Source organism: Muscardinus avellanarius, assembly GCF_963383645.1.
Source record: "Muscardinus avellanarius genome assembly, chromosome: 5".
In the NCBI taxonomy this organism is placed as follows: Eukaryota; Metazoa; Chordata; class Mammalia; order Rodentia; family Gliridae; genus Muscardinus; species Muscardinus avellanarius.
This window is the reverse complement of record NC_137790.1, coordinates 86,063,771-86,207,949: the sequence shown is the minus strand read 5'-3', so window position 1 is coordinate 86,207,949 and position 144,179 is coordinate 86,063,771. Positions and strand designations below refer to the sequence as shown.

Genomic DNA, 144,179 nt, shown 5'->3' with positions numbered 1-144,179 from the left:
CGGCAAGACATTTACGTCTGCACAGAAGGGTGCAATTACATTGGGTGGTCAGTCCATTCAACCTTTTATTCCCTAAAGTAAAGCCCACTACACCATTCCCCATTGGCTGGAGTGAGACTTCACAATCTAATCCAGTTGGCTAATTTTTACTGGGCAGATTTTACAAAAGGATAAACAGGAACCAGTACACTTGGAGTGGAACACATAGACACATGGACAAAAGTTACGAAGTTGACACCTAGGCAACAGTGACAAAACGGAAGCCTGCCAGTTTCTATGTGATCTTGTCACTTCCATAGAAAAGACTGCTTTGCTTTCTTACGCAGTGAAACTGCCCCAAAGATTGAGAGAAGGATAGCAAATGTTCTGGTTGCTACCACAGATTCTGGGAGAGATGTCTTTCCCAGTGGTTTTTAAATGACCCACTGGCAATAGGTTCTGTACTGAAAATCTTGTGTACTGATGAGGCTGGCCCTCAACGCCAAGGATGGTCTTTTAGTAACTAGAGAACAAGAGGACTAGAGGCTCCAGGAGAACTGGATTAGGACTAGCATCCAATCATTTTTATTTAGAACTAACATCTGCACTTGTCACACTGCTTTTAAGATCCATGAAAAAAACACTACAGATCAAGATATTGTAGTCCACTCGCTATATATTCCATGGCTAAAGGAAACTGCTCAAGTTTGCAGACATTTTTCTTTTTCTACATTTCAGACTATAACATGAGAGAATTTCTTCACTAAAGGCTTAACCATCCTCCTTGATTATTTTGTCCTTCCCTTACATGCAGTTTCTCTACAGTTTACTTCTGCAGAAGTGTACAATCAAATAGGCAAAACAGTAGTCTCTCTGCTAGCAACTGAACTGATTCTAGTGAAACAGTTGGCAGGAGGTTGAGTCTCAACTATAAAAGTGACTGTAACTCTGCAGTCCAAGACCACCTGTAGTTAGGCTTCAGCTCTTTAACTTCCTAGGTTAAGCTTCTTAAGTTAAGATAGGTTAGGAAGGTTTATGGTATGGGTGAGATAAAAAAAAGGTAGATAGTCACATTCTTTGGGAGATAAAGAGCAATGTGAGTATTTTAGGGAAAGAAAGTATTTTTGAACATTTTATGCAAGTAGTTTCTTATACTACAAAGTATATAATAGTGCTTTCTGAGAGAATTATAATGTATATTACTTACATAATTTAAAATTTTTTTGTAGTCACATTAAAAATATAAAGAATAAGTAATTCTAATGATTGAGGAAGAGTTTTGAGGTTTTCAGTTCCTTAACTGTTTAGTTCAGGGGTAAAAAATTCTAAAATAAATAAGATTAAATTAATTTTAATATATTTAACATGCTATACCAAAATATCACTTCTACATGTAATTGATATAAATTAAAAATATTTTAACTGAGGCTTTAAAATGTGATGTGCATCTTATATTTGTAGCACATCTTGTCTTAGACTAGCCACATTTCAAGTACTCAATATCTTCTTTGATTCATGACTTTAGTACTGGACAGCTCAGTATAAGAATCTCTTGGGTTCCTTCTCTAAACAGTGTATTTTTTTAAGAGATGGGGTTCTAACTGTGTTGCACAGGCTAGTCTTGATTTCTTGGTGTCAAACCATTCTCCTGCCTCAGCCTTCTGAGTAGCTAGGACTACAGGTGTGTGCCACTGTGCCCAGCTTTAAGCAAAGTCTCTTAATTCCCATATCATGTCAAACAATACAGTTCTCCACCCTTACCTGCACAGCTTTGCCTGTGCACCTGTATAGTCCCTACTCCATAGCACTTCATTAGTACCTGAGACACTGGTTCCTTACCTGTCAATCTTCTCAGGGAAAGAGCTAAATATGGTTGCCTTCAGAGCTGTGGCACTTTTCACAAACTGTTCATTCTGCAAAGGGCCTGAAATGTCAGAAAGGGCGAGGGTGGCCATTGGATCACAAAGTACTCATGATTTCAACAATCCCAGCTTAGTTAAAAGACACCACTCTTCTACCTCATGATGTCTTAGCAGCTACTGACTAGTCAGAAGAATCCTTTTTCATTATATTTTAATATAATTGAATGTCAGCAAAGAAAGCCTTTGAGAAAAGATGAAAGTTTTGGCCAGGCCCAGTACAAAATAAAAATGTGAGACCCCTGGTTCAGAATTAGGACCTTCAAGAAAGTGGCAACAGACTGACAAGCGCAGTGCCCTGTTTGCCCATGCATGGCTGCACAGGTTGGACCTCCATGAGTCTGGTCCTGGTGTGGGCATCTGTTTCTGGAGGAGTTCCAGATGTGTGAAATTCTCCTGGGATCTCCTAAAGGAGACCACCAAGTCACAGCTACTGGAAATTACTGAGAAAGAGAAGTTCTTGAACCTGGGAAGAACTTCTTGGAAGAGGTAGGAGAGAATGAAGTAGGGAGGCAGGAGCACCATTGGTCACATCTGAGTAGTTCATCAGGCCTGCTATTGTGGACAGGATGTGGGTCTGACACCTGAAAAGGCCACATGCAGGCCCAAGCAGGAATCCCTTCAAGGCCACTTATGGGCGAGTTGGCTTTTCCCTTTCCAGGCCAGGATCAGAGGATGAGTAAGTGTGGCCCTTCTGAGGCTGCTGCTGTGGGAGTTTGCTGGAAAGGTGGTATCCTTTCCAGCCTCTGGCCCTCAACCCAGCCTAGGCCAGGGACCTTTCCTTCCCCACCCAGTAGCTCTCTCCCCTGTTGGCCTTTCCCCTTCTCCTGCCCCAGGGCACACAGAGATGGGACATGGGCAGGAAGCTAGGGCGGGCTCCCCCAAGTCCAGGCATAGCAAATCCTAACCTGATCCTTGGCTCCTGAAGCTTCCATCTGGTCTAGCAGCAGTCACCTTATCACAAAAGCCTTGGTACCCCTGAGTTTCAGAGAAATCTTGTTCCCCCTCTCCAGGGATAGCAACCATCTAAGTTGGCCACCCGGAGCAGTTCAACCAAAAATGGGGCTTGGAAGGGAGCAGTGGCATGCTAGTTGTTTCCCAGGTGACAGGCTCTGCCCCAAACCGGCACTCAGCCACGCACCTCTGGGAAATAGCTGGATGGCAGTGAGACTCCAGAGAGTGACAATGGGACCAAACAGCCTCCAGCCACCTGGCTGTCAACCATTCTGGTTTTGTTTTGTTTTGTGGTGCTTGTGATTGAACCCAGGGGCATTCTACCTCCAAGCTACATCTCCAGCCCTATTTTATTTTTATGTGAAAACAAGATCTTACTAAATTGCTGAGAGCCTGACACTAAATTGCTGAAGCTGGCTTTAAACCTGGGCACCTCCTGTCTAAGCCTCCCGAGCACTGGGATTACAGGTGTGTGCCGCCATGCCTGGCTAACCATTTTGTTTTAATAGGGTCTCTTGTGTACAATACTAAATTTGTTTTGCTTTGGAATATAATAAAAATTCTTCTAAGCTGGTTTTCATTCATTGATACAGTAATGGCATGCTGGAGCCAGCTCATACTAGATCACAAAGAGCTAAAATTATATATCTCTTCCTAACTCTATACAGATTCAGAACTTAGAACTGACCAGTGTGGGAGTTTGTATACCATGAAAGTCAGCAAAATGATTAGTCAAGGTGTTTTATTTTGCTCCTTCCCTCAACCAGAATCCTATTGTTAAGCATTTACTAGAATACCACCTACTATCACTAAACTTGATTTATTTCTTTTATATTATTTTATGTTTATGTGTTGTAATATCTTTTATAAAATGCATTTTATAATATTTTCAAATGTGTATATTTATTATAATACTTTTAAAAATGTTTGTTTTTATCTGAAGATTGCTGTTATTGATAGGTCGGGTCCCTCCTCCTCCCCTCACAGGCAGCTAGGACAGAAAGCAGAACCCCAGAAGCCAGATTCCAGATGTTACAAGATTCCAGTTGTCGTGAGACTCCAGATGCCATCAAGCAGACTCCAGATATCATGAAAGGACCAGCATTCCCACACCACTAGCCCCCACCCCCAAGACTCTGGCTACATAAACATCCTTACTTCTTCTCTGTGGCACAACTCTGTAGACAAATAGCCCCCACCCAATATCAGTCTCCAGACCTTGATCAGGAGCAACAATCCTTTAATAAAAGGAGCCTGGTCTCACACACCTTCTTTGCGACCCCCAACTCAATATCAACATTACAGTTGTAACCATAATTTAGTAAAAATCTTTAATTCTGTTAGACAAAATTTATTAACACCATGAGCATTCACAAATTGGTATAATTTTTCTTTCCTGCCACTTTTTATTTAATTATAGTGCTTTTTTTAGCATTTACTTTTGTCGTACTAAATAAATTTCCATTATCTTTACTTGATTTCTTAGTTTCCAATGATATATTTTAGTCCTTTCTATAAAGGGTGAGTGAATCCAGTATACATTAGCATAAAGTTATACACCAGTTATTTTCCCAGATTTTTATTCTACTCTGTTGCTATGATCCCTGCATTGGTTTTTATCTTTGTCCTACAATAAAGAATATTCTACCTCAATGCTAGTCTTGTGTTTCATTTATCTCTCGGCTGACTAAAGTTCATCATCTGATGTTTTCCAGGAGAGGGGATCATCAGATACTTAAAATGTGTATTGCTTGTTTTTTATCTTCCTGAGGATTTTATAAGCATTTGTGTTAGTTGATTCTGTTATGGTTTTGGACAGTTATCGTTTGGGAGAACTGTCTCTGGGGATCTTTGTTAGGTTCCCCAAGACGATTCCCATAAAACCGTGGGTTCTTGTCCTGAGCTAAGGATAGATATGTAATAGCCCGGAATCTTGCTGAAGATTTAAAGGAGTTTATTAAAAAGATAGAAATATAGAAGACAGTCACAGCCCCATGCCATTCAGGAGTGGCATGGTGGGGTGGTTCTAATGAATTCACTGATAATTCCTGGGTACAGAGTATTTTATAGTCAGTCCTCAACTTCAAAAAAAGGGCCCACCCTTTTGAAGTGGGGTGGGCATTCCTTCCTGCCAGTCTGACCCCCAAATGTGTTATTTGATCATAGGATTCTGGTCTTTCTTGAAGGCTTCAGGCATCCTCCCATGATTATCGAAGTCTGGGATCTCCTGAAGGTTTATGGCATCCTTTCACTTCCTTGGGAAATCTTATCTTTATAATGGAAAAGGCCCTGAAGCTATCTCTGTTGTCTTGCTAATCTCCTTTGGTCCCTGGAATCATGTTGCTGTGATAAAATACCTTAGGAAATCAACTTAAAGGAAGAAAAATATATTTTGGCCATGGTCTGAGACATTTGAGTTCATGATTACTTTGTTCCATTGTTTCTGGGCCTGAGGTGAAGTGGAACATGAGGAGGAACACCAGCAGTATGCCCACCATCTACCTCCTCCAGGTAGGCCAGCTCCACAAGTTTCCACGACCTCCCAATAGCCTATTCAGCTATGAATCCATCAATGGGTTAATCTATTGATGGGATTATAGACCTCTGATTTGATCAGATCCAAGGCTTGATGCTTCAAGGCCCCACCTCTAAACACTGCAGCATTGGGAACCAAAATTTCAAACGTATGAGCCTTTGGGGGACATTTCAGATCTAAACCATAACAACATTGCTCCACTATTTCTGGTTTGGAGTTTACTCTGGGATATTTGAGGTTGACTTTTTTCCCCTTTTGTAAATGACATTTTTGCATAGTTCCCCACAGAATTCTTTGTCTTTGAAGATCAGTAGCTTTATTACTCTTATGTGTCTGTTGCTTTTTCCTGGGACATTGTGTCTTTTCAACTTTTTAATTAAATCTTTTATTTTTGGAAAGTGTTTCGGAATTCTTTCTTTCCTTTTTATCCTGTTCCATGTTTAAATATAAAGACTTCAAATGTTTATTGACACAGACTTTTCTTTGTGCATATTTGTTTTTTCTATGATTCCTCTTAATTTTGTATTTCCGCTTAATTTGGCTCTATTTTCTCTGTATCCATTACCTTTATTTCAGTTTGTATTTTCCCTGTGCAGTTCCCATGGTCACCCTTTTTCTGTGATAGTTTAATTTTCTTCCTGTGCCAGCTCTTGTATTTCTCATTCATGAGTACTTTATTTCCAATACCCTCACATTAGAGATTAAGTTTCTACATATGAATTGAGGTGAAGGGGAACATTCATAATAAAGCAGTAGATATTTCTCTTACTGCATTTTCCTTTTGAATATCTGAAGAGATGACTCTTCTCTGACCTCTGACCTAGTAATGTTCCCTTTTACATAGATAAGTGGTCCTAGTTCATAGCTTAAATAGATACAAATGCATTTTTTTCACAAGTTCCTGTTCATACCCTTTGTTGTTGTAGTAGGTCCCACCTCACTGGTGAGTCACCAGAAATTTCTCTGTCAGGGGAAATGAACTTGATGTGCCCTAAGGTCTTCTTCCAACAATAGACTTTTATGTTTCCTACCCCCTGGAAACATATCTCCTGAAGTGAACTCACACAAAGACTCCTTAGATTGTGTCAGTGGAAGCCCCACCCTGCAAGCTGCCAGCCATGAAGAAATCTCTGCAGAATCTTTCCTTAGCTGCGTTTTAGGGCAGAAAATTTCCTCCTATAATCAAACTAGAAATTCTTTTCCTTTTTCTCCTGCATCAGCAACTCTGTTTTTCTGTGTGCTCAGGTTATACTATTTCTTGATTTATTCTTTTGTTTTGGTATAATACTTTCTCTAGTATCTTGCTAGGGATTATTTTATTGATGAAAGAAATATTTTGAGACTTTATATCTGAAAACATATTTATTCTGTCTTTATTTCTATTTTTGGCATTAGGGATTGAACCTCTTAGCTACCTCTGAGGTACAATTGAAGTCCTTTTTATTTTTTTGGTTTCAAAATAGGATCTTTCTTGGTTGCTGAGAGCCTCAGTAAATTGCTGACACTGTCCTTAAACCTGTGATCCTTTTAGCTCAGCCTCCTAAGTACTGGGATATTAGGCATGATCCACCATGCCTGGCTTCATTTTAATTTTTAAAAATCTAGGTTGGAAATAATTGTATCTCAGAATGTTAAAGGTCTTACTATATCTGCTAGCTTTCAGAGTTGCTGTGGAGACATCCAATGCCTGATTTAACTTCTGTATGTTGCCTTCTTTTTCCCATCTCTGGAAATGTTAGGATATTTTCTTTACTTCTAGCAACCTGAAATTTCATAATAATAATCTGTGGTCCCTTTTATATTCAATGTGCCATCCCACCACCAAATCACCTAAGTAAAAAAAAATATGTTTTTCAGTTATTATTATTATTATTATTATTATTATTATTATTATTATTACAATGCTAGGGATTGAACCCAGGGGCAATCCATCTCCAAGCTACACCTCCAGGCCTATTTTTTATTCTTTATTTTTTGAAACAGGGTCTCACTAAGTTGCAGAAGGCCTCACTTAAAGTAGCTGAAGCTGGCTGCAAACCTGCAATCCGCCTGTTTCAGCCTATATGGCTTACTGAAATTATTATTTTTATAATGTTCTCCCTTTAATTTTTCTTTAACATTTTATTATTCACATATTGAATTTATTGGAATGATCCTCTAATTTTCTCATTTCTTCACTCAAGTAATCTCTTTGTCTTTCTTTTATTTTTTACTTATTTCTTAAATCTCATTTTTATCTTATAATTCTTTAATTTAAGTTTAACTTCTCTTGAAGACTCTCAAAAATTTCTAAAAGCTCTTCTTTATTCTATGAGTACTTTTTAGTAGCCTCTTGATCTTATCTTGTGTATGCAATGTCTTTTTAGGCATTAATTAAAAGAACATTAATTACAGTTTTGAGAATTATTTTTCCAGTTTTTACATTAACTTTTCCCTTAGAGTTCCTTTTTTTGTTTGCTTTTGTGTATTTTACATTATGAACTTTCTGAAATGTCTTGTGACTGTTAATTGCCTCTTCATATTTAAGAGAGGTACTAGAAGGCTGATTTGAAGTACATTGGTGGGGCCTCTAGGCTGGTGGGCCTCACGGCAGAAAAGACTGGAAAATGAGAGACCTGGCTTGCTTTTCTGGAGAAAAGTTACACCTTTCTGACAATATCTGTGGGATACTTTATCTAGAGAAAATTCCTCTCTCCTACATGGAATAGGGAGGTAATTATCTTTGTTTCCATTTTGGAAGCCAAGTAGTCTCAGTCTTTCAGCTTCAAGTCTGTGTAGCTCATCATCTTCTGAAAGTAAGCCTCTTGTGATTTTGCTAGTCTGATTGCTTGACCTGAAAGAAGGAATCTGGGTTATAACCTCTCTTTAAACAGACTCTCAGCCAGTTCTTCTGAGGGTTCACTTCACTCTAAGTGCCTGCCCTCAGGGATAGCAGGTGCTTCCAATTCCAGAAGCTCTGGGTTTGACATTCTACTTACCATTGTGCCTTCATACTTAGAGCTATATGAATCACCTAAGCAGGTTTCTGAACAACATGTGATTTCCACTCTCAGAAAGACTTTATACAGTAGGTCTGGGAGTTCCCAGGGAACCTATGAGTTTTCTTCTTTCCTGGTGATAATTCTACTGTGGGGTGTTGCTCTATCTGCCAACCACAGACAACCACATACTCTGTTGACAACTCACTTTGTCTCTGTTGGTTTCATTAAATTCTGCTTCTTGTTGGGGCACTGCTACTATTTCAACTGCACAGTACTCTCTCTGCTGGATGCCTTTGCCATTTGCTTTCTTCTGGACACCACTGTCTTATCTCAGGAACTGTCATCTCTCCTTGGGTACCTAGGCATTGCTGCTTTTCTTGTGGGTGCCACAGCTCCCACTGGGATTGGGTAACACAATGTAGTAGAATATCATGTGGAATTCCCTGAAGGAGAACAGCCTTCCCCTCTGTGTGTCATATTTACTTCCTGGGTAAATAAGATGCTTGCACCTTACTCTTCAACATGGTGCTGGGTAAACTAGCTCTTTTATTTTCATTCCACTTTCCATTCTACCTTCACTTTCCAGAACATGTGACAAACAGCATGCTGTACCCACAATATTCCCTTCACACCTGATATCACTGGGTCACCAAGATTTAAACTCCCCTCCCCCCTTTCCATGCTCACTGCTTCTAATGAGCTACTTTAGCCAATTTATCATGTAGCCAGGCATACACATCTAAGGCATAGATTGATACCAAGCTGCCAGTTTGAGTTTATCATGGCATCTCTTGTGAGGAGATAATGTCTAGGTGTGTAGGCAAAAAGTGAAGGGAACTGCATGGTTGATTAACTTTTTAACTAATCCTACCTACTTCTGTCATGAACAGCATAATAACTTCTGTGGGTTCTTGGCTTCTGTGATAAAAAGAATTTCAACATGTACCAGTCAGAGATAAAGGCAGAGGTTTTAATGTAAGCAAAGTAAAGATACATGTTCATGGGAAATACTGGCTACTTCAAGAGAGCACTAGAGCAGCCCCGGGATCTTTTGCAATCCCTCTTCATAGGATATCTAGAAAGGGGCTGGGTAAGGGGTGTAGGGGAGAATAGATGTTTGCCTCTTCTCTTTGAAGCATCCAGGTTTACAAATGTTGATTAATTCTTTTGAGTCAGGACTCCTCAAAGTCAGAAACAGGAAGTCAGGAGCAGAGATAGAGCTGTGGGGTGTGGGGCTCTGTTAACAAAAAGAGTGACTTTTTGAGGATCTTCCTGGAGGCGAAGCTCCAAGGTTTTAATCGCCTCAGAAATTTCCTAAACCATTCTATTTTAATTTAAAAGTGTGGGCCTGGCTGCTTAAGAATGACCAAGCTCTGTTAACTGAAGATTTTAGATTTTAAAACCATATCTTCCTTCCCTTTCCAATGTGTCTCTTGATGTACTGGTATTAGAAAATTGCTTTGGTATTAATCTCAAAATGTGAAAAGTAGTTGGGGCCTGGGTGCTGTGCAGACACTCAGGCACAGAGCTGAAGGCAGAGTTCCCAGCACCAAAAGTGATTAGCTAATACACAAAAGAGTTGTAGCCCAGGGCCTTCATATTTTAAAGACAAGTTTACATAATAAATAACTTCTAGCAGATAGGCTAAAATGCCAAAGATGTAGGAGGATGGTACAGGCCTTCCTCAAAGAGGGCAGATACCACGTGACCCCTGACTTTGTCAACCAAGTAACACATCTTGGTCTTAACAAAGTCTTGCACAGGATACAGGGGCAGGCCCACACCTGTGTCAGGAGACCAGAGAGGATGGAAAGGAAGGGGGAACCATAATAATGACATATGGGCAAGAGGAGGAAAAATGAAGGGAGGAAGGCCAAGAAAGAGGAGGAAAAAATAGAGAATCTTTAGAAAGAATAAAGTAGATACTCAGAGAAAAATAGAGGGTGTGAATGCTAAAAATATGGAGAAGAGCAAAGAACAGAGTCAGAAATAAGACTAAGAAGAAAGAGAGGGGAGATAACACAAAAAGAAGAAGAGAGAAAGATGGGGCAAGAAAGAACAGACAGCAGGCAACCAGGAGGAAGAAACTAGGAAAGCAAAGGTAGAAAAGGCAAAAAAAAAAAAAAGAAAGAAAACAAAAGACTGAGACAAGGAGACTGGGAAGCCCAGGGAGGAAGCAGAGGTAGGGGGGAGAATCCTAGAGATTTTTTATATAGAATGGAAAGAAGAAAGAGGAGCAAGAGAAAAGATAGTCTCAGAATGCCAGGAAGACCTAAAGAGAGAGAAAAGAGGAGATAAGAAGGCAGACAGTGTAAAGGGAGGAGGAAGTGCATGGGGGTTTCTGGACTTAAGACATGAAGATAAGAGTCTGCAGGTATTTGTTGCTCTTTGACACTGTGGCTGGTCCACAAGACCCCTGAGCTTCCACTAACTATTCCAATCCTTTAACAAAGAGCCCTGGACCAGCATGTGCATGATGGGGCTACTTTGGTGCATTCTGAGCTCTGTGAGTCCTGCAATGGACACCTGTTGAGGGCTCTTTGTCACTTGACTTGACTCACACACCTGCACTTTCCCTTTGATGACAGACATGGAAATGGAAGAGTTGGATGTTCAGGAAATCAATCCTTCCTTCCTTCCTGTACTGGAGATGCAACCCAGGGACATTATACCACTGAAAGGTTCGAGTCGCCCCTGCCCCACAGGGGGCGGGGCCGGAAGCTAGGAGGTGGAGTTCTGCGATTCCGGGAGGTGAGCAGGCCTCCTGGTCAGGAAAAAGAGAGTTCAGAGTTCAGAGAAGAGCCCGAGAGGGAGGGACGAGAGGGAGGGACGCGCTCTCCCCCCCGCCACCAGCCCCTGCGGCCACGCGGGGGCTGGAGGCCGATCTCCCACGAATAAAGACATCCGTAATACCGATTATGGATCTCTGCGTATCTCTATGCGACTGGGGGACACACACGCCGATCAACCTTTTATATTGGTGCTGATATACCCGTACCGGACTTATGGGGCCTGGCTTGGATCTGCGCTTATTGGACTCGGACTTTACGCTAAGGCACAGACCACTCCGGTTCCATCCCTTCTCTGTGCGCCCGCCCGCCCCGCCGGCTTCTGAAAAAATCTGAAAATAACAGGACCGTGCCGCCTGCCTCCGCTGGAATGGGCCACGCCGCGCCCGCCCACGCCACGCCGTGGCCCGAGACGTCTCCGCCTGGATGGGCCGCGCCATGCCCGTGCCACTCTGGGCGCCCGCACCGCCCACGCGTGCACCCGAGGACCGCGCCGCCGAGCCCTTGGACCCCAGGATGGGCCTGCGCTGCCGGCGTGTGCCACTCCCATCACTGGGACAGGCCCGACACCCCGCGGACCGCCGCGCCCGCCCCGCGTCACCCGCCCGCCCCGGGCGGCACCACTCTGCTAACCAGCCCCCGGCCCGCCAAGTCCAGCCTGTGCCGCACATGCCTTCTCTGTGCCTGGCGTTGCTTAGACCTGCCCACCTCTGCCTGCCAGATGGCGCAGGCCTCTGCGCCGGCTCTCTGCTGATCGCGCGCTTCACCCTCTGCCCACCCACCCCCGCTGCCCGGGCCCAGCCATTCCGGTAAGCGGCCACATGGGATCACTGTGGGGGGGAGGCCGCAAGCTTTGGCCCGCCATCTTTGGTCCACTTGTAATCACTGGGGGGCCGCCATCTTGGCCTCACTATTTGTAACCCCTTCTACCTCATGGCCTCACTGGAGGTCCGCCATCCTTAACCCCTCCCACCTCATGGCCTCACTGGAGGCCCCGCCATCTTTAATCCCTCCCAGTTTCCACTCCTAACCAATCCTAGGAGTCGGCGGCCATTTTTAAAAAACTTTTCGCAGCCATCTTCAGGCCAGATCTCCACAGCAGCCTCTCTCAGCGGTAAGCTTCCTCTTAAGGGAGTAAGTGGGTTCTGCCTAACTCGGAGGATTCTGACTGACTGACTGACTACTTTAAACCCGGTATACCGGTATCCTCCAGTTCTGTGATCGGCCGGGCCGATTTCTGAGGGGTGTACAGAGACAAGAGACGTCTTCTCTCTGGCACACCTGATCTGTATTACTGAACTAGGCAGGGCCCTGGGACGCTGGAGTTTCCTGCCTTTGTTCTTACCCACTTACAAGTCATGGGGGGAAGTCAGCCATCAAAGATTGAGATTGACTCTCAATCTCCACTGGGCCATGTGTTGACTAATCTGCAGGCTTTGGGATTCTCTGGGGAACTGTCCCCTGAAAGACTCGTGTCTCTCTGCACTAAGGTCTGGCCGACATATGATCTAATCAATAACTTTCGATGGCCTCCCATGGGCACGCAAGATCCTAGGACGCTGATGGCTCTCAGTGAATTTTGCACGCGGTCAGCAAAATGGTGTGACCTCGAATATGTACAGCCCTTCCGGCGGCTGCATTTTCTGTTTTCTCCCTCTACCGGCTCTACTGCTGCCCAGGGCATGCTGGCTGGAGTATCCCGTCAGCCACAGCCGCCATCTTGGACACCACGTGGCAACTCACAGGCGCCACCTGGTGGCCCTTCTGGGTCACAGGCTTACAATTCTGCGGACCCACAGCCACCATCTTGCGATGAAACGTGGGGGCCGGGGTCTGACCCAGCTGGTTTACAAGCCCCATCTTCCTCTCTCCTGGCTCCACTTCGCGAAGTGGCTGGGGCAGAAGGGGTGGTCCGGGTCCATGTCCCTTTTTCCCTTCCAGACCTCACTCAACTGGAAAAGAGACTGGGGTCCTTTTCTACCAATCCTTCTGGTTTTATCAAGGAATTCCAACATATTGTGCAGGCATATGACTTAACTTGGCGGGATTTGCATGTCATTCTAACCTCTTCTCTAACTCCAGACGAACGTGATCGTATCCTGAAGGGAGCCAGAGAGAGGGCTGACCAGGCTAATTTAACAGATCCAGGGCTTCCTATTGGTGCAGCTGCAGTTCCATCTGAGGAGCCCCACTGGAATTATAATGTAAAGGAGGGAATAGAAATAAGAAATTATATGATACAATGTCTTCTTGATGGTATGCGAGATGCCTCCCATAAGGCGGTTAATTATGATAAGCTTAGGGAAATAACCCAGGGTCCAAATGAAAACCCAGCAGTTTTTCTTAACCGGTTGCAAGAAGCCCTTACACGCTATACCCGTCTAGATCCATCCTCTGAGGCAGGCTCGATCATATTGGCCACCCATTTCATTGGGCAAGCGGCTCCTGACATAAGAAAAAAGCTAAAGAAAGCTGAGGATGGCCCACAGACTCCTATTCGAGACTTGATGAACATGGCATTTAAAGTCTTTAATTCCAGAGAGGAACAGGCCGAAGTGGAGCGTACCCTCCATCTTCGTCAGATGGTGGACTTACAGTCCCAAGCCCTGATAGCAGCCCTGAGGCTGGAGGAGGAAGGGCAGCACTCTAGGTGGCAAGCGCCACCCAGGAGAGGACGGAGTAAAGACAACTACCTCCAGGAGCCTGTTTCAGGTGTGGAGTATATGGCCATTAAAAAGGCGAGGGTCCTTTAAAAAGCGGTGGACCTCAGGTACCTCACTACAGGGGGTCTACCCTTCTGGACAAGGACCCGCCGCTGGCCCTATTTGGTCTGACCAAGGACTGACAGCTCCTGGAATCCCTCGTCCTCCTTCCTCCACCTTCCTTGCTGGCCCAGGGTAACTACACGTACAGGGTAAGCCAGTTTCCTCTTTGGTGGACTGTTCGATCTTTTGGGCCTTAATTTCCTTCTCAAATCTTGGTCCAGGGTGATGACAGCAAGGACAAATTCTCTTGCTCGGTGTTGGGATCCACTAAACTTTGTTTCTCTCGACATAACTCTCTTTGATGTTTATATTTTAGCAGGTCCACTTGTTTACATACTGTGGTGCTCTCCCTCCTCGGATGCCCAATTGCCTAAGTATTAAACTTCTAAAATGGGTAACTGATGCTCCTAATGCAGTAACAGGTGTTTTACCAGACAAATCCATACTCACTCAATGCTGAAAAGAGTGGTGTGGGGTCTTCTTCAGAAGTTGCTGCTATTAATAACTCTGGTCTAATGAAAAACTGCTAAAGGGGTGGTAGACGTTCTCCTCAGGAAAATGTTGCTATTTAAGTTAGTAGATCTAGTGACTGCCTTGCATCTAAAAGGGCTTCTGCCCAGCCTGGGTTCCGCTCTCACAATTTTCTTTTTCTTTAATAGCACCTTGCCTGTTAGTCTCCTCAAAGCAAACCAGTCACCGAGCTCTCCAGGGTAACCTCCAACTCTTGCTGTGACCACAGCCACCTGCTCCCTTCCAGTGGCTCAGTTTCCGATTTCTCCCAACCTGGGGCCCAGACTGACTGACTGATGGTGCCCCTTCTCATCAGGAAGTCACTAGATGAACAAAACATCACCCATCTGCACCCCTTAGTCAAAGAGGTTGGGATGAAAGGTTCGAGTTGCCCCTGCCCCACAGGGGGCGGGGCCGGAAGCTAGGAGGTGGAGCTCTGCCATTCCGCGAGGGGACCAGGCCTCCCGGTCAGGAAAAAGAGAGTTCAGAGTTCAGAGAGGAGCCTGAGAGGGAGGGACGAGAGGGAGGGATGCGCTCTCCCCCTGCCACCAGCCCCCGCGGCCACGCGGGGGCTGGAGGCTGATCTCCCACAAATAAAGACATCCGTAATACTGATTATGGATCTCCGCGTATCTCTATGCGACTGGGGGACACACACGCCGATCAACCTTTTAACCACTAAGATACTCCTTCAGCCCTATTTTATTTTTTATTTTCAAATATGGTCTTACTAAGTGGCTGAGGGTCTTGCTAAGTTGCTGAGGGTGGCCTCGTGCCTGTAGTCCTTCTTGTTGAGCCTCACAAGTACTGGGATTACAAGCATGCACTACCACACCCAGCTAGGGACAACACTTTCTAAAGGCACTTTTTTAAAAATCTGTATTTGCATCCTGACCCTGAAAGGCCCAGAATAGAAAATAATTCAATAAGTAGTTCAATGAGAACTGAATTATCTGTTGTCAAAAACTTGTTCACCATCATCCATCAAGTGTAAACTTTTAAACAAAACAACAAATGGAAACAGAAATATCCCTCACAAAAGAGTCCCAAAGGATCAGTTTCACAGATTATTCTAGCTGTAATAGGCAAGCTGGGGACTTAACAGTGTGTCAAGCATCTCCCATAGACCCAGAATTCCACCAAGGAGTTAAAAGAGTAGAGGTGACAGAGAGAAGGAGAGGAAGTTACAAATGAAAATGAAAATAGCTGTGTGGGGGAAGAACTCTTTGCCAACACTGACAGTCTCAGAATACCTTGACATCTTAATCTGACACCATTATTTTCTAGTTGAAGCCACTCTTAAACTGAACCTCTGAGGTGCCCAATCTGTCTAGCTAACCTGGCCAAATAAGCTTCTTTTGGTCCTTTATTTATTTATTTTTTGGTTAATTTTTCCTTTGGAGAAGTGTCTCTTTATCTATTTAACTTTTCTGCTTCCTTCATCTCTTTCTGCCTCCACTGTGTCTTCCCTGGCCTGCACTCCTCCTTCTTCATTTGCCACTCCTTAGCTGTGCTCCCTTGCATCATTTTTCTTCTCTGATTCTTTCTCTCTCTTTCTTCCCTTATCTCCTCTTTCTTTCCTTTTATCCTTCCTCTCAGTATCCCTCTTCTCTTCTTTTTTTTAATTGGTGCACTGTATTCATACATCATAATGGGAGAAAAACTTTTGTAGAAATACATGCCTGTGTGGTCTAATCGATTGTTTATACTTTGAATTGAGGCCTTTACCTCAGTGATTGCTTCCTTTATTTCTTTTAGACACTCTCTAAATTCTTTTCGAAAGTCCTGTATTCTTTCTACAGTTATATTCCTGATTTGATCTTCTGGAGATCTATGAATTTCTGTGTTATCAGGTTCTGATAATATGGGGTTGTGGGCATTCATTGCTCTATTGTTGTTCCTCTTTCCCATGATTTCAGAAGTTTGAGCCTTCACTGGATCACTATGACTTCACTTAGTGTGCTCTGTATCTCGAGTCTGTGGTAATCTCAGCCACCACTACTCCTTTACTGTGTTGTATCGCAAAGTCTCATACCCAGGAAGTTAATTGAGGCTGCGCGAGACCGTGGGGGTGCTGGGCTGGGTGTTTTTCCAAGGTGAGCTGCGACTAGGGTGTGGCATCTCTGTCACTACTACTCCTTCACTGGGTTGGACTGCAAAATATTGACCCAAAGAGATTATCAAAGCTACGCAAGTTCCTGGGAGTGCAGTACAGAGATTTCTCCTTTAGAGGCCACAATTACACTCATAGTTATTGTGCATGCAGATCTGGAGCTGTGTCGGGGAGCGATGAACTCACTGTCGCTGCTGGCAATATGGCGCCGCTGCTGTGCTGTTGGCCGTGAGGCTGGTATATTTCTTTTCTGGTTTTGAGCTCCGTTCTAAGTCTCTGGAAGGTGTGATGAGCTTGTCCACTGGGAGTTTTAGACGTTCATTGGGCTGAAAGAACTGCTGAATTACACCTGAATGATCCACAGCTGCTCACTTCAGCTCCTTGTTTACCTTTCCTCTCTGGAGCCTGGTGCTGTGAGGAAAGATGGTGCCAGCATGGCTCTGCTGCCGCATTGCGTGCTTGATTTCTGGTCTCTGGTTGTTCTTCTAGTCTATTTTTTTCTCTGTCCCTTGTGTTTACATTTTTTTTTCTCTGCTGATGGCATTTTCTGGCTATGAAAAGTGCTGATTTTGTGGCAACAGAGATCGAGTTTTAGCAGGGCTCATAAACGCTGCTTTTCTTGGTCGCCATCTTCCCAGAAGTACCCTCTTCTCTTCTTATCTAACTCCATACTTTTCTTTGCTCTTTATTTCTTAAGCTCTATTTTTCTTCCACTATGTTTCTCTCATCTTTCTCACTTTAATTTGTTTCTTTTTCTTTTCTTTTCTTTTTGTAATGAGAAATATAGAAGCCGGGCATTGTGATGCACACTTGTAATCCCAGCATTTGGGAGGCTGAGACAGGAGGATCCAGGTTCATGGCCAGCCTAAGCTACTTAGTTAGGCCCTCTGCAACATAGTGAGACCCTGTTTCAAAATAAGGAATAAAAAAGAGGGCTGGAGGTGTAGCTCAGAGGTAGAATGCCCCTGGGTTCAATTCCCAGAAACACACACACACACACACACACACACACACACACACAGAAATATAGACATAGGTACCAAAAAGGACATGACATCACTTTATCAACGTGAAGTGTAAAAAATAAATATCAATCGAGTACTTGTGTAGCTTCTGCAAACATGTAGAAAAAGGATGCTCTGGGTCCCACCAACCTCCATGTCTATCTGAGCTCCTCCATCTTCATGGACTCACTTTTGGAACTACTATTTCCTTGATTTTCTTTATAGTTCACCATCTATGAACAACACATTATACACAAAATATTTTAGTTGTAGTTTATCCTGTTGTTTAACATTGAGTACATGGAGCATACCATATATATTCTTTAGTGTCTTGCTTCTTTCAGTAAACAGTATGGTTTAACCATGTCGCTGCTTGTAGCTATAGTTCATTCATTTTCATTACTGCCTAATTCTCGGTGTAGGGGTATCCTGAAATTTATCCAGTTTACCAAACATCCATTTGTAGTTATCAAAATTTGTTTCACTTTTCGATGCAAGACCTGAATTTGCTGCCCTCTTGTGACTTTCAACAGTTATGACAGTATCATCATACAGATTTCTTACATCTTTACAGTTAAAAGTTCTTCAAGCCAGCTTGAGTTCCACCATGTCTGCTTGCTCAAATTACACCTGGGGATTAGGAGGCCAAAGCACTCAGTGCAGGACTCTCCTGAGGAAAAAGCTTTTATTACCAGCATTTAGGAGGCTGAGAAAGGAGGATCGCAGTACGCGCTCAGCCTCAGCTACTTAGTGAGGCCCTTTGAAACTCAGTGAGACCCTTTTTCAAAGTAAAGAATAAAAAAATAGGGCTGGGGTGTAGCTCAGAGGTAGAATGCCCCTGGGTTCCATCTCCAGAACTGCAAAAAAAAAAAAAAATTACTCATTTTAAGTCTTTTGTTATAGCAGTACAAATTAGAATGATACAGAGATATTTCCATGTCTTGAATATAGACTGCTGTAAAAAATAGGTCATGATCTGGGTGTAGTGGCACATGCTTGTAATCCCCGTGCTTGGGAGGCTGAGACAGGAGGATCACACAGGTTCATAGCCAGCCTCAGCTACTTAGAGAGTCTCTCAGCAACCTAGTGAGAGCTTGTTTCCAAATAAAGTATAAAATATGTCTGGGAGTATATCTCAGAGGTATAAAAGCCCCTGGGTTCTATCCCCAGTACCACCAAAAATAAAAATAATAATAAAAATATATAGGTCATTATTGCTTGGGCCTCTATATTGAGTCAGTGGCCATTGAGATTCATGTGGATCATGAAGTAGATGAGATGTCTTAGTAAATAAGGGCTCTCTTTCCCTTCTTTTTTGTTCATATAACATTTGTTAGGAATGCATTTGGCCTTTTTGAAGAAGTTTTGGAGTCCCGATTAAGAATAGAGCCTGACCTTGGTAGCCTGGGCCCTATTCCCAGGGCAAATGACCTGTGTAAGTATGTAAGTATCCTCTGGGACAACTGGGTAGCTGGGGAGGGAATCAGTGCTCCATTTATTATCAAATAAGAATTTTTAGCTTAATAATTAATCTTGTCCTAAATCAGCATAAAAAGGGCTAAAGAACTGGGGGACAAGAGCTTAGAAGGACCGAGAGGAGAGAAATGAAAGGTTTTATTTTTCTTTTCAGAAGAAAGATTAGAATTCGTTTGTGTCTCCAAATATAGATTAAAATTAAAAAGAATGAGGTAATATTTACAACTCAAAAAAAGAGAGAAGTTTCCATCAGAGCTGACTAATAGTAAAGTAGGTTGCCTTGTGGGACAAGCTTCCATTATGGCCAGCATCCAGGCAAAGGAGGATGGGTATGCCAGACTCCAAGATGGCACCAGTGGTCCTTGTTTCCAGTATTTCTGCCTTGAATAGTCACCTCCATTATCAATTAGTGTCGACCTTTATAACCAGTAAGATATTGTGGAAATGACAACGTGGCTTGTGATACTAGGTGTGGAGAGCAGGCTGTGTCTAGTTCTGATGTACAGAACAGCAGTTTTTAGAATGTGCCTAAACCCTGAGTCACTCCATTTGGTAAAGCAGTAATTTTCAGTGAGTTATTCCACTCTGAAAACCAGTGCTGAGATGGAACAACTCTACAACTTGTTTGTACAAGTGACAGGCAGTGTCTACACAGTACAACCATACAACACAGACTGACAAATAAAACATGCAATGACCACCTGTGAACTTGTCAAATTACATCAGAAGGACATGACATGAAGACATCCCAAATCACATCAGCAACACCAAGCAGAGAGGCTTATCACCACACCAGACGTAACCTCTTCACCTGAAACCTATAAATGGAGGAGTACCCCAGAAATGGTGATGGAAACACCCTGACATTGTCACCTGGTCACTTGCCCAAGAAAATTGTCATGGCAATGAACCTCATTTCTCTATCTCTAGGCTTCAGCTTTGTGTGGTTTCTTCTGCTGGTGATGACTGGGAAAGACCTACTCCAAGCTGACACCTTCAGCTAACACTTTCAGCTGACACTCTGAAACTGCCATCGGTCTATGAGGACCCTGGCCTTGACAATTCTGCAGGACTAACTCATTAAAAAGGTGACTCTTAAAGAATGGGAGAAAATTTTTTCCAATCACTCCTCCAATAGAGGACTAATATCTAGAATATACAGATAACTCAAGAAATTCAGTGCTAAGAAAGCAACCCAATCAATAAATGGGCAAGTGAACTAAATAGATACTTCACAAAAGAAGAAATTCAAATGGCCAATTAATGTATGAAAAAAATTGTTCAAATCATTAGCAATCAGAGAGATGCAAATCAAAACTACCCTGAAATTTCACCTAACTCCAACTAGAATGGCAATTACTCAAAACACAACAACAAATGCTGATGAGGATGTGGAGAAGTGGGAGCTCCAAAACATTGTTGGTGGGACTGCAAATTAGTACAACCACTTTAGAAAACAGTATGGAGGATCCTCAGAAGAATGGGAATAGACCTACCATATGATCCAGCAATACCACTTCTGGGTATCTACCCAAAAGAATGGAAATCAATTGCCAAACTACTGAACCAGGCAAGATGTCCATCAACAGAAGAATGAATTACAAAACTATGGGATAGGTACACAATAAAATTTTACTCAGCCATAAAGAAGAATAAAATTATGTCATTTGTAGGGAAATGGATGTAACTGTAGAACATTATGCTAAGTAAGATTAGTCAGTCACAAAAAGTAAACTATCAGATGCTCTCCCTAATATGCAAAAGCTAGGGAGAAAATGGGTCATAGAAAGAACTGTAGACAAAGAGAAACCAAATGAGCAAAGAAGACAACCTGACTGAAGGGGATGAGGGGTAGGGAAATTCCCTAATGTATGTGATGTACATTCACAAACACATCAAAGTCAATCACTAAGCCAAACAAGAGTAAGAGGAAGCGGGAAAGAATTGGGTGGGAATTGCGGAAGAGCAAAATGAGTGATGTGTGCATGTATGCCTCTACCATTTTGTACTCCATTAAGATGTATGACTACAATGCACTAATAAAAAAATTAAATTAAAAGGTGACTCTTTGTGTGGTATGGGCTTTTACTTTACTCCCAGTTCAGCCTCCTGATTGTCTGCACCACTTTTTATCCCTTCTTAGCCTCTGTGTAACCTTCACATATCATTGTGTAAAGTGTGATGTGTGATTTGAGTGATAAAAGATATTAAGAAATTAAGACTGAAATAAAATCTTGCAATTGCCTGGGTCAACACACCAAGGGAACTGTGAAGCAATTTTCGGTGAATTGCCACGAATGAAAGTGGTGTAGCTCAATAATTTATTGTTATTCAATTAATTCTGACATTGTGGAAAGACACAAACATGTATGGTATATGTTAATGATAAAATCATATAATGTACTGTGGCTTCTACCTGGCTTTTCTTGGATGACTGTCTCCGGGGGAAAACAGTCAACATGTCATGAGGACACTCCAGAAGCCTTGAAGGAAAGTTCATGTGGCTAGAAACTGTGGCCTCGAGCACAGCCAACAATGTGAATGAACTATGTGGGAAGCAGATCTTCCAACCCAGTCGTACCCTTAGAGGACTGTGGTCAATTCTGACTGCAACCTCATGGGAGTTCCTGATCCACATTGACTCAGTTAAGACATTTCTTAATTTTCAATCCACAAAAAATATATGGGATAATGAAGTTTTTTTTTGTTGAGTTTAGGCAACAAGTTTTAAAATAATTTGTTATGTAGCAATAGATAACAAAGTTGGTGTTGTACAAGAAATTCACACATCAGTTGGAACTTAAATCAAATGGATTCTGAAGCCCCTTTTAGCCTGGAGTTTACAGTTTACTGGCAGTCATTTTATTGGACTCAGCTCCTGGACACCCTTAAGCTGTATCTCCCTCTTTTTTACTGGCTTATTTTAGTACTCCTCAGAGCACTGGGCAGCCAAATGTCTGTGCTAACTTGGATAGGGCCCAAAGCTAACTAGGAAGGGAAATTGTCTCATTATAGATTTTGTTCACTTATGTGTTGATACAGAGCTCATGTTAAAAATTTCTCTAGACACTCAGAATAGATCCTTCCATTAGGGTTTAGGAAATAGTATCATGGATGTATATATAGACTTACATGTTTACATGTACATTATATTTCAGATATAAACATATATATTTATATGTATATATCTATCTCTATAGGCATGCATTCAAACAAATAACACATGTGTAAACAAAATATAGATGCTCCTTGACTTACAGTGGAGTTACATCACAGTAAATCTATCTAAAGTTGAAGATACTGTAAACTAAAAATGCATCAATACATCCAACATACTTAATGGTGTCACTTAGCAATATAATACACTACACAGTATTGTCTACCTTCCCTGTGGTGTGGCTAACTGGTTGCTGCAGGCATCAGGAGAGAGCATCTATCATGTAGCATATTGCCAGCCTGGGAAAAAAAATCAAAATTCAAACTTTGAAGTATAGTTTCTATGGAATACATATAGTTTTCACACCATGGTAAAGTTGAAAAATTGTATGTCAAACTATCATAAGTTGGGCACCATGTGTAATTTCTGGGAGCCTGTCATTTCTGAAAATCAACCAAGAGGACCAAATTCATCTCAAGAGTCAGACAAATGCTATCAAACAAACCTGTACCCCTGCCACTGTCTTATTGATTAACCTTAGTTTTACTTGAGGGGAGAATAAATCATGAAAGGTTATTGGATGCTATAAACATCACCACCTCTGTGGGAAGCTAGATGAGATCGCATAACTTTTCTGATTGATAGGAAATTATACATACCTGTTTGATGCAGTTCCTGCACTCAGCACCATGGGAGGGTATGCAGAACACCTATGCACCTTTGCTCCTCCTTCATTTGGAGTGAGTCACTGGACCAGCAAAGCCTCACCTATGCTGATGTCTCTTTTCAGAAAAAACACCCCAATTTGTCCTGATTGTTTTTTTTCAGTACTGGGGATGGAACCCAGGGACATTCTACCTTCAAGCTATACCCCCCTGCCCTATTTTTTAGTCTTTTTTTTTTTTTGAAGCAGGGTCTCACTGAGTTGAGAAGGGTCTTGCTAAGTAGCTGAGGCTGTCCCCGAACTGAGATCCTCTGGTCTTCGCCTCCCTAATGCTGGGATTACAAGCGTGTGCCACCATGCCTGGCCATTGGTCCTGATATTTTTAATTGGAGCTCTTCTTTATACTTTCAGGGACTTCTCCTATTCCATGTTCATGACATGTTATCATATCTGTGTTATCATATGGTTATAAAAATACCAGCATTTCTCAACAGACTCAATTTTCTGAGCACAGAGACTGTCTTATTTATAAAATATGTTCCACTCTGAATATAGTAGATTTCAGCCAATGTCTCTTCAGAGATGAAGAAAGGGGTCTTTTTGGTCTTATAGACTGGGTTAGAGGTTGACATAAAGACTAAACATTAGGTAAATTCAATTAAAAAGAGACATCTCCTTGGGTTTGTTGGTTTGGATTTTTTAAAATCATATAACATCTTATTATAAAAAATATGGAACATTTGATGAATGTGCATGCCATCCTTGCTCAGGGGCCATGCTAATCTTTTCTGTTACAATTTTAGTACCTGTACTGCTGAAGCGAGCACTCAGGTTTGTTTTGAGTGTGTTGTTGTTGAGACTTCTCACGGCACCTCACAGTGGCTCTTTAATGAAGACCCATAGGAGAGGTTTTACTCAGGACTGAGCCTTGGAAGGGAGAGCTACTTGAAAATCTTTTCTTTACACTTTTTTCTATATGGGTACTGAGAAGCTTCACACTATTTCTATTTTATTTTTCACTTTGGTAGAGCCAATTTTGTGGCCATTCTCATAACACATGTATAGGAATATATGGAATTTATTTGAATAACAAACTCCTCCTGGATCCATCTATTTTTTTTTACATTTCTTCTCTCTCTTCTCCCTCTCCTCCCTCTTTCTCTCTCTCTCTCTCTCTCTCTCTCTCTCTCTCTCTCTCTCTCTCTCTCTCTCCCTTTCTCAGTTTTTTCTCTGCCGTTTGCTTTTGTATTTTAAAAATAATTTAGCTTAGCCGAGCGTGCTAGTGCACGCTTGTAATCCCAGCATTTGGGAGGCTGAAACTGGAGGATCATGGTTCGTGGACAGCCTCAGCTACTTAGTGAGGCCCTCCACAACTTAGTGAGATCCTGTTTCAAAATAAAGAATAAAAAATAAGGACAGGGGGTGTAGCTTGGACGTTGAATGCCTCTGGATTCCATCCGTAGACCTGCAAAAAAAAAAAAAAGTAAAAATAATTTAGCTTAAAAATTTCAAACATAACTCTTCAAAATTCTTCATTATTTCTTAGAATATTTTTTATAACTCTTCAAAAATAATGTGTCACAATCATCTAGTTCAGTCGCAAATCAAATTTCTCCTGTTATTTCAAATATATCTCCTTATAGCTGATTTTATTCAATAAGTATCTAAAAAAGGTCCATGCATCACATTTGGTTGTCTCAAATCATTTGGTTGTATATCTCAAATCATTTTAATAACCTGTTTTGTCTCTGTTTCTTCTTCACACTTATTTATTTTTTTTAAAAAATCATGTGTCAGCCAGGCATGGTGGCTCACGCTTGTAATCCCCACGCTTAGAAGGTGGAGACAGGAGGATTGCAAAGGTTTGAAGCCAGCCTTGCTGGATTTAGAGACCCTGTTTCCAAATTAAAAAATATATATATAAATAAATATATATAATATATAATAAATATATATAAATATATAAATAAATATAAATAAATATATACATACACATATATAAATAAATGTATATATACATATATATGTATATATACATATACAAATGTATATATACATATATTATATATATTTATATATATATAAATAAATGTATATATATACATATATACATATATACACATATACATACACACATACACACATACACACACACATATATATATATTAGGTCTAGGAGTGTAGCCTGGAGGTAGAAGGGTTTCCAGGAACCCCAGTACCACCAAAAAAAAAAAAATCGTGTGTCTTACAGAGTTTTCCACATTCTGAGCTTGCTGACAGCATCCTTATGGTGTCGTTTGAGATCTCTCCTCCCAATCCATATTTTCTCTAGATTACCTAGAAGCCTAATCAATTCTGATTTATTTTATTTTTGGTATAAATACTGCATGGCTAGAGTTGTACAATTCCTGAAGGAATTATTAGGAGGCATATAATTTCTGCTGGTTCTTGTTTTGATAATCTGTCAATGGGATCAGATCACATGGTGTCAGGCTGTTTCTTCCACTATAAATTACACTATAAATGTTAGCAGGTTTAGATGATTTCTGTCTCCATTATTTCTTCTTTAGAATTTACAAAATGGTAGTATTTCTATTGCATTTTATTTTCTTTGTCTTCTTTTCTGCCCTTTTCTTTTGTTCTTTTTTTTAGGGGGGGGGATGCTAGAGATGCAGCCCAGGGCCTCTCACAGGTCAAGTACATGTTCTACCACTGAGCTGCTCTCCAGAAACTTAAAAAAAAAATTATTAGCTGGAATTTTTATAAAGAATAACTCTCAAGCCAGATATGGTGGCACATGTCTGTAAGCCTAGTTCTTGGGAGGCTGAGACAAGAAGATTGAAGGTTCAAGGCTAGTCTCAGCAACTTAGTGAGACCCTCAGCAATTTAGAGAGACTCTGTTCCAAAATAAAAATAAAATAGAATTGAGGGGTATAGTTTAGGGGTAAAATGCTATCAAGTTCAATCCCCAGAAAAACAACAACAACAACAACAACAACAACAACACTCTTTCAACTATTACTTGGCTACCACAACATGCAGTTTGTAGCGAGGTGTGGGGGTGCATGCCTGTAATCCCAGTACTTGGGAAGCTGAAACAGGAGGATCACAGGGTCACCACCAGCCTCAGAAACTTGTGAGGCACTCTGCAACTTAATGAGACTCTATTTCAAAATAAAAAATAACATAGGACTGGGCATGTAGTTCAGAAGTAGAATGCCTCTAGGTTTAATGACCAGGAACCTCCTCCCCCATAAATGCAGTTTATATAAAAAAGCAAGGATAAATACTAGACATTTTTCTTTTATCTATTTTTGACATAAAATTAGTTGATGCTCTTTTATTTTAAAATATGATTGTGAATTCATGGATTGTTAATATGATTGATGTATTTCAAAAGTTTTTATTCCTTTGATGATCTAATTGTTTCACTTTTGGCCAGTGAAAGCTCTTGCAACTTAGTTTAAATTGTCTTTTTTTCTTTTGATATGACCTCAAGAATCTTTGATATCTGAATGCCAAAATATTTCAGGCTTACTTTATGCTTTATTTACCTAAAATTGAAGAATTTGTTTCTCCAGGGAATTATGATCATAGAATTTTAGAGCCCACAATATGAATGGATGTTAAGGGTTCTTATTGCTACTGAGACTAAGGGATTTATTTTTTCTAGGTTTGCTCAGTGAAAACTGTTAGAAAGTTCATAACTTTTATTAGTAACAATAATGATAAATTACTTATATTTCCAATTCAAATTTCAATGATCATTTTTATTTGCTTCCTTAGGTTTTATATATTTCTAATCCTTTTTTATTACTAAAAGAATCTTGCTTCACAATGACATTAATATAATGGCTAGTGCAAAACTTATTTGCTCTATTCAAAGTAAAAATAGTAACTGATACTACTACTGAAAATAGTTTAAGATTTCTTGGCAGTCCTCTCCCCATCTGCACACTCCAGTCTTCTTAGGAGATATGAAAACACAGTCAAATTATTATGTTTTAAGGTCACTTGAATAATTCATCTCTAAGTAATAAAGGCACAAATTTCAGTGTTAGGTTCATTTCTTTTATTTTTCTAAAGTGTGTGTGTGTGTGTGTGTGTGTGTGTGTGTATGTGTGTATGTGTGTTACTGGAGATTGAACCTAGGGATATTCTATTTCTGAGCTATACTTTCAGTCTTATTTCTTATTTTGAAACAGGATCTTGTTAAGTTGCTGAGGCTGCCCTTGAACCTATAATACTCCTGTCTCAGCCTTCCAAGTACTACAATTACAGGCATGGCCCACCACACTTGGCTTTTATTTTTTCAAGTTTTAAGAATTTATGAAAACTCAATTTTGTTATATAAATACATAAACCATGACATAAACCAAAAATAAACACACACATAAAACAACATGTTTGGAAATATTTGAACTTCATTTCAACCCTGATGGGTGATAACTTGTCTTAGTTTTTAATTTATTTTTCATTTATTTTAATATAGTCAAGTATATATTTTCCATCCTTAGATAAAAGGTAGCAGTCTCTACCTGTGGTTTTGCCCATTAGTGCTCTCTGTTTTCTTAGGTAAGAATATATTCTGGATATCACTATAATATCTTTTATAGATCATCTTTATTCTTTTGTTGAGCTCCATAGTTTTCCACTTGGAAATGTTTCATATTTTATTCATCTAGTACTCTACTGATGAGCGTTTAGGTTGTTTCCAATCCTTGATAACTGCAAATAACATTATACTTACTACCATTTTGTGTACATTTTGTGTACATTTTCTATCTTTGCCAATGTATCATACTCATAAATTTCTAAACATGAGATTACTGTATTAAAGGGGAAAGCACATATTATTTTGATAGTTTTTGCTGTTTTAAAATCTAGAACATGTCATATTTGATGTATCTTTGAAAGATACTTTAAACTCCTTTTAAAGAAAGTTGGGCTATAAATTAATTTTTATTATTATGATATTATAATGCTTTATGAAGTACTAAGTAAAATAAATGTATAATTACATGTATGTAGGTCCGTCTTTTATAGACATAGACTTTGTTGTGGAAATTAGCATTAGAGATTGTCCACAGATTTCCCTCTTCCCCTGTCCCACCAAAGTGAATGCAATTGCCAGATCAGGGTTTCTCTATTTGTCCTCATACTTTTCTCATCCCCCACTCCCTAATTTTGTCATTTCTTGGCCACTCCCTAGACATTTGTAAAAATGGGTTAAGAATGATTTTATGAATGAGAGAGTGACTGAGGGAGAAAGGTGGAGGCCATGGGTGTTGCAGTGGAACCTGTGGTGCAGAGGCGGAGGTAGCAAGTGAGCGTTCCTAGTGGACACAGAAGGTAAGAAGTAGAAGAGAAGAAAAATAGCAATATAAGAAATATTGCTAGAGTTTATGAATTTGAACAACTTTTATTTCCTTTGAAAAGGCAAAAGAATAAGATTCTTCTTTCTATATTTTTTGACTCTTCTACTAGGTGTCCTGAATATGATGTCATATAAAGATTAGCCTATACAAACTGTACCTTCAACAGAGCATCAAAATTCCTAAAGAAAACACCCGAGAGTTTACCTGGAAGACCATATCGAGATGTAAGTTGACTATCAGTGTTAGGTAGCTTATGTCTGAATGAATGGGTTCTAGCTTATATACTAACTGAAGCCCATTCCATCCCTACAAGGTAGGCATGCTTCTTCCTAATAAAAAACAGACCTCTAAGGCAAGCCTGGATCATACTGTATGTCTACTTACATCCTAATTCAAGGCCTTCTGGAATGGAATTATATGAATCACTGACAACATTTCTGAAAAAGAGGAAATGCAGCAACAGAAAATAAAAATCTGAATCTAAGCAAAGCCAAGGTATTATCCAAAGATAATAGTGCAGGGATCAAAGTGTTAGCAAGTGAGGCTTCGATGTAGGAAGAAACTGAGGTAGGACTGCCCATGATCATAGTCCGAGGAGCAGCCATATCCTGCGTACAGAGGATAAGGCTTGCTCCCTTGATGGAGGACATGGACGAAGCCTGAGGAATGAAAGATTCCGAAGGAGTTAAAAGGGGGCTGGCGAAAGGTCAGACTCCCCCAAGACTCCAGGCAGAACTCCAGTCCCTCTGGAATTCATCTCAAGGCCCCCCAGTGATAGAGGGAGCTTATCCTAAACCTTTACTGAGCTGCTCTGGCCTCTCCTGCCCTGCGTTTGTTGATTTGTGAGTTTCCTTTGATGATTGTATCTTAGTGACTTATGACATCCTCCCTAATTTCTAGCATTCCCATTGGCATTGTGATGTTTGTTTTTTTCCCATGAAAATGTTATACTTAACTTAGTTAGAAAAAGGGTATAAGAATCTTAGTTTTAGAGAATAAACTTGTCAGTTGCTCATCAGGCAATTGTCTGTTCTTTCATTTCAGGGCAGCTGCTCATCAGGCAGCTGTTCATGATTCCCTTTTCAGGTCTCTCCCTCCCAAGTCCCGGAGAAGAATCTCCACACTCCCTGATGGCCTTGAGAATGCAGGCAAACCTGTTCCCTAAAGGAAAGTGTTTTTAGTTCTTCCTTCAGTTCATCTCAGCGTGGAAGCCTGAGGGCTAAACATGGCTCTTTCCTCCAGTAAAGATTTGACCTTGTGTTTGCAACAGCTTAGGGATGCTGCATGCCTGCGATGCAGCTCCTTTCTTTTTGTCTGGCTAACTGGGAACCAGGGTTGGCTCTGTTTGCCCCTGCTCAGAATTTAGTTCTAGATTATTGTGTTAATTGGCCTTTGCCCTGAAGGCAACTTCCCCTTTTTTTTCTGCTCACCGTTCTGGTTTCAGCTCAAGATTTTTCTTATTATTATTTTATTTTTTAAGTATAAGACACTTTAGAGCTAGGCAGACTTGCAATCCCAATACCTGGGAGGCTGAGATAGGAGGATTGCAGGTTCTGGCCACCCTTGGATACTTAGTGAGACCCTCTCCAATTTAGTGAAATCCTGTTTCAAAATAAAGAATTAAAAAATAGGGGTGGGGGTGTAGCTCAGAGGTATAATGTCCCTGAGTTCAACCCCCAGTTCCACAAAATAAATTATGAAACACTTCAAATTTTATTATTGAAACTACTCAAAAGGCTCAAAGTCAAACATGGTCAAGCAAAACTGCTCAGGCAATAAGTGCCCGGTAAAACTGCTCGGCCCTGCTCTGCCTCCCACACCCAGAGCCACCAGCAGGGGGCTCCACACTCAGACAACAAGCTCAGGCAACAAGGGTGCTGGCTTCAGGAGGGTGGTTTCCAGATAGAAACTGTTTTCCAACTTCTGATGATCTTTCAATAGATCATTGGACATATGGGGGCCGTCTTGTACAGAAGGTAAAATTTAGAAGGTGTTTCTAAATCTAATGAGAAAATGAAAGCTATTAAAATTAAACTATTAAATTAAGCTATTAAAATTAAGTTATTAAATTAAAACTATTTCGACACATCTACAATACTGTTCAGAAAATGAAGTTCTATGTGACAAGAAACCAAATATTCAGACTTTCCATTACCCATCAGAACACTACTAGGGCAAACATCACTTTGTACACTATAATTAAGAAAAATATCCAAAACTGATGCCATTTACTACATATACATATTCAAAAGATCTATTATGACTTAAGATGAGTAGGAGGAAGGACTGGGGGTGGCAGGAAAACATGAACTAAGTGCAATTACAGTTCTCCTGCAATTGTATTATGTCTTATGACAATAGGAACTGTCCAAAAATGGGAAAACTTCCTAAAAATACATACATATATATGATGTCAAAAGAAGCTGGTTCTAAAGGGCAAATTAATGGGTATCAAGTAACATCAGGTGAGGGTCAAATCAGACTCGAAAGACCGGAACACAAAACCTAACAATTAAATATTTCACCCATCATTTTAATAGAACTAGTGCCAATAACTAAAGGTAAAGACAAATCTAAATATATATTGCACCAAAACATTCCCAGGCTATCATAATAGTGCAACATTTCCTATTCTTATATTTATTCTGTTGCCTGAACTTCCAGCATTTAACCAAAACTAGTTTCCATGGCTGCCTGGACTCAGGACATGTGCTCACAAAGCTTACAAGTGTGGTCATGGTCTATTTGCTAAGTAGACCCCATCCCAATTAATTTTGTTTAGTCAAAACAATTTCCTTTAAACAAAATAGATAAAAGGGCAGTTAGGTGGCATTACAATGCCATTTAGACATAACACATATTTCTTATCGTTTTCATCCTTAATAAAGAAATATGAACATTGAAGCCAACTGTGCGCACAGGCATCTCACTGCAGATGAGCTATACTTTGGTGGAAAGTTCATTCAATCTTTTTCTCTAAAGTAGCCATTCTACTAACAATATGGTGTGGATAAGGCACATCAAAAGAGGTCAACTGAAAATCAACAAAGCAGCTGGGTTTGAGTGTTTGCATTATCTTTGGTGCCTTAGGTAAACAGGAAGTAGAAAGGTATGTTCTCAGGAGAGCAATGGTCCAGCAGACAGTGTTCCACAGACACCCTAGATACTCAGACCCTGGAGTAACCCTGCACCCCAGGAGCTGGCCAGTGCCCAAGTACCACTGGGGTGCATTTTCACACCATATTGGATGCAGGTGACTAGTTCTACTCAAGCAAAATTTATTTACTTGGGCAATAGAATTGATTACATGGAAATTCTCTTGAAAATTTTATAAAGAGGCAGACTGAAAAATTTATTTTCTCCTATTTCTTTTTTTGCAGTACTGGGAATGGAACCCAGGGGGATTCTACCTCTGAGCTGCACCCCCATTCCCATTTTTTTATTCTTTATTTTGAAACAGGGTCTCACTAAGTTGCAAAGGGCCTCATTAAGTCGTTGAGGCTGTCTGCAAATTGCTATCCTCCCGTCTCAGCCTCCCAACTGCTGGAATTATAAGTATGTACCACCACACCTGACTTCTTCTTTTTAATAGGCCCTTATTTAGCCAGTTCTGATTCAAAAAAATTCTTAGATTTAAAAGGCCTAATAACAAACTTGGGATTTTTTCTGAATAATGTATCAAGTTTACTAAAAGCAGGGCCATTATAAAATTTTGTTAAACATTAAAAATAATATTGTAAAATCTTCTATCTAAAAATGGCAATTTGAGCACCAAAAGTATAAATAGTTTTATAAAAAACACAGTATAAAAATTACTACCCTGTCTCATTTCTTCAAAACACGAATAGGAAGGTCACTTTAAAAATCCAGATTTTGTAAACGCTATTGCCGAAATGTCTGTCTGAATGCTGGAGATTTCATTATCCAATTTTCTTTCACTTCCTTTAAAAAAACAAAAACAAAAACTAAGTTCTAAAACTACAAAAAACACTGAACAGGAACCAAACAGAAAAGAAAATTTAACTTTCATCAGAACCAGTTCCCTTGCCTCACCTAGCCTCTGGAGCCATATTTTCTGGAGAGGAACCTCTCAGCTCCATTCCTCAAAGAAGGCTTTTCAGGAATCAGTGGGTAGAGACATCTGGGATCTTCTTGATAGTCATTTGGCGCTGGGCATGTTTTGTGAGCTGGTCCCTGGCTTGAAATGACGGTCACACACCAGGCACGCAAACTTCTTTCCTGCATGAGTTCTGCGGTGGTGAAACAGTCCATCTGAGCACACAGACTTTTTTTTTTTTTTGGTGGTACTGGGGGTGGAACCCAGAGGCTTTCTACTCCAGGCTATACTCCCAGACCTATTTTATATTTTATTTGGAAACAGGGTCTTACTAAGTTGCTCAGAGCCTCACTAAGTAGCTGAGGGTGGCTTCGAACCCATGTGATCCTCCTGTCTCAGCCTCCCAAGCACGGGGATTACAGGTGTGTGCCACTACGCTCAGTTTGCACACAAACTTTTTATTACAACCATCCCAGCTATGGTTGGGTTGAAAGGCTTCTCTCCTGTAGGAGTGCAAAGATGAGCCTTGAGATGAGAACTTTTTTTTTTTTTTTGTGGTGGTACTGGGGGTAGAACCCAGAGGCTTTCTACCTCCTAGCTATAATCCTAGCTATTTTATATTTTATTTTGAAATATGGTCTCACTAAGTTGCTGAGAGCCTCACTAAGTAACTGAGGCTGGCTTCGAACCTGTGCTATCCTCCTGTCTTGGCCTCCCAAGTGAGGGGATTACAAGCGTGCGCCACAACACCCTGATGAGAACGTTTGAAATAGGTCTTTGGCAGCCTGGGAAGTTGCAAAGGTAGTTTCTCCTTTGAGAGAAATCTACCTGAGGGACACAGTTTGGGCTGGAGGCAATGAACACTGGAGCAGGAACAAGACACAACAACTCAGTGTTCCCAACAGCCACGACACCAGCTGAAAGGCGATGGGCTGAGGGAAAGTACCCTGTGGCGGGTAGAAGCAGCACCCCAGTTTTCTGCAGCATGGCAGGCTCATGAACACAGGCTGAGGCACAGGCGCGGCCTGGGGTAGGATGGGTTTGATAGTCCCCAGAGACAACACCAGTAACATGCCTCTCTATCCAGTCATAGATCATTTGGCAAAGCACACAGGGACTAGAGACAGGGACAGAAATCAGAGGGGTGGTTTTCCTCAGCAAGTCATTTTTAAAATACTTTGTTGAGCAGGTTTGAACTGCGACAGGCCACCCTGCCTGCTGGCCTTTGTCAGTGGGGAGCAGGCCACCATACTTGTGCAAGCAAGGCTGACAGGGAACCAAGTTCTTGATGAGTCAACCCTCTGCCAGGCATGTGACTTGTAGAGCTTCAGAACATCCCAGAAACAATGCTTCTTCTTCTCAATTGTTGGGTAGCCATTATTCTTGAGTCTGGGCAGGCAAAAAGCAGGCAGGAACAGGATTCTCCCGGGTGTGGGGTGTGGTGGATCACATTAGTCACCTTGGCCCTGCCTGGGGGTGGGGGAGCTGGCTCCTGGCTCCAGCTTCAAACTTGGCAGGCCCCTCTCTGCCCTCCTGCTCTGTGATCTGGCTGCCATAGCGGGGATGTTGGGAGGGCTATGACTCTATAAGCTTTGGAATCAGTTACTTGGGAAGGAGCAGGTGTCCCCGTTGGTTGCTCCACAAGATGGATGTCTAAGGTAGAGTTATACAGAGTTGATAAAGTATAGAAGTCCTTTGGTAGCTCAGGTGTGGCTGTGTCCACAGGCCAGTGGTGGTGACGTCCCCAGAGTCAGAGACAGAAGTGACGGGTCTTATATTCAATAGATCACCTTTCTGGGATCTCATGATCCAGGAGCTCATGTAAACAAGAGCCTCAACGGCTTTAATGTCTGCCTGCTCCAAGATGTTGCACACAGAACTCTCACTGTCTTGCCGCTGCTGCTCCAGGATTGACTCATGTCTGTCCATCTTGTTAACTGTGTGTGCTGCCCAGGTAAGGAAAAGCCTGGAGTATGCATGATGCCAGGGACCCAGAGGCAACAAAGCGACCAAGGCCAAGGGCAGGAGCTTGGTACAGGACAGTGGGGACCAGAGCTCCTGTGGCCCACATGTATCTCGGACCACCTGCCCTCCAGGCTTTGCCCTGGTGTGGCCCTTAGGGCCCAGGAGGGGCAGACCAGCTCAAAGTTTTAAAATTAAATGTAAGTAGGGCATGTTGGCACATGCCTATAATTCCAGTACTTGGGATGCTGAGACCGGAGGATAGCAGGTTTGAGGATAGCCTCAAGCAATATAACAAGATTCCCCAGCAATCTAGAGAGATTTTGTTTCAAAACAAAAAATAAAATAGCTCAAAGGTATTCAACCCCCAGTAGCCCCCTACACATGATTAAATGTAAAATTCTCATATACTGATTTTTCCTTACAAGAACCTGTGAGGTAAGAATGATGGTTCCCCACCCCACTATGAGCCACAGTGGCAGTAGAGGACACAAACTTCTTTTGAGTTGCAGGCCCAGTAAGGGGCAGAGTCAACTTTGTCTTCCGTATCTAAGTGTATATTGTTAATCACTGTATTTCCTGCCAATTTCTTTCTGGGGTGGACCGTAATTGTGACCTTTAGATGGTCATTCTGCTGTTTTTCCTCATTTGAATCCTTCTCTAGGCTGCCAGCAACTTTCCATATTAAAATATTGTTGTGTAAGACAGTGTCAGCCTAACCATCTTTGACATGCCACCCCCTTACTTCCTCTACCTATCAAAATGTGCAAAAATACACAAAGCATACAGTGGCCACAGCTCTGGGAATTAAGGATGACAATGGACCATTTGCCAGCATCTTGGAACTGTCCCACTAAGTAAAATGTGGAAGGACTTAAAATGACAAATGTTTGGTGTCCAATACTTCCTTTGAACTGGGAGACAGAAAGACTAGCCATACTGGTGCTGGACAGTGGACTTGACATGCCCTTCTTCTCTCCAGGCCGTGCCTAACCCTCCATCTCAAACTCACTGCATCTGTGGGTCACGAGGCTCCTTGGGTAAAAAGACAATCGAGTAGAGTCTATCTTAGGTTTTACCTGGCACAAGACACAAACATGGCCTAGGTGGATATTTAGAGCCCAGGATCAGGGGTTGGTGCCAACATAAGTAAGTGTGATGAGGAGAACTCAGGGGCAGGGAGACAGCAAATGGGCCATTGAACTGCTCAGGAAGGAACTCAAAAGACTCGGCAGGAGGAGGAGGGTGAGTTCATAAGATTTGTTGAAGGAAGGTACTCAGGAGAGCCAGCAAGGGATGGGTTTCTAAGTGGAGTTTGAAAAAAGACAAAGACAAAACTTTACAAAGAGAGCACCCATAGTAAATGTGAAATCGGTGAGTGGGAAGGAAACTTAGGCTACTTAGCTTTGTGTTTTAAGTTTCTCCATCTGACATCTCTCCGATAAGTAAAAGTCAATAATGAAGTGAATCATTTTCCTATGTGGCTCTGTGGAATGAATAACTATGAAGTGGTTCAAACTTACCTCCTCTTCAGTCATCCAAATGGGAAGTAGAAGAAGCAAAGAATTCACCCCTTCTTGGTCTGGCCAGTTACTTTTTTTTTTTTTTTTTCTGTACCAGATATGGAACCCAAAGGCATTCTATCTCTGAGCTACACCCCCCAGCCCTATTTTTTTCTTCTTTATTTTGAAATAGGGTTTCACTAAGTTGCAAAGGGCCCCACTAAGTAGCTGAGGCTGTGCTCCAACCATGATCCTTCTGTCTCAGACTCCCAAATGCTGAGATTACAAGCACGCGGCACCACTCTGGGCAGGCCAGCTACTCTTGGTACTTGTCTAAAGGACAATTAGTCCCTGTGGGATGTGATACGAATGAGAGGAACCCAAGGCAAACAGGCAGTAATGCAGGTGATCTTAACCCCTGTCTGATGGCAAGCATTGAGCCTCAGTGCTTTCAAATTCAAGCAAGGAGGAGAACCTAAACAAACCAAAGCCAGCTAAACAAAAGCAATCCAAAAACAACCCATGGAATCTGTGAAGGCAATTAGCCACAAAAAGCATGATAACATTTTAAAGATACAAAAGTAGTACAGATTTAAAATAAGCTACTATAGGTTTTAAAAATAAGCTTATAAAGAATCTATCTTCTTGATCAGCTCTTTCCTCCCTCCTTCCCTCCCTTCCTCCCTCTTTCCCTCCCTTCCCTCCCTCCCTTCTTTCTTTCTTTCTCTCTTTCTTTTCTTTCTTTCTTTCTTTCTTTCTTTCTTTCTTTCTTTCTTTCTTTCTTTCTTTCTTTCCTTCTCTCTTCTTTCTTTTTCTCTTTTTCTCTCCCGTATCTCTTCTCTTTAGCTTTCCTTTCTTCTTTCTTTCTCCTTTTTCTTCAGCTCCACTTCCCCTCTCTTTTTCTCCCTCAGGCGTGTGTTTTATTTCCCCTTTTATCCCTTTCAGTGCCTGCTAAGGATGACACGGGTGGACATGCCATTAAGTCTTCCCCTGTCTTCCATCCTGACCCAGAGAAAGAGACAGGGTGTGAAGTGATGGGTTCTCTCAGTCCCTGAGCCTCCCTGGAGAATCTCTCCCCATGGTGCCCTCCCTTGCAGCATTTGAGTTCATGTCTTACATCAGCATCCCCTTGGCCCTGTGTTCACTTGTTGGAGCTTGTTAAAGAAAGCAAGATGCACCAGGTGTGTGGCAGCGGCAATACCCTATATACCATCTAAGGGCACCTCTGATCCTTAGAGCCTCAAACAGAAATGACTCTACCTTGACTAGAAATTCCCAAGTCTTGTTCAGTACACCCTTCCCCCTGGTTCCCGAAATGTCTCCACTGTCTTGCCTAAGACTTGCTCCTAAGCCCCTTGCTTATCACACCCCTGCGGTTACAGGAAAGCCCTATTATACTGCTTAACACTGATGTAACCAATGCTCCCCTCAAATTGGTTAATATCCCCTAACAAATCCCCTTGGCAATAGCTAACTAACACTTTCCTCCCTGTAAATTTTCTCCTTAAACAACCTATATAAAGTTCTAGTCTGTAAGCAAACATGAGCTTCCACCTTTCCTGCGGAATCCCTCCACAGATTTTATCTCAATAAAGCCCGTACTGACATTGAGCCATCTCCTTCCTCCCTGAACCATTTACTGATAAGCTTCCAGGCTCTGAGAAGAGCTGATGCACAGTTCGCTGGAGTGTGCCCCTGGAAGTTACACCTTTGTGCAGGTGAAGAAAGCAGAAATGGCAACAGAAAGTTGACATGCAATGTGGTCACAACTGATCCAAGCCCAGCCAATGGGAAGCTTTGGAACTAAGAAAACACTTCAGAGTTTTCCAATCCAGGTGAAGGGGGCAGGCCTTAGATTCCCAGGATAGCCAGTTATTGGCCATGGGATTCTGCTGTGAAGTGATCCCAGTGAGCCATCAGCAGGCAGTATTCCATGCTGAGGGGATGGGGCATCTACAGAGAGGAGGGGATCTAGGTTGGACCTGGGTGGGATCTGCAGTAATATCTAGTGGGTGTTTTATCTTCACTCATCCAGGACCCTTCTTCCCTTTGAAGCCATAGTAGTGGATAAGGCATGGGTTTATCAAACATAGATTAGGCCTCCATACAATACAAAGAGATAGTAACTAAAAATAATAAAGGAGCAAGAAAAAAAAAAAAGCAAGAAGGAAGAGATTCTGGGAGACTTCCCAAGGAGGTAGCTTTGAACAGGGACTGAAGGAAAGACCATATGTTGAAGGGTAAGAGGAAGGGTAAAGCACAAGAGTGTAGACAAAGGGAGGCCTTTTGAAGTACTCTGAAGCTATAGATCATTGTTATTTAAAAAAACAGTCCTGATTCCCTAAACCAAATGTCCCTTAAAAACTTGGGGTAGAGCATAGAGTGGGCAGGATGGGGTGGAAAAGAGGTCAGGACCTGGCTTGGCGGGTTTCCATGTGTCAATACTTCACAGATGGCAGGAGACTCCAGGTGTGGAGGTGTTCCCTGGAGACCCTTTCTCCCTTCCCCCAGGACTTTAGCTTCCTGTATTTAGAGGAAGTTAATTTGCAGAGTCACTTTCTGATGCTCATGTCTTGAGATAAGGACTGGGTAAGCTTATAGGATCATAAAAGCTGTTGGCTTTAAATATCTGAAAAATGCCACGAAGTTGGGGAGGAAAGTAACAGTAAGTTAGTGTAAGTCTGGAGTACGAATGGAACAGGAAAACAAGTGGCTCATTTCCGGGAGAGAAAGAGTTTAATGAAAGACAGTGCTTTGTCCAAATTCAGCAGGTTATGAAGTAGTGAGTTCCTGTAGGATGGAGTATTCAAGCAGAACCTGGAGATTCAGGCAAGGCTATAGAGAATCCTTTCACTGGGATGATGGTTGATTTAGACGACCTTTAAAGTCCACTCTAGGTCAGAAGTAATACAATGATGACTAACATTTATCCAACATTTACCATTTTATTCAAATACTATCTATGATTAGCAAATGCTATCCTTGAAATTATGAACACACTGCCTCATTTAATCCTCTCAAGTATAGAAATGTGGGCGCTATTGTTTTGTAGGTAAGAAACTGAGACCTAGGGAGATCAAAGTGACTTAATCTATTATTATCACATAGCCAGTAAGAGGTAAAGCCAAGATTGGGATGCAGACAAGCTGGTTTCAGAATTCACACCTCCGTCTCTTGTAAGACCCGAGTGTGGGCACCTGTGGAATCACCGCACATGACCCTTGGAGCGTGTGCACCTGGGCATGACCCTGAGACACTCGGTAGGAAGAGACCAGAAACTGCTGCAGCATACTCCATGTGTGAGCAAATTTTTCTCCACTTTGTGAGATACTTAGCTCAGTAATCTATGAAATGTCTACAAATATTATTACCCAAGGGACACTTCACTGCCTATTACCTCAGAGCAAGAACATAATCACCCATTGACAGCAGTCTCCAGGCGGCAGATTACTCAGCACATGTAAGATGCATTTGTAGCTGTGTTTTTTTTTTTTTTTTTTTCTCCTGTGAGGTTAGAGGGGTATTGTGAATGTGTAACCTAGTTTTCTAATCTGACTATAGAGGGTCCTTGAGGGCAGGAAGTAGATTCCTATTTCCTGGGGCCTGGGGTCCCTCTTTTCACAAGTCACCTTGAGTTCATACACAAGAGCACCAAACCCATGTGTTCCCAGCAGATACAGTTTCTGTCTCAAGGAACTGGTGACTAATACAATTGGTACCATCACAATTCACTTGCCATAAAGCAGTGTGGCAAAAGTAGCCTAGGCAACAGAGTTTTTAGTAGTAGAAGAAGAGAGATAACATATCCCCATAGAAACAAGATCTTAACTCATCCAGTCAATGCTCACTCTCTTTGACACTATACTCGATGCTGGCATTGCATCAGCAAGTAAGCCGACCTGTCTTCAAAGCACTTACTTTTTGTTGGGAAAGACAGATAGTTAATCCTGCCATTACAATGGCCTCGTGGTTAAGAGAATGGGTACTGCTATTCCATTGCTCAGGTTCAACCCCCTCCCCCTTATACCATATGTGGCCAAGTGACCCAGGGCAAGTAATTGAATTATTCAAGGCTTGTTCAATTCACTCGCAAAAGGTGGAAAAACGAAAGCCTACTTTAGAGGTTTAGTATGAGGGAAAAGGTAAGCCCTCCGCAGGGTGCCTGCTCCCCACAGACATCTCAGTAAACTCTAGCAGCCCTTATAATGGGCCACCACAGATAGAACACAGGGCTTCTCTCACCCCAGTCCAACCCAGGGTAGGAGAGTGAGTGTATGTCTGGAAAAAATGGGGCTTTATAACGATGTGAAGAAGACATTTCAAGTGGAAGAAGAAACCAGACTGAAGACATAGATATAAAATTCCAGGTCCTTTTTGGAGAAAGGAAAAGCATTAACTAGATGGATTGAGAATGGATTTGGAAAATTAGATTGAGACCAGATCATGGAGAGACTTGAGTGTCATGCCAAGCAATTAACCCAGAGGGGTGGCCTTAAAGTATGAGAGCAGGTTTTGATTTCCATACTTAATGGACCATTCTTTTATAGATCTCACTGAGTTTATATGGAATTAGAAAAGAAAATTGGAAGACACATTGATTCAAGTAAAAATATAACCAAGAACTGTCTGCAGCAGGGGATGGTTATTTTTATAACTTTAACATTTACATGGTTAGCTAGGATGATAACCATTAATTAGAATTAATTTAGAAAATATTTAGTAAGAAAAATATGAGCATGGTAATATCTCCTCATTGGGAAAATAGAAAGCAGCTCCTTATATACATTTCTAGGTATCTAGAAGTCTTTTTTTAAAATAAATTTTTATTGGTGCCTTGTAGTCATACATCTTAATGGGATAAAAAAAAAACTTGTGGAGATATACATGCACACATCACCCAATTAGCCCTTACCCAATCTCCAACACCTTCGCTCCTCCTCCCTCCTTCCCATGCTTGGTTTCCTGATTGACTTTGATATGTTTAAGTACATCATGTGCTTTAAAGAGTTTCCCTCTTCCCCCTCCCATCCCCTCAGATAGGTCACCTTAATTGCTCCTCTATAGGATCCCTTCTTCATCTTAGAGTTGCTCCTGTTACCCATTTATCCCTAGTTTTCTCACATTAGGGAAAGCATCTAATTTCTTATTTTTTGTGACATTTCACTGTAAATGCCATAAGTTTGTTCTCCTTTATGGCTGGGAAAAATTCCATTGTGTACACATCCCATAGTTTTGTAATCCACTCATCTGTTGAAGGATATCTTGGCTGGTTCCATAGTTTGGCAATGGCGAATTATGCAGCTATGAACATGGTTGCTCATGCATTAGTTTGGTATTTTGGTTTTCCTTTTTGCGGGGGAGATACCCAGAGGTGGTATTGCTGGATCATAAGGCAAGTTTGTTTTCCTTCTTCTGAGGATCTTCCATACTGTTTTCCAAAGTGGTTGCATTAATTTGCAATAATAATGTATTAGAGCTTCTATTTCTCCAGATCTGATCAATTACAGTTTCTTTCTTCCTTGGAATTACTTCTTTTAATTTCCACACTGATTCCCACTTACTGAAATCCTGAAAGCCAGAAGGTGAGTAACTTTGACAAGATAATGCACTCACAACCAATTTTTTTAAATAGAGGTCACTTGGATCTAGAAATCTGCTGAGAGATAAGGTGAGGCAATGGCAGCTTCTAGTGCTTCCTGGCCACAAGGTTGCTGGGACCTGCTGGCCCTTTGCTGTGGAGCAGGCCCTGGTCCCAGACCCACTGCACTGCAGGCTCCTGGCCTGGCCTCACTGGCTCCAAACCCAGCCCTGCTGTGAGGCAGGCTTCTATCCCCCCTACTTTTTTTTTTAAGTAGGAGAAAATAGTACGTGTCATTTGCAGAAGCTGGGAGCCCGAATCTCTAGCAGTAATGAATTTTTATCTCCCCACCAAAAGTGGAGGCCCACAGCTTCACCATGGAAAGTGGGATCTGCTGCTCCAAGCACATCTCCGTCCCCAGGGCAGCACAGAGGAGCATGGCAACCATGAGCGCAGAGTTCTCCCGGATGCCTGCCACAGTGAGCCGGCCAGGGCATGCGGGCAGGGCTCCTTCCGACTTGTCCTTTTCCTTACATAGTATGTTGTCCAGAATTCCCGAGCTTGTGCGGCAGGAGCAGTCTACTTCTGGGGAGATTTCTTCAAAATTTCAAGGTGGATTGGATTGGATCTGCCTGCCTTTCCCGAATATCCACCTTTTTGGTCTCTCCCAAAGTATGTTGTTGTTAAGAACTCCTGTGCGGCAGGAGCAGTCTATTTTCTGATATCTTCTGGGATGTCCCTCTAAAAATCACTTTTCTTGCAGTGGTGGGTGCCACGCTGCCGTCTTGCCTCTAATTCCACCATTTTCCACTTTATTTCCTATATTTCAGACTGGAAATGTCTCTGTATGTTGTTCCAATCAGCTATTAAAGCAAAATCTGTTATCCAGGGTTTCTCAGAGGGATGTATGTCCTATTTGGCCGCTCCCAACCATCACCACTGCTGTAGCAGCTATTGCCATCTTCCTCCCTCTTCAATATTTTTTTAATAAAAGAAAACAGTACGTGTCTTTTGCAGAAGTTGGAGGCCCGAGTACGTAGCAACAATGGCATTTATCTCCCCACCAAGAGAGAGGCCCACAGCTTCACCACGGAGAGCAGGTTCTGCTGCTCCGAGTACACCCTGGCCCCCAGTGCTGTGCAGAGGACCCAGGCAGACAGGAGCACCTTTGTCTCCTGGGACATGTGGTGTTTTGACTGAACCGGCTCTATGGGGCTCTCTCTGATGCACCCCAAACGTTTTTCTTACATAGTATGTTGTCCAGAGTTTCTGAGCATGTGGGGCAGGTGCAGCCTACTTTCAAAGAGAGTTTTTCAAAAGTTCAGGGTGGATTGGATTGAATCTGTCTCTTCTGAATACTGGCCACTGATGCTGCTGCCATCTTGGTTCTCTCTAGAGGCCTTTTGGAGAGGGAATCTGGCCTATTACAAAGCTAGAGGTGCCTCACATAATTGTGACTGACAAATTAGCAGAGCAAGGAAGAAAATTTAAGGTCATATGGTATACTTCTGCTAAGTTTAGAGACATAGAAATGTAGAAATAGAGATGCCACACTCTCTGGGTCACATATCAAGTCACAGAACAGTGCTAGGATGCAGATCTCTAATTTATCCTTTTCTTATTCTTTCCACCCAGGACTGGCTAATACTGCCTTTCTCTGGTTCCCTCCCTCCCTCCCTATCTTTCTTTTCTCTCTTTCTCTCTTTCTTTCTTTCTTTCCTTCCTTCCTTCCTTCCTTCCTTCCTTCCTTCCTTCCTTTCTTTTTTTCCTTCTGTATTCATATTTGAGCCCAAAGGCAAATATGGGAGTGTGGCTCTATCTTTGAGCCACACTCCTAAACATGTTTTGTTTTTTATTTTGAAACAGGGTCTGATTGAGTTACTGAAAGTATCGCTAAGTTGCTGAAAGTGGTCTTGAACTTATGACCCTCCTGTCCCAGCCTTCCAAGTACTGGAATTATAGGCACACAGAATCATTCCTGGCTTCTCTAGTAGTTTCTGAGAGTTTACATGTGCAGATGTGCATTACCTAAGGCTATATTTACACCTAAGGCCAATATGTGTGTGTGTGTGTGTGTGTGTGTGTGTGTGTGTGTGTGTGTGTAAAGGTGTGTGGCTTTGCTTAGTTTTAGCAGATTTCAACTGCGTTAAGAAGCATGGGTCCCAGGTGTCTATAGTGCAAGTTAGTCAAACAGTGGGAAAAGTCCAAAGAAAACAGTAAAGGTACTGTCTGAATGGAAATGCCATTGAGCTAGTCAGTCTTGGGCTAGCTGTCACGTGAGGTGAGGTGATGTGGGAGTTAGTGACTCTTGAGTTCATTCTGGTGCAGATTTGACCAGTCTCTGCTGGAGTGCTTATTTGCTTGGGCCTTTTGGGCCTGTTCTTCATGGTTATACAGATACAGGACTTTAAGCCTTTGCATTCTACATGGTATAAAAGCATCGCTCATCTTGTGGGGCTTCTCAGGGATCCTTAAAAAGGGGCTTCTAAAAATCCATAGAGCATAAGGAAGCTCCTGGTACTGGTAACCTTGCAGGAGCCTTCAACAAGACAGACCTCACACCTGCCAGCCAGAATTCAGTCCTAACACATGGTACATTTCAGTCTCTGTTCACTTTCCTCCTTCTCTTCAGGGCTATATCTGGTACTGAAAACAATGCTATTCTTAACCTCATAGTAAGTATGGCTTGTGTCCATCTCAAGGGAAGGACCTTCTTCAGGGAAATATGTAGACGAGGGCTCTCTCCCCCTGGAACTTCTTTCCCTCATTTATATGTGGGTCAGTTTAAGCCTCAAATTGGATTCCAGAGGAGGAAATATCTACTGAGACCCTGAAGAAATAATTTGAACTCAGGATTCTTGGCTTCTAGGTGGCTAGCAAGTAAGGAGTGTTTTAGCTCTCTTCTCCTGAATCAGATCTACAAAAGGATGAATTCCAGTCCTTGAAAGATCAACATTGGCTTCCAAGAGAGGGAGAGCAGTGTTTGGTACAGTAATTGGTTTGGCAGCTATTGGGAGTAGCAGTAAAGAAGCAAGCGTCTGGTTGTTTTACTGTCTTGTGTCTTGTTTGCACGCTGTACACGACCCTCCAATTTCATTCACCTATGCCCAATATTGTAACCCCAAAATTACATTCAAAGCTCCAAATTACATTCAAAGCTTTAAACCACAGCATTTCTAAGTTGAAGCCTTGGGAAGAGGGAGGAAGGGATGAAGAGAGGATGGGTACTGGGTACAGGAGTGTAGTTGGACATGGGAAATAACTTCCAATGTTCTATAGCACAGTTGGATAACATAGTTGACAACAATTAATTGTATATTTCAAAATCATTAGTAGAGAAGATTTTGAATGTTCCCAACACAAAGAAATGATAAACAATCTGAGGTGACTGATATGCACCTAATTTGATTGTCACACAATGTACACTTGTACTGAAATGTCTGGCTGTGAGCTATAAAGATGTGCAATTAACTATGTTCCAAATAAAAAGAAAATATATTTAAAGAAAGAAATGTTGAGGGCTTAGAAAGTAAAAATGGAGGGGGGTGTAATTCCCTCCCCTTTTCTCTACTCAGTTCAAATGTCACCTCTGAATAGTTAGTCCATTGTTGAAAATCTGGACATTATGATGTGATAGCCAGCAATGCACTCACTCATCATTCATTCAACAAACGTTTACTGAGCTTGTACTGTGTTTAAGGCAACATTCCAGATGCTGGGGATCCATGGGGTCTTTTATTTTTATCAAGACTATAAATTTACCTGACACCTAGGCTGGAGAACAGAGTGAAGCTTAGTTGATCTTTGTATCCTTGGGATCTGTGTCTAGCTCACAAGAGAGAATCAATGGATGAATGTTGGACAAATGGAATTTTATTTAACTTTTATGGTTTACCAGGAGTGTCAAATTCCTTTAGTAGAGAATTATTTTATCCTGAGGAGCTAGACTTCTGGATAGACTTACTTATGCCAATTACACACTTATTGTGTACACTATATTTCCAAATATAGACACTTGCTGGTAAGTATGTGTGAGGCTGTAAGGTGACGATGATGATGATGATGATGATGATGATGATGATGATGATTTGCAAAACTGGGGATTGAACCCAAAGGCATTCTACCTCCGAGTTACAGCCCCAGTCCTTTTTTTATTCTTTATTTTGAAACAGTCTCACTAAGTTGTGGAGGCCTCACTAAGTAGCTGAGGCTGGCCATGAATCCATGATCTTTCTGTTTCAGCCTCCCAAGAACTGTGATTACAAGTGTGCATCACCATGCCTGGCTGATAGAATTATTTTGTATATACAAAGTTGCCATTCCAATGATAGGAGAGTACAAGGAAAGATTTGGACCACAATGGGTTAAACTAGAAGCCTATAGCTATAAAACTTCAGTTCACTATTTTGAAAGCCAAAATTTAGAACAGGACAACAAGGTTTAATTTTATGTGTACACTTTTTTTTTTTTTGGTGGTACTGGGGTTCCTGGAAGTCCTTCTACCTCCGGGCTACACTCCCAGACCCATTTTTATATTTTTATTTGGAAACAGGGTCTCTTAAGCTAGTGCGGCTGGCTTCGAACCTGCGCGATCCTCCTGTCTCTGCCTCTCAAGCGCGGGGATTACAAGCGTGCGCCAGCACGCCTGGCTTATGTGTACACTTGACAGGACCATAGGGCGCCCTTAGTTAAACATTATTTCTGGAAGGGTGTCTGCAAGGACATTTTCAAATGAGATTAGCTTTTGCATCTGTAGACTGAGTTAAGTAGATTGTCCTCCCAGTATGGATGGCAACATACAAACTGTTGAAAGACTGAATAGAATAAAATGACAGAGAAAAGGAGAATTTACCCTTTTGCCTGACTGAGTGGGGATAGTTATCTTCTCCAGCTCTTAGACTGGGCTCACACCACTAGTGTTCAACACGAGCCTTCGGAGGTCTCTCCCTTGCAGATGGCTCACTGCTCAGTCTTCCTAATCATGTGAGCCAATTGCTTATAATCAATCAGCCAATCATTGCAGCTGGCTTTTTTTCCCCTCTAGAGAACCATGACTCATATAATGAGTAAAGGAAAAATGATTACTTTTTACTTCTTATTATAAAGAGTTTCAATAAACTAAAATAAATAAAATGTTATAATAATTGCTCATGTTCCTACTATGTATATTGAGCCATTATCAACTCATGGTCAATCATGTTTCATTTATGCCTTCTTCCTTTTGATCATATGCCACAGTGGTTCTGAACCATCTCCAAGACCCCTTGCTCTCTTTGATTCTGTACATCTTTATATTTACAGGTTTCATAGTCGAGAATCAGCCAAAGGAATTGGATGCAAATGTGATCCAGGATTATTCTGTCTGTCATTAAGCATACAGTTGGTGTCCAGAGTAATTCTATCTTAGCTAAAAAAAAAAAAAAAAAAAAGACCAGGTTTTCTAATTTTATTGATTTTCAGAAAGGTTATGCTCAGAAAGAGGGAGGCTTAGGTCAGGATAGAATTCTCCTTCTCTTTAATCCCCTACTTTCTTTCTTCCCTTTAGTCTAGTGAGTAGGTCTTCGATATAATAGAATGAAGGGACAGAAACGTTGTTAGTATAGTAATGAATGACAAGTCATGCAATGGGAGGTAGTCAGTATCAGCTGGAGGAAGGTTTATTGCTTGTAGACACTTGGAAGGTTTAATCAGGGTCCTAAAGAGAAAGCAGAAGTGCAGAAGAGATTGAAGAGGAGACAGCAGAAAGGAGAACTCCAAATAAAGGTAAAGCTCTGAATGCACATCCTATGTCTACTCTCAATGGACTTAGGGGCAACTTTATGGGAAAGTAAAGGAAAGCCATGGCCTGTCCTCTGAACTCAGGGAGTCTAATATTCAACCAAAGGAAGATCATTAAAGATGCACAGTGCCTTCGCTCTTCTTTAGGCACCAAGGTTTTTGGAAAACAATGAAATAATTAGGCATTATTATAGAGACTTTCAAAAGATGGTCACTGCCAATTCTTTCCCTCCCCGGAGGCACATGACAATTATTTATCAACAGGGAGCTTATTTTTAATTCCCTATATCAGACTGGCCTTGTGATTGGTTTAACTAATAGGGTAGGATGGGAGTGCTGTTCTGGATTTCTGGCCCTACCCCTATGATGATCAAAAGCTTCTAATTCCTTCCTCTTGGAATGCACCTTCTCAGAAACTGACCACAATGTGGTAAGGAATCCACTGCAGCTAAGATCAGAGGCCCAAGTAGAGGGACGCCACAATAGTGAATAAGGCATTGTGGAAGATGGCAAATGGCAGAAGTATTACAGAGATGAAAAGAAGATTTGAATTCAAAGTAACTGTCTATTCCAGTCAAAACAGAATGCCACCTCTTCCCTGATGGAAATGGTCTAATGTAATCAATATGACATCAGGAAGTTGGCTGATTTCCCACAGAACTGTGCCCCCAATCAAGGAATTAGTCTTGGTCTCTGCTGTTGGCATTTGGCCACTCAGCCATAGAGTCAAAGAATGCCATGATTACCAGTGTGATACTAAACAGCATTGCTTCTGACCAAAATTCACTTTAAAGCTCATAGAATTCCTTTATTTCTATCATATGGCCCATTACCCTGAAGTAGCTGGCTCATTTCACAGTGGCATGGTATTTGGAAGACTCAGTTATAGAAGCAGCTGGGTGATAGCACTGTACAGGGCTGGGACGATATTTTCCTGGATGTGGTAAATTGTCTGAATCAGCAATCAAGGTATAGTGTTGATTTTTCCCAGTTTGAAGGATTAAAGAATAAAAAAGGGAAGAGCCCTTTCAAAATTGCCTCTATTGATATAATAGTGGTGTTTTGTTTTGTTTTTGTTTGTATGTTTGTTTGTTCTTCCTGTGCTAGTACTTTGAGCTCTGATGTTTTAGGGATATTGGTTCCCAAGAAAGGAGTGTTTCTACTGGGAAAAAATATCATGTTTCTATTAAATTGAAAGTTGAAACTATTTTCTGGGCATTTTAAGTCAACTGATAACAGCAAGGCTTGCTGTTCTGGCTCAGCATGGGAGGGACATTTTGGGAGGAAAGATTCTTTGTTGTGAGACTGTCAGGCACTTAGATCCTTGGGGTTCCTAGTCACTGAGTGCCAACAGAAACTTCTAGCCATTGGTACAGCTCCAAAACACACCCCTCCTTCTCCCCAAATTCCATTTAGGCATAGGAAACTTCCCCCCTGGTTGAGAATAACTTTTCATTAATGTATACTTTTAAAGTGACAATATTTATTTTTATAAAATTTTGATATAGAATAATATGTTTTAGAAACTCTTTCCTATTGAGACAAATAACAAATTAGAGATATGGTTTTCCTTTTTATGATCTCTGTGTTTTCTAGTAAGAAATTTCATTTTAAACCATTTTATGCACGTAAAGTGTAATCATAACCTTTCAGAAATGGAGTAAGTTAAAGCCAATAGCTTGAAAGATAGCTCTGACAGTCTCTAAACTGTGGATTCCATGGTATCAGTGCTCACTGGATAAAAAGCAAGTGCAATAGTACAGTGTTTTTTGTCTTGGTAGAAATATTTGTATTAGAGAAAACAGTCTACCTTAGAGAAGGATCCAATTACATTAGCTTCTGCATAGCAAGCTCAGGTTCTAAATTAAACTTAATTTGTGCCAATGGGGATTGCATCAGCTGACTACACACACACACACACACACACACACACACACACACACACACACACTCAGATGGTTCTTACTTTCTGTCTTCTTGGTTTACATCATAGTGTTTATTGTAGCAACTATTGTAAAATACTTCTAGAGGATTCATTCTGTGTGTTGAGTAACACTTTTTGTTATAAGCTCCACCCAGCTTCATGTAGTTTCTGGGAAGATTCCCAGCCTCCATTCTCACTTGGACCAATGGCTGCTATCTGAAACAGCTCCCATCACACTCTGGAGACTGGTTGAATTAGTTTACTTATCTGGGGATCCACTGCCTTAATTCAGAGACAAGGAGATTGACTTGAAGGATTAAAAATTCAAGAAAGTATCCCAAAGAACTTAGAAGTCATTCCCAGTGTTAATTGGTTCTAAATTTAATATCTATCTTTCTTACTAAATTTACTGTATTTATTTAGTGGAGTGACACCTTTCCAGCGCACTTCAACTATGTAGCAGGCCCCAAGGATGCAGAGCTCGGCTCCAGGCACATCCTGACTGCTGCCTTAGAAGGTCCTCCTTCATACGCTAGTCTCCATTCTCCCTCCTTCACTCTAAGGATTCAGGTTTCCAAGCATGGAGCTCTTTGAAACCACCTATGGTTATAGTCAGGGGGATCTTTGACATGATATCTACTCCACTTCTTTATTGAACAGGTGGATAAACGAAAGCCGCCCCCCCCCAAAAAAAAAAAAAACTTTCCCAAGATTACAAAGCCAGCCAATAGAAGACCGGCATTTGTGTCTCCTGACTCCCAGTTCAGTGTTCTTTCCACTGAGCAAGACATCTGACATGGAATGACTATGGTCTCACAAACTTGGTGTGTATCTTTAGAGATTACTTTCTGTATCATATTTCCTTTTGTAACATTTGAAGCTAAACTTCTCTTTCTGCTCTAAAATATTTACACTGAGCACCAGGGGTCTGTGGACACTATGGCTTTATTAAATTGAGCAGCAGAGGCAGCATCTCCAGTAGTAACACGGAGCCTAGAGGGTCAAATGCAGTTTTCCCCTCTTTCAAGGGAATTTGGCTTCAGTGAAACCTAGTGAACCAGGATATGGATTATTGGAGTCTCCAATTCTTGCTGAAAGTATATGGATTCTTAGATTCACTAATTCTTGGAGTCCAGAATGGATGTAGTCGTAGTCAAGAAGGGAGAAATACATGTTTAATTAGCAAACACCAAATTGTAGATGCCATGGTGGACAGAATAATGTTTAATCTGGGGCTCTGGAGACAGTCAGATAGGTTCAAGAACCAGTTCAACTAATTATTGGTTGTTGAATCTTGGTTAAGTTATGTAAGCTTTCTGTCTAAGCTTACATATCTGGAAAATGGAGCTGCTGCCACTATTACCTTAAAAATTGTTACCATGATAAAATAAATGAATATGTATAAAGCACTTACAACAATAGCTGGTACCTACTAAGTGCTATATAGTGATTGCTGTTACTATGCAAATTAAAAATATATTCACATAAAATAGCCACACGTGGTCTACCAGAATGAAAAGATGCACATTAAGTGTATTAAAATGGCTACCTATGAGAGACTATATATAGAATATATATGTATATTATATGTATAATATGTATATTATATATTATATATGTATGAATTCAGCACCAAACCAAACCCCAAGCTAATGAAAGTAATTCCAGAGCCTACACATTTTATTTCTATAGACATTGCTTCCTTATTATCCAATAAGATAAAACAACTAAGGTGAAAACAATATAAATCAAGTTATCAAGGAGGTATGTAGAGGCAGGAGGGGCACTTGGAGGATGGTCTTTGGTATCAGATGGGAGACTGGATTTTTAGTTCCTTCTTTTTTATCATTAGAATTCAGGATCTGCAGACTGTTTGAAGGTCCTGCTCAGATTTTGCCTGCCACACCAAGTGGTTGCAGAGTGGAGTCAAGAGATATGGCTTCCAATTGTAGAAAGCACCACCTCTGGTGCTTGGTATACAGTTACATGAGTGTCATCACTGAGTTTTATTCTAATAGGTGGCAAGAGTTCAATTGTAAAAAATTAAAATAAAACTTTAATGCCCCAAATATAATTTTGGCCAAATAGTGTCCATCCATATAACAAAATATTAATGACCTAGAGAAAGATTTATAATATATTGTCATTTTAAAAGTGTGTCTAGAGCCAGGCATGGTGGTACATGCTTGTAATCCCAGTATTTGGGAGGCTGAAACTGAGGATCATGGTTCGAGGATAGCCTCAGCTACTTAGTGAGGCCCTATGCAATTCAGTGAGACCCTGTTTCAAAAAAAGGAATAAAAAATAGGAGTGGGGGTGTAGCTTGGAGGTAGAATACCCCTGTTTCATCCCCAGTACTTCCAAATAATAATAATTTAGAAAGTATGTCACAATGTGTGTCTATATACATTCATACATATACACATATATGTATGTACAAAAATTACATATTAACAATGGTCATCTTGGGTAGGAGTATTATGAAAACTCTTACCTTTATTTTAGCTCACCTATATTTTGTAATTTTTATAAAAATCCACACACATTTTAAAAGAAAAATAATTTATTAAAATAGCAAAGCCAGGCATGGTGGCACATGCTTGTAATCCCAGCATTTGGGAGGCTGAGACAGGAGGACTGCAGTTTGCGGGCCGCCTCAGCTACTATTTTGTGAGGCCCTTTGCAACTCAGTGAGACCCTGTTTCAAAATAAAGAATAAAAAATAGGGCTGGGGGTGTAGCTCGGAGGTAGAATGCCCCTGGGTTCAATCCCCGGTACCGCAATAAATAAATAAATAAATAAATAAATAAATAAATAAATAATAGCAGGGACCTATAATAAAGGCAGTTGTTCCCAAGGATAGTGCTCTTCTACTCTTCTATAATCACTTGGAAATCATGTTGGATCCTCCTCCCTAGCTGATGCAATGGCTTCTGTCTTGTGCACAGGTGGCTGCTCTTTTATAGGGCCCTTACAGCATGGATCCCATTGCATTGTGGTTATTGAGTACATACTCATTTACAAGCAGTAGCATAAAGCCTGGTATGTATGTATGTTTAAAATAAATAATGAATTAATAAATATAAAGTCAACATCTAGGATTTGGATAGGAACTCTTCCATTTATAGGCCAGATGAGGCCCAGGCTGCTGATCTGTACAGTGGTAATAGTCATATAGTTTAAGAGACCTCCTGTAGTTAAGTTTTTAAAATGACAGTGTGGTGGTGTGTGTACTGTAGACTCAGTACTGGTAGGCTGAGACAGCAGTATCGTAGGTTTACAGCCAGCCTCAGCAACTTAGTGAGGTCCTCTGCAACTTAGTGAGACCCTGTTTCAAAAAAAAAAAAAAACCTAAAAGAGGGCTGGGGGTATAGTTCAGAGGTAGAATGTCCCTGGGTTCAATCCCCAGTAAAACAGAGAGAGGGAGAGAGATGAGAGAGAGAGAGAGAGAGAGAGAGGGAGTGTATCAGTCACAAATATGGTAGGGGTATAGAGGGAGAGTTTATTATTGCTCTATCCACTAACAAGTCTACCTCTCTCCATCCCTTATTTCACAGAGGCTCCCTAAGGCACTATGGTTGCCATAGCAGCCAGATGCTGATGATGCCTCCAGGGAGCAACAAGGTGAAATTGAGCCAGCTCTCAGGTTCTCACTTCTCCATGCCCTTTGCGGCCAGCGTGAGATGGTCTGAAACCTAGCCTCTTGTCAGGACCTCATCCTGTCTCGGATCACTTAGAGCCACCAACCCTGCCTCTGCAGCCTCAGTTCAGGGCTCTGAAACACCCCTTCAGAGACTCCTTCCTCTCCAAGCTCTGTCTCTTGGCGCCCTGCCTGGTTGCCTTGGAAACAGGTTCCACTGCGGACAAAGGAGGGAGCTGGGTCCTGCTTCTTCCTCGTCCTGTCGATGAGGATTTTTAGACCGTGGAGACTGCGCTGCCCTGCCCTACACCTGCCCTCATTCCCCACGTTCTCACTAAAGTGGAGTTTGCCCTCCTTTACTACTGACGAGGACATGTGTAAAAGTGTGACCACAGGTGAGTGGAAGAAAGTCTTCTATGAGAAGATGGAGGAGGCCAAGCCAGCTGACAGCTGGGACCTCATCATAGACCCCAACCTCAAGCACAATGTGCTGGCCCCTGGCTGGAAGCAGTACCTGGAACTACATGCCTCAGGCAGGTGAGTAGCCCAGGAAGTAGGGGTCCTGCAGGTCTCTGGCCCTGGGGCACCTTATCTCTAAACAGAAATAAGGATACATAGAACCCAAGGGTTTAGATTCAATGTCACTGTCAGGCTGGCCTAGACTGGGAGACAGAGAGTTCCTAGCAGGGATCTGGGATGCCTAACCTTGATTCCAGCTATTCTACTCATCACTTGTGTAACTTTTTTTTCTTGCAGTTTCCTCATCTAAAAAAATCAAAGAACAGAATATATATTAATCAGTTCTAAACTTTTACATTTTGCATATTTTCAGATTTTAATAATCTTTTAATAGCAGTTGAAAACTGAGGAATGGGGGAGATCTAGGTCCACTGGGGTCAAAGAAGTCTGTCTTCTGCTCATGGGTTAGTTCAGGTTTAATTGATTTAATTTAGCTTGATTTGATTTAAAATATTGAATATATGAATGTGCTAGAAACTGGCTCTACTGTTAGATCCATGGCTCTTGAACAATTCAATTTTTCTCACTCTCCCCATCTGAAAAATGAAGTGTTAGCTTAGATACTTGCCCTCTGGCCCAGGGAGCATCCTCTGGAACTTGCTAGAGATGGGATCTGGGGACCCATTCTATTCCTGAGCCAGAATCTGCATTTTAAGAAGCTCCCTACATGATGTGTATGGACAACAATATATGAGCCAACTTTCTAGCACTTGTCCACAGGTCTATTGTGTCAAATGTTACCTTTGGGAGGCGAGATGGGGAGGCTGAGTGGTAAGGTCTGGTGGTCAGAAGCAAGGCTTTCTTGGCTTGGTTCAGTCAATTCAATTCAACCCAAAGCAATTCCAGAATCATTACTGGGCACCTGTTACATGCTGGGCTCTGGCTCTGCCACCCACTAACTGTGTGTACATGGATGGTTCTCTTATGCTCTGTATCTCAGGGTAAAGGAAACAATGTTAGGTGGTTTCTAAGACCTCTCCAGTTCTTTTTTTTTTTTTAATCAAGTTTCATAGCTGGTATAAGAGGTATGTGAATAAATACAGAGAGATAAAATCATAAACATGAAGGTCCTAAATCAGCGGATGGAAGGGGTGCCACTTGCTGGAGGGACTCAGGAACTTCTTGAAGATGTGGAAGGCTTGTGGGGCTCAGCAGGGTTTGTGGCTTCTCCAGAACTGGTTTGTGACCTCTGATTCCCAGGTCGTCCCAGTCACCTGGTAAACTATGGCCCTTCAGGGACATATGGTAGCTGGGCACAGACCTGTTTCTATCTCCAGCTCTTGGAGCACATTAACTGTGATACTGGCCTGGAGACTGATAGGTGACAGCGGGGTCATTTTCTACTGCTTTGGATCAAGCTTGTTCACAGTCAGTGTGGACAAGATGGCTTGCATGTTTTGCTGCCAGACTCCTAGGCGGTCGGGGCAGAGGAAGAATGAGGCCCAGAGAGAAAGGTCCAGCAGCAAGGTCTGAAGAAGCCGGGCTGGGGGAGCTGAGGCCTCTGCAAAGCCACAAGAGGCAGAGCACTGCTGGCTGCTGCGTGGCATTCCAGGGAGCCTGCTCTAGTCCCAGGGGTGAGGCTCACAAAGGGGCTGGATGAGCACCCTGCTGGGGAAAGACAGCAAGCTCGCCTCCAAGCTCTGCTGTCCCTCCGTGTCCCCTCACCCCTTTCCTGGGCCTGTTTCCACCATCGCCACACGGTTCTCTTCTTTTCCCTCCGCCTCCTTGCAGATTCCACTGCTCCTGGTGCTGGCACACCTGGCAGTCGCCGCACGTGGTCATCCTCTTCCACATGTACCTGGACCGCGCCCAGCGGATGGGCTCGGTGCGCATGCGCGTCTTCAAGCAGCTGTGCTACGAGTGCGGCACGGCGCGGCTGGACGAGTCGAGCATGCTGGAGGAGAACATCGAAAGCCTGGTGGACAACCTCATCACCAGCCTGCGCGAGCAGTGCTACGGGGAGCGCGGCGGCCAGTACCGCATCCACGTGGCCAGCCGCCAGGACAACCGGCGACACCGCGGCGAGTTCTGCGAGGCCTGCCAGGAGGGCATCGTGCACTGGAAGCCCAGCGAGAAGCTGCTGGAGGAGGAGGCGACCACCTACACCTTCTCCCGGGCCCCCAGCCCCACCAAGCCGCAGGCCGAAGCGGGCTCGGGCTGCAACTTCTTCTCTATCCCCTGGTGCTTGTTTTGGGCCACGGTCCTTCTTCTGATCATCTATCTACAGTTTTCTTTCCGCACCTCCTTCTAAGATCCCCTTGGCCCCAGGGCTTGGGGTGGGGGGTAGCCAGCTGGTGGGAGGGGATGAGAAGAAAGCTTGGCTGGAAGTGGGGTCAAGTTCTAGAGCTGATGCTGCCACTCAGCCAATGGGAACTCTGGACCAGTTTTACATCTATAAAATGAAGGGTCTGAGCTAGATCGTGGGATTTTCAGAGATCCTGGACCCCGAAGTACTGCATAGGTGCCTCAGGGAGGTAGACTTAGTGAGTGGGTTTCCCACTCCTGATCCAATAGCCCACTCCTAATTCCTTCTCTTTCTGCTTCAATCAGAACTGCCCTGCCCTGTGTGGAGTTCCATGCAAGATTTTTTTTTTTTTTTTAATGAGAAAAGGATAACTGCTTTAAACAACTTTAAAAATTACAGGACTAGGTGACCACAAGAGGCCTTTCCACAGCAATAAGCTCTTCTTAGTCTCTCACTGCTGCCCCTCATTTTCTCCTTCCGGGTCCTCTGGCTACAGCGTCCAATTAATCTCTGTCTACTGCATGAGCCTCACTCACAGCTCTGCCTCCTGGATGCAGCAGATGTTTCCCTTTAAGGGAAGAGGCTGGGGACAGCAGGATGTCCCTTTGCTAGTGGATTCACAGAGGCCCTTGCTTCTGGTCCTAGATTTCCAGCTTCTAGCTTCTCTGATAACTTGAGTGGATCCCGGAGCCCAAAAGATGGTTAGGTGGAACCTCATAGACTGAGGCTTCCCACTCAGTGCATGTGAACTGGCACAGGATCTAAGGGAGATTTAGAAGACAAGAGTTTTAGAAGCAAAGCATAGAATCCCTTGACAACCTATAGAATGACTCCTCATTTAATGGAGAGTTTCAGAGTTCAGTTTCTCAGCAATGCTGATAGCCAGAACACCAAGAGCAGGACAGTTTTTGCTAAAACTACAGTTGATTGGCTTTCCCATATTGGCTATGCATGAGCTCTCTTGCCAAAGGGGACACATGTCTTCAAGACAGGAGCATCAAAGATGCCACACAATTTATCCATAGAGAAGTGCTTAGAATCTCATGTCCCTTTAAAAAGGCATGCAATAGGGTTTACAGTGGCATGAGAAGAGACTTTCTAGTGGTAGGGATATGGGATGGTTGGTGGGGAGAAGCAAAAATCAAAAGATGGGATGCCACTCTGAACTTTTGAGGGCCCTCATTCACCCCAATTCTGTTAGAAACATGATTACCCTCCTTCCTCCATGAATTTTCCTCTTTACTAGAAAACCACTATCATATATAGTGGAGAGAAGAAACCCACTTACATAAAGATGGGACACTTAAGTAAAGAAGAAATATCTTCAGCAGGGCCTAGAAGTTAGTAGTACATGTCTAAGATTTCCCACACATCCCTGATCTGTAATAGGCCTTTGGTTCCCCTCCTTCATCACTTATCTCTTCCCTTTCCTTTCTGGGCCCCCACGTGAGGTTCTGTCTAGCTCCATCTTTGGGCCCATCTCACTTACAGTCAGGAGAGATTCAGAGGGTCAGCACAAGGTCAGTCTTAATGCTGCCCTTGCTCTAATTCTGGTGACTCACTTTGACTTCCTCTACTTCATCCACACAGTATTCATTTCTTTATCTAGTGCACACACCCTGAGCACCTGGTCTTTGTCAAGTCTGGATGTAGATACTGAATACAAGGGGTGCCCTGGGGCAGGCCCTGTCTCTCAGAGTCCCCTGCTTACCACAGAGGTTCTCAACCTTGGATGCACTTCAGGACACACTCCTGGAAAGCTTTTAAAACAACATCAGTGCCGGGTGTGGTGGCACACGCTTGTAATCCCCACGCTCGGGAGGCAGAGACAGGAGGATCACACAGGTTTGAAGCCAGCCTCGCTGGCTTAAGAGACCCTGTTTCCAAATAAAAATATAAAATAGGCCTGGGAGTGTAGCCTGTAGCCCCAGTACCACCAAAAATAAAAGTAAAAAATAAAAATAAATAAATAAAAAACAACATCAGTGCTCAGCCTCCACTCCAGACCAAAAGAAACATAATTTCCAGGAATGAGCCCTTAACACTGGAATTAGAACTCCCAGGTGACCTGCTAGGCTGCTTGGCATAATAAGGCTTTCAAGTTTTATAAGCTCTAAACCTTGAGATCTTCCTTGGCCAACCTGCTCTGGATTTGCCAGGATAAGGCTCAGCTTTCCCTCTCCAGCTGCCCTCCTCACTCTCCACCCTGTTCTTGGGGATGTGACCCACCCTCAAATTCCCATAACCTGTAGGTCTGCTCTGCAGGTATGAGCAGGACAGTGAATGCCCTGCTTTAAGAGTCTTCATGATTGAGTTGTGCCACCTTTGCTGGGACACGCATCAAGCTTTGTTTTAATGAGCTCATCTTTAGATATTTTCCTTGCTAAAATGTAAGCTCTGTGTCTTTTATTCACCTCTATGGAGGATCTACAAAGTGCTCAGTAAAATTTTGAATGGATAAACAAACCAATGAGCTAGGCAATCTCCAGATAACCCTTATCTCATTAGTACATCATGTTTGTGACAATATTTGGAGCCTCCTTCTAGCTGCTTATTTTTCCCAGCTCTTGTACTCAGATATCCCAAATAAAAATGTTTAAGTCAAAGCATTTGTAGAAGGGCAGAGGTTGTTTTTTGTTTTTTTTTTTTTTTTTTTCTTCTCCAGATGGTATCATTTGGTTATGTGTGGGGCTTTGAACCTTTCAGGCGTAGGGAACTGTGGGTCCTGAAATAATTTTGAACTTCCGTGAACATTCAGCTGATTATTTTTCTCTCTGAGTCTCAGATGCTATTTTAGGGTCTGAAACATCCTGAGGTCTTTCCTCATACCATCCTGTATTAGCCCACATAAAGCATTATTTTATACATTTTCCAATGACAGGTTATCCAGCCTCTTGTTGAGCAGCCCAGTGACAGGAAGATCATTACCACTCAAAACATCTCATGACATCTTTGGATAGCATTTTCTTTTTTTTAAATCTAGACATTTTCCTTTTAGGCCTCCCTGGACAGAATTAATGTTTTTCGTTTACTGGTATAGTTCTTGAAAGCAGAATCCCTTGGGGAGAGCTGTTCCCTTTTCTTTGTACAGGTCTTTTCTCAACACCAAAATCCTTTTAGCCTAAGTCAAGCCTGGCCATTCTTCTGTGTCCTTTGCCATTCTGAAAAGCTAAGCCCAAGGAGGCCACATACAATGTGGATCCAGCCACCTCACCGAGGCCTTTCAGTACTCTCTCCCCTTGCTTCTGCAGCTGTGCTAGTTTCGGTGCTGAAAACATTCCAGGCATTATCCTTCCTAGGGCCATATTTTACTTGTTTCCTCTGCCTGGGATGGTCTTTCCCCAGAAATCCTCCTCAAGTCTCCTCTCTCAGCCAGGCCTACTCTGCCATGCTGTTTCATGCTGTAGCCCGAATGCTTGCCCCTCCCACCCCCTCAATCCCCTGGCCTTTGCCTCTGCTTTAGTTCCCAGGAAAGAGAAGCTGAGGCACAGGCTTATGTGTTGGTACCTCAGGAAGCAGGAATGAAGAAGGGGGACACAGCAGGATAGGAGAGAAGGCCAATAGTAGGAGGGCCTATTAAGTTGGCCACCTTGATTGGTGTCTGGTTGTTCTCTCCTGTGGAACCTTGGAACCTGAGAAACCAGAGGAAGGACTCTGAGCATCATTGTGGGAAGGGGTGGAGCCTCTCCTCTGGGTCTCATCCAATGGCTGAGGGTTCCACCTATGGGAAGCTAACTCTCTGCCCTCTGGGTTGAGTGCCTTCACTGAGTGAGTAAGTGCTGCTTGGGACCTGAAAACACAATTTGTGTCCTCTCTCTTTCTCAGAGAAAAACTGCAGCTTCTGATCATTTGCAGTCCTGTTCCCATTGTATTTCTTTCTGGGGGCCCAACATTCAGATTTCCTCTTCCAGGAATCACCTCTCCCCACACACTGTAGTCTGGAGGATTTTAAGGAATCAAGAGAGGCTGATTAGAATTTCAATGATGAGCAAAGTGATAAAAACACTGAAAACAGATGGAGCACATTAATTCCAGTGGTGGCCCCCTGGCATGATTGTAAAACAGTTCCTGCTATTCGCGTTCCCAGCATGACTGAATTTGAGTCTTTTAAGTCAGTGAACTCCCCCATACTTTTCCAATACACTCCCTTTTATGCTTAGATCAGCTTCTGTTTCTACGTATTTCAAACAAAGGACTCTGATGGGTACACCATGTCATTACCCTCTGGATGCATTCCATGAGCTCAGCTCTGACAACAAGGACCCAGACCTGGGTGCTATCTAGTCTTTCCCCGGATTTTCAACTTCTCTTCCCTTGCTGAATTTCACATTGTTCTCCAGATCCTCCTTTTCCCCCTTCTTTTCAGAACCAAATGTTTCAAGAACTGTCCATATTCTGTCTCCACATTTTCACCTCTTATTAATTTACAGGTTGAATTCCACTTCCAGCCCTAAAGCTCTATAGAAACTGTCCTCAGTCACCAGAAGGCATCTTAGGGGCACATACAATATATGTATGTATGTATGTGTGTATGTATGTATTGCGGTGCTATTGATTGAATCCAGGACCTCATGCATGCTAGGCAAACACTCTATCACTGGGCTACATCTCCAGTGTCAATGTACACTCACTTCTAAACCTTATTTTTCTAGATCTCCCAAAGGGATTCAACACTACTGATCAACTCTAAAACTGTCTTTGCTTGGTTTCAGGGACATCGTGCTCCTGATTTACCTTTGTCTTTTCTGGTTCTTTTTTTTTTTTTTTTGCCGTGTGTGTGTGTGTGTGTGTGTGTGTGTGTGTGTGTGTGTGTTACTAGGGATTGAGCCCAGATATGTTCTACTGCTGAGCTATACCCCACCCTTTTATATTTTTCACTCTGAAACAGGGTCTCTCTAGGTTGCTGAGTCTAAGTAGCTGAGGCTGCTCTTAAACTTTCAATCCTCCTGTCTCAGCCTCCCAAGTACTGGGATTACAGGCAAAGCCGCCATGCCCAGCCCTTTTCCATCTTTATGTTTCTCTGCCTGCTCCCTGCCTGCTGCTGTTCTTTAGGGCCCTGTCACAAGTCTCTTGCAGCTTTTACTTCCCACTGATTATACTGACTGAATAAAAACTGTCCTTAATCACCAGTAGGCATCTTAGGGGTACATATACAACACCTCTTGGTTAATCTCATCTAGTCTGAGATTTTAATTTAATATCTATATGCTGAAGGCTGAAATCTATAACTTTTCTTTTTTTTTTTTTTTTTTTTGCGGGTCTGGAGATGGAACCTAGGGGCATTTGACCTCCAAACTATACCTCTGCCCTAATTTTTATTCTTAATTTTGAAACAAGGTCTCACTAATTTGCAGAGGACCTCACTAAGTAGCTGAGGCTGTCCGTGAACCACGATCCTCCTGTCTCAGCCTCCCCAATGCTGGGATTACAAGTGTGTGCCACCATGCCCGGCTTGAAATCTATACTTCTAAGCCCAAACTTTCTTCTGGGCTTTTTACCCTGATGTCATCTTGCCTGACATCTCCATTTGACTGTTTCACAGGTACTTGAGAATCAACATATCCAAACTGGTCTTCCTCTCCGGTGGTCCTTGACATTTATCCTGTTTAGCCATCTTTAATGGTACAGTTCAGTGGCATTGAGTACCTTCATTGCTGTGCATTGTCATCACCATTCACCTCTAGATCTTTTCAGTCATCCCAAGCAGGCGCTCTGTCCCTGTTGCTGCAGTTTGGGTATGGGTTGATTTGTCCTCCGAGGATTCATGTGTTGGAAGCTTGGTCCTCCATGTGGCAATGCTGGGAGGTAGTAAGACCTCTAAGAGGTGGGGCTGAGTGGGGGTTCCTGAGTCACTGGGAGTGGAGCTTAATCCCTCAGGAAGGAATTAAGGTAGTTCTTGTGAAAGGCTATATTAATTTTTAAGGGAATGAGTTGTGATAAGAGTGAGCCCAATCCTTGAATTGTCTTGTAGGCTTCTTATCTGGTGGTATGATCTCTTGCTCTTATATCTACCATGTGGCCCTCAGTAGAGCTGAGCCCATGCCAGTGCCATGCTCTTGAGTCACTAGGACTGTGAGCTAAATAATCCTCTTTATTTATAAAGTGATCCATCCTCAAGTATTTTGTTATAGTAATAGAAAGCAGACTACTACACTCCCCATCTTCCTTCATACCCTAGCATCTTTATGGCAAACAATTTTCTGTCTCTCTGATTTTGACTATTTGAACCAATTTAATACATGGGGAGAGTAATTTCTTTTCTTTCTCTCATATTTATTTCAAGCAATAATTTTGTTTTTTCCAGTGGCATGATAGTCATAATATTTGTCCTTCTGTGTTTAACTTATTTCATTTAGGCTTAGGATAATCATATTAAAGCACATATCAAAATTTCCTTCTTAAGGCTAAATAATATTCCATTTTATTTATTATAAACATTTTGTGTATCCATTCATTTATTGACAAATATCAAGATATTGTTTCTAACTTTTGGCTATTGTGGATAATGCTCCTGTGAAAATCTATGTGTAACTATTTGTTTGAAACCCTGCTTTCAATTTTTTTAGGTGCTCTTGTTTGGTAAAAAAAAACAAACAAACAAACACAGGGCATTTTGAAAACAACCATACTTTGTAGTCTGTACGGGCTGGCTTTGTGCCAGAGAAGCCCTTCACTAATTGGCTGAGCATGCTACAGGTAAAAAACGGAAGTCTTCCTGGGTGTTTTCTGAGCATGAATATTGCCTGGCCCGTGGATTTTTAAGGTTCTTCCATATGTGGAGCTACTTTTGAATCTCTTCATTCTCCAGAGTTTTACCCCAGCTGCTTCTCTGGGTCTTAGATGGTCTAGTGTATTTCTTCATCTGTAATGCGGTGTCCTAGGTCTCTGTGGATCTCTAGTCTCACTGCAACTTTCAGAAAGCCCCCAGACAGGTTAGAGCATTGTAAATAAGGTCAGTCTGCCTTTTCTATTCCAAGGGAGGGAACTGGGAACTGGCTTCTGCTTCTTCTATACCATGACTGTACTTTACTGGGAGAGGATGGGTAAGCAAAAATACCACAAAATTCCCCATTGCAAATACGGGCTTTTCTAAATTAGGCATCCACTTGATTGCTGTAGACTTTTGGCTGCTTCCCCAAACTTCTGCAAGGTTATGTTAGCCCCTTTATTGCTGTGTCTTAATGCCTCTGGAGGGCAAGAATTTCTCTGATCTTCCTAGTCTGCCATTTTACTGCAGTGGATTTAATGGTTCTCTCTGTTCTTATCTTCATACAACCCAGCCTCTACTAGGGCCGTAATGAAACTTCTTCCCACATGCTGTTCCATCTGTTGTTCTTTTCTCTTTGCCAGGCTAATTCCAACTGATTCTTCAGTTTCTGGCCTACACTACTTCCTCTCTACTTCATCCATGCAAGAATAGAATCAGTGCTTCTGCTAAGAACTTGTATCACCCACTCTGCTTCCCCTTTCAAAGATCCCCCTTTTCCTTCCAACTCTAAGGCTTTGTACAGTACTGTTTGGAGCTTTTGGATTCTGAAAGTCTATTTAGGGAAGTGAAAAAACTTTTGGTGTCGTGGGATGTTAGAGTTGGAAGAACCATTAGAAACTCAATCACTTTATTTCACAGATGACAAAATGTAGATGGAGTGTGAAAGTAGACTTACCCCAAACATGTCAGGTAATATATAGAGAGGAGTCCAACCATTACCTAGATTTAGTCCAGAACTCTTTTCCAAGACTCTTTATGCTCTGCTGGGAAAAGAGATATTGCCTTAAGGAAGCCCTGCATGTCTTCTTTATTGACCCTTGACTGGTTATAGATAAGGAGTTTTAAGCTTGCTTATGAACTTAGCCCCTTCTCTTTGCAAACACTTTTCTGGGATTATTCTTCACACACATTGCCACATGCCACATGATGAACTTGTTAGATGTACCCTATGTGTTGTAAATAAACTCCTCAGGGACATTCCAGGATGTGGGCCCTCCCCCACTAGAGTGTCTGAACATTGGCCTTGTGGTTCATGCCAGGAGAAGACCTACAGACACTGAATTGTGGCTCCAGAATCCTTGATGCAGACAGAACAAGACGTGCTGTCTTGATTGCTTCCCTCAAATCAATCAGGACTCTTGGGGTTGGGAGCCCTTAAAACTGAGAAGCTTGCCAATTAAAAAAGATTCCATTATAATAAACCCACAGACTATCACAAATAGACAAATTAGAGCTCTAGGAACCTATCTTACAGATGAGGGATGGGAGCCTATAGATAGTAAGAACTTGGACAGCACAGGTAACATTAGGTAAGAGAAGGTCATGGAATTTAGGATCTGGAAACACTCAAGTGCTGGTCCTGCTTCTTATCAGCTCTATTACCTTAGGCAAGTTATGTGAGCTCCACGGGCCTCATTTTCTTCCTCACCGAAGTAGGAATGGTACTCTGGCACAGAGGGCTATTGTAAGGAATAAGCAATGTAGAGAACTGTTTGGAGCAATGTCTGGTACAGAGCACATGTCTGCTGAACATTTATATTCTTCTTTGATTCTATTTCCCTTTTAATTTGTGGCCTCCCCCTTTGAGTCCTGACAGACTCTTCCTTTCTGCATCTTCAGCCAAACTCTTTTAATAAATGCTTTAGGGAAAAGAAACAGAAGGCAAGGATTAATTTCCCAGCCCAAGGTTTAAAACTGGTTTATTTTAATATATGTAGAGTCATTCTTTTTGACCTTATATTTATTTCAAAGTAGTGACTTCGTTTTTCCAGAAGCATGGTGGCCACTCTTCATTCTTCAAAGATATCTATTTTAGAAATTCCCTCAAACAGAAAACACCAGTGAATTCTGGGCTCCATTCCTAACTGGCTGGAATACCTCAGTAGGAATTCAGTTCTTTTCCAAGTCTCATTCTGGTTCTCTGTGGGACTCCAGGCGAAGGAATTTCCTTTGGAGTCATTTTTGGCCTTGTTTTGGTACTGCCACATGCAGGAGGGAAATGAAATCCGCCTGTTGTATGACTGCTTTGGGACAGGAACTTGTGAAGATGGGTAGCTGAGCGGTTGTGAGGTAAAAATCGCACTGGCCTGGAGTCAGGCAACCTGGGTTTCAGTCCTAATTTAACCATTATCAAGTTTGTTTGCCTAGAATGACTTAATCTTTCCCCTTTCCTAAGTATCAGTTGTTTCATTTGTAAAGGAAAAAGGCAAGGTTATCTGAAGGGTCTCTGCCAGCTCTGACTTTGCTCACAAACTGCTGCTTTGCCTTCTCTGTCCTTTGGGCACCTCTGATAGTACCCTGACAATGGGACATCTAATTTTTAGCCAGGATGTCAGTCTGCCTAAGATGGTTTGGAGTTTTTATTCTTAGTTGAACCATTTATAATATCTTCCTTTCTTTTACTATCTGGAAGTGAACTTTCATCAATCTTAAGCTCTCATTTTTCTGTAAATATGCTTGAGTTTTTAAAGGACTTGGGTGGTAGTGATGGGATTTCAACTTGCATCATATCCCCTCGTTTCTGAAGCAAGTTCAATAATTCTTTACTTCTGACTTTTCTTTCTTTCTTTACAGTACTGGGGATGGAACCCAGAGGAATTCTACCTCCAAGCTACACCCCCATCCCTATTTTTTATTCTTTATTTTGAAACAAGGTCTCAGTAAGTTGCAAAGGCTCTCACTGAGTAGCTGAGGCTGTTTGTGAACTGAGATCCTCCTGTGTTAGCCTCCCAAGTACTGGGATTACAAGTGTGTGCCACCATGCCCTGCTATTCCTGTCTTGATCAGAGTCATAGTGATATTTTGAGATATAATAATATATTTCCTATCTTCAATATTCATCAGTTCAGCAGGTGTTTATTGAGTGCATATTATATGTCAGGCATTGTTTGGGGGGACTGGGAATACAATAGGGAGCATGAGACTGAATTGCTGCCATTGTAGATGGTAAAGGAACTAGACAATAAACAGTATGAGATGTGTGGTACATTAGATAGTGGTAAGTACTAGGGAGAAGTATAAAGTATATAAGGGAGATGGAGTTCCGATTCTAGACTGGGTAACTACAAAACGGTCTCACTAAAAGATGACATTTGAAAAGAGAAACGATGAAGAGACTGAGTAAGGACAATGGTATATATACAAAGGCTCTGAGGTAGGAGAATCCTGAAATATTTAACTGTGAGGAGGCCAGTGTGGCTGAAATATAGTAGAACCAGAAGTGAGAATTGAGCATATACACCATACACCATAAACCTTGGGCATTGTCAATACATTAGTTTTTAATCTGAATTAGGACAGAAACCACTTGAGAAGTTGAGCAGTAGGTGGTGTTATTTAATTTATTGTCATCATGCTAATAGACTGTTCTTGTCAAGGGACAAGAATTAGAAGAAAAGAGCTTAGCTAGAGGCCTCCTGTAGTAATCCAGGCAAGAGATGACAGTAGCTTGTTCTGGAATGGTGGCTTGTACTATCGTGGTAGCAGCTGTGGTTGAGTCTAAATGTGTCTTATAGGTAGAACTGAGAGAATTTTCTCATAACTCGGGTGTGCAGTATAAGAGAAAGAGGCCCAAGGATTTGGGGCCTAAGCAACTGGAAATGGGGTTACCACTTTCTGAGATGAGGAAGATGGTGAGGAACCAATCTGGGGCAATATCAGGAGCTTGATCTTAGACATAGAAGGCTTTAAGTGCTCTTTAGACATCCTATTTGACATAAGAAATACCAAGGTAGCAGTTCAATGTTTTTTCCAGTAGTTCAGAGAAGAGGCCCAAACTAGAGATGAAATGAGAAAGTCATCAGGATTTAGCTGATGTTAAAATGTCATGAGACTAGATTAGAATGTACATAGTGAGGGTAGATGGAAAAGAGGCCCAACAACTGAATCTTTGGGCTCTCCGTGTATACAGGTTGAAAAGATGAGGAGAAACCAATGGGGGCACTGTGGAAACAGACACAGAAAGCACATTTGACTGAGCTTTCTGAGCTCAGGAAGGGCAGCTAGGACTAGAATCCTGGTCTTCACAATCAAGAAACAGCTTTTTTCACTTGTCCAAGGCACCTTCTCTCTCCTGGCACCAACTCATTCCTTGGATCAAACCCTGCTGATATTTCTTTCATAGGATGTGTTGTTTTACCAAGTCTGAGCAGGACATGGATTTTGTCTCCAATTTTTTTTCCCAGTGTGTTTGAAGTATTTCATAATTTTAAAATGTACTAAAATAAAAAGACAGCGGGAGACCTAGACTGCCAAAGTAGATTTCAGTACTGGACACAAACTCATACCAAAGGGAGATGTTTGCAGAGCTGTTTAAAAAGAAGGATTCTATTGTCTTGAACCTCATTTATGGTCCTTGTCCATATGTGGACATTTAATGGGCAAGCCACATGGTCTCAGGAGAGGGAGGATGGAATAATGTCACATAACAAATAGTCAAAGGGGAGATGTGAATCGTCACCTTCAAAATAGGACAGTTTCAAGCTGGGCGTGGTGGCGCACGCTTGTAATCCCAGTGCTTGAGAGGCGGAGACAGGAGGATCACACAGGTTTGAAGCCAGCTGCGCTGGCTTAAGAGATCCTGTTTCCAAATAAAAAAGTGTAAAATAGGTCTGGGAGTGTAGCCCGGAGGTAGAAGGGTTTCCAGGAACCCCAGTGCGACAAAAAAAAAAAAAAAAAAAAAAAATAGGACAGTTTCTTCTGAGACTTTGGACCTGTACTCTTAGGATCCCCAGGGCTTCTCTATGAGGTGCTAGGGTTCCATAATCTCTATATCAGTCAGCTTCACATTACTGTAACAAAATACCTGACATAAGTTACTTAGAAGTACAGAGAGGTTTGCCCTGGCTCATGGTGCCTGCACTGTCCAGTTCTGGTGAAGGCAGGGGATGGCTTTGGTGAGAAGCATGTATCAGACTGAGCACTCAGTGGCTTGGGCCAGGAAACAGAAAAAGAGGCAGAGAGGATGGATGGGACTCCACATCCCTTTTGAGGACAGGCCCCAAGTAATGTTAGGGCCTCCTAATTGCCCCTCATCCTAAGGTTTTACCACCTCTTCAGAACCACACGCTTAATATGTGGTCCCTTAGGATATAATACCCATATTCAAGGCATAGCAGCCTCTTATTTGCAGAAGCCTCCACTGGGGCTAGCAGATGTTGGTGGAGAAGACATGTGCCTGCCCACGCTGAGTGGTTCATCATTTAGGACGCCAGCCCCAACGACTGCCTAGGCTTGACACACCTTCCCTTTGTGGTAGCTCTGCTTTGTACTAATACCCATTCCTCTGGGGGACTGCCTTGAATCCCTTGTGATCTGCCTAGATGTTGAAATTGTCTTGGCTCTCTTTCCCTGTGATCAGTAGCTCAGTGCTGGGAACTGAGCCTGTGTTTTTGCATCCAAATGACATTTTCTTGATCTTTTTTGGGGGAAAAAGGCCAATGCACACCAGATGCAGGAGAACATTGCAAAAGCCCTATTTGTCTCTTCCCAAGTTCATAGCATCCTAGACTTCCTTTCTAGAGACAAGTGCTAGCAGGTCACAGGATGCTAGCAGATCACAGGAACATCAGGAACCTGGAAAACCACTACTCTTTTTGGGTTTTGGTTCCTTCCCTGTTTCTTTTCTCTTCTATTAACTCATTCTGATGTGTTAACTGATGTTGGGTATCTGTTAACAGATTCTGTAGGCCCAGCCATGGACCCACCCTTGTTCAGGAACCATAGGTCTCTTGTCTGATATTCTACAGCCATCTTGTGTCTTCGAGATTACCCTCTACATCGATGTCTCATTTGAAAGGTAAAGTTGATCACCTCTCCTTTTTGTTCAAAGACCTCAAATTAAGCTAAGTATCCAGGACTTTTCATGACCCTGCATTTACAGATCTCCCTGCATGGTACCATGTACTTTCCCCCAACATATCTACCTTCCATGAATACCATGCCACACAGTTTTCTTCATATCCCCAGGGTCCTTTCATATGCTTCTCTTCTTTTATATTAGTCTCCTGTTCATGGGATCCTTTCCCCTTTCTTTATATTACTGCAAAGTAAAAGAACACTGATTCTTTCCAGGAAAACACTAATGCAGAAATGTCTTCATAATGTTATTGCATGGTCTGGAACACCAGGATACTTATCCCTTGTGTCTCTCACCTCATTCAAAAACCCAAACCTAGAAAATAGAGGCTCCCATTTTTTTCCCCAGGGGTTACATACTGCTAGGATACTCTAGTGGCTCTCAATCTCTCTCTCTCTCTAAAAAAAAAAAAAAAAAAAAAAAAAAAAAAACACCCAAAGCTCAGTTGGGCATGGTGCCACACACCTGTAATCCCAGTACTTGGGAGGCTGAGACAGGAGGATTTTGGATTTAAGATCAGCCTCAGCAACCTGGTGAGATCCTGTTTTTTTTTTTTTAAAATAGGGCTGGAGGTGTGGCTTAGAGGTCAAACTCCCGAGTTCAATCCTCAGTACCACAAAAACAAAAGCAAAACTCAATGCTCAGGCCTTATATCGGACCCATTGCATTTGAATCTCTGTGGGGACAGACCAAGGTATAGGTATTTTCCTATTTCCTTAAACTCCCCAGGTAATTCCTATGTGTTTGGGAAACACTGGTGCTCATAACTTGGGCTCTAGAGTTCATCAGAAACTGGTTTCAAATCCTAGTTCCTTCATCTCCTAACTGAGAGATCTTGGATTCCCCCTTTTTTTGACATTTACTTTTAGAATAGTTTTGGATTTACAAAAAGTACTGGAGATGATACAGAAACTTCCATACATTCTATGCTTTTTCACCTATCACTAACATCTTACATTAGTATGGTACATTGGCCATAATTAATGAACAAATACTGATACTATTCACTGAAATTAATACTTTATTCAGATTTTTTTAGGTTTTTTTTCCTAATGCCCTCTTTTCTGTCCCAAGATCCCATGCAGAACACCATATTACATTTAGCTGTCATATCTCCTATATTAGTCTACTAAAGCTGCTGTAACAAAGCACCCTAAACTGGGTTGTTTTTAAGACAACAAAAACTTAGTGTTGTCTAGTTATGGAGGCTAGATGTTTGAAAGCAAGTTATTTCTCTGAAACCTGTAGGAGAATTCTCCTTTGCCTGGTGTTTCATTGTAATCCTGGGCACTCATTGGCTTACAGCTGTAGAACTTTCATCTCAACTGACATCATGTGGTGTGTCCCGTTGTATGTCTGTCTTTGTGTCCCTTCTTTTCTTATGAGGACTCCAATCATATAGGATTAAAGGCCCATCCTACTCTAATATGACCTCTTTTAAACTAATTATATCAGCAAAGGCCCTATTTCCAAATAAGTTCACACTGGAGGTACTAGGGGTTAGGACTTCAAAATATTTTGGGAGGGACACAATTCAACTCATTATAGGCTTCTCTTGGCTGTGACAGCTTTTATAATACCCTCATATTTGATAACTGCAGCAGGTTTTGTGAGCACTGGCCAGGTACTTCGTAGAATATTCCTCAATTGCAGTTCATCAGATTTCTCATGGCTAAACTGGAGTTATAGGATTTGGGGAAGAAGAGCACAGAGGTGCAGTCACTTCCATCATAGCATGTTAAGGTCACATAATATCAATATGACATCACTCTTGCTGTTAGCCTTGACTGACTAGCTGAGCTAGTGCTTGTCACGTTTTCCACTGGAGAGTTACTGTCTTCCTTTTTTCCATACTGTTCTCTTTGGAAGGAAGTCACTATGTGCTGCCAACATTTAAGAGCTGAGGTGTTACACTCCATCTTCTGGAGGGCAAGACATTTACATAAATTATATGGCTATTTTCTTCATGGAAGACTTACTGTGAAGTTTATATATTTGTTCAAAAGTTTGGCTCATGGGCATTTAATCTGTACTCGAGGTTATTATTTAGTGCTACTTTATTTTGCTATTCAAATTGTTCCAGCTTTGGCTACTGGAGTGGTTTCAGTTGGCTCCTGTGCCCTTTTGACATGACCCCACAATTCAGGAGTCCTTGGAGCACTTCCTTATTATTATTATTATTATTATTATTATTATTATTTGCACTACAAGATACTCCAGGCTCAGGTAGTATACTTGCTTCCCTAGGCCTAGAATCAACCATTTCTCCTTCTCATTACTCTTACTGGAAAATGATATTAGAAACCAACGCTCATTGTGTCTGGGATGTTGTTGCTTCTAGCTGGAGCCACGTTTTTAAACTTTATTGTGCTTCAGTTTGCTCAGCTGTCAAATTGGGATACTAATAATACTTTCATGGCAGGTTGTTGTCAAGGTTAAAGTAGATTCTTTATAAGAGCTTAGTGCAGTCTCAACAAGATAGTAAATGCTCAAAAATGTTACTGATTATCATTCCCTGTAGAATGCATTATACTTGAGGTAGGTTTATAGCTTCCCTCATTTTTTTTCATCTGCTTTTTACTTTTGATTGGATTATAGAATCTCAGACAGGAGAGGGCAAAGATTGTTTTGCAAGTTGAAAGATGGAAAAATTAAATGGATAAAGGAGTCAACCTACACTCCACTAGAACCTAAGTCCCTTGATTTCAAGACCCATTCTGGGCCAAAATTGGCAGCACCTTTGCCATGAGTGGTTTAGCTGTCTTTCCTTGACTCTCTTATCTACCTTACTTAAAGTGCTGCCACTGTCTTAGTGCTCTTGTTTATTTGAGTCAGGTCCTCCGTGAACAAGATTAGCTAATGGCAGAAAGAAATTATAAACTCCAACCCAGAGGAGACCAATCTAGACATGGTGCCACATACTCCGAATCAAACATTAAATACATGATCTGAAAAACTTTTTTTCTAATGCGAGTATGGGTGGCATTTAATAAATGCAATTTGGGTGCTGAAACACTGTCATTATGGGATAGTCTGTTAATTTACAGGGACAATAATATAGGAGTTTAAGCAGAATGAACCCTAAAAGCCCAAGAGATGCTTTTGTATCTATGACATGACTTTCCTATCCTCTCTCTCTTCATGGTACAGTAATTCTATCAAATAGAGCAAAAGTTTGGAACATGGAAAGAACTCACCAAAATCATCAGTGTATGAACACACACACAAGGCCAAGCAGGGCTCTTTGACTCAATGCAGATGTTTATTGGAACAAATGTGTAGTTTCCCATAAGAACAACAGCTTCTGTTGCTAATGAAATCCAGGTGTGATCATGATTGCTAACAACAGCATTAATGGTATAAAATCATAGCTTTAGTTATACAAACTATACTCTCGGGAGGTGGATTTTGGTTGCATAGAAGAGAGCAGCATATTTTAAAGTTGGAATGGGCTGCGTTTGTAGGTCAGAAACTCTCATCACTAGAAATGTTCAGGAATGAGGCCTTGGAGGTAGATGAGGTTGTCCTAACAGATACTCCAGGACTACGGTAACTGGGAGAGATTTAGCATTCCTGTACCTTGGCAGTGATGCAGGAACTGCACATCTAATAGATGTTTGAAGGTCAAAGGGAAGGTTCCATGCCCCATTTAGTCATTTTCTCATTTGCAGCTAGAAGAAGAAACAGCACAAACTGGGTCCATCCAGAGGTCAGAATCTGCACACAAATCCTGAAACTAAGTCCTGTTTAGTATTCTAACACTAAGGAGATAAGTTCTTTCAGATGTTGGTTCTCATCCCAAGACACTGGCCTCCTAGACACATCATTTCATGGGAGGAGCTGGTGTAATCAGAGAGGTCGACTAGACATCTTCTCTGGTTTTCTCTCCATGTGGAAGGCCTCCTGCTGTCTTATTTGTTGAAATGCCCACCCTCCTCAGGGCCACTTTCTCCAGGAAGCCTTTTTGGTATTTCCTTCTCTCACACCTCCTTATCAAAATGGCTTTTCTTCTACCTCCACTCCCCTCTAAATAATGGCACTTGGGTTCTTTCTTGAGCACTGCAGTCATATGTGTCACCTCCCCCATCAGAAGCTCCTGGAAGCCTTTAATTGTACTCTCATCTTAGTAACTCCTGAAGCAGCCAGCATGAAAGGCCCCAGCAGCGCTGTGAAAGGGAAGTTACAGTATCTTGGGATACCTGGGGACCATTTCAAAACTTGGCACCACATTTTTTGGGGTATCAAAACAGAACTCCAGGTTGCCTGATAAGTATTCCATGAGGCTGGGGCCCCTTGTTATCTTCTCTTTACAGAGTGAAGAGCAGAGTGCATAGAGGTAGAACGACTTGGTCCTGGGACCACAGGTAGGCAATGCATTACCATCCCTGAGTGTTCAGCCTAGGGCTTAATGCCTACAAGTTTTCACCCCCCATTTTCTTCCTTTTGACAGAAGACCTGAGTGACTCTAGCAGCTGCAGGTAAATCAAAAGCTAAAATCTGGCATGAAAAGCAATTTTGACAGAAGACAGGGACTTTGGGCTTCTGATCCCTTGAAAAGCTTCTGTCTTAGAGTTCTGGAGTTGAAGAGGTCTTAGAAGTTCCATGAGAGAGGAAGTGGTTCTTGAATGAGGGAAGCATTCTGCTTGGGAAACACTTATGACTGTGCCGGGCCAGGGAGTTCAGGAAGGCATTCCACTTGGGAATTCTCACAGGGGTGAGTATTTGGGGGAATATCTGCTTGGCTTCAGCTGTGGATGCAAGGCGAATTCAGGGGACTGAATTCTAGCCTGCCAGGTCCTACCTTGTGCAGCCAGGTTCTAAGGATAGCAAGGAGGCTTGGCCCAGAGAAGACACTCTGCTTGAGAATAGAGAAAGGCCCCCTGGCTGCACTTAGCCAGGGCTGTGTCCTTGGGAAACAGGGTGTGTGGGCAGGGTGAGGGATTGTAGGAGCTGCAGCAGCATTTTGTCTACATCAAAGTGGTTTTGAACTTAATGAAATTTTTGCCTTTGTTTTACTTTGGCTTTAACTCATCTCATCAAAATAAAAAATATGGCTTCATCTGATCCTAGACTGTTTGAGTCAGGAGGATCCTTCAAGATGAGGACAAAGGACTTGCATAGGATCACAGGAGGAGCCAGGAGAAATACTGGCTTCTCAATTCACCGTCCCCAGTCTCTTTCCTGGCCCCTCTCTCAGGCACCCTCACAACTCAGAAAGACAAGCACTTTTCTGTGGGGCGGGGGAGGTCTGGGCTTGGTATTGGGAGGGTTGCAAGTGGCAAAGAACACAGTGAATTAGATGGGCAGATGGAGGAGATAGTGAAGGGTTGGAGAGAGGCGTGTCATTAATCAGCCCTGAGACCCAAGCAGAGCTTTCTAAGGGAACTGCATCGCCTGGTAGATAATTGATCTAAGTCACATCTATTGAACAATTATTTTAGATCATGCATAGGGTTAAGTGCTATCTATAGATGTTAATTTCAACTCCACCCCACTGTTATCAGGTAGGTAAGGTATGCAGCTTGCATCTTATGGATAGAAAAAACAGGTTCAAAGAGATGAAGGTAGCTGTACTGCATTGCGAAGCTTGTAAGGGATGAAGCCTGGATTCAGCCTGTGTTCTGACCACTGTGCTGCTTTGCCTCTTTAAGAGAGCGAACAAGGGCAGAGATTGTGTAGTAACAGGTGGGCTGAATGAGGAGGGAAGGGTGAGGGTCAAGGGAGAAGGGCTACTGGAATCTAGTAACTTCACTGCCGACTGAACAGGAGGTGGTGCTGGGCTGAGAGATGAACTCAATTCCTCACTCCGGTGACCCTCTGGATCCAGTCCTTGTTGTGGTAGGTGTAGGAGTACACTCCATAGCGGTCCTTCTTCCCACAGTCCTCGCCCCAGGACACTGTGCCCACCAGGTACCACTGGCCTCGCTCTCTGTCCAGGGTCACCATGGGACCTCCAGAGTCCCCTGCACAGGCATCCTTTCCCCCTAGATGAAAAGATTCAGATGAAAGCACCCCGTTCCCCAGCCCAAATCCAAAGGTGTCCTCCCCATGTCCCTCTTGTAGTTCAGAGAATTAGACACTAGAGGGCGCAGCAGACCGGTTGACCCAAACATGGGCTGAGTAGTTTTAGGTCAGGCCTCAGAGCTCAAAATGATTTTAGAAAGTGCTGGTTCAAGAGAGGAATGATGAAAATTCTTTAGTACTTTTCTCTCTGCTGTGGTGGAATATCTCCCTGTACTATTTAACCACTCCCCTCACCACAGGCAGCCTGCCAGGATGGGAGGTCTCCAGTCCTCCACTGCTGGCTGCCTACCATCCTGGCTGGCAGTGTCTGTCTGTGTTGTAGGTGAGCTTCGTAACTCACCTTCCTTCTCCCCAGCACAGATCATGTCCTTCGTCACCTTCTTCTTCGACGGGACATAGGCCTCCTGGCAGGTGTGGTGGCCAACAATGGGGATCTCGATCTGAAACATAAGGCTATCATTGGTCCTGGCTGAGGAGCCCCGGCTGTTCTGACACCCTGGAGCTGGCCTGGACCCACCTTAGACTTGGTCTCAGAAATCTCACTTAGTACATGTGAAGGGACAATTGAACGAAGAAAAACAAGACTCATGTTCTGTTATGATCTCAGCTATGAACTTAACTGTGTGGCCTTGGACAAGTAAACCCCCCGCCAAGGACTCAGTTCTCTCATTTGTAAAATGGGATAATAATACTTGCCTATCACATGCATTTCAAATATGACAATATATGCAAAAAAAAAAACATGGTTAGTTTTCCTTCACCCACCCTTGGGGTGGCAGAACCTGGAGCAAATGGCTTAGTCATTATTTCTCAGACCTCAGATCTGTTTCTTCATCTGACAAGTGTAAGTCACAATATTTGACATTCATAGAAGAAATGAATGAGCAAGTGCTCTGCTGTAAAGTACAAGCACTATTAGGTTGTTTTTTGTTTGTTTGTTTGTTTGTTTGTTTTTTCAGTACTGAGGATGGAACTCAGGGGCAGGCTACATTCCGAGCTACACCCCAGCCCTATTTTTTATTCTTCATTTTGAAACAGGGTCTTACTGAGTTGCAAGGACTTCACCAAGTAGCTGAAGCTGGCTGCAAATAGCGATCCTCCTGTCTCCGCCTCCTGAATGCTGGGATTACAAGTGTGTGCCCACCATGCTTGGCTTAATATTAGGTCTTTATGGGTTATACTGCTGACTTTGCAGCAAACATTCATTTTTGCTGTCCTTCCTCATAATAGATAAATTTCTAGAACCAAGTCTCTGTTTATTTTTTATCCTACAAACCTGGAAACTAGATACCCAGGAAATTTTTTTAATTGAGGTGATAAGTTGATACATAAGAGTAAGCTATTATGGTAATTGTTGCTTTTGATTCAGCATGAGGGTAATTGTTGAAGCAGATGTCTGGAATAAAAAAGGGAAACATCTGAGTCTCATTCAGCCCAACCAAGAGCTGAATGCACCATGTCCTCCAAACATAAGCCTTCTGTTAGCTCTTGTTAAGGAGGACCAGAGGCCACTTTGATTCTTCTTGGGCCATGGCCTTCTCTGGATAAGTGGGAAGAGAAAGCCATTTCATGAGGACATGTCCACAGTAAACTGTTGAGTGCCTGATTAACCTCTATTCATTCAGGTATCACTTAAATGTCATGTCCTTTAGGAAGCCCTTCTGAGACCCCAAGATAAGCTCAGATCTTCTGCTACACACTTCAAAGCATTCTGAGCTGCTCCATCATCATCTTCATCACATCCCTGGCTACTTTCTCTCCAGCCACTTGAGTATAATGGAGGCCAGAATTCAGATCTATCCTTTACCTGCTTCCTAGCACACCAGTAGCTAGAATATAGGAGGCACCAAATAAATGCCTGGGAGTTCATGAATGGATGAATGGTTGTTGCAGATACAACATTTTGAAGCATGTTAGTTTAATGTATGTTTGAGTATTCAACCTAGCTGTGTCATAGAACCTGGTGGTTTCAGAACCAAGGGAACATTTAGCATTGTCACTTAACTCTGCAGTTTGAGACAGTACACTCTGGCTTAGAGGCAAAATGGCTTTGTTTGGATAGTTCAGAGAATTAATAGTAGGAGCCAGGACTTGGAGCCATGGCTCTTGATGTCCAATTCAGTGTTTTGGCCTGAAGAAATGTGAACTTCTAAATGCAATGGTGAAGTTTATTCCTGCAAGACTTGTGGTTCTCAAGTCTGGTCCATTTTAGGCTAATTTGGTATGTAGTCCTCATGTATAGAAGAATCATGAGCCTTTGAGGTGTCCAAACCTGTTGTTTTCTGGGAGAATTTCCACAACCTGAGGCCTTAAAAAGCTTCCAAGGACATTGAGCAATGCTTAGAGACTACAGTCCATGACCTGTAGAACAAACACATGAAGCTTTTCTGGGATTCAAAGTCCCATTGAACTTTGGAGATGAGCCTGAGCTGGTGGCATCGCTCTCACCACCCCTGCCCAAGCTTCCTAATTCCTGAGCAGCCAATACAAAGCAGCAAGGCCCAGTGCAGGGTCCAGGTGTCACCACACAGGGTACAAATTAAACTTCACCTCCATCAGGGTCTCCGGGAACCTCTGTAAGAACTGCTTTCCCCAGCCGCTGACGATGACCATGGTTCCTGGAGAAGAGAAGGCACTGTGAGGGTAGAGAGGTGGTCTGTCCGGCGCTCAGAGCAATTACATATTGCAGCCCCACCATCTTCTGCCTGTGAAGAGAGAGCTGAATTTTTTTGTGTCAGAGAAAGGCAGAAAGGTGGGGAGGAAAACGGGAAAGGCTATTGGGTTAGAGTGACCTGCGCCAGAGTGGAGGACATTTGTCTCTATGAAACATTAATCTGATTTATTCTCTCCCACCCACAACTAGCATGAGACCTAGGCTGTGTGAGGGCAGTAATCTTGTCTATCTTATTTGCTGTTGTATCCCCACACCTGTAACAATGCTGGCATATTGTAGGTGCTCAATAATTGTGAGTCAGTTAAATGCCCAGCCTACTCAGTCGTATGGTATGCTTCTTTCAGTAAATGTTCTCTGTCCCCTCTTATCAGCATCAATCTTCTTAACCATAAAATGAGGAGGCTAGACTAAAAGTTCACAAATTTAGGAAAATGTGGAAATGAGTTCAAGGCTAATAAATCAGCACTAGGCTTAAAGTTAGAAAACCTAGATACTAATCACAGTATCTTTTCTTTCTCTCTCTCTTTCTTTCTTTCTTTCTTTCTTTCTTTCCTTTCTTTTTTGTGGTACTTAACCCAAGAGCATTCTACTTCTAAGCTACACTCTAGCCCTTCTAATTTTTGTTTTGAAACGTGGTCTTACTAGGTTACTGAGAGTCTCACTGTGTTGCTGAGGTCATCCTCAAACCTGCACAGTCTCCCTGTCTCAGCCTCCCAAGTACTGGATTTAAGGTGTGCACCGCCGTGACCGCCTCAGATCTGCTTCTTAGCAGCTCTATCTTGAGTGAGTCATTGACACCTTGCTGAGCCTCACTTTTCTCATCTGTAAAATGTGCTGTAATGCCACCTTGCAAGACATTCATTAGTAAGAAATAAGTTAATTATTATGAAGCAACTAGCCCATGCTAAGCACACGGCAGGCATCAAATTAGCCAGAGCCAGCTGTGCCTGTGTCTTTCAGTTTATGTCGCCTAGAGACTTCTCGGAGTCCATCCTGGAAATTCCTTTTTGCACCATCTTTGAGCTAAAGGAAGTGAATTATGATATGACACCACTGAACTAAAAATGAAAAGGAAACAAACTGAAGTGAGTCGGCCTCTCATTGTTGGATTCTTTTCATTTTTATCATCTTAATCATTTTTTTTTTTTGTTTTGTTTTTGGTATTAAGGATTAAGCCCAGGGCCATTCTTCCTCTGAGTCACATCCCCAATCCCTTTTCAAAAGTTAAAAAGAAATTAAAACAGGCTCACTAGGTTCTGAGCCTGGCCTTGAATCTGCAATCCTCCTATCTCAGTTTCCCAAGAACTGGGATTACAGGTATAGGCCATCATGCCTGTATATATGATTTCATTTAACTACCACAAACATCCTAAGAAATATTGTCTCTAGTTAAGAAATAAGGCCAATCACAGTGTTGTGCATGGGCAGGTAGGGAGAGATTGGGAGCAGAGTGGGAACTGGGGGAGGACTCAATGGGTGCCCTGTGCATGTATACCTCTACCATCCTGAACTTCAGCATGATGTATGATTACAACGCACCGATAAAAAAAATACACTTGCATGCACTCACAGTAAAATGTGAATATTCAGCAGTATAATTTGAAAGTATTCCTGTTTAATTAAAAAAAAAGAAAGAAAGAGGATTGAGGCCTAATGAGGCTAAGGAACTTCCTTGAGATCACCGACTAGGAAATGCCAGCGGTGGGATCTGAATCTGTGCTGGTCATTACGCTGTCTCTCAGCTTCCAAATTACCCTTCTATACTCTGTTTTGTGGCATTGGCAATGAGACCTTGAAAAAGCAATTCTGTTTGGCTAGACGGTTTCCTGAAACTCGGGGCACTTTCAGGGATACTAGGAGTTTTGCTCTAACTGTTGGCATAACCCTGGTACCAATTTTTCACCTTAGTAGTGGAAATTGGTTCTAGTTATTTCCCTCAGCCTCTTCTGCAGAAGTCCAAGTTCAGTTTCCAAAAGGTTTCTTTTTTCAAGTCTCCAGGTTCTATACTGCCAGTTTTTTATTTCCCCAGGACTAGAGGTCGTTTCTTCCTACAAGTACTATCTCTATTATCTTTGCTTTTTCCTTTTCCTTACTTAGTCTGCCAATACCCTATATTAAATTCTCTCTGTAACAACCACCTAGTCTGGTTTTTGTTTTCCTCCCTTAACCTTCAGGCCTTTTTCTATATTCCTACTACTTGTGCTGCCTTAAAAACCAGTTGTGACTTAGCTATTTCAGCGGAGGCAGCTGGGGAGTCATGTAGATGTTGTCAGCTGACTCAGCTGGCATGGGAGTCTCACCAGGACTGGAGAAGAACTCCCCAGCTGCCCTGCACAGGTGGGGTGGGGGTAGAGAGAAGGTACCTTCCTGCGAGGGCTCCTCAGGCAGGCAGATGGGCATCACGTAGTCACTTAGCACTGGGCTCTCTAGCAGCTCCACCAGAGCCACATCATTCTCAAATGTACTGGAATTGTATAGGGGATGGAGGAGGATATGTTTGACAGGGAGATGCTGTTCATTTTCATCTGACCGGAGTCTCCAGTGTTTTCCTGGGCAAGAAAATGCACGCAAAGCATGAGAATCATGGAGAATAATGTCATACTTTGCTCCCTGTCAGCCTCTGGTCCCATCCTGCATGTTTTTTCAACCTTAACTCTTTTATCTCTCTTAATCCTCCTCTACCCAGTCTTCTGGTCCCACCTGCCACTGCCCATATGTTCTCAAGGGTCCCCACCTGTTTTTCTTCATGAGCCAATTCCATTGCCTTAGATAGTTGTTCTTATGCCTGTTACCACAGTTCAAGCCACACGATCACCTTTCGATGTCTGAGTCATATGCCACCTCCTCCATGAAGTCTCTCATAACTTCAGTTAGAAGTCTTTTCCCTATGAATTTCCATGGTTCATCTGTCTCTTTCCTACAGAACCTACTGCTTCCTTCCTTCCTTACAATAGAAGGCCAGGGCTTGTATTTGATTTTTCTACTAGACTATATGTTCCTTATGAGCAGGAAGTAGGTCCTTTGGGGAGGGGTATAAGGGATTGAACCCTGGGGGACATTCTACTTCTGAGTTATACTGCTAGTCCCTTTTATTTTTATCTCACTAGGTTGCTGAGGATCTTGCAAAGCTGCTGAGGCTGGCCTTGAACCTATGATTTTCCTGGGTTAGATTCCCAAGTACTGGTATTACAGGAGTGTGCCACCACACCCAACAGGAAGTAGATTTTAATTACACCTTGTCATTAGGTCCTGGAAAAGTGTTGGTAGGTAAATATGTGTTGAGCTGAATTGAATTAGCTTGTATGATTTTATAAAGGAGAGCCTTGAAAAATGGCAGTCGTGAACATCATTCCAAGAACCACACCTGGCTTCAGAAATTGGTTTGTCCCTCGCTCACCCATGATTATTTTGAAATCAGAAGGGCTGAGTAAGTTTGAAGTGTCTAGGGTTGGGTCCTCTGGATCCAGTGGCTGGTGGAGGCAGTGAGCAGCGGTCACAATCCAGCTGGAGCCTGGAAATAGAACGTACTTATTCCATGTCTTATACTACCCTGTCTTGCCTCCCACTGTCTTGAACTAAAGTTCTTAAGATTTATTCAAGACCTGTAGCTGGCCACACTCTTCTCCATTGCATTTCCCAGCCCTAAGTCAGACATCCACAGGATACTGATTGGAAGACGAGGCATTAAATATATGATTTTAACTGACTGTTTCAACTTAGGCCAGAAATGAACATTATGAAGAGAGTCTCAGGGTTCCCTTAAACCCATGGTGTGGGTGAGCAGCTGTCAGCCCAAGGTAGGGACACAGAAACCTTTTGCTCACTGGCTGACTCTCTGGCTGCTTCTCTGGCCTTACACTCAAAGTGTGGTCCCTGGACCAGCAATATCCACCTCACTTGGGAATGCCTTAGAAATGAAGACTCTCAGAGCTCCCAACCCAGAGCCTATACTTCAGAAAGATTCCCAAATAATTTCTACTTAAAATTTTGGCAAATATTAAGTAGGATAGCTGGCAGCTAGCTACATGGCCACATATTGAAATTACCTGGAAAATTACAACAGAAAAAAAAAAAAAACAACAGTATTTGGATCTACATCCAGGCCACCTAAAATATGAGGACTGGGCTGGGTGTGGCGGCGCACACTTGTAATCCCAGCATTTGGGAGGCTGAGACAGGAGGATCGCGGTTTGCGAACAGCCTCAGCTACTATTTTGTGAGGCCCTTTGCAACTCAGTGAGACCCTGTTTCAAAATAAAGAATAAAAAATAGGGCCAGGGGCATAGCTCAGAGGTACATTGCTCCTGGGTTCCATCCCCAGTACCACAAAAAAAGAAAAAATAAATGAGGATTGGGCCAGGCACAGACATATTTTAAAGATTCCCTCACGTTATTCTGCTGCCACCAAGGTTAGAACCACTGTTCAGATACAAATCTCTCTTTTACAGACATGGATCCTGAGGCCTATGGCCAGGGTCACAAAGCAAGTTAGTGGTCCCAGGTCTCCTGAGGTCGGCCTCATGCTTTCTTGTGTCTTGGCTGTTTTCTTCCCCTGGACAGATATGTTCCTGCCCCTTGATTAATACAGGGTTAGGTTTCTGTCCATCATTTAAGTGGAACAGATGACAATCCTATAAGTAGCTGATTCTGGAGGAACACCCAGGATGAGCCAACCAGAAAGAAAGGCTCTAGGACTTGGGGATAAGGTTCAGGGGTATTAAGTTATAGTTCAGAGTGAAGGGTGACGGTGCTTTCCTGGAGCAGGTTCCAGGCTCTACCTGGTCCTCTAAAAAGTAGCTATGTGATTTTTAGCACATACCAGGACTCTTGGTCCTGGAGAGAGCTTCACAGGGCTACCTGTTTGCCCCCATCTATGGCCTGAGCTTGCTGGGTTGACTTCCCAGCAGGGTAAGGAAGGCAGAGGTGCCCAGGTTAGGCAGAGTGCACTGGCCAGTTCAGAGATGCAGCTCACCTCTCAGCTCCAGGGCCTTAGTGTGGGCTTCAAGATGGTGCTTTGCCTCTTTCTCTGTCCCTCAGCTCCTCTCCATTTTCTTATCCCTCTCTGTTCCATAAGACCAAGCCACAGAGGAATTAGGTTATAGATCAAGGGCAGTGGGGAGGGTAGAGAGTGAGGGAGACTTTAGTTTGGCTGAGGGTAAAGTGAACTTCAAAAAACTTGCAAACATGAGTCATAGAGGATAAATGCAATAAAATACCAATAAAAGTTGAATATTATTGACTTAAAAACGCAAGACTTAAAACTAATTAGGTCTTAAAATTTACTGACCCCATAACACTGGTACACCCTGCCTCTGAGCCACAAGTAAATGTCTTGTGTGATAATTCATAGTGTGTGTAAGTATTACTGGGGATTGAACACAGGGATGTTCTATTTTGAGCTATATCCCAAAGCTTTTTTATTTTTTATTTTGAAACATTCTAAGTTGCTGAGGGCCTCTTGCTAAGACACTGAAGCTATCCTCAAACCTGAGGATCCTTCTGTCTCAGCCTCCCAAGTACTGAGATTCCCAACCTGTAATTCATGTTTGACTATCTGACTCCCTGACTTAATCTTTCTCAGGGCAGAGATTGACCAGGATTCAGGAGGTGTTTGGTTCCTGAAGGAATTAGAACAGAAACACATGTCTTTTGGTTCCGGTTAAGCACTTTTTTCTACCACACTATACTTCTGGGCCCTGATAGTATTGTGGACCATGATGCTCAACTGAGAAATCTTGGCTGGTCTTCAGGAAGAGGACTGGGTGCCTAGCTTCCACCCTGCCCCCAATCCTGGGTTCTTCATCCCTTACCTAGGAGGGTGCCCCCACAGAAGGGCTGCCCACTTGGGAATGACAGCATGGCAATCCAGGGGGTGGTGCCCTTCTTGGCAGGGCGTCCATTGAAGATCCTGGCCATCAGCGTCCTGGAGAACTTGGGGAGACCACACACTGCAGCCAGGGAGGGAGGGACAGATCACACTCTAGGCTCCATCTTGCCCAGTGCCATGGTTACCAGCTCATCACCCTGGTAAAAATATCTGTTACTTTTGGTCTCCCAGCAGCCATTCCCCTGTCTGATAATAGTATTCTGATTTTTCTCAGGGATCTGCACTCTCCTCATTCTTGTTCTATGTAGCCTGAGTTAGGCCAACCTTACCTCTAGTTTCAGGGATAGGAATGTGACTAATCCAAGCCCTGGATCCCCTGGTAAGCTGATTTCTCAGAGATGGGATGTGGCCTTGGGCAAGCCAATGAAAGCCTGGCTTGAGAATTTTGCTAAACATATTAGAAAAATAGAGTTATTCTCTACTGGGGTTGCTGAACGGCTGGCCCTCTGCCCAGACCTCCCTCCTGTGATCACTTTGTGAAGCACCTGGTGAGAGTAGGACCCACTTCACACCCAGGAAAGTGGAGCTGGAAGACAAGGGGTGAAGCAAGACAGATTGAGTCCTGGTATCCGAGACATTTGATCTAGCCATACGTGAAGTCTTTTGGGATAGTCTTTTTGTTATGTAACCTTATAAATTCTTTTTTTTTCTCTCTCTCTCCTTAAGCTGTTTATATCTATTCCTCTTTTCATATTACTAAGGAATCCAAGACCCAGGCAAAGAAATTGATTTACCAGAAGTTATTCTATGAGTTAGTGGCAAGACTATGAACCTGGATCTTTTAACTCCCAACTCTGGGCTTTCCCACTCTGGCCACCACCACTAACTGACACTAATGCCTCAACCCCTTGGACAAAGGCAGGCACCTGCCACCTTCATAGCTACCACTGGGCTGATGAAAAACCACAGACAAATGGGCTGCAACTTTGACTGAATCCCCAGCATCTCCGAGCATCATTCTCGATGCCCTGGCCAGCTGATCTATGCCACTAGTGTCCTGGCCCCATTCCCAGCAGATGCATGGAGACACAGGGTGGGAACCCTTGACCATCCGCCTCTCCATGCCCTCTTGAATGCTTCTCTTCAGAACTAATTCTGTGTTGTGGGTCTCCTCACTTTTGCACTCTTGGTGATTTTTGCTCTTCTCCTGTATTTTCCGTCTTTGCCTCTCTCACACCTCTAAAACGTGATCTAGCATCTTCATCCTAAAAATCACTTTTAATTTCCCTGTTGTGTTTTATTCTACTGTCTCTCTTTCTCCCTTCCACAGTCAAATTTTAGCACAGGGGAGTAGACATTCATGTCTTCACGTTCTTTCCTCTCTTTTGGAGCTGGATTTAGAAGAGAATACCATTTACTGTACAAACTTGGAAATAAAGCACCATTTGAATATTAAATAGACTCACACTCAGATACTCAGGAACCATAAATCAGACTTTAACTAATATTTATAGATATGATAGGTTGCTATTTTTGAAATTTTATCTGATGTATTCCTCATTCTTAGGAATTAATTTTCCTTGCCCTGCGGCTCCCAACCATTTGGACATAGAACGCTTATTGTTTTAGGTAAAGGATGCATAGGCTTTGACTTTTGAAGGATCAAAGCAGAAACAAAGGTCTAGAAACAAAGATTTTCATTAGAAAATGTAAGTGTTGTGGTAAGAATAAAAGATGCATAGGTTTTAAGAAATCAAAACTCATAGTGCTGAACATATAATATTTTTACTATAAGACACTGAGAAGGAAAGAGGCAAGGGCAGTTAGTTTCCTGCTTCCCAGGAAAAGCTAAAAGCCATTTGCAAGCACAGTGAAACTGGAGGGAGGGAGAAGGAAGAGAGAGAGGACAGAGGAAGAGAGCCTTGTTAGAGACTTTAACACAAATGGGAGGCTGTTCCCATGCGATTTCAGAGATGACAATGGAGACGTAGGCCCTGCCCTGCGCAGCATCCATCCCGGGAGCCTCCTCCTGGCTCTAGGAGCTGCATCACGAGCTATGACTGCTTCAGCTTTCTCGACAATTTCCTCTCTTCAACTTCTGAAGCACTCACTTTTCTTTTTGTTTTGGATCCTTCTTTTTTCTTTTCTTCTCTTTCTGCCTTACTTTTGTCCTTTCTTTTCCTCTATTTCTTTCTTGGAGCTTCTATTTTTTCCCATGCCTTCCATATTATATACCCCTTGGTTCTGTTTTCTTTTCTGCAAATTTCCAGTGGATGACACTCACTACCCCTAACATCTCCTGACTTGAGGGTTTGCTCATAAACTCTCCAGACTCAGAGAAGCTAAGCCCTAGCCTCCGTCCTTCACAGGATGGAGATTTAGTTTCATTAAGGCTTAAAGGAAATCCTTTATCCTCAGCCCCTTGTTCTGGAACTTTGGTAATGTCTGCACTGACCACGTGCTTGTTAAGTCCCTATTCTTCAACCCTGTATCTTGTCAGTCACTAAGCTGATGTTAAATTGCTAAGAGAAGCGGGGTACTGTAACTTCCCCCCTCCGTGTCCCCAGATGATCGATGTGTAACCTCAGTGTCTCAATATGTCACAACACAAAATCCACATATCTAGAGAAAAATAAAAATCAGAAATATAATAGAACAAAGATATGATAGTTCTCGAAACTGGTAACATACAAAGTGCAAACGTAACTTAGTATTCTTTTAGCTCTCAATACTGTAAAAAGCATGACACAAAACCAAAGAATGATACAAACCTAGAACAATGGCAACCATGAGAGTGTCTCATGGAGAGCCCTTAAGCTCTTATTCTCAGGCTAATTTGGGTTATCTCCTGTATCTCCATGCTTGCATATCTCAAAAGATGCCATAGGCCAAGCTCTGCTGGATATACCACTTAAATGGAGTTACACCCCCTATCCCTGGTCTGCACAGTTACAGCCTCGGTCTGGTGGGTTTTCCCCATCTTTTCCCAGGATGATGCTTCCTGACTTTTCTCTCCAGCTTTTCCCTTCCTTCTACTTCCTCCACTGTGCTGCCTGCCCTTGGACCTGCTGAATCCACAATTTCCAGTGGGTGGGACCCAGAAATTTACACTATTAACAAGTACCCCCTGGTGATTCTAATATACCCCAGGCCTAAGAGAATCATGACTGCAGGACAGAACCCAGAGTATGGCTTTTGAGATTCTCTCAACTCTTCCATTACTACTGCCCCCATTCCACCCATGCCCCGCTTCCCTGCTTTGATAACTTTGCCCTCCTTCCTATACTCCAGAGAAACCCTTGAAGCATCTGTAAAGCCATTTTGACCTCCTCCAGCCATATATAATCATACCTTCCTTTAAGCCCTAATGAAACTAAATCGCTATTCCTCTATGATACTCAACTCCTTTTGCCAGCTTAAGACCTATATGCATATTTTCTCTTTATACTTAAATGACAACCTTTATTTCATACTTGAATACAGGAACACACAGCCTCTGGGAAAGAAATGTATCAGTAATCAACTCGTTTCCACTATACTTCTTGGATAATGTCCAGGTTTCAAAACTTGTTTTTTAATAGGGGAGATTCTGGCTTAACAAGGATGCTGGCATTTTCTTCAAAAGGTTAAAACAAATGAACACACTTCAACAATAACAACCAAACTCCCAAATCAAGGCTATTGGTTATCCACAGGTTTATTTCCACTTGAGACCCCTGACAAGAGAAACAATGCAGAGGCCCCTTACAAAGTAGCAAAGCATGTGGTATTAAATATACAAAATATAGCATTCTCTACATGTACCATTCATTGGTATAGGAGTGTGTTTGAATGAACCCATTGGAAAAGTGGATCCTTCCCAATCGTTCTCTTGAAATCCATCTCAGGAGCTTCTCTGGCTGCCTTTGTCTCATCATGGAGATTCCCAGGGGAGAGAGCTCCGGGAGAGAAGGAAGATAGTAGGATTGTGACAGCTGGGTGGCTGGTAATCAAGGAAGGGCTGGGGCCAGAGCTGGAAAAACCTTGAAGGGATCCCATGACTTCTGTTTACAGATGGGGAAACTGAGGCTTGGAGAAGGAAATGATTTGTCAAAGTGGGGGCAGAGTGAGGACTATAGACCAGGGATCATGACTCATCTCTTTTCAATGCTTGTCACTAATGAGTCTCTGTTTCCCTTGACCTCTGGCCCCTGGAAAATAGAGGCATGGACCCCTCTACTGCATGGGCATCCTGCTGAATGGATTCAACACCGAGCTTGGGCCCAGGACTATAGGACAAATGACAGCATGCAGGTGACTCCTAATGGATGGAGCCCACCATTTCTTCTATTTTACTGCCCAGAAGCACAGTGGGGCACAGTGTGTGTCTTCTCTTTCCAAGCAGCAGCGAAGTTTCCACATTGGGGATGAGGATCAGGTAGTCTTTTTTCATGATACATTTCAGGGGCAGAAGATTATTTCCTTCTTGTCAGTAGTGGCAGGTGTTGACAACTTGCAGTGTCAGCTGGGATTTGAGGGTGGCATATGGGTCCAAATGCTATGTTCTGAGTCAACCGTAGAAACTTAAGGGGCTTGGGAGCCTCCCCTGTCACCACAAACCTTCCCAGCTTTCTCTTTGTCTTTTAACATTCCTTTAGTGGAGAATATAAGGTATAAGGCCTGGACTACGTAAGAAGTTTGTAGAAAGCCCAAGAACAAAAGTGCTCTGAAGTATTATACTAAGAGGGAGGGTTCTCTAGGCTCAGATCTCTGTTCCCCAAGTCCACATGGTTTACTCCTAGAGAAGGAACTAGACTTGGTATAGGCCCATAGGGCAGAGCTAGCTTTAGTTCAACATAAGAATCAGGTTTGAGCTCACTTATACCAGTCATGGGGCCAATGGGTTTGATATATGACTAGGAGTGAATAAAGGCCACTGGGTAAAGCTTGCTCTAGAAAGGAGTGCTGAATTGGCCCAGAGACTCTCAGTCCAGCCCCCCCATTGTATTGCTGGAGATAGTGAGGCCCACAGAGCAAATAGGACTTGGCCAAGGTCATGGACCCAGGTCTCTTGCTTCGAGTTGCTTCCCTATACCACACTGCTGCCTCTTGGGGCTCTGGGGCTCTCAGGAGGATGAGCGCCCCTCTAGGTCAGCATGTCCCATTCGATTTGGTCTTGTAGATAACATAGAGTGTGCTGTCAGAGTGTGATGTAGCCTCACTTGGGCTAGGTCAGGGTAGGCGGAAAATCAGCTCACCGTTCTACCTGTGGGGAACCCACCTGCTCCCACACCCAGTCCACATAGTTGGAGACCTTTGTGTAGACTCCATACACCTGCTTGCTGCCACATTCTTCAGGGCCTCCCCAGGACACCAAGCCTTGGACCACCCAGTGCTGGCTCAAGTCATCCAGGATGACAAAGGCTCCACCACTGTCTCCAAGGCATGTGTCTTTGCCCCCCTCATAATAGCCAGCACAGAACATGTTCTCGGTGACACTGTAGTTGCCTGAACGGGACTCATAGCTGGTTTTGCACTCGGCATGCGGCACCACAGGCAGCTTGACATACTGCAGGACATCTGACAAGGTTCGTGTGCCACTGTTGATGATCTCATCCACTGTTACGTTGGGGTTCGAGATGCCCCAGCCTGCCACCAGGCCCAGCATGTGGGGGGCTGGGCCTTCTGGCTCAGGCCTGGGCAGGCAGATGGGCATGACATGGGGTCCCAGGGGCACCGGCTCCTGCAGCTGCACCAGAGCTATGTCGTGGTTGTAGTTCTGGATGTTGAAGTCTGGGTGGAGTACCACTCTGGCAGCTGAGCGGTTGACAGCTCCTGATTTATCCCGAACATCATGCAGGCCTAGGTAGACGGTGACATGATCCTTGGAGACTGGTATCACTGTATTGTCTCTGCGCTGGGAGCGTAGCACATGAGCTGCTGTGAGGATCCAAGACTCGGAGAGCAGGGCCCCACTCCCAAACCACTTATCGTTTGGCACCCTTGAGGTATCCTCCACAACTATTAGGGCCTGCCACGGGAAGAGGCCAGGCTCAGCATTCCGGCCTCCGATAATCCGCTTGACCATGTTTGGCAGGGAGCGGGAAGGCTGACCACACACTGTAAGGAAAAGGGGGAGTGGAGACAAGAGACAGAGACTGGTCAGGACAGCTGTATGAAAAGAGCCACTAAGAGAAAGGTACATCTCACTCACTGTCGATTATGCCACCATGGGACCTTAACCTGCCTGAGTCATGCTAGCTTGGGAGAGCTCTGACAAGGGTCAGTTTGTGTCCCTGTCTTTCTGGTCTTGTCCATCTCCAGTCTGGCCCTCTGTAGCTAGGTCATACTTGGGTCTTCTCCATCCTGCACCACCTCTGGCTAAGACCACTTTGGGCTTGGACCACGTTGAGCCAGGCTATCCCCTGGCAATGGCTACTTCTCCCCTTTCTTCCCTAACAGGATATCTCATATCCCAGAAGTCATCTCTGTTATGGGCATTCAGAGAACTTCTGAAAATTTTCTCTCTATGTCCATAGGCACAGAGAGATGGAAGGAACCTAAAACATCTATCAGATCACAACAAACACGGGACTGGGAACCAAGATACCTGGGGCCCTGACCTGTCTTTTCTATTTTCATGTGATTTTTTTTTTTTTTTTTTCGGTACTGGGATGAAACCCAGGGGCATTCTACCTTTGAACTATATCCCCAGCCCTATTTTTTATTCTTTATTTTGAAACAGGGTCTCACTGATTTGCAGAGGGCCTCACTAAGTAGCTGAGGGTGAACCACGATCCTCTGTCTCAGCCTCTCAAATGCTGGGATTACAAACATGCACCACCATGCCCGGCTTCCATGTGATTCGGAGTCAATACTTTTCTCTCTTGGTTTTAGTTTTTGATTTGCCAAATGAATCAGTTGGCTAAGATCTTCAAGGATCCTTCAAATTTCAAACTTCTTTATGTTTCTTTGCCCACACTAACTCCTATTTATAGATGAATAACACTCTCCAAAGGTTAATAGACTAGCCCAGGGTAACATGGCTATCAAGTTGAGTAGCAGGGCCTTAACTAGATTCTAAGACAATATAACACATTAAGACCATGGCCCTCAAACCTTTTCTTCTCTGGTTTAAAGGCCTCATTGATGCTTGAGGATTGAGGCTTAGCATGTACAGGGGAGGGGAAAGGTGGCATAATCCACAAGCAATGATGCATGGACCTGCTCAGGACCACCCATCATTGCACCCAGGTGCTCTATAATACCTCTGAAGGAAGGAGAAAGGTCTGAGCAAACTTCATTCCATGCACATGCATCACCGGCCTCCTGCAGCCAAATGCATCTGGCTCATGAGCAGAATGTCTTCAGTAGAGCCACCCCGCCCTCGCCCCCTGGCTAAAAACAAGCATGCATGGCCCCTTCCCAGGCAGGGTGCTTGAGCCTGGGAGGTAAGCCTAGTGTGTTCAGGACTCCATCTAGTCACAAAAGGCCAGCTACTGCTTGATCCTGAGTACTTTCAAGAACTCCTTAGAAACCAAGGAACATTGAATTTGTTTGGTGACTTTGGGAGGGCAGGCTTTCCATAATCTAGTGTTTTTTGGATGCTCTTCTGAGGCCGAGTGCTTCTTGCATGATTCTGCAGCACTCTGTCATTCATCCCAGGCCAGATGTGATGGACCTTTGTAACTCTCAGTGGCCTGGCCTTTCAAAGTTGATTACTAGCCTCCTATTACAAGCAGCAGCCTACAAGGTGACATCTCAAGTTGGGCCTGTGACTCGCCTTATGCAACAACTCATCATCTGGAAGAAACATGGTCATGGCTCGGCCCATGGTCACAACAAAGTTCATTGCCAGCTCTGAATGGTGCCTTCCTCCAATCAAGGTTCAAGTGGCATACCCCAGGTCCCAGACGATCAGAACCAGAGGAACCTCAGAGAATAGATCATTAGCAGATGGACAGAGGGTCAGAGAAGAAAAGTGACTTGCTCAAAGTCATTAGTAGTAGAGAAAGTAGTAGATCTTATTTCTCCTGACTCTAGCTTTGTTTCTCCACTAAAATCTGTTTTTCTCTTTGATGTGTTCTTGTCTTTATAAGGTCGAATGATGCATCAAATCTTTGGGAGAGCTCATTGAAATGGGGTTATTTATTTTTTCTGAAATGATAACTCACTATGTTACTCAGACTGGCCTTGAGCTCTTGTGCACAAGCGATTCTCCTGCCTCAAACTTCAGAGTAACTGGGACTACAGATGTTACACCATGCCATTTCATGATGAAATGGGTTATTCTTACTGGCTGCTATAATTCTCTTCCTGGTCTTTCCTGGGACAAAGCAATACTCTTGAAATTATATAGCTCTGAGTTAGGCTGGAGCCAGATTTGGGCTCTAGAGGATGGTAGGTCCTCCTAAGAGAGGGCCCTTAAAATTAAAAAGTGGTATTCAGATATGCAGCATTGCTAGTATTGATATTAAAAGTCTTGGGTTCATCTTTCAGTTTTACTCTTAACTTTCTGGAGGTAGCCTTGCACAGATCACTATGCCATCCTGATCTCCTGAAAGGGTGGACAATATGATGCTAGATGGAATGGCTTTCTCTATCCTGGCTTGCATCCTGATTCCATCTCTGTCTTTCAAGAGGAAAGAATTTGGAAGTTTCTGGCCTGGTCCAGTTATACACCATGGTTCTACCCAACCCTGGAATTTCATGACTCATTGTATCCCAGATGCTTTGAATAAACATAGAGGGAGATAACCATTAAGAGTCATAGAATGTTGTGGATCTCCTGGTCCTACTCCCTCACTTCCAAGGTGTGGAATCTCAGCTTTGGAGAGGGAGAGGTGAAATTACTTACCAAAGGTCACAGGAGGCAGGGGCATGAGGACTGTGAACCGGGCCCCTGACTTCTAATCCAGTACATCTTCCCCTTCCAGAGGCTGCAATGTAGCTTCCCAGCATGGAATCAGCCCTAGCTCCCACCACCACCACATATTCTTTTAACAAAATAGAAAAAACTCCTGTTTGTCACAGCTAAATTATTCTCTTCATTGGGGCTTTACCACCTGGAGTTCTCGAATGTGCTCCTGATCAAGCCAAACTGAGGCGAGTGGGATCACAGAGTATGGGCGTGATGACCTTTCCCTACTCTACCTTCTCACTCCTCCCAAGTTCTTCCTTAGGCATAAGGACCTCTTATGTGAAGTTTTCCTTCCTGGTGCTAACTTCCTACTCTTGGACAACCACATTCAGTTACTTCCTCCTTTTCTGGGGTCCCATTGCATCTGTGATGGTTGAGACCTGATTCTCATATGTTGTTCACTTCATAAGGATTAATGGTAGAAATTTCTCAGCCTTTTCATTTTGATGTCTAACCTAATATCTAGAAGCTTACTGAGTAAATACCAAGGGTTACTAAAATGTACCATTCACAAAATATACTCTTAGTTGACTCAACAACTTCAATTCAGTAGAACACAAAGGCCACACCCTGCTTCCCCCTGCACAAAATTCCTGCTGTTCATGCAAATGTGCATATGGAATCAGGAAGGACAATTAATTTTCAGTATTCTTCAGTGCTGTCTTGAATGGCTGTCATTTAATTACTGTTGTTCTTGATTTTTTAAATTAAAAGTGTGTAAATTGCTGTATTGTGAATATTAAAATTAATTTTGTGGGTTATTTGCTAACCTCTACAACAGTATATATTTTGGGGCTACAATTTTCTAAGTTGATTTGAATATGCATGCAATTTGGAACCCAGGTCTTCTCTACCTCTGAGCTATATCTCCAGTCCTTTTTAATTTTTATTTTGAAACAGGGTCTCAGTAAGTTGCTTGATAAGACTGGCCTTGAACGTGTGATGCTCTTGTCTCACACTCCAAAATCATCCACACTTGAAAGGCTAACGCAAATATTCCCCAAATTTATACACACAGTGGCACTTCCTGTTACCATACAATTCACTTTCCATTTTTAAGGGGAGTCAGTAGATAAACTGTGGGAAAGACAAGCAGAAAGCCTTGCACACATTGCTTTCTGGAAGAACTTACTCTGTCCTATAGTTATGTTATTTATCTTATGTTTTCACTTCCTTTATAGCCTGGTGAGTGCTCAAGGGCAGAGTGCCCTCTTTCTTGATTTCCCTGACATAATAGCAGGTATACACACAAATTGTGCAGGATGAAAACCTGGTGGGAAGGGGCAGAACTGGACAGAGAGGAGATGGCAGGCTCCAGGAACAACAGCACAGGCTGAATACAAAGGCTGATTAGTTTGAGAAGGTGCAAGGATAGGCTTCTCTGACCTTTAACCTTCTGAAGACATCTCTTAAAAAACAATCAAAGCAAAACAAAGAAACAAACAAAAACAATCAAAGCTTTTTTTCCTCTCAACTCTCAATTAACAGCCCAAACACTTGGGGCCCTAGGGCCTGTGTGAAAGACTTTGAGGCAGAAGGTTTGAAGAGTAAGGTACCTGGAAGGCAGGTGGGCAGGCTTCTCCCCAGCACTTCATTCATCCAGACCCCTTGGGCAGAACAGGTATAAATACCTGCATGAGTAGAAAAGGGTGGGAGAAGAGAAAGAAAATGATTGATATGTAGCACATGGAAAAATAGTTTTGCAGTCTTAACTCCTTGGATGTGGATCATTGCAAAAGCTTTCCAAACACTTTCTCTGAAACCATTTTCTCTGAGTCTGCAAACCATAGGATTTTTTTTTTTCTTGCAGTTCTGGGGATGGAACCCAGGGGCATTCCACCTCCAAGCTACACCCCCAGCCCTATATTTTTGTCTTTTTAGTTTTGAAACAATGTCTCACTGAGTTTCAAAGGGTCTCCCCAAGTAACTGAAGCTGTAAACAAAAGGCAATCCTCCAGTCTCAGCCTCCTGAATGCTGGGATCACAATTGTACACCACCACGCCAGGCTCCATAGGATCTTTCTATAATGGTAATCTGACCAGGTCCCTTCTCAATTCAAAATTACCAATGCATTATTGATCTTCTCAAAAATAAACACCACATTCCTCATTACAGTGACCAGCTCTGTGCAGTCTGATGCTTGCTTGACTGAGGTTGCTCCCCTTCCTCCCCTGCCCAGCGCTGCCCATCCCAGGCAGGTGTCTCCTTCTCACTAGTCACTGAAACCTTGGTTCTCACAGCTCTCTGTAGCACATATGCCTTCCCTCCCTTCTACACTTAGACTCTTTAATAAGTGTGCATTGTCTCAGTTGAGTTTCACAGAAGTGAGAGCTTGGACATGGAGAAATTAGAAAGATTTTCTTATTGCTCATATGCCACAGAGGCAGGGCAGATGGGCTTTCCCTTCTCTGAGAGGGTCCCTTCCTGCTAGGGGCTGTGGGTATGTGTCAGGGTGTTAGGGTACTATGAGTCCTCACTCTTGGGAGAGGCAGGGCACATCTCCAAGTATTTTTTCTCTCAATTCCTCCCAAGCCTTCACTGATGCCAGTGGACTGCCATTGTTGATCTTTTGCCCTTTGGCATGTGTGTTTTGCCCAACCCTTGGGAGCAGCCAGGAGCCTGCAGGTGGTGTGGATGATGTCTGGATGGATGGCTACAGATGAGCTGGTGCGATGGTCAGATAATACATTGGGCCACCTGCAAGACAGATGAGACTGTTCCTCACTCTTCCATCCTACCTGGACTCCTGTGTACAACATAGGAAAGACATTTGAAGAAAGAACTATCACCAGGCCTGCAGAGTGGCTCTGACCTGGTCAGAGTTTACCCTCAGCCAGAAGCCATGGCAGAGAGATTGGCCATTTCCTAAAAACCCCAGCTCAGCGTCAGGCAACAGGAAGAGATTCATTTCTGAAGATTCTGGGCTTCCTTTAAGTTCTCATCTCCCAAGTTGCATCATGCATGACTCCTTTATGCTTTACCAACAAGATCTATACTCAACATAATCAGTGCTAGATTTAAATTTAAAAAAAATAAAATAAAAAGCCTGGGTTCTGGTCTCTGCATCTTTAAATGGACACCATAACATGAGGTCATGAGGACTGAGAGTCAGATGATGTGATGTGTCAGAGGACACTTTTTGTATTATGAGGCTCTGTGTACTATGAGCAGTCATTCCTCATGGAATTGTCTCAGTCCCCAGACTAACCCTGGGTCCTGGAAGGTTAGTTAGATACGATTAGAACAGTTTAGTATGATGGGCTCACCTGTGAGGTTTTGCAGCATCTTGTAATAGGGCTGCTGGCAGGAGTATGTGATCTCAGATTTGTATGTGGTGAGGTTGTTCCTTGTGGGGAAAGTGACCAGTCCATGTTCCAGCTCTGTGGGGGCTCCACAGTCTACAACTGAGAGAGAAGAAGTAACTCTTAACAACCTTTTGCTCTTCTTCTTGAAGCCATATGATGGATCTTTCTGATACAGATAAGCATTATACACTGCACACAACTCCAGAAAGTGATGTTGCAGTGTATCTGAATGAAGCCCTTGAGACTGTATGGGGTACAACTTGCACATTTAGTAGAGGCCCTGCCTTTGGGGTTCTCCATTATGGTCTGATTCTATGGTCAGCTCACCCAGCTGTCAATTTCGGGGTAGGGGCAGATCTGCTGAGATTAAGGGAGACCCCAGTCTCCTCCCTACTATAGCTTCTTTCTTTGACTTCTAGTTCTATTATGTAATTCTTTCTGCTTTCTTTGCCCAAGCATGAAACCTGTGTCTCAGCCACAAAATTATGGCTGTCCTGATCCAGTCCCAACCACAGTCTGAAGAAGAGTGGCTAATGTGCTCACATTGAAGTTTGGCACCAAAAAAATCAAAACAAAATAAACAAAAATCCCAGTTCCTGCATGAGTACACAGCTCCACCCTGCTGGCTTTCCACAAGCATCTCGCTTGGCCACAGAAAGCAGAAAAGGGCCAGGAGTTGACCACATTTTAGTCTTCAGTTTCTCCAGTTGTTGGTAGGTGGATGTTGGGGCTTGTAATAGTTACAGTGTAGAATATAACTAAAGGTACCTGCTTCTCAGAGAATTCTATGGGGATATTTTAGTCTAGCCAGGTCTTAGGGGAGTTGTCAGCACTGATGGAGCCCAGCATGAGTCAGCACAGATTCAGGGCATCTTTTCATAGCCAAATCACAGGACAATGACCCAATTAAGAAATGTCTTTTCAGGAGACTCTTATTTTTATTAATTAATCATTTTGTGTGTCTTAGTATTGTACTGGTGGTGGAACCCAAGGGCATTCTACCTCCAGACTATACCTCCAGCCTCATTTTTTACTCTTTATTTGAAACAGGGTCTCGCTAAGTAGCTGAGGCTGGCTGCAAACCTGTGATCCTCTTGTTTCAGCCTCCCATGTACTGGGATTACAAACATGTGCCACCACTCTTGTCTCAGAGGACTTTTTCTTGTGTGTGTGGTGCTGGGGATGGAGCCTAGAGGCTTTCTACCTCTGGGATATACTCCCAGACCTATTTTCTATTTTATTTGAAAACAGGGTCTCACTAAGTTGCCGAGAGCCTCACTAAGTAGCGGAGGCTGGCTTCAAATCTGTGCAATCCTCCTGTCTCAGTCTCCCACACACTGGGATTACAAGTGTGCACCACCATGCCCAGCTTTCAGAGGACTTTAAAAAAAAAAAAAGCTGATTCTCATTTCTAAGGAAATCCTAATCTTAAGTATAATAGCATATGCCACAGTTGAAGAATCATAGAACAGTCATAAAGTTTCATCATTGGAAAGGAATTTGTGTTAGGCAATCAAGAATATCTGCTTTGGTTTATAGATACACCCAGGAGGGAAACTTAGCTACTCTGACGTCACCCAATGAATTACTGTCAGAATAAGAACTAGATCTGATCTTGAACTCAGTGCTTTTAGTAAATGGTACTGCTAATTCCTAGGGCTCCATTTCCCTGTTAAATGGATATATATATATATATATATATATATATATATATATATTATATATATATATATACACACATATATATGTATATATATATGTGTACATATATGTATATATATGTATATATGTGTGTGTGTGTATATATATATATATTATATTGCAGTATGGGGGACTGAACCCACGGGCATCTACCTCCAAGCTATATCCCAGCCCTAATTTTTATTCTTTTTTTTTCAGGTCTGGGGATGGAACCCAGGGGCATTTGACCTCTGAGCTATACCCCCTGCCCTATTTTTTATTATTTAATTTGAAACAGGGTCTCACTGAGTGGCAAAGAGTCTCACTAAGTAGCTGAGGCTGTCTGAGAACCACAATCCTCCGGTTTCAGCCTCCCAAATGCTGGGATTACAAGTGTGAGCCTCCACGCCCAGCTTATTCTTTATTTTGAAACAGGGTCTCACTAAATTGTGAAAGGCCTCACTAAGTAGTTGAGGCTGGCCTTGAACCTGTGATCTTCCTGTCTCAGCCTCCCAAGTACTGGAATTACAAGCATGCACCATCACACTTGGCTCATATACTAGATTTTAGTTGGTTCATGGGTGATATTAGTTCTTGGTATTTCCAGACCTGGTAGAATTTTCAAAGTCCAACCTCCAATTTTTACCTGCTCACCTTGGGGGGACTGAGAGGAACGATATACCCTGAGTGATAGTTAGACATTGTGATTTTAACTTCAGGATTTCAAATTCATCTTCTTGATCAACTAGAGAGTAGCTAATTTAAAATATATTCCATAGCCGGGTGTGGTGGTGCACACTTGTAATCCTCGCACTTGGGAGGCTGAGACAGGAGGATCACACAGGTTCGAAGCCAGCCTCAGGTATTTAGTGAGGCTCTCAGCAACTTAGTGAGACCCTGTTTCCAAATAAAAAAATAATAATAAATAGGGCTGGGAGTATAGCCTGGAGGTAGAAAGCCTCTGGTTCCACCCCCATTACCACCAACACACACACACACACTATATATATATATATATATATATATATATATATATATATATATTCCATACCAAGGCCCTCAAGTTGGAGGAAAGGGATGAAGTAAGAGAGTAATTAGAGGCTAAAACCAAAAAGTACTAGTTTTTTTTTCTTGGATTCCAATCCTCCTAGACAATTCATTTATATTTGCTTTGATCTCCCAAAAGTAGAGAAACTCTTCTATTTTTTAAGGTAAACATGTGAAGGTTAATGTCAAAGTGACAAAAGGTAAAAATTGTTATTTAAAGCTATAAACAATTTTATTTTGTTGCTAAGACTCAAAGCAGATTTCCTCTCATCTTTAGGAGATGCCCTTAACTGGTACTCAGATATTGGTATCCCTCTTGTCTTAATTTTCTAGCTGTTCCTTTGGCCTGAAGTATCCTCAAGATGTAGCTACCTGATTCCCTGTGGAGGAATTCCAGGGTTGGCCCTGGACTTAGGTGACTGGTGCTGGCAGGGAGATGTTTTCTGGGTAGAGAGGCTGCTTTCACTTTGCTTTAGAAAAGCCATTCAGGGTGCAGCAATGTGTGTGTGTGTGTGTGTGTGTGTGTGTGTGTGTGTGTGTGACAAACACTGGAAAACAGAGGGTCATGCTGGCAAGTGAGTGGGGAAGGGATATATCCTCCTTTGGAGTATACAATGATAGGTAAAAATCCATGAATCTTTCAGACCTGGAGGCCAGTTCCATTGCAAGGACCTGAATAGCTATGTGTGCACAATCAGCATGTGTCAGATCTTGCATCCTCAGCAAGCCTACCTTGGTTTTAGGAAGAGCTCTCTAACACTTTCTCTAGCTACTTTTACACCCTGGCATCCAAGAACCCTTGTCTTCTCCATTTCCTTGGCTTCCCTCACTCCCGATTCTTTGGTGTGGATGGTACCAAACCACATCCAGTCTCCAATGTCATGTCTTACTGCTCTTTATTTTCCTCCAGACACACTTTCCTTGGCTGGCCTGCAGTTCTGAGTATGTTTTACCATAATCTGTAGTTCCTAGAAAACTGCATGCAGTCCGTTCAGCTTGGCACTCAGGACCAAGAATTGAGCCCCAGCCCCCTTCTTAGCCTCATCTTTTCTTTCTGAGTGCACCTACTCCAGTGCCACCAGGCCTTTCAGTGTGTCAGTTTCTTCCCAGCTGCCTTCACTTTCAGGACTTGCTAGTGCCATTCCTGATGCCCAGGGCACCCTGTATTCATGAGTCTACCCCCAAAAGACTTTATCAAACCCTACTTCTTGAAAATCTTTTCTAATCCTTCTAACTGGACAGGGAAACCACCTTGATCTAAAACTCTTGATATATCTCTGATTTTATGTTGTATATTACACTTTTGGGGGGCACATATTACATCTTCTTCGTAAGTTGTGATTCTCTCTACCACATTGAGCATGTGTCAGCTAATGCTTGGTGGGCTTGTGACATTTACTCAGCATATACTTGTCTTCAGTGGCTAGTCCATCTCTTCTCTCAGTGTCACCTCCACCTGAGGGTACAGCTCAGTCTCCAGACTGCACATTGTCCACACTTGCAGGATTCTGCACTTGCCAGGAGGCCCTTTCCTTGGGTGGTTATAGTCTAACGCAGGGGGTTCCCTGATATGTATGTCCAGATCTTGCTCAGGCGGAAGCAAAGCTTCCAGAATGTAGGCTGCTCATCCTCAGTCCTTTCTTTATCACTGTTTATGACCAGTGATGTTCATGTCCCCAGAGCTGAGGGCTGCTGCATTCATGTTTGATTCCTGTCTTTCTAAAGTGTTCAGTGAATTTTAAGAAACAAAACTTGTAAGCCCCAGAAGAAATAATGTCTAATGATGACATTTCAGCCCTATATGAATGGAAAAGATACTTTGGGGCAGCCAGTGTGAAGGACAGTCTGGGACTATTGAATTTGTACCATTCTGAGAATTTGGCAGTGGGGAGGGGCGGAATAGCTCTGGGGCCTGGGGTCTCCATGAGGATCCATGCTTGGATGTCTCTATTGTGTGTGGTTCCCACATAAAATAAAATATCCAGATTCTCAAAAATGTACACTATATGAATTATTATTCATTTTACCTACTCATGATTAAGAAAGTAGCAACAGATAAAAAGTTCAAAGTCATGAAGTCACTGGTATTCTGGCCCATTTAAATTTGAAGTATGGAAAGCATTAGAAACCAGGGCCAACTTTGATCTGGTCAGCACAGTACCACACAATTGTATATTAAATCTTGTGTTTTTAGAACCAAAGGCATTTTTCCTTTGAGAAGAGTACAATCCACTTAGAAGTCCTAGAAACATTGCCATTGTCTTTCCATCATTTTCTGGAGTGATGTTTGAATGGTGAGTAACCCCTCAAGGGATCATTTGTTCTCATACACACAGCAGCATCCACTGCTGGGGCTCTGTTGCTTTGCTCTGCACCCATCTGTACTGAAATGGGCGATGAAGTGCTGATGGGTGGGGAGAGGGGAATGGCTCTGGGGCCTGCAGGGCTCCAAATTCGATCCATTCTTAGATGTCTGTACTGTGTGGGGTTCCTGTGTCATTCACTCTGTAACTTGCTCTGACTCGAGTTCACTCTCCAAATCCATTTCGCTTTCTGCCGCCATGATGAAGCCAAAGTGGGGCCGGCAGACACAAAGGAAGGAAGCAGAGAGAGGGAGAGAGAAAGAGAGAAAGAAGGATGAGAAAGGGAAAAATCAGCAAGCAAAGCAGAAACAGTTCATGCAGGAAATACAGAAATCACTCCACCAGAACTGATTAAGAATGCACAGTTTAGGGACAGCCAGTGAGAAGGACAGTTTGGGATTGTTGAATTTGTTCCATTCTGAGAATTTGCACAGTCATACATCCTGGATTATGGGGATTATGTATTCTGCCCCTGCAGAAAGGCTTGCATTCATCTGGTCCAAATGTTTATTTCACAGATAGCATTCAAAGTATAGCAGGGCTTGTCACCACAGCAAGGGGGAGGCGGAGCCAGCAACAACCCATATTTGCCACTTTAGGTTCTGGTGCATATTTATTTATCATACATTTTACACTTCATATCTGTTCCCAGCCCCTTCCCCCACAATCCCCTCATCCTCCCCCTCTCCTAAAAGACTCTAACTTCTCATTGTCATTTTAGCAGCTTCCCATGATTTAGCATAGTATATGGTCCACAGGGATATTCAAGGGTATGTATTGAGTAAGCAAAGAGCTGGGTATGTCTGAATAAGAGCTCTAAAAGTCCAGACCCATGGTGCAAGGGTTGGGTCATATTTTCTTAAATACAAAATGACAAGACATTTTGTTGCATTTGAACATAAGTCACATATAACAGTATTATTCAGTACAGTAGTGTTTACTCTAGCGATGCTTCCATTGCAATAAAAAGTTGTGTGTTTTTTTTTCAAGAAAAATGTATTAATGTTTTTTGCTTTTCAAAGGTGTAAGTGAGAAATAATGAACCTCTTGGTAGTGAGTTGTTTGGGAAGAAATAAATATTTATTGAGCTTTTATTCATTTTTAGCACTCCATAGCTATGGAATATATACACTCAACAAGTAGAATCTACCTTTGAATCCGGAACTCCCTAATCCAGAGTGTGAGTCTGTCATGAACACCTCAAATCCTCCTTTCCCTTCTTCAAAACCACCCTTGCTTTGCCCTGCAGAGTGTTTGGTTCAGGACCCAGATATAGTACTACACATTGAGCTATCTAGAGAATCATTTGTGTTCCTCCTGTATGCACTTTGCATTTCCTTTCTGAATTCCTTACTGAGCTCTGTATGGGCATTCAGTAAATGTTGAAACTTTTTATTAAAGTCATAAAAGCCCTTCATTTCCCACATGGTCCTGACTGCAGACACATTATCATATTAAAAAAAAAAAAAACACCTTCTGCTTCTAAGTGCTCCCTAGGATTGGCCCTAAGGGAGCCCTACTGCCAAAGAGTGCCCCAAGGAGCAGCTGGAGAATATGTCTGCTACTTAGATGGGAGCCATTTTGGAGAAAGGGAAGAGAATGGCACTCCATGAAATGGAGATGGATGTAATCAAGCCTAATTCTTGACTCCCCACTTCTCCATTCTAAAGCAAATCCCTCCCCCTTTTTTCCTTCCCTGACTCTTTGTTACTATGAATTTTCTTATTACTGTTGTCATACATACCTTTTTACAACTGTGGTCTTTCACTGAAATCACTATTGGTTGGAAATTTGTATTTTTATGACACTCAATAGAAGATCTATATGGACTATGTTATTTGGAATCACTGGTATACATTGTTAGTTCTTTATTTTAGAGATGAGGAAAAGGATCTTGTCAATAATTACAGAGGGCAGGGGCAGAGCCAAGGCACAAACTCTGGCTCCTGAGAGCCAGTGAAGAGCTGTGTTCCCCATTTCATATAAGTCCACTATGCCAACCCATTAGCCATTCCTGCTAACCCAGAAGACTTAGTGGACATGGATGTTGACCATGAAGATTCTTCAGCTCTGGGGACCAATGCCAAACTATTTTCCTGAATTAGTAATTATCAGAGCTAGTTTCAAATCTGGAGAAATGCTATTATCTTAAGCAAGTCTGGCAATCTGTTCACAAACTGTTGTAAAAATGGTATTTTGAAAGTAAACTGGGTCCCACAAAAAGTTTGTTTGGGGATCTGAAAGTTCTTATTGCTAAAAGGGGCCTTAATACTCTTTGTGCAACTCTGGGTCTGTTGAGGTCAACAGGGTCTGTTGATTCTCAGCCCATCCCTCTTAGAGAGCTCCTGCCAAGTTCTCATCTTTGCATAGTCTTAGCTCTGATTTCCACCAGCAAGAGGGAATCCTTATACCAAGCCCATTTGGTTTTCTTACCTTTACAGGTGGGAATCGGGTTACTCCAGGTCCCATCCTTCAGACACTCTATCTGGAATGTGTCCATGTCCACATTATCCTGGGGAGAAACCAGAAAAAAAAAAAAAAAGAAAAAAAAAAAGAGTAGAAAGAAGGAAGTGTGGAGGTGAGTGGTTGTTTCCCAGAAAAATTAACTCAAATTCCAAACCTAGATGTCCTTAACTGCTGATTTTCTTCTCAGGGCCTCCAAACGTAAAGACAAGGGAAAAAGAGACACTAAATTCACATTCCCCATTCATATCCTATGTGAAAGAGGGACTTGGGCAACCAAACTACAACTCCAGTCCTTTGTATTTTTTATTTTGAGACACAGTCTCACTAACTTGCTGAGGTTTGCCTATGATCCTCCTGTTTCAGCCTCCCAAGTACTAGGTGGGATTATGGGCATGTGCCACCATGCCTGGCTAGGAGATGATTTAAAAGAAAAAAAATTAAAGCTAAATAGGAGAACCACTGTTTCAGAGGGTGAGAGAGTAAAGAGTACCCATGTACTACCTTTAAAATCTCTGCTTCACCAGGCATGGTGGTGCACGCTTGTAATCCCTGCACTTGGGAGGTGGAGACAGGAGCATTGCACAGGTTTGAAGCCAGCCTTGCTGGTTTGAGAGACCCTGTTTCCAAATAAAAATATAAAAAATAGGTGTCTGGGAGTGTATCCCAGAACTCCAGTACCATGAAAATAAATAAATAAATAAATAAATAAATAAATAAATAAATAAAATCTCTACTTCCCTTTCTAGGATTTCATCCCTTCCCATAAGCCTGATAACTTTTGTTAAGTTGTTATCTCTGATTATAGAACTTTATGGAATATATATATATATATTTATATATTTATATATGTATGACCCTATATATATATAATATAATATAATATATATATTGGACCCAAATATGTGTGTGTGTGTGTATTTTTTTTTTTTTGGTGGTACTGGGGTTCCTGGAAGCCCTTCTACCTTCGGGCTATACTCCTAGACCTATTCTATATTTTTATTTGGAAACAGGGTCTCTTAAGCCAGCACATCTGGCTTCGAACCTGCGCGATTCTCCTGTATCCGCCTCCCAAGTGCGGGGATTACAAGTGTGTGCCACCACGCCCATCCTATATATTTTTATATTGCATACATTTTCATATATATTTTAATTCAAGCAAGCCCATGCTCTGCTTTAGAATTTCTGAAGCACTTGGGAGGCTTATGTGGCTGCTAGGAAGCACTGTGCTGGCACCATGCCAGGTTCTAGGAGCCCATCTGCCCTGGGAGGCTTCTGAGAGTTTCTCTGTCCTGGTACCTCCTCTACCCAGACAGGGTCCTGCACCTTCAGCACTTTGTAGCCTGTGTCACAGCCGACAAGCACTTGGTCTTTGAAGGAATATGTGGTTTGCGAGGGCTCAATTTTCCCATGGACAGGAGGCTGTAGCTCCGGGCACTCATTTCCTGGTGAGAAGCAAATGAAAGGACAGCAGGTGAGCAAATCAGAAAGAGTCTGGCAGCAGAGCTCAGCATCCCAACAGCGAGGCCTGGGGAAGGTAGAAAATGACAGGACCAGGTCCTGGAGGCCTGGACCCCCTAGGTCCTGCCATAGATTTACTCTAAAACCAGGAACAAGCCACTTTCCAACTTGGCCTGCTGTTCCTTGTTATTAAAATGAGGCAACTGGCCCAATGATTTCATTAGAACTTAGGGTAAAGAGGAACATTAAGTGTTATTGAATCCAACCTTTGTAGACATATAGTAGACACCCAACATATTTTTGCATTTCTATAGTGATGATTTTTCCCAAGCCTGAACCTTGCACACAAGAACTCCTCTGATTAAATGAAGTATTTTCTTATTCAGCTGAAATTTGCTCACTTGGCCACCCAGGATGACCCCAATTGCCCTTTGTTTACCAAACTCTTATTCAAAGCATTAGAGATCGTGATCATACGCTTCGAAGTCCTCGTTTCCAAAAGTCTAAGTGACAAGAACTTCATGGCCAGGGCTTATTCCTGATACTATTTCCTGGACAAATTCTCTTTTATGTATTTCCTGGCCACTTTCCCCCCAGATGGGACAGTGGCTAAATAGAATAATGTAGGGAGAGCCAGGATTTTAGAGTCTAGGAAGTAGGTTAGTCATGCCTGGCTGGTGTCCATCCTTTTCCTCCTAGAGTTATTGAAGACTTCTTGGGTCAAATGGCTCCATTAGGGTTTGGGCCAGGACTAGCTACATTGAGGGCACTGGAAAATGGAAACCGTGGGCTTTGCAAATCTAGGGCTCCCCAAGGAAGCCAACACCAACATGAAACATTCAAAGCTACTCAGTCCCACTCAAATTCCAGTCCCAGACTTAGAGCCTGGAGCTGAAAGGTGGGGTTCAGGTAAAAGATTTCTTTTTAAAATATCCCTACATGATACTAAAGTGCAGCCAGTTCTAAATCCTACATGTCTAGTCCAAACCCAGCATCATAGGTAACCTGGTCCTGAGTCAGGAGAAGAGAATTTGCCTTGGCCCTAAGTTACCCATCTGGGAGTCTTACCCAGTCCCAAGGCCTGCACTCTATCCTCTCTCGCCCACCCTCCCAGATTCCCAGTGTGGCCTAGGAGGAGAGAAGTTACCTTCAGCCTTGTAGGAGAGCCTCCAGCCCCGGTTCTCGCCTGAGTTGTCACTACGGAACATGATCTGAACACTGTGGCTCTGGGTACTGATGGGTTCTGGAGCTTTCTCTCCACAGAAAGGCCCCCAAACTTCTGGACCAGCTTTAATCTAAGAATAATATTATAGACAAATGGAAGATTCATATCTGAGCAGCTGAGGGAGCTGCAACAGGCATTACTTCTATACTATGCTCCAGAGTTTTCTGGAAGCCTCAACATGAATCCATAGCATTCACCCTCATTTGTAGTAGACCTTCCCAATCACTGAACAGTCTCAACTCCACTCTCTTATTAGGCATTTACAACACCCCCGAAGTGGCCTAGGTAGGTAAATAACCCTCTGCTTAAAGATGAATGTACTATAGCTCCGAAAATCGCAGAGCTCTGATCAGGGCACAAAACAAAGAACCTGAAGACTAGTTGGGAGAGACTAACAATAAATAATAAACAAAATAATTATAGGCTGTTATATAAATAGATGTTATACGATACGTTCATCTTTTTTTTGGTATTGGGGATTGAATCTAGGAGTATTCTGTCTCTGAGCTAACCTCCAGCCCTTTTTTTTTTTCTTCTTAATTTTTTATTTTGGAACAGGGTCTTACTACATTGCTGAATTACTGAGGCCAGCCTTCAATCTGTGATCCTCCTGTCTCAGTCTCCCAAGTACTGGAATTACAGGTGTGTACCCAGCCCATATGTTTATCATTTATGTATTGAAATCTATATAATCCATAGAATTCATCATTGATATACTAAACAATACTATATGTAGCTAAGAACTTTAAATAAATGGTTGAGGAAGACCTAATGATGAAGGGCATTGAATATGATGTGTAGGGCTAGCAGGACCCAAATTGTTTGAAAAGGATGGAAGAACACTTTCTGGATATTTCCAGATAGAAATATGAAATAGATATATAAAATAGCATATCCCAAGACCAAAGATGGGAAGGAAGTCGGCAGGCGTCACATGGCCTAAGGTTGGAAGGGCAGGCAAGGGCCACATTGTGTAAAGGAATTTAGGTTAAACCAAGTATGATCTTGCTCTAATCCAGCCTTTATAACCCTTGATGATATGGGAATATAGATTGTAGAGAGCAAGAACAGAAGAAAGAATACGGTTGGAAAGTTTTCTAGTTAGGCAGGAGAGAGGTAATGGGCTTTGGCCAAGGCTGGAGGCAATGGAAAAGGAAAGAAGGCAATAGACACTACTAGCTGACTCAGAGTCCCCAGCTCTTAGCCCTAGGTCCTTCCTGTACATATAACACCTCTTCCTTTTCATCTCTGGGGACCAGGAGTTCTTAGATGGCATTTGATGACTTCCACAATCTTGGGTAACATCTTCATCCTATCATGAATAGGGATAAAACCTCAAGAGATTAAGTGCCTGGTTGAGGTTCCCCTCCATAGCTCTTGGGAGCCTATGTGTAGTAGTCAGAGTTCTAAAACAGTCCCCATAACCTTCATTCCTGGTGCTACTTTGTGGTTATGTTACATGCAAAAAAAAAAAAAATTATTTTCAGCAGAAAACAGGGAAGAATTCGAAAGCCACCTCTATGTGGTGAGAGACCACTTGACAACAGCCAGAAATAAGACAGGACTTCTTCATTCCTACATGGATCTAAATTCTGCCAACAACAAACTACCTTGGAAATGGATTCCTCCCCACAGCCTCAAGGTAAAGGTCCCTTCTAGTTGACACCTTGATTTCAATCTAGTAAGACCCTAATCAGAGAAGCAAATAAGCCCCCTGGGACTTCTCATCTATAGAACACTGTTAGAAATTGTCATACGCTGTTATGTTGGTGGCAATATATTACACAGCAGTGAATACCCATGGCTTATGTTTCCTGCCATCCTGCCTGTAGCTGAGCTGCCTCTTAGACTCTGAATCCATGTAGGGGCTAGGTATGGCTCTAAGCTCATGAGTTTCCTTTCACAAACTCTTAGACTTCTTTGCTTCTCCCGTTGTTGATAGTTCCCTTTTTATGATATCTCATTTTAGGGCCCTTTATAACTTCGTTTGTGGCCTTTTGTTCTTTCATTCAGCTCTCAGAATTTATTATGTTCTAGTGTCCATCTTCTTGTTTCTTTACAAGCACTTACCTGTCCAGTTGATTTCACCCCTTTTCCTCCTCAGCATCTCTCCTGAGCTCAGATCCCAATATTCCACTTCTACTTGGATGTTACTCTCTAAGAATTGCTAATTTTACTTCCTACCTGTCTGTAACATATCTCTCCTACTATCCCTTCCATGGCTCAAATTCAGGACGTCTTTGCATTTTACCTATACCACTAGAAAAACCCCAAATGGAGTGGTTATTGGCCTGTGGCATTCTCTCTTCTCTGTTTGCCTTTTGCTATAACCTCTTCCCCAAAGCAAGACCAGGCTCAAAATTTATGGGATCCAGTGCAAAATGAAAATGTGGGCTTCTTGTTCAAAATGTATTGAGTTCAAGATGGCAACAGCAAAACATTAAGGCCGAGTCCCTGCTGAGGACAGGACCTTGTGTGATATAAACAGGTTGCATGCTGAGCATGGTAGCACCTGCTTATAACCCCAGCATTTGGGAGGCTGAGACAGGAGGATTGCGGTTCTCAGACAGCCTCACCTACTTAGTGAGGCCCTTTGCAACTCAGTGAGGCCCTATTTCAAAATAAAGAATAAAAAATATGGTGAGGGGTGTAGCTCAGAGGTAGAATACCCCTGGGTTCCATCCCCAGTGCCACAAAAAGTAACAAAAAATTAAACGGGTTTCACATTCATGAAGCTGCATCTATCCCCAAAATGTAGACATGATCCCATGAATCTCTATCTCAAACTACCCTGATGGCCTGGGAGTTAGTTTTGGATCAGAGATGAACCCTAGATTGAATCTGATTAAGCTGGTAGACATTATCTTAAATAATGACATTTTGAGAAAATAATTTCTATGTCCCTTAAACTAGGAAAAGGTGAAAAGCTCAAAATAGCAATTTATCCAATTCATTCAAGATTTTCCAGCATCCTCAGGATAAGGCACTTAAGTGCCTACTGCAGGCTCACCTTGATGTAGTCATAGGGACAGGTCACCTCAGGATGGTCCTCAATGTCAAAAATGTCCTCAAACTGCAAGCTGATCATGAAACCTTCCTCCAGCTCGATGGTATAGAAGCATTCAGAGCTCTTAGGGTAAGGGTTGGGGTAGTCAGGGCTGGTGATCAGGCCGGTCCTCTGTGTGAACAAGTTGTCGCTGCACTCCACTGTGGGAAACAGAGAGAGAGAATGGCACACCCAGGCCACAGCCAGGCAAACCCATGCTTATCTCTCATGGTGTCATCTTTCCAGTGGCCCCATTAGGTGGGCAGGGAAGGAATCTGCATCCCCATTTCACAGATGGGGAAACTAAAGCCTGGTAACTTGCAGAGTCAAGACTCAAATGCAGAATTTCTAAGTCTCTGTCCAGAGCTGTTTATCCTGTGGAATGGTGTGTCTCATCAGAGTCTCTGGTGGCATGGGACTCTGAGAAGGAAGGGTCTAGAAACAGAGTGGTCATGGGGCGAGGGGCATCTGGATCATTTTGGCCCTGCTCTTCCCTTTGCCCAAACTTTATTTAGGTCTCTATTCAAACCCTTCCTTGATCCTCATCTTAGTATAGGCCCCTCACACACACTCTCCAGCCTGGACCTGTCATTTATTTTCCTCACAGTTTAATACACTACCTGACACTGTGTTACATATTCATTTGCTTATTTCCTTTGCCCACCAGGCAGTGGGTTCTCTGAGCTCAGAGATTCTACTTTGCTACCCCACCGAATTTATTATAACCAGGGACCTGGTGTCCTGGGAGCCTGTCTATGAATTAACCCTGGGAGGCACTTTATTTCTCATTGAACTTTTGCCCTTGGGCTGAACCCATCCTAGGGCTGGGATGTAAGCTTTCTAAGAATTTGCAATACTCATTTGCAAATGAGAAAATTGTAGCCCAGTTTTCCCAGAAAGAAGATGCCCAGAAATAAGATGGCATGACTAACTTGAAGTTCCACAGCTGTGAGCTGCAGAAGGAGGTTTAGATAGAGGTCTCTTTCTCCCTCTCCTATCTCTCTCTCTCTCTCTCTCTCTCTCTCTCTCTCTCTCTCTCTCTCTCTCTCTCTCTCTCTCTCTCTCCCTCCCTCCCTCTTTCTCTTTCTTTCTGTCTCTCTCTTTGCCTCTCCTCTCTGTCTCTGTCTCTCTCTCTGTCTCTCTCTATCTGTCTCTTTTCTCTCCCCCAAAGAGAGCTAAAATTGGCTCTCCTATCTCTCCTCTTTCATTTTCTACCCCAAGGAATCTCATGGGGGCAATCTCACTGCCAAGAGAGCTAAAATTGGTCCTTGGCAGTGGAAATCTGACTCTATTTATATATGATTCATAGAAAGACATATAGTATATAAACAGATACATAGAATATCTGAGATATAAGACAACAAGGCTCTTGGACGGGGGGAGCCAGAGACAAAAATAAAAAGGAGATTGAGAAACATTGGTCTACCTGAACTTTCTTAGCCCTCACTGTACTTAGCACAGAGTAGATACTCAATAAATATATATGGAATAAAAACAATAGAAATATAACCCTCTTTAAGAAAATTTCTTTATGTACCTGGTTTTGGTTTATGCTGCTTTATGCTAACAGTTAATATAGAACTTTATTCAGAAACAAATAGGTGTGTGTGTGTGTGTGTGTGTTACTGGTGATCGAACTCAAGGGAATTCTACCTCTGAGCTACAATCCCTGTTTTACTTTTTACTTTGAAACAGGGTCTCACTAAATTGTGAAGGGCCTCACTAAGTCGCTGAGGCTGGCCTCAAATCTGAGATCCTCCTGTCTCACCCTCTCAAGAACAGAGATTACAGACATTCACCACCCATGCCTGGCCAAGTAGTAGTTTTTAAAGGAAGAAGAGAAAGAACTCTTGTCTGCAGCCTTGCCCCTCCTCCAATGATGCCTCCCTTAGCTTGCAAGCAAGACCCCAAGCACATTCTCTTATCCTGGAGACTACTGGCAGTTCCCAAAGGTCACAAGTTCTATCACACCTCTGAATCGTTGTGAAAGTTGTTCTTCCTGCAGAAAATGGACCTCATCTCCTTAACTGTTCATCTCTGTCAAGGGTCACCACTTTCCCAGACCAGCTCAGGTCAGATTGTGATGTGTTCATGTTTCCTTTACATAAATATAGTAAATGTAGTATATATGGAATCTAACTTTTTTTTTGTAGTAATAAGGAATGGAACCCAGGGGCATTCTACCTCTGAGCTATACCCCCAGCTCTATTTTTTTCTTTTGAAACAGAATCTCACTAAGTTGTGAAGACTGACAGCAAACTTGTTATCTTGTCTTAGCCTTCCAAGTACTAGAATTATAAGCATGTGCCACCATGTCTGGCTTGTGTCTAACCTTTTATCATGTGACTAGCCTTTACATTTCTCTATCCCTGCCTCAGCCCAAGACTACAACATTGGAGCCATGTTGATGGCTAATACTCAGAGCTTCCCTCCTGTACTACTTTGGGAATTGGAACTCAAGTTTCCAGACTGAGTGAATATCTTAGAATCTCCATTCAAATAGTATTTAGGCATATCTCTAATTTCATTTTTTAATTTATTGATGCATTATAGTCATACATCTTAATGGAGTACAAGAGGGTAGAGGAATACAAGCACACATCACTCATTTAGCCCTTCCCAAGTTCCCACCCCATTCCTTCCCCCCTCCCTCCTTCTCATGTTTGGCTTAGTGATTGACTTTGATATGTTTGTGAATGTACATCATGTACATTAGGGAATTGGGTATCTGCCTTTCCTCTGAGCCAGAATCTTCAAATATTATTGGAAAGTGTGGCATATTGTGGCAATTATAGAATTATCCCTAGACCCTACCTCGGCAGGTCCTGTTGTCTGTGTGGAGGATGTAGCCAAAGCGACAGGAGCAGTAGTATCCACCGATGTAGTTGTGGCAGTAATGGTCACAAGACAGCTCCTCATCCTCCCTCTCCTTGCACTCGTCCACATCTGCAGGACAGATGGGGCCTCTCAGTCAATCAATGTGAACACGATGATGAAAATGACAGCCAATACTTACAGAGCACTTAGTGTGGACTGCTCACTGTGTTGAGAGGGTCATGCATTCCCTCCTCTTATCTTACAAGAAGCCAGAAGTAGCCATTATCCTCATTTTACAGATAGGAAACTGGAACTTGGACAAACTAGGCAACTTACCCAAGATTGCAGAGCCAGCTACTCCTTTGATAGAGGGCTAATATCTAGAATGCACAAAGAACTCAAGAAACTCACCACCAAAAAAAAATAATAACCCATTCAAAATATGGGCAAGCAAACTTAATAGGCACGCCAAAGAAAAAATTCAAATGGCTAATAAATATATGAGAAAAATGGTAAACATCATTAGCAATTAGAGAGATACGAATAAAAACTTCCCTGAGATTTCACCTAACCCCAAGTAGAATGGCAATCATTAAAAACACAAACAATAAATGCTGGTGAGAATATGGAGAAGAAACTGTGATACATTGTTGTTAGGATTGCAAATTAGTGCAAACATTTTGGAAAGCAGTGTGGAGGATTCTCAGAAGAATGGGAATGAAACTATCATATACCTAGCATACTTGTAGGTATCTACCCAAAATAATTAAAACCAGACTACCATAGTAATTCTTGCATATCTATGTTTATAGCTGTATAATTTATAATTGCCAAACAATGGAATCAGCCAAGATGACCATCAATAGATTAATAAATTACAAAATTATGGGATATAAACACAATGAGATTCTATCAGACATAAAAAAGCACAAAATTATGTCATTTTCAGGGAAATGGATGAAACTGGAGATATTATGCAAATGAGATTAGTCAGTCACAAAATGAGGAAGGTCAGATGTTTGGAGGAGGGACAAGGCTGCAGACAAGAGTTCTCTCTCTTCTTTAAAGGTTATATCCCTCATATGTAGAAGCTAGGAAGAAACTGGGACACACAGGAGGGGGGGACTCCAGATAAAGGAGGAGAAAACGTAGTGAAGTGAAGGTGAGTACCTAACTGAGGCAGATGGGAGGGGAGAGGAGTACTTGAAGAGGGAAACACTTCAATGAACATGATGATGTGCCTACACAGACTTATCAGTCCAATCACTGTGTTGTACATGGGAAAGTGAGGAGGGAGAGGGATGATGTGGGAACTGGGGAGGGCTCATCAAGTACTGTGTACATGTATGCCTCCATCACCCTGAGCTTCATCAAGATGTATGATTACCATGTATCAGTTTTTTTTTTTAAAAAAAAAGGACTTGAAGAGAAGATTCATAAAAACTCTCTCTCTCTCTCTCTCTCTCTCTCTCTCTCTCTCTCTCTCTCTCTCTTCTTTTTCTTTTCTTTTTTTTTTTTTCTGCAGTACTGGTGATGGAACCCAGGGGCATTCTACCTCTGAGCTACATCCCTAGCCTTATTTTTTATTCTTTATTTTGAAACAAGGTCTCACTGAGTTGCAAAGGGCTTCACAAAGTAGTAGCTGAGGCTGTCTGCAAACCGTGATCCTCTTGTCTTAGTCTACCAAATGCTGGGATTACAAGTGTGTGCCACCATGCCCAGCAGAAACTCTCTTTAAGAGAATTAAAAAATGGATTAGAACCCAGTTGTCCCTTAGTGGGAGAATGGATAAAAATAATTAGTATATTCATATAATGGAACATTATTCTTCTAAAAAAAGTAACTTATCAATGCAATCAACAAGAGAAAGAAATCTCAAAGACGTAATGCTGAGTAAAGGATCCTTGCTCCCAACATATGTTTTATGTGTGTTAATATGAAGCTTTAAAACACAAAATACTAATTTATGACAAAAAAAAATCAGAACAGTTGTTTCCTCTAAGGGAATTGGGAGCAGGGATTAACTGGGCAGAAGCATGAAGGAACTTTCTGGACTGATGCTCATGTCTAATGTCTTGTTAGGAGTTTTGTTACACACAAGTGTAAAATTTTCAAAATTCAACAAATATGTACTTAAAGTTTGTACATTTGCTCATATCCAAATTCTACACTAAAAGAAAAAAGCTGTGAATGGATATTGAACTCTAGCAAAATTATGCATACATATACATATATATACAAACTCCAATTTTATATATATGTAAACTCCAATATATCCATGTATATTGGAGTATTGAGGAATAATAAATATATACAGGAGTATTTAGCAATAATAAATATATGTCTATATATATATATGTATTGGAGTATTTAGGAAGAAGTGTACAGATATCTGCAATTACTTTGAAATGTATCAAAATATATGAATTGATAGATCAATAGATGGGTAGATGTGGGATGGAGTGAATGTAGTAAGACATTATCAGTAGAATCCGTGTGAGCATTCAGGTATTTGCTGTCAAGGAAAGAGTGCAAGGCAGTTTCTTGCTGGCGAGAAAGGGAAGACTGAGAATGGGACACCTAGTCCCCAACTTACCCACAGCCATGTAATGGGCATCAAAGCCAGTGAATCGCTCCTCGTTGGAGAAATCTGACCGGAAAGAGACGGACATGAAGGAGCCAGGGGAGAGAACCACTTCCTGGCCAGGAGTCTGCTCTGTATCTGTGGTCTCCCTGCCACAGAAGGTTGCCAGCACCTGGTCTTCAGTTTCTACCTTTAAGGCCAAAGCAAAAGAGGGCAAGATGAGTGGCTTCACATTTCAGCTTTTCTCTTGATCTCCAGGAAGAAGGAGGAAAAAGCTACCCACAAGCAGACCAGGTGGCCTGGGAAACTCAAGGAAAGGAAGTAGGGAATTCTTGGTTTTGAGGGAAGACACACTACAGGTTAAGTCAATGTGGCCATCTTAACAGTTTCATTCATTTTGTTTAATTCTGAAATATACCAAGTGATGTGTGCATGTTTGTTTGTTATCATTTTGAATCTCACTATGATGTGTAATTACATTGGACAATGAAAGTATTTTTTTAAGGTAGCTTGAGATTTGACATTCCTGCTGCCAACCAAGTGGCTATTTTATTGAAAATAGGTCAGTCAGTGCTAAAATTTAAAAAGGGATGTAACCTCACAGATTCGATATGCCTTAGAAACTTACCACATTTCCCCAAAACTTTATACACATGATACAAGTCTTTCACTGAGCATCTGATGTGTGCCTGCCACCAAGCAAAGCATGAGTTGGGGATGATGAGGGCTGAGGAGGATGCAGTGCTGTGCACAGGACATCAGTGTTCAGATGGAGGGAAACAGACATGAACAGCTATGGCACAGCGCAGTAAGTGCTTCCATAGGATCACTTGGAAGGAGGGGAAGGATTTCCACCAGAGCGTAAGCTACAGATTAGGACTGCTCTTTATAGATGCGCCCCTGATGCATGAAATAGACCCTGGCACATAGAAGCTATCCAATAAATATTTGTTAACAAGAACTAAAAGTGCAACCCATTCTTAGAATTATAAAAAGCCAGGGTGTCTGTGAAGATTGCAGGAGGCGATGTACTTGGAAGGATATGTGGAAAGTGCATTATGGTTGACCTTGAATGCCTTTAATTCTGTGAGTAAGCGGAAGACATTAAAAGCTTTTGGGCAGGAAGTCATGTAATCAGAACTATAGTTAATAGGTAGTCTTAAAACTTCAGAAACTGCTTATTGGGATCATCTGGAAAGTGTGTGTGTGTGTGTGTGTGTGTGTGTGTGTGTAAGTCAAGATGCAAAAATTTGCCTACTTGTTGAAAGAATTTCTTACTTTGGAAGAGTCAGAGACTGTGAGTAAAGCAGAGATCCTATACTGGTTGCCTAAAGCTGATTTTAAGTGTCCAGTTTGGAGAGCACAGTATGGCAGCTGGCTGTTACATTTATTTCACTAAAAATACTTCAACTGCCAACCACTCAACAATCTTACACTTAACTCTATTTAAAGTATTTTAAAATTTATTTTAAATATTATTATTATTATTATTATTATTATTATTTTGTATTTGTGTTCGTAACATCTGGTTGGATGGCTTAGCCAAGACACATGAGAAAAATGTCACCAAGAATGATTTCTGCTGCCTCTCAAAGTCATTAAAGGATCATTCTCAAAGGCTGTCTATCTCTAGTAGCTTCTAATAAATTCATGTTTTCCTTCATTAGCTTAGTATGCCAGAAGTATCTTGACATTTGACACTTCTGTTTTGAAACTAATGGTTTATTTATTTAAAATAAGAAGGTCTTTTAAAGAAAAATAATTTGCCCTGGCAACAAAACACAAGGACAATTAATCACTGAGACTGGGAAATGAAGTGTAAACAGAAAGTGAGATCATGGTTTTGCTATTTGTTCTGTGCAGATACCAGTGAACTCATACCAGCTTTCTGACTGGAGAATGTGCTTTTCTTCACATAGCTGCGATGTCATCTCCTTGAGCATCCCATCTTTATTTTACTTTGGTTGAGTTTTCCAGATAGCTAAAGGTTTACCTAACTGTATTTTTTTTTTTAATTTCCTTTAAGTGCAATTCTTCTCTTTAAGAAGTGCTTTAAACCAGATTTAGTGATCATGCCTGTGGTCCCAGTACTTGGGAGGCTGAGAGAGGAGGATGGCAAGTTTGTGGCTACCTTCAGCAACTTAGTGAGAGCCTGTTTTAAAAAAGGAGGAGGGGCCGGGTCTCGGAGTATAGCTCAGGGGTAGAAGGACCTAGGATTTAATCCTCAGTACCAAAAAAGTTTGTATTTGCTTTATATAAATCCCTATTTTCTTAAACAAAACAACAAAACATGCTAATCTTTTGTTGGTGACCCATGGACATCATTATAAATTTCAACCGTCATAATACTGTGTTAAAGTGAAACTATTAGGGACATTGAGTTGTATGATGTTGTTTGCCCTGCATGAAATATTGCCAGACTATACATGTACATTTGCAATTCTTAGGTCTCCTTCATGTAGTATACTGTTTTCTGTTGCTTAATCCGTCTAGTAGCTGCACTTTTCTGTCTATTTTTAATATGTTTGAATTAGGTACTATTTAGACTGTTCTTGTTAAAACTTAATAAAAAGAAGATTAACTATATTGAGAGTGAGGGCTTAGAAAAGGCACTTTTTAATGCATAACTACATGAGCAAATGTTTTGTCTTGATGCCTTTTGATTTGAGGTAATGTAAGTTATATGGACCTGGCATTTGGAGGTTCTGCATCCTATTAATATTTTTACTATAAATTACTATATAACCACTCCCTCTATTGCTCTCGGTTACCCACCTGTAAAAAGGAGTTTGAACTTGCCGAGCTCTAGGTTCTCTTTCACATTTGACATACTAGCACTCTAGCAAATCATTATTGTCACATATTAAATAAACCAAGCCAGCATGGTGGTACACAACTACAATCTCAATAGTTGGGAGGCTGAGACAGGAAGATCACAGATTCATGACCAGCCTCAGTAACTTAGCAAGACCCTCAGCAAATTAGTGAGAACTGGATTTAAAAAAAAGAAAAGAAAATATAGCTGGGGTGTAGCTCAGAAATAGAAAATCCTTAAATTCAATTATCAGAATCACACATGACATGGACAAAAATAAACCTAGTAGAAGATGGTGAGCAGGAATTTTTACACACAGATTGCTGCTGCCTGCTGATGAACTTGATGGAGTTGAGTTTGTCTATGATTTCCATCCATGTAAATCAATGCCAATGAATTACCAATTCCAGCTATAGCAACTTCCTTCCAATAACTTGGGATCCCCATGTTTCCTTGGTTCTGTAATACCTAGAACATGGATACTTTCAAATGAATGGACCAGAAGCCCTTTGAACTAAAGAGAGACCTACTAAGAGTCTGTGATAAATATTCTTCCTCCCCATAACTTATGGGTTGAAGGACTTTTCATTATGACAGAGAGATAGTCATCACCTTCAAGGGCACAATATTCCAGAGAATAAGGAAGGATGTTCACCTGAGAGCCATGGAAAAACTGAGTCATATACACTTTTAGAAAAGAAAAAGAGGACATTAGCCTAGGACCCTAGGAATTAAGCCTCCAGCCTAGAGTAGAGTCATGGAATATCAATGCTAGGAGGGACCTATAAGTGTTATTTCAATCTTCTTTCTTGAGGAAACTCAAGTCTAGAAACGGAAGCAACTTGCACAAGGATAAAGAGATAACACCAGTGTTTTCTGATATCAGTTTTACTTTTGGAACTATTCTGACACTGGCAAGTAGAACTACTGACACAGAGTACATGATAAAAGACACAGACCCTTGGCCAAACAGTTTTCCTGGCTTACGGGCCTCTTGAAACCTTATCTTGGGTGTATGGGTTATTTCCCAGAGAGGATGTGGCTCAGTGACAGCTCCAGCTATAACCTAAACAGAGAGGTCACCAGCCCTGGTTCATATTTGCATCTTCCTGCTGTGGAGTCTAAAGTTCTACAAAGATCTTTTGCTTCTGAGTATATGTGAAAGATGGAGCCCAGGCTTCTGTTGGAACTGTCCCATCTTTGGGATTAGCATACCAACGTGGTGAAGGAAATTTACCAAGCAAAGATGTGAAATTTATAACAGGGACCCATGTGGCTGAGGATTACAAACTATGTTTTTCTACTTCTTATTGTGGGCAATATTGGCCTTGTAGACTATTGTTATTTAGGACACCAATATGTGGCTGCATGTAGTTAATTTGTTTTCTTTTAATTCTATTTGACAAATGTGCCAAGTTCTGTCTGAACTATACCATTGAGGAGGCCAAAACTCTTATTTTGTGGCATGAGCTAAGTAAGTATGTCCCCTGCCTCTGGGAATGTGACTTGTAGTAAGAGAATAAGATAATTACTCAAATGTTTATGTTACAGTTATTATCAGATAATGGTAACTAAAAGGAAAGATGGGCAGCCTCAGGAGTTGAAAGACAAGAAAAATTATACTCAGCAGAAAGGAATAAAAAGAATAAAAATATACTTAGAGGCTGGGAATGTAGCACATATAAGTCCCTGGGTTTGATTCCTGGAAATACCAAAACATTCCTAAAAAACCAAGACAAACAAGTAAAAAACAAGAAAGGAGGAAAGACAGAAAGAGAGAGTGAGAGAAAGGAAAGAAACTATTCATATACATTTAGGAAGAAGAGAAAGTCCTTCTACCTGAGTGAGGTTTAGGCAGGCGAGTGGGGTTTAGGCAGCTAAGTGGGGTTTAGGAAGGTAAAAAGAGTAGAAAGAGTACGTAGAGGGTTAGAGTGGTGGGGAGAGCAGCAAGGCAGAGGACATGGTGAAAGCTTGGGGGACCACTGTGGCTGGCTTTTCAAGGGGATTGGACCAACTTCTTGCTGCCCTTTTTCAGATTGACCTGAGAGAACTGTGTTTAAAAAGAGACTCTGGTTCTCCTCCTAAGATCTGCTTCCCAACAACCTACTCTTAACAGAACCTGTCTCTGACAGCAAATGTTTGGGGGAGTAGGGGAGTAGAGCTGGTTGAGATTCTGAGTTCAATCAGGAAAGCAGAATTTCTATGAGTATTAGCAGATTATGGATACTTACAGATATTAGAATTTATTTAGCTATAGGAAGTGCTGAGAAAGTAAAATTTGGGGATGGCAAGTTAGAGGACCAAAGAAAAGGTCACCAACCAGTTCTTGAGTTCGACATGACTAGAAATGTTGGAATCTGCAAAGAAATCCGATAAATCAAGTTCATTATGGGCCAGAGTGGCCCATGCAAATGGCACATGCAAAGCTCATGAAAAGAGGTCTCTGAAAGCTTTTGGCTCAAAGAAGTTCCCACCTTTGGCAAACATCAGCTCATAAGCATGGGCCACTCTTGGTCATCAGAGCCAGTAGTTTGAAAGAAGAGCTAGAGGAATGTGAAGACAAGTTAAAACCCACTGGGCACTTTTAGATCTGTCCAAACAGCCTTCCCAGGGTAATGACTATTGTCTTCCAGACATGCACAAATTCCCCTATGGGTCAGCTCTAACCTTATACTATATTGGGAAGGAGATTATAGGAATGTAATTCCTATGTTAATTAAATTGTTAATAAGCTGGGACTGGTGGCACAGGCCTGTAATCCCAGTACTTGGGAAGATCACAGATTCAAGGACAGCCTCAGCAAGTAGTGAGGTTCTCATCAACCTAACTAGACCCTGTTTCTAAATTAAAAAAAAAAAAAACTAGGTCTGGGGGTGTAGCTTGTAAGTGAATGTACCTGAGTCCAATCCCCAGTACCACAAAAATAAAAAAATAAATTGTTAATAAAGCAATTCAGCAGTCTATCTGAATTTCTGTCTCAATTAAGTCTGAAATGTTCTTCAAGACCCCAGAGTAGATTCAGAAGGGTTCTAAGGTACAAGCCAAGCCATGCAGCATCTGAATTGGGAGCATCTAAAGTAGTTCTGGCTAGGGAACCAGGATGTAGCCATTATGGACCTGGATTCTGCATTCCTAAGACCCATTCCCCACTGTACCATTCATCAATCACTGGATTCCTGCTCACTTTGCTCTATTCACTTAAATTATCTTCACTTCAGTTTCCTCATCTCTAAAATGAGAAGAATATATTGAGCTGCTTTCTCTGCACATTCCCTGGAGGATTAGATTGGTAGACGGCATTATAGTTGTGAACGGGTCTTCAGTGTGCAAGCAGAACTGAGGGGATACACCCAGGGCTGGCTGGGTTATAAAGTAGTCTTTCCACCAGAAAACTAGTTTAAAAAGCAAAAGTAGATTCAGGATAAATGTGTTAAAGGTGCAGCTGTAAGCAACCAGATCTAAGATTTATGGCAGTAACTAGTCAAATCAAAAGGCATCCAAAATTCTTAAGAGCCATAACATACATGCCTTTAAAAGTAGAGAAGGCTACTTTGAATAGAATGCTGGGTATGAGTATGTTGTTTTTTGTTTGTTTTGTCTAAAGGACTGGACTATATTCTTATACACAAGAAACCCAAAAGAGATTCTAAGAGAGATATGCCAGCTTGTATTAGAAATGACTGAGACAATTCAAAATGAGGAGAAAGAACTCTGAGATTAATATTTCTATGTATGGGAAGTAGACTAGAAGGCACACTTGGCTGTAAACATGAGCCATTTCTTATGAGAAGGGAAGATTGTCTCAGAATATGAAGCTAAGAGCCAAAGGCAGAGCCAAGGCCAAAGTCAGGAGCCACAGAGAGCAATGGACTGAGGAATTACTCCCAAGGGGAAAAACTGGGTTATAATTTCTAGTTTCTGGAGCAGACAACCTATAACTGGCTGAATTTAGAATTGCTATGGAACAGTAATTGTTAAATGACTTGCATTTCTCCCATTTTTCAATGGGAGCTCTATTGTAGTTATGTTATTCTTGAAAACATAGAAAAGAAGATATTAGGTATATGGAGGACAAATAACTTTCCTTTTGGGTTCAGAAATCTTTGGACCAAGAGGAGCTATACTTAAGAAGGTACACTTGTTGGTGTCTTCTCTTCTACCAAACCTGATCTAGATCATGAGCTGTTGGAGGTCAAACCTGAGCTGCCAATCCAATGAAACTTTAAGGGGAGAGGGAAAAAATTATGTTTGGCATATATTAGAGACATGGAATTTTTTGTCCAGAGGGTATGGTACACTGTTAGCAAAAATACCCACAATAATACCTTCCATTCCTATACAGTGACACTTTTACAATGTGACTTTGCTGCTCATGGATTGACCTGGTAGCTTGCTTTGACAAACCGTGTATGATGTGTTTGAAGTGGTATGTCACTTTTAAACTTAGGATTCAAGGAGCCTTGTACTTATTGACAAAGATTCTTTGTTTGTCTAAACTTTAGTCAAGTGTCTGAACTGTCTCCTAGTCTCATCCATGTACTTTCTTGTAAAATTGAGTATTAACAAATAATCTTGCTAAATCAGTTTAGCAAGAACCATCCCTAACCCTGATAATATCACCCTAGATATCCAGTTGGGTTCCTCATTTTCCACCATCCTCCAGTTGATGTCTGATCACCTTGGCCTGTGTCTTCAGCGAGAACCTTATTAGGTCAAGTTGACTCAAAATCCTCCTTAACTCAAGCCAGGCATGGTGGTGCATGATTGTAATGCCAGTACTTGGGAGGCTGAGACAGGAGGACTGCAGGTTCATGGCTAGCCTCAGCTACTTAGTGGGCCCTCCTCAACTTAGTGAGACCCTGTTTCAAAATAAAAAACTAAAGAATAGGGCTGGAGGTGTAGCTTGGAGGTAGAGTTCCCCTGGGTTTAATCCCTAGTACTGAAAAAATATTCTCCTTAACTCTGATATTTCCTTTTAGTAATTTTTTATGCACTGCCTTCCTGACTTTTGGCTATAAAATTCCAGTTGACCATACTATTTTCAAAACTGAGTATAATCTCTCTTCCCCACTGCAAAATTCCCCTGCTGTGTTCCTCTATCAGGAGTCCTGAATAAAGTTTGCCTCACTATTCTTTCACAAGAGTCATGAAATCTTTAACATTCTTTCACATGTGGGATACTACCGCAAAGCTACCATGTGAAGCCCAGGGAGGCCTACTGAAGAAGCAAAGGTCACAAAGGGAAAAGATGAGCTGTCTGATTGAGATAACTTAGACCAACCAGCTGGCGTTTACCACCAACTACCAGATGGGCGACTGAGTCCATCTTTAACCTTCAAGCTTCAGTCAAATTCAGAACAGGTGTATCTATATAAATGATCCTCAGAAAATCCAGCAAAAGGACCATCCCACTGAAACTGGGCCAAATTGCTGACCAAAGAATTATGAGCATATGAAATGGATGTCGTTTTGGCTACTAAGGATTGGAGTGGTTTATTATGCAGTGATATATAACTTTTATAGGAGGAGAGTAAGGAAATGGTTTGGACAATGAGTGAGACTGACATTTGTGGGTGGAAATATGCAATATCATAGTCTAGTGGGCTTTTGAAAATCTAATGGGTACCTATGAAGTCACCCAATCTTTAGACCTTTTTACTACATGCTTACAAAAATGTCGTACCTTTTCACTGTCAGCTGCAAAAATAGAAATTACTATCTTCCAAGATAGAACAAGACATTTTGGATTATACTTGATTTAGAAAGTTATCTCTTGGTCTCATGCCTGGGAATGCAATCCAGGAGAAAATGTTCCAAATATTGAAAATATTTTAATAAACAAAGATATTTATAGTAATCAATCACAATAATAGTAGAAACCTAGAAACAATATAAATATCTAATTCTAGAGGCATAGTTATATTAGCAAGGACTTAGTCATTTATTAGGCAGTCATTAACTATGGCATTAAGGAAGAATTGACAGTAATCTGGAAATAGAGAATGATTCTTGGTATGTAAAAAAGCAAGAAAAAATGTATATATGGTATAATTATACCTATATTTTATGAAATAATGCATTAAAATAAAAATGGAAGGAATTAATACAAACTGTTAACAATCAATGGACTGTGGAACTACAGATAATTTAATTTTTTCTTTGTTTTCAATATTTGAAGAGAAACTTAGGCCTGAAGATTCTTTCCTCTATATTTCACTTGGTGATAAAAAATCAGTCAGTTCTGGTCAATAAACCAAGGGTACACATAGGAGAGGCAAATAACCTAGCCTAGAGGTTCAGGGTCCCTCATCTCTTGTCACCACTAGAGCTTCCTTTTCTCATAGGGCATGGCATGGGAAATCATCACTCTCTATCTCCTTTCCTTTCATTTTTCTAGCACTTTGGTCTCAACATAGTTGAAAAAGAAGTGAAAATCTTTGCTTTATAAGTAATAAGATAAGCATAAGATTCTGGTCAAATAAGACTCAGAGTAACTAAAATTCACATGTGGCAGTGCAGAGCCAGGAGGGTCTCGTGGTAGGGGGCAGTTTTTATGATTGTGAAATTCAAGATAGAGTGAATGTATGGGTAGAAGTAGATGGATTATGTATTCATTATCTTTTTGTCTCTGTGACAAAATATCTGAGAAAAACAAAGAAGGAAAGTTGATTTTGGCTTATGGTTTTATTTCATGGTCAAATGACTTCATTGCTTGGGGCCTGAGGTAAGGCAAAACATCATGGTAGAAGGAAGAAGCAGAGAAAAGCTACTCCTCTCATTGCAGCTGAGAGGGGGGGGAGAGGGAGAGGGAGAGGGAGAGGGAGAGGGAGAGGGAGAGGGAGAGGGAGAGGGAGAGAGAGAGAGAGAGAGAGAGAGAGAGAGAGAGAGGTGTCAAGGAGAAAATAAACCCTCTAGGGCACACCCTCAGTGACCTGCTTCTTTCTAACAAGGTCCACTGCCTACAATTTCCACCACCTCCCAATCATGTCATCAAATATGAATATTTCAACAAGTCCAGTAATGAGCTCAGAGCCTTCATGACTCAATCACTTTCTCAAATACCTATCTCTGGACATTGCTGCATTGAGAACTACACTTCAACACATGACTCTTTGGAGGACACTTTATATCTAAACCATTACTAATTAGGAAAGACAGAAGAGTCTGGAAGACAGAAGAGTCCTGGAAGTCATGCTAATTTTGGAAGAATAAAGAGGTAGGATTGGGGACAGGATAAATATGGGATATTTAAGAAAGTTTGCAATAAGTACACCTCTGCCTTTTTTTGTTTTGTTTTGTTCCTCAAGACAGTGAGTGAAATTGTCAGTTGCTTTCAATTTTTCAAGTTTTCTGTTTCTTAGGATGGAACCCACTACTGACACTGAATTATATAGAACCTCATTTTAACAAGGGTTGCTCATGGTCTTCATTGACCATGGGCTGAAAACATTACTTAACACCCTGAGTTATAATTATGTCCCCCAAAATATATGTGCAGGTCTTAATCCCTATCTCTGAGTGTAACCTCAAAATAAAATTGCCCTTTGCAAACATCAAGCTATGATGATATGCTGAGTTAGAGTAGACTCTATTCCAATGACTGGTGTCGTTATAAAAAGATAGAAATGTGGACACAGAGATGCACAGAAAGGATGAAAGTTCTTCAGAGACAGATGCAGAGATTGGAGCTTTGATGCTATGAGCCAAGGAGCACCAAGGATTGCCTACAACCAGCAGGAAGTCAGAAGACACAAAGGATTCTCCCCTAGCACCTTCAGAAAAGCCATGGCCCTGTCAACCCTTTGATTTCAGAGCGCTATCCTCCAGAACTGCATGAGAATAAATTCCTCTTGTTTTAAGACATTTGAATTGTTGTTGTTATGGAAGCCTTAAGAAACTAATATACTCTGTACATAGGTTTTCTCTTATGTAAAATAATGAAAATAATGGAATTTATGTCACAGAACTATTGTGCATATGACATGAGTTAATATATGTAAAACACTAAGAATATATCATATTGAGGAAAACAGGACTGTTACAACACAGCCATAGAGAGGATACCATCCTATGCCCCTAGCAAGGCAGTCCTGGACAGTAGCTTCATGTGTCTGAAGAAGCATTCAGAGACTCAAAATCTTTCTGGAAACTCTTATTTTTTAGATTTTACTCTCAACTGAAGCCATCAAAAGCTCAGTCCGGTCTCCCCATCTGACAGGTGGCTCTTTAGGTCAAAATGGCTCTTTGGACTCAGCAGAGCTTCCCAGGGATCCTGAGTATGAGTGATATGAAAAGGTTAATAAACTGATGTATCAAAGGAGATCAAAATAATGTAAGGGATCTTTAAAGTCCACCAAAGGATAGGTCCAAGTTTAGGAATCTCTCTCTTAACTTCCCGTGCTTCCAAACATTTTTCTAACTGTGAATTCAGTTGAAGCCCTTGGCCTGGGATTCCTGGTTACACATGTATATTTGGTACTCCTGGGCTCACCTTCAATGCAAACCATCCAGGGGCTCTGGAGACTGAGCCAATGGTTAATGACCCAGTATTGCTATTCTCCTAGGTGGTCTCAAACTTTATTTAAAGAGCATGAGTACAGGCAAATTCAGGCACCAGACACGAATCTGGGCCTAGAAAAAAAATATTAGCCAAGTGTGGTGGCACACACCTGTAATTTCAGTACTTGTGAGGCTGAGACAGTTAGGACCACAGGTTTGAGGACAACCTCTGCAGTGTAGCAGGACTCTCAGCAACCTAGAGAGACTGTTTTAAGAAAGAAAGGGGGTAGGGCAGGGTATAGGTTGGAGGTAGAATGCCCCTAGGTTCAACACACACACACACACACACACACACACACACACACACACACACACACGGCACCTGATATATATGTGTGTGTGTGTGTGTGTGTGTGTGTGTGTGTGTGCTACTTTTCAGAAGTTATTGAAAGCCATGTAAATAAAAATATCACAGATGACATATCTAAGACTTCAGTTGACCTTAGATAAGAGGTTTTGGAGGTTAATGCTACAGTCTTGGCCCAAGACATTTGACCACAAAATAATAATACTGATGACAATAATAATCTCTTTCGCTTTTCAGTTGACGGAACATACTCACCATGTAATGAATATACTCCAGGCAGGCAGACATTGTAATTCTCAGGAGCAGCAGACCTGAGACAGAACACAGATACTCTGACTTCCAGCTCTGGATTGGACCTGAAGAAGGTCAGAGCTGGAAAGGGCATTCAAGGCCTTCAAGTCTATATCATTTCTTTCTTAGATGGAGAGTCTGAAACTCATTCAAAGTCATATGACCAGTCAACAGCAGAGTTAAGACCAGGGCTCAGTTGTGCTGCTCTTCCCAGGACAGCATTCTTATTTGCTACTTATTAATTGGAGTAAAAGCCTCCTGACAGAGCTGGGGCCCTAAGATGGCATTGTATACATGCAAAGGCGAGACACCAGAAAGAATGAGGGGGCCTGAGAAAGAGCTTGCAGGTCTTGAGAGTCAGGGATCGCACTGCTGCTGAGGAGGCTCTGGACAGAAAAGGGCAGAGTGAGCAGAGAGAGAAGAAAGAGCTGGCAGGGAGGAACCCTGCACCATGCCTGGGAAGCGGGCATCCTGCAGGTGGGAAACGGGCAGTGCCCACCGTCTCAGGGGGAGCAGGGGTGGGGTGGGGGAGGGCGGGAAGAGCCTGGGAATTGTAGCTGGGAAGAAGGGCCACTGAGCATTTACACTCTTTCTGGCCCGTGAATGGCTCAGACTCCTCCTTCTGAGCTGTTCATTCACATGCAAATCTCTTAGGCAACTGGGAGCCTGGGCCCCAAACTGTTCAGCACAGGAAAATAGCTTGAGGAAGGACAAAAACAAAGAGCTGCAGTGTCCTTTGGTGGCAGAGGCTGTCTGGCTCAAGGTATGTATGTCACAGGCAAGGATTAGGCCAGTGCTGAGCCACGGCAGGGACCTGCGGCAGGGCAGAGTCCTCCAGCAGTTTCCAGAAAGCTGGGAGCTAGGGTGACCATCTGCCAGGGCCCAGCACCACCCTTCCCCTCTGCCCCCTCTAGCCCCAATTTACATCCTTAAATCTTTGTACAGAAATCATTGAAGGGCACTGGAATAGGGACCAAAGGCCCCTAGGTTCTGGTCATGACTGTCACTCTTGTCACTTTGACCTCCTCAGGTGATGTTCTGGGGCTGGTGGTTCCTACCAGCTTACAGGAGCCAATTGTCCAATTATGAATTTGGGGAGAGGATTTGCTACCCCTTTGTTAAACACCGCCATTCTTAAAGATTAAGTTTCACGAACTTACAATTAGGTTGTATTAGAAACATAAATCATATAAAACTCATTGCTTCCTAATTATTTTAGCAAGCTCTTGTATCTTTCTTGAGTTTATGCACATGTATTGCACCTGAAGGGCGAATGGTGTGACACATACCTGGTCCACGTTTCTCCTCCCCCCTCCCCCTAGATGCTAAACATTTGCAAGTGCACAGATCACTGTCTCCAGGCTTCAGCTTTCACAAACATAAAAACTGGACCCTGAGCATGGTGCATGCTGGTAATCCCTGTTAACTTGTGAGGCTGAGACAGGAAGATCACAGGTTAGAGGTCAGCCTTAGCAATTTAGTGAGGTCTTGTTTCAAAATAACAAAAGGGGTTGGGGTATAGCTTAGGGGTAGAATCTGCAGTACCAAAAAAAAAAAAAAAGGTGAAACAAAACAAAAATTCTGAACATTAATTCTATCCTCCAAGAATCAGGAGGTCAAAGGTGACAATGGGTATGGAAGGAGCTCCTGTAGTCAGCCATTATCTGGCAGCATTATTTTTTATTTTTTATTGGTGCATTGTAGTCATACATCTTAATGAAGTACAAGATGGTAGAGGCATATGTGCACACATCACTCATTTAGCCCTTCCCAGTTCCCATCCCATTCCCTCCCCCCTCCCTGCTTCTCATGTTTGGCTTACTGATTGATATGTTTATGAATGTACATCATGTACATTATGGAATTTCCCTCTTCTCCCCTTTCATCTCTGTCAGTTAGGTCACCTTATTTGCTGATGTATAGTTTCTACTTCTTTGTCTAGAGTTCCTCCTATGGCTCTTTTTCTCCCTAGCTTTTACAATTAGGAAGAGCATTCAACCTTTTACTTTTTGTGACTGACTAATTTCATTTGCATAATGTTCTGCAGGAACCCTCTTTCCCAGCCTCCCTCCTTGCTCAGCACCAGTACTATCAGCCTTCATCTCTCATCCTATTCCTCCAGCCACACTGCCACCCTCGCTGCCACCTGTACCAGTATTTGGAGAGGTTTCAAAATGTATTAATGTACCAGTATTGGGAAAGATTTCTAATTTTAAATATATATCTTTGGTAGTAAGGAAAGCCAGGAGCTTTAGGAGAAAGGGCCTTTTTACATTTCTAAAGAGAGGCAAACTTCCTCAAGGATGTGAGGAAATCCCAGATTCTGGATAAGCAACTTAACACATTTTGGGAGTGTAAGAAAAGGTGTGAGGGTCTGTGGAGACAGAACTGTCCCCCTCCCCCGCCCTAGAGGGGGTGATCTGGCTGCAGACAGGGCAAAATATTTACATATCAAAAGACCTGCCACAGATCTGGTTGGGGCAATATAAAGAGAGATTCCAGTGGGTTCAGGAATCTTTGGTGGTGAATTTATTCGAACCACCCCACCATGCCACTCCTGAGTGGCATGTGGTTGTAACTATCTTCTGTATATCTATCTTTTTAATAAACTTCTTTAATTTTTCAGCAAGAGTCCAGGGCTATTGCATATTTATCCTTAGCTCAGGAGAAGAACCCACAGTTTTTGTGTTTTTTTGGAAATTATTCCCAGGGGTCTAACAAAGGTCCCTGGGGACAGTTCCCCCAGACAGTAACAGTCACAGTCCAAACTGTAACACCACCCTCACATTCTTCAAATACTGCCAGCCATTTTTCACTTGAGGGGCTTTGCATGGCCTGTCCCCTCTGATTGGAATGCTTTTCCCCCAGAAAGCATATGGCTAACATCCTCTTCTTTTTTCAAGCCTTTGCTCAAAAGCACCCCCTCGATGAGGCCTACTGTGACCATCATGTTCAAATCACAGCGCCCACCTTTGCTATTGCAAACTCCCTTTACCTGCTCCATTTCATTTCTTTGCCTATATTGACTTAGCACTCTACGTAATTTACTTAAGGATTATGTTTAGTATTTACTGTGTGTTTGCCTCATTGCATCACGCTGGCGGGAATTTCTGTCTTCTTTACTGCTGCACTCTAAGCTCTAGTAAATTGTAGGTACTCAAAAAATGTTTGTTGAAGCCGGGGATCGTAGCGCACGCTTGTAATCCTGGCACTTGGGAGGCAGAGACAGGAGGATCACAGCCAGAAGCCAGTGGCACTGGCTTAAGAGACCCTGTTTCTAAATAAAAAAGTATAAAAATAGGTCTGGGAGTGTAGCCTGGAGGCAGAAGGGTTTATAGGAACTCCAGTACCACCAAAACAACAACAACAACAAAATGTTTGTTGAGTAAACGAGTACCTCTCCTTTTTCACTTTTTCCCTTTGTAGGGAAAGTAAATTTAAGCTCTGCTTTTGCCAAGACGTTTCTGAGGGTGGCCTGTGTGTACCCAGGTGTGCTCTTGTATGCCCCACCCAGGGCACTCCAGTCTCACACCCATCTTCACTCCTTGCACTCTCACCTCAGCATTGTGTGCTTCCCTCTGTTTTCATCACCCCAGAGCTTGTGCTTTTTGCACTTTTTTGTACTTCCTGCATAAAATGAGCTTTTGTCACACTTATCTGAAATTCATTTTCACTTCTTGATTCTTCTGAACTGGTTGGAGCCCTAGTGTCTTTGGAGGGGAGGATACTGCTTGGGCTAACAACTGAAATTCATGAGAAACTTTGAATTTATTTCTCATTTCCTTCTGGGGCCAAGGCCTCCTGTCCACTCCCACAGAATTAACAGAGCTGCTGCAGTAGCTGGGGTCAGCACAAACTGACAGTCAAGGGCATGTTCTGAGTAAACAGAGTACTGCACAAAATTAGGCTCTGGGTCAGAGGATTTATCTCTCAATTACACAGACGGATGCAGACTGACCCATGTGGTCTAGGGAAGGGAGCAGTGAACTGGGGATCAGGGACCCATCAGAACTGGAAAAGCTTGGTGAGATCATTTATTAGTCTAATTCCTTCACTGGGGAAGCTGAGGCCAAGAGTAGACTGGTGACTCGCCTAAGTTCTCAGTAGAAACTAATGACTGGTTTCTAGGCCAGAGTTCTTTCTTTTACACATATTGCTGGGAGTAGTGTGCCCTTCTGCCCCAGGACTGTGCATGCTACTGGACAAAATGTAGACATGGGCTTTGATCTCATGGGGCTGACAGTCTAGTGGAGTGACCCTGAGCTCATCTTTAGAACTTGTGTACCAAAACAAATAAATCAAATCAAGTGCTTTACTTTTTTTTTTTTTTTGTACTGGGAATTGAATTCATGAAGCATTCTATTTCTAAACTTTCTATGCCTTTTTTTTTTTTTTTGGAAACAGGGTCTCAGTTTCCAAGGGGCTTGCTGAGATGCTGCTGAAGCTGGCCTTGAACCTGTGACCCTCTTGTTTCATCCTCTCAAGTACTGAAATTACAAGCTTATACCATTATACCAGATTACTTTTTGGTTCTTTGTATTCCAGACTCCATTTCTTGTTATTTTTATATAATGTTTCCCTCTCAATGTCAGGATAAAATTAGAAAGTTCTTTCACAAAATCTAGATAACAGGGATCCTTCAGAGCCCTCAAGCTTCTTTTAAAATTTTCACTAAATTACTATGACAAGTAAAGTGTACCCAAAGAACAACAAGATTCATTCCAGACTAGAACCTGGCTGAGAAGGAGCCCACTGTGAAGTAGAATCATGACTTGGGACTAACAAAACCAGGGACTGAGACCTGGCTTTTCTGTAGAAACTTGGGCAAATCCATTTGTCCCTCAGTTTTGTTTTCTGTCAGTTAAGTGTAGTAATCCCTGTCTTCCTGTTTCATAAGAATCAAATGAGATAACAGATAAGAAACTGTCGTAAAATTTGTGATACTACAAAGTAAATGGGCAGGAGAATAAGCAGCCTCCTGGGCTGAAAAAAGCCTTTTAAAGGACTTTGCCACAAATTGATTGACAACAGTGAGTGACAAGAGCTTGGTAGCTAATGAGAGTCAAGGGAAGAAGAATCTGAAATTCACTGAGCACCTGATGGTGCCAGGCTTGCACTTTACTGCTCAACAATCCCCCTCATCACCATGACAATAGCATTTACTGAGCTAATTAGGAATGTGCGGGACACGTGTCATTCAAGCTTTTACTTCATCTGGCACTCACAATAAACCCATGAGAAAAGAATTATGATCATCTCCATCTTACAGAAGGGGAAATGGATCCAGAGCAAGATGAAGCATCTGCTCCAGTGAGAGGTGGAGGAAGGACCTGTACCTAGGTTTGACTATCTCTAAATCTTGGGCCTGAACCACTGAGCCCCACTGCCTTTGCAGTATGGATCCCACTCCCAGACAGCCTTTTATTTAGGTCCTCCCATAGTCGTCTAGGAAGACATCCATTGTGAACTATTTTTCTACTAATAACAAAACCATTGCTCACGGAGATGGAGAACATGGCCAGAGGCGTCTCACTCCATGATGACAGAGGCAGGATTTGGCCCTTATGGGTCTTCAAGCCCTATCTCAAAATCTGGACTAGCATTTCTAACTGGATGAAAAACTCAGTGTACTTGGGAACATTCTATATCTTTCTCCATCTACTTGTCTTTCTCACATTCCTGGTCTGCATTTCTGGGGAAGTAGCCACTCTGCTGTCTTAACCTGGGTTTGAAACTCCTTTTCCTCTTCTGTGTTCAGCCAATCCCTGTGGTATTTACCTGCAGGGATCTCTACTTGAGCTTCCATACATCTCTGAGAGGCCTTCTTCGAAACACATCTTATGTTTAATGGAGCCTTATTCAAGCTATTCAATGACTACAGTGTCTTTTGGCTTAACTGACCTTACCTCTTCGTACACATAGGTCTGGATCAAACTTGCTTAAACATACCCCTGACTGTCACCTCCCCATAGTCTGTCCCCTGCTCCCAAACATCACATAGCTTCTAACTGGAGGTCCTAGACTGAAATGCCAAGAGATGCCAGGCATAAATCATAAATGGCTGAAACCAATTGTATTCTTTAGAAAGAGACTCACTTTGTGCATTAAACAGAGTGATCTTCCCTTCACAAATAGTGTTTTTCATTGACTGTCTGTGAAATATGTGGGCTTCTCCGATGCTTTCATATTTCCTGCTTTTCATAGAGACACTGGGGGGAAAAGTCTCACTTTGCAATGGTGCAAGTGAGATGTGGGAAAGCTTTAGCGTGGTAGGCAATGAGAGGACCATATCTACAGGGCTGCCTCTACCTCGTACAAGTGAGTTGTTAGTATACAGCATGCTACCAGAGTTGCCAGATTTCCTAGTAGAATTTTGAGATGTGGGTTTTATGTGTGTGAGATCAGAAATTTTATCTTGATGTTAATTAATTTTTGTGTTTTGTTGCTATTGTTTTTTCCAAACATAGAGTGAGCCAGTTCTAGGCTGGCCAACAGCTTACATCTGCAGAATTAATTCAACCTGTTGGCCACTTGTTTGTGACTTCGGGTGCACATGCTTAAACTCAAATTTACCAAACATTTTTCGTCTCTCTCCAGATGATATTACAGGCTTTTCTTTCAAAACACGCCAAACCTGACTATTCTGTCTGCATTATTTCATCCTTTTCAACCTCCATACCGTGGTAGCTCTGCTAAAACATCCAATTGAAGGAGCTCCACTATTGAATTCCTATTTATCCTTCAAGACTTACCTCAGACATTAACTATTTCTGAAGCTTTTTCTGACCATGCAGAAACGGCCACTCTCAAATACACATGTTCCCTTATTTCCTTTATATTACTTTGCTTGGCTTTGATTTATTATGCAACTGTCTCATTATATACAATGAAACTGAATTCCTGGAGGACAGAGCTGTCTTTCTTCATCTTTTTGGACTCAGTTTTAGTATGATATTCAGTTTATAATAGGTTTTCAATCAAATTCTTAGAATTTGTTCAATGGAGAATGAGCAGCCATGGAAAGATTTTGAGAGTAGCACAAATGAAGCAAGGGCGTAAGAAGGTCCCTTTGGTTGTTTGTGGAGGTTGAACTACTGGGGGGTGATTGATATGTGGTAGGTGTTTAGGAGGCTATTGCAACAGACAAGATGAAATGAAAAGAATTTGAACTAAGGGGTTAACAATGGACAGGACAGGAGAAATGCTGGCTACTTCAAGGATACAGGATTAACAGAACAGTGACATTGCATCATATGAACATTTAACAGATGCCAACTGAGCTTATACACACAATGAAAGAAAGAAAAAAGAATAAAAACAGAATGTAGGTAATTCATTCCTCCCTTTTCAATGAACAGATGCCATTAAATGGACTTGAAAACGGGATGTGTGAATTTGCTGTTCTCTTGGGGGTTCTGGTTTCTAAGTAATTATACCTCTTTCTGTAACTGTTGCCCCATGGCTGTTTTCAACGTCAACCATTTCATCTAGCGTTCAACCAAAAGAACTGTAATTTGCTGCATTTCTGGAAAAATAGTGTCTCTTCTGAACATTCTAAAAGAAAGTAAACTACTATATTAAAGAGATTTGTAAGAGTAGATTTGACTATGGGCAGTATTTGCCTTACATTAATAACTTAAAAACTTCAACATTCAAAAGATGTAACTCTACTATAGTTTAATTTATTTAAAAGGGGAATGGAATGAAGGTCTTAAGATTTAAATTTTGGTTCAAGTCTGGCCAGTGAATTTTCCTTCCTTAGTCTTTGAATAAGAGATGATGAGATTACACCTTGGTTTCTAAGGTCTCAGATGCACAGATAGCAGGGTTAGGAGGATCTTAGACATTATCTGGTTCAACTCTTATATTTTTCAGAGGAGGAAAAAGTCCCTTGGAGAAGTAGACACTTGCCTTAGGAGAGTTAGTATTGAACACCTGGAAGCTAGGTCTCCCAACTCCCAGACCAGCTATTGTGCTGTGCCCAGTAACATCACCCAGACATCTCATCTTGGCACTGCAGAAATCCACAATTGCAGCCACATTCCAAGGAAGCAGATGCTGCTGTGCAGATGTGCACGTGCCTTGAAGACCAAAGACTGTGGGAAATCAGGCGGGAGAGGAATTTTTACAAATGTGAGCATCCGGTCTACAGCCTTGGGGGTCCTGCTCTTCTTCAAGCTACTGATGTGCGTGTCAGCAGTTCCATCATCGTCATCGTCTCCCTAACGGGCCAGGGTAGGAAGGATACTTTGTGACCTTGAGTTAGGCTCAAAAGGGTTCTTTAAGCCTGAAGATCCTTTAAACATATATCCCTTAGCTACCAGGGGAATTCAATCAAGTAAAAAAGCCTAAAACAGGATTAGAGCTAAGAACGGTGGTGCAGAGACAGGAGGATCACAGGTTCAAGACCAGCCTCAATAACTTAACAAGACTTTCAACAACCTATTGAGATGCTGTTTCAAAACAAAAAATAGCTGAGCATGGTGGCACATGCTTGCAATCTCCACGCTTGGGAGGCAGAGACAGGAGGATCATGCAGGTTCGAAGCCCCTCTCTGGCTTAAGAGGCCCTGTTTCCAAATAAAAAAAAATATATAAAATAGGCCTGGGAGTGTAGCCCGGAGGTAGAAGGGTTCCATCCCCAGTACCACCAAACAAATAAACCAACAACAACAAAAAAATAAAATAGGAAGGGCTGGGGGTAGCCAGGCCTGGTGGCACAGGCTTATAATCCAAGTACTTGGGAGGTCAGGAAGATCGCAGGTTCATGGCTAGCCTCAGCTATGAGGCCAACCTCACAATTACTTAGTGAGGCCCTTTGCAATTTATCCTATTTCAAAATAAAGAATGAAAAATAGGGCTGGGGGTGTAGGTCAGAGGTAGAATTAGAATTACCCTGGATTCAATTCCCTACCACCAGAGAGAGAGAGAGAGAGAGAGAGAGAGAGAGCAAAACAGGGAATGTTATCCTGCCAAAGGGAAATCAGTGACATTCCAAATTCCTTGGCAAAAGACAGTGGTGGTACGGTATGTTTACACATTCTACTTAAATAACGTACCACCAAAACATCCCCAGAAAACTGTAAACTTTAATTGGAGTGCTAGCAGCCATGGAACTTTGAGGATTGGCAGTTAACATATTATTATAGCTAAACATATTGTTACCATTTTCTGGGTTATACTAACTAGGATAATAATGGTTTGGTGGGATCCAAAAAAATCTGAGAGGGAGACTGGAATTAGAATTCTGGAATTTAAGGTGATTTAGGGATCATGTGACTATCTCACTATCTCATCCCACTTTCTCAATGAATGGATGGAACAGAATTTTGGAGAGTATTGTTAACTTATCTTACAGTTGCATGGCTTTCATTTTTTTTTTTTAACTAGGGATTGAACCCAGGAGCATTCTACCTCTGAAATATACCCTCAATCTTATTTCAGTTTTTATTTTTGAAACAGGGTGTTGCTAAGCTGCTAGAAGTCTTGATAAATTGCTGAGGCTGGCCTCAAACCTACAATCCTCCTCACTCAGTCTCCCAAGTACTAAGATAACAGACATGTGCCAACATGCCTGGCTTTGCTGGTGCTTTTATTCAGATAGAAATATAAGAGTTTTCTCTCACTTAAAGTCAGAAAAGACATATTTGGGGGGCTGGTGCTGGAAAGGCGATTAAAAAACAAGAACAGATTTTAACTATATAAAACTTCTGGATTTGAGAGTTCAGAGGTACAGTCCTTGAACTCTGATCTTTAGTCTCCTCTCTTATTCAGTGGGAACCTGACCAGAGTGGCAAAATTCAAGCCATAGAGCCTGCAGGTGCTGCAGAGCGGTGACCATGGAGAATGAGCAAGCAGAGTGAACCTCAAGGTCATCTTCAGCCCCAGGGGCTCCGCTTCTATCCCAGGCCTAATTGAAGGGCTGTAAGAAGAACAGGTTCACTAGGGAGAAAATATTTTAATAATATCAACAACAACCTGGGACTAGATGAGTCTCAGAGGATACCCCAGCCTGACATTCTGTGAGTTCTGTGTTCTTAGAAGGAAACTCTGTCAGGCACATGTGGACAAGGATTCCAGGTCTGGTCTCCATGTGAACACCAGTTGTCAACTGATGAGCATGCAGCATCCTGCAAAGGGAGGCCTGTGCACCCCATGGCTGCCAGACGGCATTCCAGAGGAGAGTCAGCTATGCAAGCACTCTCCCCCATATTAATCCCCTTTTCCAAAGGAATCAGAAAAATGTGTCTGATTCAGCAATACAAAAACTTCAGTAGGGCACTTCAGGTAGGCAGCCCAGCCCGTGAGCTGCCTTAAGTAGACTTCTTCTTTGCAATACCAAAATTTTTAGACAAATCTCTCTTATAAAGTACCAGATGCTGGGCATGGTGGTGCATGCTTGTAATCACCACTCTTGGGAGGTGGAGACAGGAGGATTGCGCAGGTTCGAAGCCAGCCTTGCTGGCTTAGATGACCCTGTTTCCAAATTTTAAAAAAAGTATAAAATATAGGTCTGGGAGTGTAGCCCAGAGGTAGAAGGGTTCCCAGGAACCCCAGTATCACCAATAAATACATAAATAAAGTACCAGAACTTTTGCATCTTAATATTGCTATAAACTCTAGCACAGGACATTCAAAGAAAGGCAGCAATCCCATACAGCAGTGCTCTAAGACATTAACAAAGTCTGGATACATTTTTGGTTGTCACAACTCTAGGGGAGCTGCCACTGGCACCAAACAAGTTGAAACTAGGGATGCTGCTAAGAATCCTACAAGGCTCTAGATTGCTTTCTTCAGCAAAGAATTATCTGGCTCAAGTGTCAATAGTGCTGAGACTGAGAAACCCTGACATGGAGTATCAAGGGCAATTTCACATGGACCCAATATATTTATTGGCAACACTCTACATATAAAGTGAGTTGAGCAGGAGAAGAAGCCACAACCTCTCTTAGCAGTCTCTTGTAAACACTGCCATGTCTCGGGACTAAGTGAAACATCACCTGTGAGCTGTTTAGTGTAGCCAAGAGAACAGGCGATTCAAAGCCACAAACATGGCTTGGGACCTCAGTATGCCACAAACCAGCTGTGTAACTTTGGTTGTTACTTAATCTTCTAGAGTTTGTTTCTTTTCTGTGAAATGGAATAGCAATTACTGTTATCATTGGATCGTTATGAGGTTTGAGTGAGATTATAAGTGTAAAAGCACTTATAAAGTGATTAGCTGCCTGTGGGAAAATAAGACTACAATCCTACTAAAAACATACATGGCCATCAAATTATTCAGAGTTATTTGATGAGAACCTCTCTGGGGAGCTAGAAAGAGCTAAGAAAGTAGGTTCCTAGGTTCCCCAACTTGTTAAAGTAGGTACAACCTTAATAAACTTGATTTCTCAGAATGTTTGGATACTTCTCAATCCCACTTATAAGAGCAGTTTCTCACTCATGGCATTTTCTAGGAAAATAGTAATAGTTCTAGCAAACAGTAATAGCATATTGTAGTCCTCTCTTGCTCTCCGTCCAGATATTTTACATACCCTCTTCTAGTGAGTCCCCCTCTTTGCTCATGCCCTTTGCTGATAAGATGCAAACTCCTTAGCATGATGGTCAAGACTTTTCAGAATTGTACCCTAACCCTCCCAAACATGCCTTCTATGGTAAGCTACTGCATACCACACACTTCCCCAAATATTGATCATTATTTGAGAAAATGGGCAGTACTTTCTAATACCTCAGCTGTGGCCATAATTATGGCTCCATTTCTGTCTTATTACCACTTACTCTGGGGTCTCTGCCCTGTTTTGCTTGGGACCTTGGAGCAGAGGCCGATGGAAACATTATAGGCTTTGAGAATAGAAGAAATTCTCATGTGTATGTTTGGTGCTGGGGAACAAATGCAGGGCGTCAGATGTGCTAAGTAAGTGCTCTACCACTAAACTATACTCCCAACCCTGAGAGCAAAAAGAATAAAAAGGCACCAACCTCTATTTTCTTTATGGGCTTTCCTATTTCCACCTATTCAGCTAGAAGTCAGCATGTCACCCCTGGCCTTCATTCATGACATAGTGGCCCCATTTGTGTCTCTTATTCGTGAAACTCTGTAAGGGTAAGATCAGTGTCGAATCCGTCTAGATTTCTTAACTCCTAGAAGAGAGCCTGGCCCAGGTAGGGAACACTGGAAATTCTCACCTTCACGTAGTCATATTCACAAAGGTAAGATGATTCCAAGTTGAAATGCATGAAGTAGAGCTTGATCCGAAACCCCTCTGGGACGGTGATATTCCAAGTCACCTCCGAGTCACTGGGATAGGAGTCTGGATAGCCAGGGGACTGGATCTGGCCAAACATGTCATTCAGCTCCACGGTGTGGGCTGAAGCCTTCAACAGGGAGAAGTACAGAGAATGGTAGAGAAGGAGCCACCTGAAAGACACCAATGGGTTCTACTTAAACTCACAGACACAGGAGTACCAAGCTGAATCTTCAGCCAGGAAGCCAGGTTTTCAACATGTCCTTGCTGCAATCATTTCCTCTGCACTCTGCTCACCTGGTCTGTACTATGGTAAAAACTAGATGATTTCTAAGGCTTCTTCCAGTTTTGCTCTTTCAAAAATATGATGAGAATATTAAACTTTTCCACAAAGGACCATGTTATTTTTACTATTGAAATGTTTCATACTTAGGTAAAAGTTGGTATCATTTCTTCAGTTCCACTTCATTTCAGAATTGTGAATGCTTGATCATTTTCTAAAGAATGAGCAGGCATGGCATGGTAATGTTGGGCTGAGACATATTACTCAGTAAGGGAATGTGAAAACCTGAAACAAATTCAGTGTGTCAAAAGAAGTATCTCACCACAAAAATCAGTCAAGGTGTGCAAAATCTCATATAAAGAGAGAGTGAGCAAAATTGATCTTTTTTCTCTTATTAAGTTTCTAGAACAAGGGTTAAAAGCTTATAATTAATTTCTTCAGAGATCAGAGATAAATAACTGTTAAAAGAGTCATGAGGAGGGGGGGGCCACAAAACCTCCATAAAGCCTACACCAAGTTTGGATGATGCAATGAGGGAGTCAGAATTTCCCAAGCTGTCAGAGCACCAGGCACCAGCGTGCAGCACACCAGCGTCTACCCACTGATCATCGCGCCCCATGTAGCCCAGGGACTTTGAACTCAAACATCCCAAATGTGGCTCAACGTCTCTCCTAACAGGGTTCTGTTCTCATTTCTAATTTCTTTTATCTCTCTGTCTCTGTCTGTCTCTCCTCTCCTTTTTTCCCCCCATTTCTGATTTCCTTTAATGGCATTCCCATCTACTAGATCCTTGAGTACCTGAAAGTTTGCCAGTCAGCTTTCCTTTCATACCACATGCAATAGTCACCAAGTCTTGTGGGTTCTGCAGTCTATGTTTTAAAGATCCAGCTCTCCTCTCCAGTCAATTACTTAATTTAAATCTTCTTATCTGGACTATTTCTACAATGTCCTAACTGACCTTTCCCACTCTTGCCCCTGATTCCATTCGGTAATCTTGCCAAAATTGATTTTCTAAAACGTAGAAGTGGCCATGTTTTTGCACTGTGCTCCAAGCGTAAAACTTCTGCTTCTGGCATGGCTGATGAAGCCCTTTTAGAACCAGTGTTGATTTTTCTGTCCAGCCTCCTATCAGTCCAGCCTCCTATCAACACCAGCCTTGCCATTTCCTCCCACGCCTTAGCCCCACTGTACCTGCCCCGCTCATTCCTCACCTACTGACCTCTTATTTATCCTCCACCATCCCACCCAAATTTTCCCAGGCTATGAATTGGCTTTTCATTCTTCCTGACTCTGTGACGCCCTGTCGGTGTCGCTAAGGAGCAGCTATCACACTGACTGCTTCTGCCACAGCCTTAGAAGTTAAATATAGTTGGGTTCAAATCTCAGTTCTTTTATTTGTAGCTGTGAAAACTTGGGCAACTAATTTCTCTGAGCTCCAGTTTTCATAGGTAGAAAGTAGAGACCATAACCCCTAATTTACATGGCTCCATAAGCATTAGAGATAATGTGTATATAATAGAGATGAAAGAAAGGAAAAGAGAAAGAGGGAAAGACAGATAAGAGTCTTAGATAACCTAAAAAGTCAGTACAGGTGAAGTCTACTAGTATTTGTGGATTAACAGTTAAATCTTAGCTATCAGGAAATGATTTCCCTGCCTATACTTCCTCCCATGTATTCAGATGCATATCTGAATATATATAGCATACCAATGAATTTTTGTGTGGAAACACTGCAAAATAACTATGTACATAGATGACCTAGCTATCTCACATAATATTTACATAAGAAGGTCAATAGATAAGTATAAAACAATCTAAAGGCTACATACCAAGGTATTAACAGTGGTTGTCTGTAAAATGGAAATATGGATGTTTATAGTTTTGTTTATATAAAATGCTCACATTAGTCTACAAGTGTCATGTACTATTTTTCAATAAAAAGAAAATAAAATTATTTATTTTCCCAAGGATCCTACTATAGCAGCATGTAGGATACTATTAAGAAAAGAAATGTTTTAATCCAATAGCCAATGTTAATATTTTTTATACCAATCTGTGCAGGAAGGACCTTAGAGGCAGAGAAAAGGGAAGGCAGAGGTCCAAAGTGAATAGTTACCCAGTGAATTAGCAGGAAAGCTGAAGCCAGAGACCCTAACTTTCAGGACTCAGGCATCCACATTTTTCAAGTGAAGAAATGTACTGATTAAATGGCCGAGAATTCAGGTTCATCCATGCCAAAGGGGGAAGATCAGAGTCAACTTGAGGCCCGGACTTTACTTATTCTATCCATTTTGGGAAAGTCATGGACCGTCCCTGTTTCCTCTTCTATCACGTAGTAATAATGACGACTTCCCACAGGCTGGCTGTTCATGGAAGTTTCAGAATGTACTTTGTTAAATGTCCAGCCCTAGTCTAACATGGGTTACGATTACTCCATCATGCTTCTTCCCGAAAAGCAGGTGTTGGGCATGAGCTTTGGCTCCTCTACTGAATTTCCCTGCAATAGTGACGACTGGATTATGTAAGGCTGAAAGGTCAACTTTCTCCATGTCTGTTTTTTCCAGACCATGTGGAGGAGACTCTGAGCCCGCTCATGCCAATTCAGTCAAGGGCTGGCAGCTGACTGGTCCATCTCTTCTAGAAGCAAAACAACTGGCCAGCATGGGAGGGAGGGCTGCGAAGCTTTCTGTTCTGTTCTGCATCTCAAAACAGTTTCAAACATATGAAGCAAATATCTCATTTCACATAATGGGCTTGGGCATATGTTTGCTTGCTTGCTTTAGGGGCTGCAAATCGAAGAAGATAAGTGGCAGCTTTCATTCCTCATCACGCTCTCTGAGTGTTTTTTGCTTTTTATACACCAGGCACCAGCTGTACAATCTCTGACACCTGTTATCTATCCTCCAGCGAATCAGAAAGTTCAGCGACATTTGCTTGAAATGTCAAAAGTAATAGATAGAGGGGAGATTTCGTAGGTTCCCCTGCAGGAGCAGGTTCTCCAGGATGCAAGAAGATGCTGCTTGTATCTACAATTGTGCAATAAATAGCACTTTCTGGATCTCTCCATTTGTTCCTCTCATTTTAACCTGCACAACACTAAGACTCCCTTTTTAAGTTGAAGGGTTGGAAGGAACTGTAAAGCTCCCTTACATACCACCCTCACTTGACAGCTGATGAAAAGGATACCCCAAGAGATGTCACATCATGCCCAGTACCATATGGTGAACTAACTCCAAGGATGAAAGGGATAACAAAAGCTCACAGAAGAGTTGGGTCCATGCCCGTATTATGCCCAGGCATCTGGCCAAAGCAATTAACCCTGTGAAAAATAATTTTAAAACCCCATGGCTTTATGTGGAAATTAAAGAAAAAATACTAATGCCTGAGCCCCTCCCCCAAGAGATTCTGCTTTAATTGGTCTGGGGAGAGGCCTGGGCCTTGGCAGTTTTTAAAGTAACAAAGGTTATTTTAATATGCAGCCAGGACTGAAAGTCTAGGGGAATATAGTAGGAATAATGCTGGTCTTGGAGTCCAGAGAAGACCTAGGTTTGGGACTGGGCCTTTTCAAGATCATAAGCATGGTTTGGGGCGAGCTCCTTAACTATTTTTATCTTTACTTTACCATAAATCTTCATCCTACCCCAAATATGAATCCTAAATGAGACAATGTCCAGAAACTTGCTTTACACACTCAAAAGTGCCCTAGGCATGTGATTCCAGACCCTTCAAAGACTTTTCTAGTGAAAATCTTTCCAGTAGCTGTTTTGCTATTCAACTATTGAATTTAATTCAACCAATATATAGAGAATGCTTTGCAGGAAACAGACATCGAGTTGGATGCCAATGGCACAAAGATGAAGATTTTCATCTACCTTGTAAGGGAGAAGTGAACATTGACATAAAGAGAAGACAAAAGGACAGAACAAAGGAAGAGATGCTGCCTCTGGGGGAAGATAATCAGGAGAACATAAGTGATATTTGAACAGGCTCCTCAAAAGATTTTCTAGGTAGAAAATAAGGGGGAAGATGGTTCCAGGTTGAAGGACAAGCAATGCAAAGATACAGGGCTGTTACTCCGCTCCATAGTTGGTATGGCTGGGGCACTGAGGGGGGAATTCAGAGCCTTGACAGGCTGACCAGGGTCCCAGTCCATGTAGACGGGCATATATGCCATCGGAAGGGGCATTTGGTTTAAAATGATAGTGGATTTTAAAAGAATGAGATGAGATGATCGAATCCACATTAAGGGCCTGATTATCTCTCCGAATTATAGGTAACCAGGATTCAGAGTTACATAGACTAAAACCCCACATTGGCCCCATATTCAGCAAAGTTGCTAGGTGACTTTGCAGAAGAGAAACAAATTTCTCCCAATTTACTCCCAATTTAGAGGAAAATCAATAGAGAAATAGGTGTGTAGAAACTTGTTTTTTTTTTTTGTTTTGTTCTTATTCTGTGTGTGTGTCTGTGTGTGTGTGTGTGTGTGTGTGTGTGTGTGTGTGTGTTTCCAGCAGCACTTGTACTTTTAAGGAATATGAATAATTAGTGTGGTTGAGTATTCAGATCTGCAGGAAAAAAGAAAACTTGTAAGAATGTCTTTTAAGGAACATTAAGATGAGGAATAAGAAAGGTTGCAGAGCTTCAAACCAATTAGAATTTAAAGTCCTAGGTTTCAGAACTCTACAGGCTCCTTAAAAACAAAAATTGTGGTATCCCTTTAAGAGGCATTTGGTGCAATTCATAGCCTGATTCATGTCACCAGCTGCCTCTGATTTCAGTGAGAAATGCAGAAATTTACAGGGAACTGTAAAATAGGGACAGGTTTTTAGTTTTCTAAATAGAGGTTTAACTGGCAAACTTCTGGAGGTTTTAAGAACCACAAAGCTGGGCTGTGGGAAGCTGGTTTCTTTTCCGGTCAGAACAAATAAAACACACAAACACATTTCTAACTCTCAAAGTGTCGGGAGAGAGAAATCGAATGCTCTTTGCAGAGAAGGAAAATGAAAAATCAGCCTGTGGGCAAGAGGAGGAGGGTCACAGTGGCCAGTGGGCAGCACCCGTGTTGGCCCAGGGAGAAATCTGAGCTTGAGAAGCGCCTGCCGCCGCCGCCCAAGAAGCAGGATCCTCACAAACTCCGTTTTCCAGCGTCCCGGGGAAGCCCGGCTTGTCCAGTGCTTCCTTTTAGAGCCCCAAGGATGGACAAGAAACACCCCACACCACCGCCCACAGCACACACAGGTGAGTCTGCCCAAGACAAGGTCAGACCCTCCCTTTGGGGCTACTTGACACTTGGTCCCAAAAGGGCACAGTGCCCTCTCGTGCCCGGCACTCACCTCATTTTCCTGCCTTGTGTGCTTCTGACCACCTGGCCTAGGTCCCCTCTGCCGGGCTGGCCCGTGAGACCGTCCCCGGTGTGGTGTCAGCGATGCCTTATCTTTGTTCTGAGGTCCCTGTGTGTCTCTGGAATTGGCTGGCATTCTCCATTCAGGTCACGCCTTCCCCTGCCGGCAACGATCCCCTCTCCCCCTCTCTGCCTCTGCCTTCTCTCTCCTCTGTCTCTCTTTTGCTCCGACTGCTTTTACACACACTCAGATGGACCTGGCAGAGCAGAACCTATCTCCGTCCTTAGATACGCTCTACCAGTCCCTTCCTTTATCCCATGTGGCTGACTCCAGCCCTAGAGATAAAATAACTGAGAGACTCAGAGGTCTCTCTCTCTCTCAATATCTCTCTCTCTCTCTCTCTCTCTCTCTCTCTCTCTCTCTCCCACACACACACACACACACACACACACACACACACACACACACAGAGGGAGGGAGTAGAGTAATCTAATTTCTCTTCAGTGTCCTTTGCTTTATGGCTATAAATTTTTTTTTTTTTTTTTTTTTTTTTTTTTCTCCAGGACACCAGGAAAAGGACATCAATTAAACAGAAGCAATGAAGCAATCAACTAAGAAACTAAGAAGGAGATTCTAGCATCTACATT

General features: G+C 42.3%; 2 protein-coding genes and 1 pseudogene across 3 annotated transcripts; 1 reads left to right on the top strand and 2 right to left on the bottom strand.

The window, feature by feature from the left end:
- Positions 1 to 28,756: 28,756 nt before the first annotated feature.
- On the bottom strand, positions 28,757 to 34,261 carry LOC308263548 (Krueppel-like factor 11; annotated as a pseudogene). Its single transcript has 2 exons — positions 33,033 to 34,261; positions 28,757 to 28,884 (listed from the first exon to the last, which is right to left on the bottom strand). The product of its transcript is annotated as a Krueppel-like factor 11 (transcript).
- Positions 34,262 to 52,931: 18,670 nt separating this feature from the next.
- On the top strand, positions 52,932 to 55,436 carry RTP1 (receptor transporter protein 1; the record flags this gene model as incomplete). Its single annotated transcript, XM_080696761.1, has 2 exons — positions 52,932 to 53,203; positions 54,917 to 55,436. The coding sequence occupies 2 exons, from the start codon at positions 52,932 to 52,934 to the stop codon at positions 55,434 to 55,436; spliced, it is 792 nt and encodes a 263-aa protein (XP_080552887.1).
- An 18,632-nt stretch (positions 55,437 to 74,068) lies between these two features.
- MASP1 (MBL associated serine protease 1) lies at positions 74,069 to 138,809 on the bottom strand (the record flags this gene model as incomplete). Its single annotated transcript, XM_080696553.1, has 17 exons — positions 74,069 to 74,259; positions 74,640 to 74,739; positions 76,850 to 76,917; positions 79,337 to 79,522; positions 80,371 to 80,484; positions 82,784 to 82,921; positions 93,256 to 93,330; positions 94,967 to 95,104; positions 102,529 to 102,607; positions 103,885 to 104,003; positions 105,167 to 105,314; positions 108,255 to 108,451; positions 111,105 to 111,236; positions 113,704 to 113,881; positions 137,849 to 138,080; positions 138,205 to 138,260; positions 138,702 to 138,809. The coding sequence occupies 17 exons, from the start codon at positions 138,807 to 138,809 to the stop codon at positions 74,069 to 74,071; spliced, it is 2,259 nt and encodes a 752-aa protein (XP_080552679.1).
- Positions 138,810 to 144,179: the final 5,370 nt, after the last annotated feature.